This window comes from Solanum lycopersicum, chromosome 5 (genome assembly GCF_036512215.1).
Source record: "Solanum lycopersicum chromosome 5, SLM_r2.1".
Taxonomy (NCBI): Eukaryota; Viridiplantae; Streptophyta; class Magnoliopsida; order Solanales; family Solanaceae; genus Solanum; species Solanum lycopersicum.
In genome coordinates this window covers 43,977,214-44,121,392 of record NC_090804.1, presented here as the reverse complement: position 1 = coordinate 44,121,392, position 144,179 = coordinate 43,977,214, and the positions used below count along the sequence as shown (strand labels likewise).

Sequence of the window (144,179 nt, the reverse complement as noted above, 5' to 3'; positions counted from 1 at the left end):
AGGAAATGCATCGATAAACAAGAGAATGGTGATTGTGATTGTAGGAGATTAGAGTTAGTCTTTGTTTATTCTGGTCGTTTTTTTTCCTTTTGAGAAGTAACAAATGATGTAGATGAAAGTTGGGTTATTTTTGGTAATAAAAGTTGTTTTTTCGACCAAAAAGTAAAGTGATTTGGACATAGCCTATACATGACATACAAAATTTTAAAAGGAAGTAAAGAAAGCAATAATAGAGTCATAGTCCTCGAAACACGAGGACTCATCAACCCTTGATCTTTGAATTGTCTAAGATGTCAAATAGCCACGAGAGTGAGGCATAAGTATGCATTAGTACATAATTTGTGTATCAGATCCTATATTTATGAGACTATGTAGGCATAAGTATGCATTAGTACATAAAATATACAAAATATGGGGCAATATGTATAAAATAGATATGATAGCATGAATGCCTTAAAGCATGTAAGGCATAAAAATATTTGATCATTTATCTGTATCGGTCTTCTTAGGATTTACCTCAATACCCTTACCAAAAATAATATGACCAAGTAAAGCCACGAATCTCAACCAAAAATTTTACTTACTAAACTTTGCAAATATTTGTTTGTCCTTGAGTACTTGCAATAAATTCCTCAATTGTTTGGCATGTTCATCCTCACTCCTTGAGTAGATCAAGATGTCAGTGCTAAACACAATCAAGAACATGTCTAGATGTTGTGTAAACACTCTATTGATCATGTCGATAAATGAAGCCATATAATTAGTCAAACCAAACAATAATATTAGAAACTTGTATAATCATATCAAGTCCGAAAAGTCATCTTCAGAATGTCATCTTCTTAACCCTCAAATGGTGATAACCCGACCAAATGTTGATCTTAGAGAGATAACTCGCTCCTTGGAGTTGATCAAATAAACTATCTATAATTGTAAGAGGATACTTATTATTAATGGTAACCTTGTTCAATTATCAATAGTCAATACATATGTGAAGTGAACCATCTTTCTTATGAACAAACGAAATTAGAGCACCCATGGAGATATACTTAGTCGGATGGAAACCTTATCGAACAAATCCTTTAATTTATATTTCAATTTCTTAAGTTCTGACGGAGATGGAGACATACATTAAAAAGAACAGATATGGGTTGCGTATTTGGGAGAAAGTTAGTGTAACACCCTTAAAATACTAGACCAAGATTCGCATGTCGATACACCACTGCTTAATTACTATAATGTGTTTTATTCTCATTTTGGGAACTTGGAATTTTGTGATAATTGAAAACTTGCTTAACATAAACTGTATCGTAATTTAATGTATTGTATGGGGGTATTTGCATAATTTTCTAATTAAAGATACATATAAATTGAAAGTTATGGTATCAGGTATATACATATAGTTATACATGTATGCTTTTTGGGTAGCCTACTTCTATTTGGGCAGCACCTATGAAGGAGATGTATAGATGTGATAAGGATCACTTTTGTAACTATATATCTTTACACCTCCTTTGATTGAAACTCGTTTTCCCTCAAGTATAAGAACATTATAACATTAGATAAACAATATATCTTCAAAATCAATAGAAAAATCAGGTCCTTTTTACTTGAATCCGAGAAACATACTTCATTTTTGGTAAGTGATGAAATATGCTTTTGAGCTGGGTATTGTTTGGTTTTTTATGCATATATCTATCTATAGAACTTAATTTTATAGTGAATAAATATGATACAAAAGCTAATTCATGTACCTACAACTCTTATGTTTATGTAAAACTTTAATTTAGCTGTTATTGGTTCGAAATATGGGACACAATATCGGACAAATTTTGTCCAGATTTTGAAAGTTAGAAATCTTGTATGAACAACTGTTCTTATTTGCTTGAAACCTTAAGAGTATATCTACATCTTTCATGAAGGTTATAATAGTTCTAGTGTTTCTGTTTTCCTTGTTAAATATAAGTTGCGACATGAGGTACTAGGCTGGCCAGAATTACTGTTTGGGAGCATAGTCTTATTTATGTAGCTTTCTTGTGATGATAATTCTATTTTACATCAACATTATTGAGCTGCTAGGAATTAAAAAGTTTATTAAATTTTTAAGGTTGTATGTACTCGTGAACAAGTTGAGGACGTTGAAACATTGGTTGGTCTACGGTCTGAACTCGTGAAGTTGTATAGGACTGTTTCTTTGCTAAAGCACTGAGGTTTGTGTATAAACTTGTACTTTCACTCTTTTACTTGCTGGTATATCTGAATGTTTATCTTGGTGCCTTGGTTACCTCTTTTCATTTTGCACTATTATGTTGGTATCCTTTAAGACATTAAAGACTCTTGTATAACTCGTCCACTTGTACGGATTGTTTGATCACTTGACACTCTTGTTGTGACTTTGTCAATATTGTTGTTGTGACTTTGTCACTATTTGCATGCTTCTTGATTCAGATCATTTTCCCTTTTGACTTTGGATTTTTAGTCGTCTTAAGTACGTGAGTTGTCCATTTTAAGTATGAATTAGAAATTCATTTTTAATATGGTCGTTGGTTGTCTAATTATTGGGCTTTGATACATCTTGATACAAGGCGTCGACCCTTGTTGATACTTGCTCGCTCTTGATGTGACGACATGATATATATATTGGGCGAGCCTTGTTATTGAACCTCTTGTAAAATGGTGCTATGAGCATTATTGTCATTTGGATCTTTAAATATCCAACTTGATACTCTTTGTATATCGTTTACTTAATTTGTTTCAATTGTACTACCATTGACTTGAGAATGATAACTTGGTAAAACTGAGGGCTCCAGACCTATAATTTTTACACCACTAAGCTACATGCTTAGCGATAGTTGTTTCTATCATAGGGAATGTTCGAGAGGACAGTTGAAGTTGACCATTGAAGATTGAGATTTTAATAGCCTTAAGGAAGATCACACTTGCATATAGGCATATATATTTTGTATAAACCTTGGGACTTGTACATGATCTATGTGTTGTATATTTATTTAAAATTTTGAGGGTTGATTTGGTCATGACACTGTGGGTTGTAATATAAGTATGACTATATGTTTTTATCTTTTTGGGATGTGAAACCCAAGTCTTGGAATATACTAATTTACTACTCCCTCCGTTTCAAAATGATTGGTCTAGTTTGACTTAGAATGAAGTTTAAGAAAAGAAAGAAGACTTTTTTTGTGGTTCTAAATTAAAGTTATGTCAAATGTATAAAAATTCCCTTTAATCTTGTGTTCTTAAACATGCCACGTGGAAATTTAAAGTTAAAGTGTTGCCAAAAAAGGAAAGGATCATTCTTTTTGAAACAAACTAAAAAGGAAATAGGGACATTCTTTTTTAAACGGAGGGAGTATATATTTTTAAAGTTTGTGTGAAGCATGAACCAGATGATTTTGGTACTCAAAAGTTAGTAATATTCTTGTAATATCATCCATAAGTGAGAGGATAATATATGCATGAAAAGATCGCCGTTCATTTGTTAAACAGATTTTAGGAGGATTTTTCGTCATAAGTTAAAATTTCGTGTCATACCAATTTTGACATCAAATAAATTTTTAAATGGGCAAGATGCAACATCCTTAACCAAATTACTCGTTACGAATCTAATCCTTCTACTATATTAAAATATATATTCCCTTCGTTAATCTCTTTTAAATATTGCAAGTATGAAATTATGTTTCTTGTTAAGTGCTAGTATCTCTCGGAAAGGGTCGCTACATTTAGTACTGTTGTCTATTTTTCTTTTCAGAAGAACACCGGGTAGATTACTGTGAGACACTTCCTACAACTCATTTACATTGTGGACCGAATGAATGATAGGGGTTTCAGAATCTTTATCCCTAACCCACACAAGGTGATATGGGCAAACCTTAGAAATCTCTTTCTAACCTAAAGATAAGAAACAAACTAACCCATAGGCATATAATTTCCCCCTTCCCACTCTAGGATAGACTCATTTGAAAACTGAAACTTGACCACTCGGGTTCTATATTCAAGATAGGCATAACAAGAATGGAGCCAATCTGTACCAAGAAAAACATTGAAATCTACCATATCAAGCTCTATGAGATCAACATGAGTGATTCTATGGATAAGGAGATGGGACAATTTCTATAGACTCTTTTAGCCACGATAGATCCACCAATAGGAGTAGATACATAAAAAGTGTATAAGTACAAATATGGGAGAATATTAAACCTCATGTCTACAGATGGTGTTACAAAAGACAAGGTAGCACCGGGATCAAGTAAAATATAAAAATCAAGATTGAAGACTTTGAACATACTGATAACAACATTAGGAGAACCATCTTAATCATGATGAGTTTGAAGTGCATAGAAACAATTTTTACTTTGGAGCACTTGAAACTGAATAACTAGGCGGAGCTTTCCTACCATCCTTTACCTTGTAAATTCTAGATCGGTAATCTGTCAAGCGGCTACCAATCGTCCCATTACCAAAATAATTATTTTAACCCATGAAGTATTTTCTCGAATTACTCTTGCCACACTTTTGGAACGTTGGAACCAAAGATCCACTTTCACCATACTTTTCTCTTTAGGCTCTACATTATATACCCTATATTTATGTAACTTACGAGATGGGTAATTGGAGGAACATTGACCGGAAAACCTTTTCCAGAATCTAGAACGATCATATCTATTGAACCTTGAACGTAAATATTCACCATCATCTTCTTTTTGTTATGGTTGTGTAGTGTTTTAAAATAGAGCAAAAGAGTGTTAACGGAAGCAATAGTAGACAAGTTGGTCACAAAGATGATATCAAAAATTTCAATGGTGTCCATGAGCTGAACGCTAACGAACCTAATATTGTGGGTGGATTAAATACTATTTGCTTGCCTCCAGTTGAAGGGAACGTTGTGTTCCACATTAAAAGCACCATGTCGTAGCTCTTGCAATCGAAAAAGTTGTTTGGTGTGTTGGCTCATGAGGAACCCCATGAGCATATAAGGATTTTTGTTGGTGTTTACGTGTTGACTCATGAGGTTGTTTCAATTTTCCTTAATGTGAGAAGTGTTCAAGTGTTTGGCTGAGTTACCAATAGATTTTATCAATTCGTCAGAAGATCTCATTACCCCATTTCAAGTGTGATTCTTTCCCCTACGAAGATGATGAATTTTCAGGACAAAATCCATAGCTTCAAGCATTTGGAGGAGCCAATTCATGATACTTGTCTAAGATTTAAGAAGTTGGTGATGGAATGCCCGATAATGGTTTGCCCGACAATGTTTTGTTGAAATACTTTTACCAAAGCCTTGATCCAGTGAACAAGGGAGTGGCTGATCAACTATCTCGGGAAGGTTTGATGCAACAACCCAACATTGTAGCAACCCAACTCTTAGATGGTATGACCAAAATTAACTAGGCATGGTACACCCGTGAAGATCAAGTCTCCTATATCACATTTAAATTGACCAAATAACAGAGTGAAATAGACCAAGAAAGGACTAGAACATGGCAAAGATGATGGCTCATCTGGACATTTTGGCCAAGAACATCATGGGTGTTGGTACTAAGAGTGTAAATGCTATCGGTGTTAGTGGTGTGAACCCTAAAGAAGCCAAGTTTTAAGCGATGTACAACGAGGAAGTAAACTTTTTAACCAACCAAGGAGGCTGTTTATATATATATATATATATATATAAAGGATCTTTGTGCTATAAATTGCATTTTGACACTATTTTGTGGATGTTTAAGCTTTATAATTGTGTTTTTGACACTATTTTGTGGATGTTTGACCTTATGGATCCTTATTTTGAAAGTAAACGGTTTTGACCCTTTCTAAAACTTTTTGCCACCTTTTTTTGTATGATTATGGTTGTTCTTGCGCAAATTTGTTTGTCGATTACAATAAATATTGATGACTTAAATAATGTTCTTAATATAAAAAAATGAATACGCAACTATGATGAGACAAAATGAAGTTGCATAGACAATATGTAGACTTTTTGCATCTCGTTGTGACTAGTCAATTATCCAATGAGTCTCTTGTGTTGAAAATTTCACACTAGGCAAACCGTGGAGTCTTGTATGATATTGGTTACAATGCATTGTGTGATGAGCTTATCGTGAACCATGTGCAATGACACCTAGAATTTGCCCCGTTGGTATGTTTTACTAACTTATACAAGGTCTTGAAATGATCTTAGGCAACAATTTTGAAGATTGAAACAATTTAAGAATATATCTCTTTTGTGGACAACCTTGTGAGCATCTAAATTTTGCTTGAACTCCTTTTTGAGCCTTATCCTCTTCTTGGAAGGAACTTGATGAATTTGCGACCCCTCTTTATCCATTCACCCATAATCCTCATGAGCTTTGGCTTGTTTGAATAGCCAACTTTGACCAAAAATCTAAGTTGGGGATGTGGTGAAAAGAGAAACTAAATCAAAAAGTGTGAAGAAGTACCCTTTGATCCATGATTTTGAAAAAAATGGCGCCCCTCCATATAAAAAATGAAGAAAAAGAATAACGAAATGAAAAAGAAAAAGAATAAAAAGTTGTGAAAGTTGCAAAAGAAATGAGGTGTTCGGTATTCTGTTTGAAGTGAATGATGTGGTGGGATTTTAAGCACAATTAAATGTTGAAGAAAAGGAAATAAAGTGGTGTTCATGCCACATTGCATGTGGATAGCATCCATTGAGCCTAAATGACCATATGGGTGAAGTCATGAAAATTTTCACCTTTGTAAATGTAAGAGTTACATGTGACTCCGGAACTATAATTTCTTGAAAAATTGTGTGTCAATATGGAATCATTCTTTTCTGAGGGCATTGGAGTATCTTTGTTGATCTTGAACTTGAATTTGAAACAAGTATTGTGAACATGAGAATCTTTGACGTTAATGAGTCACAACTTGAATCTTTAAGTGCACAATGTATCCTTGCATGAGTAAGTTGAGTCTTGTTGTGTGCGTTCATGATTGAGTATTTTGTAGCATTTTTTGAGACATCCATTTTGAACTGCTGAACTTGAGTCTTACTTGAGGACAAGCAAAAGTTTAAGTTAGGGGGTGTTGATTAGTCCGAGATTCGGACTCATTTAGGAATTTATTTATATAGATTTAGTGTCTTCAAATGCTTATTTTGTGCCAATAACTTATGTAAAATCCTTGATTTCATGGTATGTGGGTTAAGGAACAAAGCGAAAAACTAATTTGCATAACAGGAACAAAGAAAGTTGAAAGAGTGAAGAAACCAAAGCCTGGTGATCGCCAAGTCCACTTGGCGAGTCACCAAATGGATGTTTTACCGCCTAAAGTTCAAGTGTGCCAAGCCTTAAAGATGAAATCAAGTCGGCAGATCGCCTAGTATTGGATTGTGATGCAATGCTGGATCACCCAAGACCTTGAAGATGTTGAATGCAAAGTTAGAAAGGCGATGAAAGTGATTAAAGGGTGGCTCTCCGAGTGATTTAGCATGCTCGACTAACTTCACCAAGTGGATCTTCGCAGCACAATTTTGTCGACTATAAATACTCGTTTAAACATTTAATTTAGTATCTAATATCTAATATCATAATATCTGAATTGAAGCTGATATTGTTAGCACATAGACATGTTTTCTCTAGTTTTTGCTAAGATTTGAAGAATTGAAGTTTTTCAGTTTTGAGAAATTGGAACTGAGACTTTGAGATTCTTATAATTGGAGCACATTAAGACTAATCTATTCTTCGGTAATATGTTTTACCTCTTTATGATGTCTAGCTAAAATCTCAACTCTTGGGGGTGTGATTATGTGATTATTGGTTGATTTATTTTATGAGTATTGCCAATAGTTAGTTTAAATGCTATTTAGAAGTGAGTTCAACCATTAATTGTGGTTTAATTTAAGAATTATAGTTTTAAATGTAGTTCCACCCTTGAGTTATTGACTTGATTGAGATAGAAATTTTAAAACTAAACTTATTAATTGATGGTTAATGGGTACTGGGTTCACGTGGTTCATCGAGAGAGAGTGAAACCTAAACCCAAACCTAAAAATGTAGCTCGAGAGAGTGAATGGACTAAGGTGTGGTATATTTTTATTTTTCTTTCTTGTTGATGTTCGAGACAAATCAATCTGATTCGGGGTAAATCATTTGAGAGAAAGTTTACATCCTCTATAACCTAGCTTACTCACTAATGTTTAGCTATTTTCTAATAGTTTCAATTAGGTAGTTGTCTATATTAGCCTATAAGCGAATCACATTCCAAGAAGTCATCTCATTATTGTTATTTCGTATTGGTTGCCGTTGTTTGTAGTTGATAATCAAAACCAAAATCCCCCAGTTTACATTCATGTTACCTCCTGATTATAATAATGTTTTTATTCGATAATTTTTATTCCTATGACTGACATGATCAATTTGTACTTCCTAATTTGTTTTCAAACGCGTATATTTCTCTATAGGATTCGACCCTAACTCATTTAGTTGAGTTATATATTTATTAACGACTGTTGATGCTTAAAACTGGATGAAATGTCTTTGATAAATTTAACCCCTAATCAATAGATATTATGACATGAATGTCTTAAAACATGTATGACATAACCAATATTATATCACTTAAAATATTATAGAAGAAGTAACACGTGAATCATGTTATACGGTCAAATACATTAACATAAAAGGACATAAAAAGAGTTTTGAAGAAACACAATCATTTTTTGGAACATTAACTTTAATAGAAAATAAGAACATGAAAGTTATATCATGGAACCGGTATATCCCCGTACATAAATAAGGGTAATCTACTTGCCAAGGTAGAATCTATAGATATCATATTTCATTAAAGTGGATCCACTAGCTAATTCATTTAAGACTTTCTTACGATGGAACATAATATAGGACTAGATGTTGTTTTTAGATACTACCCTATTTGATCATCCACCTCAAAGTCCTCTCAATGCCAAGTCTAAATCCCAATGGAAAAGATAAAATTCAAATATCATTATTGTCAACACAAATCCACATCTTTAAAATCAAAACATAGAATAGCTCCTTAAAACACCATTCAAGCATAAGTGAGAAAACATTTCACCAATGTGAATCCATAAGTGAGAAATACCTTTTAGAATCATGATCATATTCGTATGTCAGTAAACCTTTCACAACAACAATGATGCTTTCATCTACAATATCCTACCATGATAAATATTATTTTCATAAGACATGGATAATCCTTAAAAAGTCACAGTCCATGGTTTTATGGATTCATCATAGGTTCATACTAAAAGAGAAAATCATAAATTATGCATTGACCAATATAATTATTACTAAATATCATGTATTAACATTGAATCATGTATTAGAAGAATTAATCAAAAATAAGAAATTATAATTCAATGAAACCCATAAATATTGATTTAAAACCCTAACTTGGTCAATTAAAATTGAATGGAGAAATTGAAAACCTTGGGAATCCCATGGATTAATGGATTTCATGGGTGAATAACCACATACCTTGCTACTAAACTTCACAAAGTATGATGAATTGGAAACTTGAATTGAATCCAATCTTCTTATTCTTCGTTAGGTTAAAAGAGAATCAGGGAGTAAAGTTTGTTAGGTTTTGGAATATTAGGAGAATGGGGTTGAAGTGGGTTGTTTTAGGACTTAAATGTTTTATATATGGCTTGTAGTAGAAGACAAAACAAAATAGTATTGTTTTAAAATAATTTGGGAAAATACTCAAAACCCGCTTAAAACAACTGCTAAAATCCTTCTACAATTCGGACCGATGACCCGTAGAACTTCTATGGACCGAACTGATCATTGTAAAGAAGTTCAAATCCCTTAATTTTGGACCAAATTTTTATTGACCATGTCTACCGCTAGTATATGTTCTTAAGGTCACTTGACACCAACCCTAGAAACCAACATGACCCCTTAAAATTTCACTAAGTTTGGGACCTACCAACAAGTTCTATCTATGACTCGTAAAAATACTAACAGGATATCCTGGTAAACTATAAAAGAAGTCTTGGACTTGATTTTGAAAATTAATTTCTCCCTTTCTACGAGACTGGTCTATGACTCGTAGAGAGTCCTACGAATTGTACACTGGTCTCGTACACCTGAACATGGTGCTGCAATTTAATGCGATTCTTTTCTTTTTGAAATTCGAGGTGTTACACAAATAGGAGAGATTTGGGCTTAATTTTTTATTCATGGCAGGTGGTGAAACATACTCTTCTTGGATAAAATGGTTATCATTCTCTCTTGACTTTACTCGCCCTCTAAATTTACCAAGAGATCCAAAGATGGGGAAGAGATCATATAAGTTGAGGTGTTCAATGTGACCATAAGTGGCTTAGTCGTTGAATTGTGTTTGAGTAGCATGACATCTTAGATATTTTGTAAATAGTCTTATCTTCATCAAGATTAGAATGATATAATTTTGGAGTCATGATATTACAATATTTATCAAATTGCCCTCGATAAAGCATTCTTTTCGGACATAATAGACATCTTGATGCATTACTAATATTTGTTTCATTTCAGTCCTTTCCATTACATGGAGAATTATTTTGACTAGTTGGGGAAAGGGTCCGACTACTAGTTGAATTTTTGTGCAACCAGTGTCCAATTTTTAGTTGCTCTCTCATGTTAACTTTAAAAATATGTTGCACAAAATTTCCAACATTTTCAACATCACTTGTATCTATTAGTTTTTTGCCTGAAGCAACTTGCGACACATCAACTCCAACTCTTGGTGTTCTCCCTCTATCATTATTCATGAGTCTTCATGATTTTTCTCAAAAGTGGCAGAAATCAATTGTTTATATAAAGCACTAGCTGCAATTTGATAGACACATACAACCCATATTTTTTTAATTTACTATTTCCCTTGCATTAGCTTGATATTTTTAAGTATCGCTAGTACATACCTTTTAAAGTAAGTTCAATGGTATCATCAATTTGTTTGTTATTTTGATTTCTTTTCAAGATCAAACGATAACTAACTTCATCGTGACCTGTGTGCTTACAATAATTTCAATACAAAAGAAGATTATTATATACAACCTCCTAAAAACATCGACCAACTTACCAAATTTTTAATCAAGAAACTACTACCATATACGATTTTGAAGATTTTCCATCATATCAATATTAACCTTGTCCCTCTCCATTCTAGGTCTTGACTTGATTTGAATAGCTTTATCTATTACTATTGCTTTCCCAATTGTTGATGCTATATATAGAAGTGAGTTCCTTGCAAATAAATTAGGCGATAAGTCCAACAAAAGAAATCCAAACAAAAGCTAATGATGTTTTCTCATGGATTCTCATTTTTATCGTAGAAAAGATAATTCACTGAGCAAAATGATACTAGCACAAAATCTTCATATTGATCAAACCTTTAAAAAAATAATCTTAGATTAAGTAAGCATTATAAAGAATTCCCCTTTGTACCAAGATGTTTAGAGAAATTGGCCTCAATACCTTCAAACTTAGCGCACCATGAGATAATTTAAACACCACTACTTGATCCTTTTTAGATCATAAAGTATTGCCTTTCGACCATTGAAACGTTAGAGTAAGCTTTCCCTGAAAAATTTCAACAAGTTTTAGTATTGTGTTTGAGTTAATTAGGGAAGATTTTTTGAGGTTAAGAGTATTAGAATCGACAAGGGTGGCACATTTGGTGGTTTGAGGTGATGGAGCGGGCAAGACACTCTTGGGAGGCGACTATCTTGTGGATGCAGCATCCATGAGAGGGTTGCGTAGCTTTAGCCTAGAAAGTACCTACTAGAGAGATAGAAAGCCCTAGAAATTTAACGTTCTTAGTCACGAAGGTTGTGTAAGTTTATAGCACTTTAAGATAGATTTTGAGTACGATTTAACTTTATCTATTTTGTAGGTGTAAAAACATTTATAAATTGGGGGGGGGGGGGGTACAATAGTGTGGGGCCTTAAAAGTTTTAATGACCTTTACTGTAAAGAACAGGTTCCATTGTTATAGAAAATCCCATGGGGAAAAATTTTGGGCCGAAAACATTTTCGTAGTTTCTTGAAGTTTTCCAACCTATCCTAGATTTGGATGAAATTGTAGTCCTCAAAGTGTAGAGAAATCTGGTAGTAATCGGGTGAATCAATTATAAATTTGATTACATGAGGTGTTAGATAACTTGTTAAGGAACCCATACGACTTTATGAAATTGAATTTGCTTGAGTAGAACTCCCGTAATTGATCTTAGCATAAAAGGTATTTTTTTAGTATCGTGGGTTCGAGGTGTATCTTGAAATGGGAATTTGGAAATTCTTGAGATAGCTCAGTGGTTTCAGAATCTCGTCCTGGCGGGGTTTTCTACAGCTTTGGCACTGCTACTCTGGTGGGGTGACAACTGTTGTGGTGGACAGGACGCTTAAAGTCGATAATAAACCCCAAAAAAACCTCATTACGCACTTTTCAACTTTTTGAGCTAAGTAACGAATTTCATGAGACTCCTACTCTTTTTTTCACCTTTTTAGGCTAAAGGTAAGCATTTCATTCCCCAAATATATTTTTCAATTCGTAAAATGTAATAAAATTGGTTAGTATTGACGGGGAAGGATTTTGTTATAGATTCTATGGTAAAAAAACATTCTGAATTGGATAATTCGGATCAGGGGTTTGATCTAGAGTTCATAGGATTGTTAAATTTTTAGGTAATTAGCGATTGGTTGTTGATATCCTGTGTTTTTGGGATTTCTTGTAGACCAAGAATAAACGAAACGAATTTGGAAAGGAAGGATCAAGTTTCTTAGGGTTTCAACCTTTTTTGAGGTAGGTGATTGTTGCAATTCTATGATTTTGTGATGTATTTCTGTTATCTTCATTGTGATGCATGTATGTATGATTTATGTCGCATTGTTGATTCATACTTATTTTAAATGAGATAGATAATATGTCATTAATCACTTGAATGTATGACTTGGAAGTATACTTGTGTTTTTTATTTTGGTGTGATGTGTCAGATGTCCACGTTATGACATAACTAACTTGGATCATATTGATATGTTCGGACATAAATGTGATCGAATTGCCATATTCTGGAATAACTACGATATCAGATACCACTTTTCGGTGCACAAACAAGTTTGGATTTGTATTCCATGAGAGGACCAACTACTTGTGATAAATGTGAAATTGTTAAAGCATGTGATATTCAATAATGTATATGTTTGATATATTGCATGATTAAAGTGCACCCAGGGCAAGCTTATGGCATGTTAGGATATGTGAAGACTTCATTTTTAAGTGTGAGAGTGAATGTAATAAAAAAAATAGCCTTATGATTGAAATGTATTTTTGTTGGTATGAAAGAAGACTATACTTAAATTGGTGAGAGAAATCACGAAACATGTTTAGTGTTTAATGTTGTTTGGTTTGCCTCCATAATATTGCACTATCCCGGAATTGTTTGAGAAGAGTCATTCATTGAGGTTGTGAATTGTTGATTGATAAACTATAATGAAGAGTTAAAATTATTGCATGTGTGCTACAAGATCATGATTAAATATGTTTGGCCGATTGTAAAGCAAGGCAAGAGTCCAAAATTTATGAGTGTGATTTGATAAGATAGATTTTGTTTGAGGACTAACAAATGTTTAAGTGTGGGGTGGTGATCTTGGCCATATTTATATGCCTAATAACAACAAATTACCCATATTTTGACGTAAGTTTTAGAACATTCACTAATCTAACTAGAATGTTTTGGCTTAAGATTGCAATGATTGCATACTAATATACATTATTATTGGTTGATTCTAGGAAGGAAAAGTGGATTTGACGGCAACAATCTACTACAGGACCAGAAGTTGGCGCTGTGCCCCAGCACCACTGGTGCAACAAGGGCATGACATGCCAATCCATCCTTGACTGACACCCAATTCTAGCGTACTGACAATGTGGTGCGTCAGTCTGCCACACATAAATCGGGCGCGATGCACCAACCTTATGCTGACTTCTCCAATAAAAATATGATTCAATAGGATTCCTAATTGTAATAGACTTTGACCCTATTGTTCCCAACTATTATAAATAAAACCTTAAGTCTCCACTGTTAGGGTTAGACCTTTCTTTGAGAAAGTATCATCATTTGTAATAGGTTTTGATCTTCTTAACTCTTTTATTTTAAAGAAATCGCATGAACAATTGTATTTTGTGGTTTTCTAATAGCATGAGTGGTTAAACTCCCTTGTTCTAGGGTTGTAGCTACGAATTGAATGTTAACCACTAACGATATTTTGAATTAAATTTATTTTTCTTTATAAGATACTTCTATATTCTTGTTTTAGTATTTCTTGATTGGCCATGTATAGATAAATAAATTGTCTAATCTTAAAATTGAGAGAGAAAAGGTTAGATAGACCAGAGAATATAGAGAACCCAATCCACCCATTAGATTATGGTGATTAGTTTTCAAGAGTGACGTCCATACAAACATCTTGCTTCGTTATGAAAAACGATAAAATATGCTCGCCAGATAGTATGTTTATCCCAGCTCAACAATCTAGTTAGATAGCTAATTGGAGTAGGCGAGGAGAGGTGTATAGACCGACTAATATAATTAACTCTATGAATCAGTAACTTGACAACTCAAGTTAGTTCTAAAGCTAATAATATCATACATTAGATTCAACATATGTTGCAGCCCTGGAATTGTCTTATACTTGCTTGAAATACCATTTTAAAGTCGTTCACATTTAGTTACGTTTATATAGTTCATAATTAGTAGTAGTTAACAATCAATCTCCAACTCTTGGAAATGTTACTTTTATTTTTAGTTGTATAATTGAGTGTCTAATATAAGTTTATCATAAGTCCCTTGAGAACGATAACTCATTTTTTTAAGAATCTATATTACTTGCGACCACGTACACTTGTTTGTATTTTAGGGAGCAACAAACTGAAAGAACAACACAACTAAGGTTCTGAGTTAATGCAAGAATCTACACAAAACAATACTAAAATCATCATAATCTGATTAGGAACATTAAAGTAAATAATTCATAATACTATGATGAAATTCTACAAACCCTAGGTCTAGAAAATATGAAGGGAATAAAAAATCTGACTCAATTTTAAGGACCTAATGGGTGAAAAAACCCACTAGTGAAATTCAACTACCAAGTGAAAAATTATATGGATAAATCTTTCGATTGCAGGGATGGAACTGATGAGAGCTTGTTGCGTTCTTGAACTTGGGTTTCTTGATTTTCCCTCTTATTTTGCTCTAAGATAAATTAGTTTAATAGACTAAACTAACAAAAACCACATAGTTTAGAGGTTAAACGACGTATTTTAGGGGTCCAACCATAAGGAAAAGAGCAAACGACCCCTCACTTAAAAGTTGTCGGGGTCAACCGACGGACTGAGTGATAGTTTATGGATTGACCCATGGTCTGTCTTGTCAACAATCGACTAGCTTCAAAGACTAAAGTTTTGGGATCTAGATCCACATACCAGGTTCACGGACCATGGCCTAACCTATGGTAATGGTTCTGGCGATGGGTCGACCCTCAGACAATTTTCTAGACATTTCTAGGAAGGGTTATAGGTGAGCATCCACGAACCACCACCTACGGTCCGTGGGCGGGAACCGTGAATTGCACCTGCAACTTCTGAAAATCTATTTGTTGGTCCACTTAGAATACCGGGTGTTACATTATCTCCCACTTGGGAATATTCATCCTCGAAATAAGACTATACTGGCTGAACATGGAGGGGATAAGCTGAACCTTACTATTGAACTAGTGGAAACTAATTTCTGATTGAATTGAGTTCCAAGAACATGCAAATACGCTAAAAATGTAAATACGAACTAAAGGAACATGATACTAAGACTGAAACTACGCCTGAATGACTGAAAAGTTGGAGAGGAACTATTACCTGAAGTTGTAATGGAATCAGATGAAAACAGGAGAGGATACTTGGTCTTTATGGCTGCTTCTGCTTCACAAGTAGCTCCCTCCATGGACTGACTCATTCATAAAACATTAACTGATGTGACTTCTTTATTTCTCAAACTTCGAACCAGACAATCAAGAATCTCAACTGGCACATCCTCATAAGTGAGTCTATCTGTTACAACCAAACATTCTAAAGGTACTATGCATGTTGGATCACCCATAGACTTCTGGAACAACAAAATATGAAAGATCGGGTGCACAACTGCTAGTTCTGAAGGCAATTCTAACTCATAATCCACTCTATAAATCTCTTCAAAATCTTGTAATTGACTACATATCTAGGACTAGGCTTACCTTTTTGGCAAAATCTCATCAGCCCCTTCATAGGTGACATTTTCAGGAAAACCCAATCATTAATTGGAACTCCAAGTCCTTTCTCCTTACAACTGCACAGGATTTCTAGTGACTCTGGGTAGTCTTATGTCTATCTCTAGTGAGCAGAGCTTTCTCCATAGCATCATGAATCGAATCTATCCCTATCAAGTCTCTTCGCCTACTTCAAACCAACCCATTGGAGATCTACATCTACGCCCATACAATGCCTCATAAGGGGTCATAAAAATGTTTGAATCGTAACTACTATTGTAGGAGAACTCTATAAGAATAAGGTGATTATTCCAACTCCCTTTGACACCGATCACACAATATCTCAAAATATCCTCTAAGGTCTGAATAGTATGCTCTACTTGACCATTTGTCTATGGATTAAATGTTGTGTTGAGATTAATTTGAGTACCAAGACATTTGTGAAATGACTTCCAGAAAGGAGAGGTAAACTGAGGACCTTTATCTAATAGAAAAAGGAACTTCATGCAACTTGACTATCTCATTAAATGTAAAGCTTGGTGTAGTCCTTCACCAAATTTATTGTTTTAATGGCCAAAAAGTGCACTGACTTAGTTACTCTGTCTAGTATCACCCAAATGGAGTTATGATGTTTGTGAGTACAAGGTAAACCTATAATGAAGTCCATGTTGATCACTTCCCACTTCCAAGTATGAAGGTTGATCTCTTAGGTTATACCTCATTGTTTCTTATGTTCTACCTTCAATTACTGACAATTAGGGCACTTAGCCACAAAATCCGTTATATCCCTTTTCATACCATTCCACCAAAAGAATTCTCGCAGATAGTGGTACATCTTAATGGTACCTAAATGAATAGAATATTTGGAATTATAGGATTCTGCAAGAAGTTTTCATCTCAGCTCACTCACTTAAGGTGTAGATTATTGACCCTGATAGCGAAGCAAACCATCTCTCCTAGGGAGAAAACCTCAACTCTCTATTGATGAACTGCACCCTTTAGTTATTGTAATATCAAATCACTCTCTTGCTTTTCCTTAACTTCCGCTACCAAATAAGATTCTGACTCGTTATGTACCTTTACCCCACCATTTGATATGCTCATAAGGTGAACTCCCAAATTGAGCAAGCATGTGAACATCTTTCGCTATTTCCTTTCTTTCTTCCTCAATATGTGCTACACTTCTCACAGATAGTTTCCTAAGAGCATCTACTACTACATTGGCCTTACCGGGATGGTAATGCACACTCATATCAGAATCCTTGAGGAACTCAATCCATTGCCTCCAGTGAATATTCAACTCTTTCTGGGTGAACACATACAAAAGGCTCTTATGGTCTGTGAACACCATGCATGTAATATCTCCAAATCTTAAGTTCGAATACCACTGTTGCAAGCTCGAGGTCATGAGGTAGAATGTTGTTTTCATGCACCTTAGGTTTTCTAGAAGCATAAGTTATAACCTTACCTTATTGTATCATCACACAACCTAGGCGAACTCTAAATGCATAACAGTAGATCTTATAACCCTAAGAACCCTTTGGTAGAGTCATAACAGGAGATGTACTCAACCTAGTTTTTAGTTTTGTAAAGCTTTTGACACAATCATCTCACCATTGAAACTTGACCTTTTCCTAAGTCAACTTAGTCAATGTAGAGGGTATGGACGAAAATGCTTCTACGAACCTTCTCTAATAAATAACCAAACCCAAGAAACATCTTATATATGTAGGAGAGGTAGTTATAGGACATTGTTTATATGAATTCTTAGATCCCTTTGCTAGACACAATATGCCCATTGAAAGCAACGAATTGCAACCAGAACTCGCATTGTCAAACTTAGTGAATAATTTGTGATCTTTGAGAGTTTGTAGGAAACCTTCACATGACTCGCATGTTCTTCCTCATTCCAAGAGTAAATGATGATATCATTAATAAAGACGTCAATGAACAATTCAAAATACTGCTTGAACACTTTGTTCATAAAATCCATGAAAGATGTATGAGCATTGGTTAGTCTAAATGACATAAATAAATTCATAATGACCATATCGAGTTCTGAAGGATGTCTTTGGGATGATAATATCTCTACTCTGAGTTTATGATAACCAAATTTGAGGTCTATATTTTAAAAATGAATAACAACGTGAAGTTGGTCGAACAAGTAATCAATCCTCGGATAAGATATTTATTCTTGATTATGATTTGTTCAACTGCTTATAGTCAATGCACATTTTGACAGAACCCTTTTCTTTTTTATGAACAACATTGGTTCAACCTATGAGGAAATATTAAGTCTGATGATGTAACGACCCGCAAGTACACCCTAGAAGTTAGAGCATCCTTGAGTCGCCACACGGCAAATGAGACTTCAAGAAGTCTCATTAAAGCCACTCATATCATTCATTTCATAATAAATATTCTAAAATGGGTAAGAACTTAAAACTTTCTTCACACACGAAGAACTATTTCCATAATCAATACGCAAGCAAAAGACTTTCTTTTAAAACATTAAACCTTTACAATCTCATTGAACCATATAAACTTTGGATGATACAATACTTAGGACTAAGCCCATACAAGACATTAAATAAAGACTAAGACATAAATGAACATGTGGATATTGTAATCGAATCGATGAGGACTCACCAATACTTCATCTTCAATCCTTATAAACCTATCGATTCTCCATGGCATATCAAGGATTCCAATTCCCTATACTTTAGTCGAAAAGGGAAAAGAAAGGGTTAGCACATTAGATGCACTAAGTATGGAAGCCATGCAAAAATCATGATAAAGGGATATTTAGTAACTAACATGCTTTTCATGAATATTGATTAAAAAAGCATACTATAAGCATAAGAAAAACATTTAACACCTTAGAAACAAATAAGAAATCACTTAAGCAATTATTCACATTTTTAGAAAACCTTACAGTGAACTGTGTCACTGTTATAGTGAAGGAATTCACTGTTACATTGAAGCTTATCAACTTCACAAGGATTAGATTCTAGCATGCAATCTTCTCACTAAAAGCTATCCTAAGACTCACTTAAGTAAGACAAAGAGAGATCGCACATACACCCTCTCTAGGCACACCTAAATGATCCTTAAGATCACCCATAATGAGGTACACACACTTACAATCCATTAACCACATTAACATGAGATCCTCCTACCAAAGGTGACTCTAAGGTTCACTTGAGTGAGTTGTGAAGCGACCACCCATACAACTCCTTTCACACACACTTAAGAGATCCTATAGATTACCTAGGATAAGATCATTCTCAATTAATACAACAACATACATAAAATATGACATTATCCCCTCCAAAGGTTATCAAAAGACTTACTCAAGTAAATCAAGAAGATAATGTCCATGATTGTCCTCTTCAAGATTACCTAAATAATCCTTAAGGCTGCCTAAGTTTGGATCATGTCGACATAATCTATCAACTTCCCTACTAGACTCATTCTTAAGACTCATCTAGGTAAGATACAAAGTGACCATTCCTATGCCCCCTTCACACCTTCATTAGGCAACCCTTAACTACTCCAGATAAGTACTTATTCATTTAAAATACTTTCTTAACTTAAGTCATCACATTCATTAGTCCATTTAAGACTCATTCATCACATAAGGACATTTGAGTAATGGTCTTGGAGAAGATATAGGGACTCTCACTAACATCTTCAAAGCCTATTGTACAATGTCTAGATAATGTCCCATACCACCACCTAAACTTCATAGAACTTCTCTAATGTTAGTAGGTATCCCATATGATGAGAATAGGCAATAATCGGCATAGACCATGGTAGAAAATCATGGAATCCGGAGTTGTAACCCACTCCAATGAGGGTGTTCTACTTGCCAATGGTAGAACTTAAACACATCCCATGTAGGCACATGGTTAAGGAATATGAATGGCTTACTTTATACTCTAGTCTCTCGTTCTTCACTAGAGCTACTTCCCTTACAATACTCACTCGGTGCTAGCCTTTTTTCTTATAGAGTAATTTACATTAAAGGTTCATACAAAGGGGTTCCATATAAAGTTCATAACCCAATCACATATACCCTACCAAAGAGGTCCTCTAGGGCTACCTTACAATGGCGACCAAGATAGCTCATCATGACTTTTCTAAGGATGATATTTTTTTGTTCCAGCCAACCAACTTTAAGTCCATCATTCATTACATGAAGGATACCATTATGGCTTTCGACTTCAATGTCCATAACCTTATCACTAGGCTCAAGGTTTCACATAAAGACCCTCTTAACATCATTCAAGGCCACATTTAGTTCATACATTCAATACTAAGAGTATTTAGCATCCTAAGTCAAGACATTTTATATTCACAGTCATACATGTATCAAGTAAGGGACACACGTCTACCAACACAAGACACAACATACTTTACATCTAACCTTTAGCATATCATTATAAAAGCATATAGGCACAACCAACATCATCTTTAGGTCATCCTATACACTAATATAACATCATTAATATAACCATTATAAACTCATATAGCCAAGCAAGGATAACCACACATCAACTCTAAGAATACACATACTAAGACATAGTCATAGTCTAACATGATCACCTAACATCAATAGAAGGACACATACTTTCACTTAATCACATGCAGATAAGTATGATCATATTTCACGTAATCAAATACACAAATCATCATAATACTTCAAGTAGTGCCGACAAGGACATGATCATTATAATACATAAAGTAACGCTGATAAGGTCATATCAATTGCAAGTAAGGCACATAGCACCGCCACCATAAGTGTACCATACCAATAACAATATAATTCAAGTCTAATTAACATAAAATAAAGATAATTAGGGCAGCGTACAACCAATCCATTCTAACCACTTCAATTCAAAGCTAAATCATCCAATTGAATACAATTAGGCCCTTACCGATGGCCATTAACATCAATTCACTACATAAACTATAATAATCCATGAATCTAGGTCAATTCAATATATATTTATTAATCTAAGACCAATTAAACATCAATTTAATATAATTCATACAGCATTCAATAGCCCATAGAAAACTACACTAGAATTCATAAGCATTAAGTTAGTATCAATTCAATAAGCTTCATATAAAATTGATCTAAGAATATAAAATACTCATGTGATCAATTTGAGACATCCTATAAACCATACAATCATAATCTATACATAAATCAAGGGCCCATAACAATCTACATATGAATTCACTAAGCATGATCACATAACCCATATTTTAGTCAAATTGAGAGATTTGAAAAGGCTAAGGGTTCATGGAAAATTTCATTGGATAACATCAATTATACATCAATAATATCATATTTTAATGTTTGAAAGTGTTTTATGAAAGAACCCAAGACTTAGAGTAAAATTTGGAATTTTTCATCTTTTTGAAATCTTTGAAGATCATCTTTGAAATTGACTCTAAAGTGATAGAAAGCCTTATATAAAGAAATATCATACCTTATTAGAATAATTCAATTATAATTGAATAAGAAACTCCATTGAAGATCCATCTTCAAGCTCCATCTTGACCTTGAGCTCTCATGGAGGTTTTATTGGAGAAACTTTAGGAGCGAATGCGTTTTGATCTAGGTGCTAGGGTTTAAATGAGAGTTTCATGAGTTGTATACTGTTAAAGTACCCATAAACACCCAAAATAACTGTCCTCTTATTTAAAAGACTTAGGGTGAATTTCCCAAAAAAAAAACAAGTCCTAATAGAAAGCTGGCACAATTGTAGCACTATCGACGCCCTAGCATCGACGGTCCGTTAGTGAGACCACACCCCGTTGATGGGGTTTATTGGTTGCTTCTGCAGATCCTCAACATGCATACTACATGGATCCATCGACTCCACCCATCAACTAGCCGTCGTTTGAGGCAGTCGATTGCCACTGCATGGCAATGTTGAGCTCCAAGTTGGGTTCCTCCTTCTAGGGCCACTTGTGGGTTCTAGGTGGAGTCTTACCCGAACGTTAAACCATTAAACATGCACGTCCAGGTATTAGGAACATATCCAAACAATTTTAACATCAAACAAGCCACACAACGTGCTATAACACATCCATACTCAGAAGGACGTCAAATGGCTATCATTCGAACATCACTGGACGTTCTTGGTCGTTTGACCTCCAAACCATATCAAACACAACATTATGACTCTAAACACTATTATCAACAATATAAGGACCTCATAAACTCATTAATCACATAAAAACACATAAGACACATAGGTGACTAGCCATCGAACGTCTTGGTCTTCCCTTGACGTTTGGCTTCTAACTTAACCCAAATCTTTAGACACTGCCTAAAACATCATTTTCAAACATCTTAGGACTTCAAGACTTCATGTCACACACATTAGGCCCTAGTTTCATCTAAGTCATTTTTGGAGGTGTTATAGATGAAGCCCTTATGTGGAAGATCTTTCAAGTTCTCTTTCAATTCCTTAAGCTCAGGTGGATCCATTTTGTAAGGAGGAATAGAAATAGGCTGGGTATTAGGAAGGATATCAATTCCAAAGTTGATTTCCGTTTCGGGAGGAACTTCGGGAAGATCCTGTGAGAACACTTTTGGGAACTCATTAAATTACTGGAACCGACTCAAGAGTTAGGGTTTCACAACTTGAGTCCTTAACCCAAAATAAATTATAGAGATAGCCCTCAAGAGATCATCTTTCTATTCTTAAGGTAAGAAATGAATCGACCCATAGGCGCTAAGCTACTACCATTCCATTCAAGGATCGGATCTTCTGCAAACTGAAAACAAACTATCCCAACTCTAAAATTGGCCAAGGCATAACAGGAATGTAACCAATCCATATCTAGAATGATATCAAAGTCTATCATTTATAACTCTTCAAGATCTATTGAAGTGACTTTTGAGAGACTGGGACTGGGCAATTTCTATATACTCATCTAGCTATGATTGGGTCACCAACTGGAGTAGAGACTAAGAAGGGTTTTGAGAGAGTTTTTGTACTAACATCAAAGCTTACCGATATATAAGGAATTACAAATAAACATATAAGTAAAAAACTTGTAACATACTAGTGACAAAATCAGGAGAATCTTCTTCAACCTAGTCAGCCTGAAGAGCATACAATTTGTTTTTGTGATGTACGCCACTTGTATAAGATAAACAACCCTGCTGAGTCGGGCGACCAACTGGCGATGCTAAATTTGTAGACTGAGCCCTACCAGTATTTCCTGCTTCACCCTCATAAGAAGAAGGACAATCCTTCAACCTTTGACCAGACTAAACACACTCAAAACATCCTTCATTTCCTACAAGACACTTGTCTTGATGGTTCTTACCACACTTCTTACAAGTTGAGTAGGTTCTGGTGCCTGAAATACTTCCCTAATACGTAGAGCCTGATTTCTTACCTTTCTGACCCTTTGGGCTGGAAGATGGAACACTAGTTGATGAAGGTGTTGGAGCTAAAGAACTTTTCTGAAACTTCGAGCAATTTCCACAACCCAATTTTTGTTGAGAATGCTCATAGTTTCCTGTCCTGGCCTTTTTATTATCATTAGCTTATATCCCTCAACATGCTAAGCACGAGTCATGAGCCTAGAGATGCTCTTATTTTCCAGCAACATGGTAGTTCTACACTCTGTTTTCACTAAGTCAGATACCACATACAGAAACTTGTTCATTTGAGCCCTCAAATGGCAACTATGTGAAGATAATACCTGGAAAGTTGGGTGAACTTAAGTCCGTACTCTGGGACTGTCATGTTACCTTGCCTCAAATTCATGAACTACTGAGATTTTTCCCCTCAACTATCTTCGGAAGAATCTATCTGGAAAAGTCTCACTAAAACACTCCCAAGTGATAGGAGTTTCATCTCTACCCTTGTTTTCTTTCCATTGAGTAAACCAGATGTAAGCTACATCCTTAAGCTGGTAGGATGCCAACTCTACCCTATCATTACTAGTCATTTTCATCACTCCAAAGATATTCTTGACCTCATCTATAAAGTTTTGGGGATCCTCACCAATCTCTGAACCTAAGAATTCAGGCGGATTCGTCCTCACAAAATCCCGAACCCTCGCTGTTACTAATCATCCATTAGCATATGTAGGAACTGCAGTCTGCTGTTTGTTCTGGTTAGTCACACTCTGAGCCAAAAGCTGAATGGCATTCCAAAAATCAACATTCAAAACATCCTAATGTGGAAGTGGATGTGTTGTGTTAGCATTGTGGGAAATTGCATTCCATACGTAAGCTCTACGAGCAGGCATGATCTGAAAGCGCACAACATTGAAGTAGAAACGAGAAGTTGGATCATACCTCATGCACCATAAGAGTAGCAAAGACAATTACGTTTTGTTAAAACACTTCAAAGATTCCCTCTCATTAGATGTGGTGAACTTCACACCCATGAAAAGGACTCTACTTAGTGCGTATTTTTCAAACATAGTAGGACTCTTAAACCTAATGTTCTAGTTTGTCACGCCCCAAAGCTACCTCTAAGATGCGGACACAGTACATTGGATCATGAGTGACCCCAAGTTAACCCAACTGGCATATCAAAAACATACTTAAATATTTACTAAAATATTATGCAAAATCTTAAAGCATAAAATCAACTAAAATGATGGGGGATACCCATTTCTATCTATATATATATAAAACTAACAAGAGTTTAAGATACTGAAATAAGACTCAAACACTAAAGCTAAATATGTCTATGTCTTAATAAGCCTCTAACTGACTAGAGATGTTTGGACATGCCCCAACTAAATCTAAAAAAAATTAAAAGTAAAAGGAAAGAGTAAAATCGTCCTCGAAGAATGAGGACTCACCGCTGATGTTGCTGAACTGAAGATCGAGAACTGATCTATGTGTGATTAGTCGTTGAGGACTTGAACCTATATCATGAGAAGATCTAGCGCAGAGTATGCGCCAATACTTGAAAGGTACTAAACATGCACTTATAATATACCACAAGTACACCCTAGAAGTCAGGGTATCCTTGCGATGTCACACGGAAAATGAGACTTCAAGAAGTCTCATCTAAGCCTCTTGTATCATTCATTTCATAATAAGCATAACTAAAATGAGTAAAAATTTAAAACTTTCTTCACACATGGAGACTCCTTCATAAACAATACGCAAGCGGAAGACTTTCACTTAAAATATTAGAACTATACAACATCTCATTGAACCATATAGACTTTAGTGTTTACAACACTTCGGACTAATCCCATACAAGACATAAAATAAAGACATAAATGAACATGTGGCTATTGTCCTCGAATTGATGCGGACTCACCAATACTTCATCTTTAACCCTTAGAAACCTATCCATCCTTCATGGCACATCAAGATTCCATTTTCCTACACTTTAGTCAAAAAGTAAAAGAAAAGGTTATCACATTAGATGTACTAAGTATGGAACTCATGCAAAACCCATGAAAAAGGATAGTTAGTAATAAGCATGCTTTTCATGAATTTTGATTAAAACATCATACTATAATCATAAAAACAACATTTTAACAACTTAGAAACACATAAGAAATCATTTATGCAAAAATTCACATTTTCAACAAACATTACAATAAAGTCACTTCAATGTACAGTGAACTCAATTCACTGTTACAGTGAAGTTCCTTCACTTCACTTTAAACCCCCTTTAGCATGTAAACTTCTCACTCAAAGTTATCCTAAGATTAACTTAAGTCACACAAAGAGAGACCGCCCATACGCCCTTTCTAGATGTTCCTAAACGACACTCAAGATTACTTATAATAAGTCACATACACGCTTAAGATACATTGACATAAGAACATGAGATTCTCCTACCAAGGTGACTTTAAGGTTCACTTGAGTGAGTTGTGAAGAGACCTACCATACACTCCCTTACACACACACTTAAGAGATCCTATAGACTCCCTAAAATTTAATCATTCTCATTTAACACATTAGAATATAGGTGACATTCTCCTTCCCAAGGCTATTAAAAGACTTACTTAAGTAAATCAAGAAGATAACGTCCATAGTGACCTCTTCAAGATTACCTAAATAATCCTTAAGATTACCTATGGCTTAGATCATGTCCAACATAATCAACCAACTTTCCTAACTAGAGTCATTCTTAAAACTTATGTAGGTAAGATAAGAATTGACCATTCCTATGCCCCATTCACACCTTAACTAGACAACCCTTAATTACTTTAGATAAGTACTACTTCATTTTAACATACTTCCTTAACTTAAGTCATTATATTCATTAGTTCATTAAGAGATATTCATCACATAAATTCAAGTAATGGTCTTATACAAGACCTAGGGACTCCAATTAACATCTTCAAAGCCTATTGTGCAATGTTTAGATAGTGTCTCATATTACCATCAAAACTTCATAGAACTTCTCAAATGCTAGTAGGTATCCCACATGATGAGAATAGGCATTAATCAACATAGACCATGTTAGAAACTCATGTAATCCGGAGTTCTAACCTACTCCGATGAGGGTGTTCTACTTGCCAAGGGTATAACTAGGACACATCCCATGTAGGCACATGGTTAAGGACTATTAAGGGCTTTTATGTACTCTAGTCTCATTCTCAAGTAGCAGTATATTGTACTCTACTCTCATCTCAAATAGAGATACTTCCCATAACATAATCACTTGGTGCTAGCCTTCGTTCTCATAGAGTAATTCACATTAAGGTTCATATAAATGGGTCCCATGTCTAGTTCATGACCCAATTACATTCAACTAACCAAGCAAGGTCCACTAGGGCATATCTCACTATGGCGACAAGAATCTCATCGTGACTTTCCTAAGGTATGATATGATGTCGTTCAATCCAATCAACATTAAGTCCATCACTCATTACATGAAGGATACCATTACGGCTAACTACTTCATGATTTCTAAACTTACCACTTGGTTCAACGTTCCACATAAATGACCTTCGTATTATTATGCAAGGTCTCACCTATATTCATTTATTCAAGAATAAGACCCTTTTGGTTACTAATTCAAGACATCACATATTCACATAAGCATCAATTAAGGGACACAAGTCAACTAAAACAAGAAACCACATACTTCACCTTAACACATATTCCTAGTCATTCTATAAGCACATAGGAATAACCATTATCGTCTTTAAGTCATCCTACACACTACCATATGATCATCAACATAACTATTATAGACTCATATATCCAAGTAGGAACAACCATGCATCAACCCTAAGCCTACACATAGAAGCACATAGTCATAGTTTAAATGATTTCCTAACATACATAACAAGAACACATTCTTTGGTATTCCTTCACATATAGATAGATATACTCATATTTCACATAAAACAACTATACAAAACATAATAGTATTTCAAGTAGTTTCGACAAGGCCATGATCATCATATTACATAAAGTAATGCCTACAAGGCCACGTCAATTGCAAGTAAAATACATAACACCGCCACCATAAGTGGAACATACAATCACAACATAATTGAAGTCTAATTAACATCAAAATAAGGAATTAGGGCAGAATACCCCACTCCATCTTACCACTTTGATTTCAAGGCTAAATCCTCCAATTTGATATTACAAGACCCTTACCCAAGGCCATGACCAACAACTCAATACAATTATATCGATAATCGATGAAACTAGGTCAATTCATTACATACTTATCAATCTAATACACCCTACATATCAATTGAATATAATTATTGCATAATTAGAAAGCCCATGGAAAATTACATCAGAATCATAAGCCTTAAGTCAATATCAATTCAATAAGCTTAGCATGGAATAGATCTAAGAGTATCCATTACTCAATTAATCAAATTGGAACAAACTATACTCTATACATACATAATCTATATATGAATCAAAAGCCCATAACAATCTACACATGAATTCATGAATATCAAAGCATAATCAATTTACCCATATTTTAGTGAAATTTAGAGATTTGAGAAGATCAAGGGTTCATGGAGAATTTCATTGGAAAACATCAATTAAACATCAAAAACATCATATCTTAACGTTTGGAAACCATTTATGCAAGAACCCAAGACTTAGAGTAGAAATTGTACTTTTTCATCTTTTTAAAATCTTTGAAAATCATCTTTGAAATTGGCTCTAAGGTGATAGAAAGACTTAGATGAAGAAATCTAATTCCTTATTTGAATAATACAAAGCTAATTGAAAAAGAAACTCCATTGAAGACTCATCTTCAAGCTCTATCTTCACTTTGAACTCACATGGAGGTTTTTGAAGAAACTTTAGGAGGGAAGGGTTTTGATTTAGATGTGAGGGTTATAATGAGAGTTTACTGACTTATATACTCTTTAAATACCCATAAACACCTAAAATAATTGTCCTCCTATTTTTAAAAGACTTGGGGTGAAATCCCAACTTCACCCCTAACATTACAGAAAGTTGGAACAAAACTGCCTCATAGACGACTTGCCCATCAACGGGGCGTAAGCCCATGCACGGACCTTGCTGGAAACCGTTGATGGGTTCAGAGGCTTTTAAAGTCTCCCCTCATCACCCAAGACTAAGTACCTACAGACGAAACCCATCGACGGGGCGTCTATAAGCCCACGAGCCATCGATGCCTCGTCGTTTGGGGCCTGCCTCGGACAGTCTTGACAACAAGTTTGGGTCCTTCCTCAAGGACACTAGGTTGGTCCTTGGGGATATTTTCCCTGATGTTTCCAATCCAAAGATATTTTTATATGATATTAGGACCTACCACATGATTTTCATAAAAAACGATCACGTAAAACTCGACGAAACATACATAGACACACAAGGTCGTCTCATGGCAAGCCTTTAGAACGTCATGGACATTCTTGAACGTTTGACCTCCAAAATTAAAAAAAATTTACACACTGACTTTAAATACCATATAAACTAATTTAAGAACCATATAAGCTCATGCATCACACATAAACACATAAAACCACATATGAGGCACTTAGGTGACTTAGTCGTCGAACGTCTAGGTCGTCCCTTGACGTTTGACTTCCAATGCACCTAAACTCACATTACAGACCAAATTAGGACCTTATATCACCATTTCAACCATGTTAGTCTCTAGCTTTACCTAAATAATTTTCGGGGTCTTACAGCAGTAAAGCTGAACAATATACATAATTGAGCAATGATATGAGATAAGCATGATACTATACTAAAAGTACTAAACATGAACTAACGGAATGCAATGACAAGTTTATATATGTTGAAACTGCATACTGAATTGTAACTGGTAACCTAGTCAATCACTAGAACCTGACTATGAGAGATACTAATAGCTGACATAAACCCATATGATCTAAATGTGGAGTACGATATATACGCAGTATCAAGAGGACCCAATATACCTTGCCAGGGGTATAGAGGCATGAGTGATGTGATAACTAAACTGATGCTCATAGAGGGGATTAACAACCAACGAGGGCACGTAGTTCTGGGACTTGAGGGTGAATAACTCTAGTTCATTCGGCATTAACCCTACTCCCAATTGATTATGTAATTATCACATTAAGATTGAATTTCTGTAATATTGGATAGCTCAAAATATTGACATGCTTACTGAAAATGCAACATTTAATTTCTGATAATGAAATATTTGAAAATTGAGGCATGTACATCAATTTATCTATCCTAGCTAATGTAATTCATGAACTAAAAGAACTATATAACTGTGGTTCAGTGTTTATGCAAGAATCTACGCAAAACAATACTAAAATCATGATAAATAAATTAGGAATATTAAAGTAACTAATTCATAATAATTTGCTACAATTTTAGAAATCTTAGGTCTAGATAATATGAAGGGAATTAAGAATTTGACTGAATTCTAGGGACCTAATGGATGAAAGGAACCCACCAGTGAAACCCCAAAAACCTGGTGATGAATTCCACGGAAAAATCTTGATTTGTGGGATGGAACTAACAAGAACTTATTGCGTCTTGAACTGGTTGCTCGACTATTCCCTCTTGTTTTGCTCTAAGATTGATGAACTTTTGGTAGATGATTGATTAGGGTAAGTTCTAATTAGTTTACAAGGATAAAACTGACAAAAATCATGTAGTTTAGGGGTTAAATGATGTAATTTAGGGGTCCAATGCGTAACGAAAAGACCAAACAACCCTGACTTAAAAGTTGTTGGGGCCAGCCGACGGTCCGTGGACTGACCCACGATCCATCCTATCAACTGTCTACTGGCTTCAGAAACTAAGGTCTTGGGGTCTCTATCCACAGACTAAGACCACAACCCATGGCCTGACCTACAATCTGTGGGTCCGGTCGTGGGTCGACCGTTAGACAATTTTCTGGAATTTTTTGGGAAGGGTTGCAGGTGGCCATCCACGGACCACCACCTATGGTCCGTGAGTCACCCTATGGTCCGTTGATTGCACCTGCTACTTCTGGAAATCTATTGGTTAGTCTGTTTTGGATACGGGGTGTTACATGAATAGTCCCGACTATACAATATGAGCCTTTTGTGACTCTAAACGGGCAATATGCCCAGACTCTAGGTGATTGGTTTCATGGTACATTCTGCTGCTACGAAATATTCCAATCAATTGAAAATCCAAGAAGTAGGAGACAATCATTATCTTTAGCTGAGGCATGTCTTTGACAAAGGTTGTTGGTGAACTAGTATGGCAGAAAGACTTTTTGAGGAACCAGCAATACCAACTTCCACACCCTATGCAGTACCATGTAGTCAGTCAACCCTTCATATTGCCGGGAACCCTGTTTTCCGTGAAATAACTAAACATATAGAAGTGGAAAGGAACAAGCTACATGATTCCCTAGTGATGACCGTGCATCATGTGACTACTTCTGAACAGCTAGCGGATACATTAACCAAGGCTTTGACAGGAGTAAAACATTCTTGGCAAGTTGGATATAAGAAGTACACCTCCAACTTTTGTGTGTGTGTGGGGGGGGGGGGGGGGGGGAGGGGGGTTGTTAAGATAATCTACCTAATTATGAATGAGTCAGCATGTTTAGTTGTTATTCTGTTAGTTTTTACTAACTAATTAGTTGAGTGGGTTAGTCATAGCAGTAGAAAAGCTGTATATTTACATACATTCTCATCTTCAATAAACAGTTTTTCATTTTCCCAAAATTGATCGATCTTGTGAAGGATGCTCCCATGGAGCTTGTATCAATGGTGGACCTCTGATTTTAACAAAGCTTGTACAAATTTATTGAAATCTATCACTTTAATTTTGATCTTTCTTTGCTAGACAAATATTCTTGTCCTTTCTGTTCATTATTTGAGGCAAAAAACAAGGAAGAGGAATAAACAAATAATATTAGGTTAGATAAAGCCTAAGCAATAAAGAATAAAGAGTGTGAGTGATAAAAGGAAAAGGACACTATATATTTTCAAGTCTAATAGGGTGAGACAAACCAATACGTTATAGGAAGGAGCAACAAACGACAAAGTTGAAAGATTTTACACATTATTCTCCTTGTCCAGAAAAAAAAACAAAGGATGAAAGTAGGTAACATAGAAGATAGGAATTACATTACATTGAAATAAAAGGGCAGTGTAGTCATATATGTTGGGTATGACTCTCAAACTTTTTATTCTTATATATAGAGATTAACACTTATTTTAGAGTGTTATTACTTGTTTCATTATTGTATTATATTTTATTGCATTGTAATGTACTATTAATTCAATAAATATAATATTTTAGATAGATTGTATCATTTTTTCGTTGTTACATTTATAGTGTCTCAACTCTAAGGCCAATAATTTGAAGGATAAACCTAAAAGAAAAGTAACAAGTAAGACTATTATAATAATAATAATAATAAAAAAAAAAGTAGGGTAAAGGCTAAAATTGGACATATAAACACAAGTACAGATAAAATGAAAAAATAAAATGTAAGGTAAAAACGTGCTCACATTAAATCGAGCGTTAACGATACAATAAGTTAAATTTAAGTAACAATCAGAATAAAAATTGTACTTGAACAAAAATTACAATAGAATTGAATAGAATAGGGTAACAACATCTTAGAGAGAGTGGCACGTACGTTGTATGAAGTTAGGTCCATCTAATATTTGGCCTTGGATTTTTGGTGACTCCATCTTTTTGTTCTCACAAGCTATGCCTTTCTTGTAATTAATGAAGCAATATCAATCACTTCATCTCATCTAATTGCATGATTATTCATTCAGAAAATGGGACTTATCAAGACGTATGACCGACTTTTCCAGATCATACAGTAAAATGATATTTCCTTTTACGTACCACTTAATGGAAAAGAAAATCAGCTCAGTTTGAATAGTTCCACTTTTTTTCCTTTCATTCATCAAACTCCTCAAGCTTAAAAGCCTTATTGTTGTCTATAATTTGTTGTTGCTAATTTCTAGTTTAAGAGATAAAGGTTAAAAGAGTTTAATAATGTTGTATAAATATAATAATTACAACGAAAGGTGTCCATGTAAGGGTTCTCAATGGGCATTGTTTGGTTGTGACAAGAGCCAACGTGAACCAAAAGCACTAGTTAAAACTATATTGTGGTGGGATCAGAGTTTCTCTTCTTATTTATGAGAAATTTACTTAGTTAGTGGCTTCGCTTTTCGCTCTAACGCTCGTTTAGTAGACAACAACGAGTGGAGTGTATATAAGCCGTTAGAAATGGGGTGAGTACTACACGAATGTGCTATGTTGTTTTTGTATAACTCCACTTCACTTTTTCTAGCATCTTTCTCTTATCTCTACTAACCCCTCTCTCTCCTCCTCTTCTCTCTCCCTCTCTCTATTTTTAGCAATTTTTTTCTGGTATTTTGCTTTGCATGCGTGTTTGTATTAACCATATATTTGCACTCTTTTCCTCTCCCTCTCTTTCCTTCTAAAGCATTTTTTTCTTGTATTTTGTTTTTGTGTTTTTGTCAATTTCGTATTCACTCCCTCACCGTCTTCCTCTGTAGCCTTTTTTCTTATATTTTTTGTTTTGTGTTTGTATCAGTTATATATGTTTTTCCTTTTTTTGACTTATCTCTTTCTTCTTTTTTGATACACAATGAATACAAGTGATACAGAAGTGAATGAATACAAGACAAAATGAATACAAGTGGTACGAGATTTTTTTAATATAAGCAATACAAGAACGAACAAACATAAATGACAACAAGAACGAATGAATACAAGTAATATAAGAGCTTTGAATAAAAGGATAGACAAACACAAATAATATAAGAGAGAATTTATATAAATATAACGTTATAAGAGCAAATGAATATAAGTAGTATACATAAGAGTGAGAGAGGTGGAAATACATAATACAAACTTAAGCACATACAAATACAGTACTGAATCTGCAGAGATTGTGGTTGTGATATTGTTTTTTGGTATGGTTTGTGCTTGGTAGAAGGGCGTATTGAGATAGTGACCTGAGGGGAGGTTTTTCAGGTTCAAACGATGGTTTGTCTCCAATCTTTGTACTTGCAAATGTGCAAAGCAAGATCTGTTGAGGTTGTAGTGTTTATAGTAGTAATGAGGGTAGCGGAGCAATCTCCGAAGGAGGCTGTCGATCATGCACGTAGACACTTATTTCTTCCTTTGATGTGTATTTAAAAAAATTTGTAATCACAAATATTTATTTGTAACAAGAATATGTTGTAGGCTGCTTATCAATGTGGACTATGGTACCTGGGGATATTTGATAGCTAAGTTAGAAGGATAATTTGCTCATTTAGTAAGATCATTATATGAATTGAGAAAATTTTGGTAGTTTTCACAACTATAATACAGAACTGCTGACCAGGGAACTCTGGTGACTTACAAATTTTATTATTTCCACCTTTAGCTCTAAAGCTGCATTTATTAGCATTTCAAATCAAAGAGTATTCTCACATAAAACAAGAATAAAGTGTTGAATAACTTACAAAAGATACACCAAAGAATAAATTGTACCGAAGTTGCTCACCAAAAGCTTGGCAGATGGCTAATTTATCTGTAGCTTGTGCATTTCCTTATAGGCAACAACGAATCTCTAAATTTCCAAGTTAGAAATACTTTATTTGGAACGAAACCTGCTGCTAACCACGTCCTATGTGGGGAGTGAAAGAACTGCCATTCAGAAAGCAAATGAGAAAACTATCCCCCAACAAAACAAAAATAGGGAAGGAAAGAAAAATATTTTACCCTCTCCATAGGATGCCATTGTCAAAGGAGAAGAAATAAGCTTTTGTGCTACAGAAGCAATATCATTTGCTGAAATTGCATCAACAGCTTTCAGGAAAATGCTCCACTGGTTTCCTGAAGATCCAGAAGCAAAACAGGGTAAAGGGGTAAAACAAAAACAATTAAGTACCACGGATCCACACAAGTTTTTTGTTGAAAAGAAATTGGAAGGTTTCGGAGTGTGTGTGGGGGGGATAAGTGAAAAATACATTGTTTTTTTTTTATCTTGGCCTAAGCAATATCCAACCATGAACCATTGCAGCAATTCATGTGTGATTCTAGTACGGCGTTGCAATTGTATAATAATAATACTCTCTCATGACCTTGACTCAGAGGCTCTTCCAACCATCAGTACCTTATTTCTGAGGTGTGTAGATTTACCACACTTACAGAAAATTGAAATATCGCCAAATGTGAAATTAAAAGGTGAATGCATATGTGATCATAATCTGGAATGTCATGTTTACATCACGATTGTGCACTAGGTAGTAGTGATGCTTGCATGCACACATAATTTGATAATTTTTAACTCTGAACAGTACTTAAAAATCTGTTTGAGCTTCTCCATTCTCATGAAGCCAATAGCGAGTATGACCAAGTCCGATTTAATTGATTTTGCCCTAACCCTCAAGCATGTTATCTCCTCCTGTATTAAATATATGGGTTTGACCAGACCCACTTCTGATCCGTGTAAGTATGGGTCGTACGGGTTAAGACTCTTTTTCCTATTGAACCCATTTTCAAGCGGGGGCAGATCTAGAAGGCAGCATACAGGTTCGGCTAAACACAGTAGGTTTGTCCTACACCTAGTATTTGTCTTATGAAGTTCACTAAATATGCACAAATTTTAAATTTTGAACTCAGTTATTAGCTTTTGAAGTCGTCAAATTTCAACCCGTCCAAATACAACCTAACACGTTTGTTTGCCCGCCACAACATGGATTGAATTTCTTAATCCGGCTACAGGATCCTCAAGAAGCCTATTCTCTCTTGACCTAGATCTACTTTCATAATACACTCCCTTCCAACAATAATGACATACCCAGCGTAGTCCTATAAGTGGGGTCTACGGAGGACAATACTAGTTTCTTTGAGAAACTAAAGTGGAGTTTGGGGAGGGTGGCGTGTACGCAGTCTTACCCTACCTTATGACTAAGGTAGATAGTTTGCTTTCGATCGATCCTTGGCTAAAGTAAAGAATGTAAAGACAAGTATGAAAAGGAAATATAATAGTGAAGAAGCAAAATTAGAAAATAGTGAAGAAAAAACCAGTAGCAACAACAAATAGTATGGTATGTGATACACATATAATGGAATATAGGCAAGTTTGGATCCGGCTCCTTTCCATTTCTCTTCTCTCCATTTTTCCCAAGTTCCTATTTGGATTAATGACACATGTCATAGGTTAAAATAAATGGTTAAGATTTAATTTTTCAAAGTTAACCTCTAACCATGATTTAGTTATTAAATACATTATATATCAAGTATTAAAATTATTATAATCTCACAATCTTAGCAACATATTATCTTGTCCATAAATATAGAAAAAAAATTATCTTCCTTTTTTTTTATCGATTTTTTTTTCATTTATATAATATTTTTATTGTAATCTTTTGTCAAAAGCATATTGATCCGTGATTAATAAATTACCTAGAGATAATCAAACCATTTTAACAAACCAATTTCAATTTCATAATAAGATTACGAATACGGTGATACCAGTACATAGTTAATTATAGTTTCTATATTTCTATTCAGTTAATTAGATAAAAAGATTATTTAAAAGAAAATTTAAAGAAATCTTACGTATAAAAGAAATTTAGGAAGAGAATTTTTTTCCCTATATTTATATACATGATAATATGTTGCTAAGATAGTTATATTATAATAATTTTTAATACTTAATATATAATGTATTTATTAATTAAATCATGGTTATAGATTTACTTTGGAAATTAAATCTTAACCATTTATTTTAACCTATGCCATGTGTCACTAATTCAAATAGGAACTTGGGGAAAATAGAGAAAAAGGAAATGGAGAGGTATGGTTTGGGTAAATTGGTTCCAACCTATTAAAAAATTCTGTTTTTCAAAATAAAAAATTACCCCTCCCTCGGGCACCCCAAACCCTCCGTGGCGCCTCCCCCCACCTTCCACCAACCTATCCCTAATTTTTTTTTGTTTTCCAAAAATAAAAAAATGTTTGTGCAAAAGACAAAAACTACCCCTCCCCCACCTTCCCCTAATTTTTTTTTTGTTTTTTAACTACAAAATAATCTGTTTTTGCAAAAAAAAAACAATTGCATCCCTTTCCTACCTTCCACCAACCTACCCCTAAATTTAATTTTTTTTCGAAAATAAAAAAATTTACCCCTCCTTGGGGTACCCCCCCCCCCCCCCCCCCCCACCTTCCACCAACCTACCCCTAATTTTTTTTTTGTGTTTTTTTTTAAAAAAAAATTACTTCCTTTCCTCCCAACTTCCACCAACCGACCCCTAGATTTTTTTTTGTTTTCCAAAAACCAAAAAAAAAAAAATTGGATTTTCAATTTCATTTCACTTGTATGGGTTGAATATGGATTCTCGTATTAACTCATTTTGTCCATATTTGTATGAACTTAAATAGGTTGAAGACCATATTAACCTATTTAAGCAAATATAAGAAAATATGAGTAATCCATTTAATTTAATATGGGCAAAATGGTTTCATTGCATTTATATGGGCTGAATATGAATTCTGATGTTAACTCATTTTGTCCATATTTGTATTAGCTTAAATAGGTTGTAGACAATATGAAATCATTTAAGAAAATGAAAGAAAATATGAGTAATCCATTTAATTTAAATAATTTAAAGAATCAAGATATGACCATAAACTCTGTGTCTGGTAAAATACTAATATATAATAGAACAAAGAGATAAGATGGCCAATTGACTAAGAAGATTGACTTTAAATTTTTCATATAAGGCAAAAGTCGTAAGTTAGAAATTCTAAATATTTGCCCTTTGTTTGATCACTACCTTCTCAAAACAAAAATGTTAGAATTGACTTACTTTTGTCGTTATAGTTTAAAACTAAGCACTTGTTTTAAGTTAATCCAAACACTATAAACTGGTCAAAAAATATTTTTGTATAAAAACATTTAAAATAAGTCAATCCAATCTAAGTGAGGAAATGGTTGTAAAGTGACAAAGAGTCAAGAACCTTTTTGGATTGGCTTTTAATTTTTTTTCTTATAAGCCAAAGTTGGAAATTCTAACTATTTCCCTTTTGTTTGATCACTTCCTTCTAAAAAAAAAAGTTAGAAATGCTATTTTTTTTGGCTTTTGACTTATTTTTATCATTTTAGCTTAAATATAAGCACTTTTCTTAAACTAATACAAAGGACCCAAAAGATATTTAATTCAAAAGTACTGAAAATAAGTCAACCCAACCAAAATGTGCCAGCGCCACCGAACCAGTACAACCGGACTAAAATTTTTTGGAACCAATACAACCTAATCCGGAACCAACATCAACCAAGTGGGACAGCCGGAACTGGTAATTATAGGAAAAGCCGTACTGGTACCTGACTGGAATTCAGTGTTTTTTCCCCATTTTTTTTTTTGATTTTAATTAAAATAAAACTTAATTGTTTAGAATTGAAAATTTTTCAAAATATATGGCTTAGTTAATATTCTATTAAAAATATAACTTAATAAGTTATACATTTTTTAAAGTTTAAATTTAAAACTCTTAAGTCTTTCAACTTTAAATTCGTAAACTATAACTAACTTACTTAAATTTGAAACTTTTTAAATAATATCAAACTTTCCATTTTCAATTTTTTTTTTTAATTTCAAAGGTAACTTAAGTTTGAAACATTTGAAATTTGAAATATACAAAAAAAGACTTGTATTAAATGGAAGACAATAATTAAAATACTTCAAGACGAATAACTTATAATTTTATTCTACCATGTTCTTCATCATGTACTACATTTATTCTATCAGAATTCTACAAGTCATACAATGTTTTAGCCTCAAAGTTTATGCTACCTTTAAAGCTATTGTCAAATTAGGTAATTACTGAGCTTGAATATCTATGTGTATATATATATATTTAATCATTAAAGTCCAATATTTGTTTTCTAGCTAAATTACAAACTATTAAAAATCAATAAAATCATTTACATCATCCCAATCAATTTCAGTTAATCTACAATCCATATTTGAATTATTAGCATTCCAAACCATTTGTAAAGGTTTTCTATATTCATAAGCAACTTTAAGCATTTCATATAAAGAATTTCATCTAGTAGACACTATTTTGTAGAATTTTTCTAGGGGAAGATTAAATTCATGACAACGGTCTTAAAAATTCTTACGTCGAGCCTTTACTTGACATAAAGATAAAAGACTTTAGTCATATGCAGCCACTTAAAGTTGTTTGCATATTTCACTTAGACACCTCAATCTAGCTTTGTAACTATTGAACACTTGAATCTTAACTAATTTATGCTCATTTAACACAACAATAGTCAATAAAAAAATAATATGTGTGCATCTCAATCGCTATATACATAGTAAATGGACTAATGAGAGAATGACATGCGGCGATTGGTTTTTTTTTTTTAATAAAACCCCTATTTAAATAAAACAAAAGGAATTTTAAGAAAATATAATTTTATTTTTGAATTAACCCACCCCCACCCCCTCCTTCTTCTTCTTCTCCCCTTTGCACTGGATCACCCCTGCGCCTCAACTCGTCAACCACCAGTAAACCATAATCTACAGTCTTCTTCTTTGTTGTTTCGTTTCGCCTCAAACGCCAATAAACCATAACATTCACCCCTTTATTTTTCTCCATCAAACCCTATTCCTTTCACCGATGTCGCTAATACACCATTTTTGTCCATCTAAGCTAACCCCTCATTTATCTTTCGTTCTAATAAATCATCTTTTTTCATTATTAAATATTTATCACAACTATAAGAAAATAATAGATGTTTTTTTTTTAAAAATAATTAATTGCTTCACTCAAATACGATTTTCATCTTAAACAATGGAGTTTGGCCGAAATATTATTGTCATAAAGAATGATAGACCTTCACCAGAATATTCGAGACCTTAATTAGATCTACATAAAATAAAAAAAGAATAAAAAAATTGAAGAAGCAGTAGACGAATTGGAGGGTGGATGTGTAAAGAGACAGAATAGTTGCAGCAGGAGGATGAGAAAGACGTTTCTTCAGTTTCTTTTTTTAATTTATTTTTTATATTAATTATTATTATTTTTTAATTTAGCTATATAAGTTAAAAAATAGAAAAAATATTATTTCAAATTGTTTTCACACGTTTTAGGAGAGTGAACTACACTTTTTTGGCCATGTTAGCTTTTTGTGTCTAGTAGGAATCACTTTTAAACATATAAATACTCAATAGGTACATGTCTAAATTGAGATGTCTAAGTGAAATATGCGAACAACTTTAAGGGACCGCATATGATTTAAGCCAAAATAAAATAACATGTAGTTTCCCATTTTATATAACCATTATAATACATTATTATATCATTTCATACAATCAATGTATATGAGTGTAGCACACTTAATTATTTTTTTGAGATAGTAACAACTTGTATTCTATTCCAAAACAAAAATCAAAACCTGCCACAATAAGTTACAGATTTCTAATTACAATTGTGGAGAGTACCAGGAAGATCTTTAATCCTACAACAAAATTTACAAGGAAACTAAAACATCTTTAATTGATTCTAGATCACCATGTACTCCTGTTTACACCAAAAAAGAAACAAAACTAAGCAATTCATCTTAATCTTCTAGATGGAATTGCTCTTGTTTTGGAAGCATATGAGATTTCTTTCTCTCCACACGGACCACCAAATGCAAGCTGAAATAATTTTCCATCTTTCTTTATGTCCGAAAATGCTTGCATAATTGCTCCATATTTCAGGGTCTACGTAACTTTCCTAGGCATAACCCATTTTAATTAAAGATGAAAACATCATCATAAATAGGGAAAAGTACTGCTTTTAGTATATCAACAACAGATGTATTATTAAAAACATTATCTAGGGTTACACTAATTACTTTATTGCAAATTTCATAAAATTCTAAAATAGTTTGAGTTATGTAACTACTGTTTTATGCATTTCACAAGTTTTGTAACGTAAATTGTTATTCCATGTTCCAATTTTAATCAATCTAATGGTCAGTAATAGTGAAATAATTATTATAATTAAAAGTACGATTGATATAAGAAGTGATGGTCATTTTACAAGTATTATAATAAAAAAAACAACAAAGATAATGAAAATATTCACATTGATAATCAAAAACAACTTTTTAATTGTTTTTCTTTAAAAACCTTTAAAAGATGGATTGTACACTATCTGAATATAATGAATAAAATCAAAATTTTCAGCACAACTAAAAGACAAGCCAATAACAACAATCGTTTTAGATAATATTTCAAATCAACTATATGTGCGATATGTACTAGAGCCAAAAACAGTAGAAGAGATTAACTGTGAATGAACCATGATATAGCCCTATACCCATACAAATGTACCAGGAAGGGGAGTACCATTTTTTATAGCTTCGACTATAGCAATAGCTTGCAAAATTTCTTTTATACAACATCCCAACAAATAATTATTTAAATCTCCTGTCCCATGCCATTACCCATTATGAATCAAAATTATGTTTACATTTTTTATCAGAAAGACTGTTAAAAAAGTTGAATCTGATTATCAAGGTCAACGTTTTCATTATCTTCGTTGTTTATTTTATTATAATACTTGTTAAATGGCTATCACTTCTGATATGAATCGTAGTGTTAATGGTAATGATTATTTCACTATTACTAGCTATAAGATTGATAAAAATTGGAACATGCAAAAAAAATGTTGTAAAAGATGAGAAATGCAAAACCTATAGTTGCATAGCTCAAACTATTGTAGAAGTTTTATAATTTTATGGGATTTGTAATAAAGTAATTAGTGTCAACCTAAATATTATTTCTATTAATACATCTAGTTTTTATATTTTAAAATTAATATTCTTTTCCCTATTTGTAATGATGATTTTCATATTTGGTGTGTTGCACACATATAATTTAGTTATAAGAGATGGTATAGCAATGTATAATAGTGATTGTATAAAATGTAAAAGTACATGTCATTTTATAAAAGAAATTTAGAGTTTAGTTAAAGAAGATGCGTTCGAGATCAATCATAGCTACGGAAAAATCTAATCAACATGTTGATAGATTGGCAAACTTTTTTTTTTTGGATGAAGTTGATAGATTGGCAAACTTGAGTCATACCGTCATAGTATTGCGGGAACCCAAGTGTTCCAACTATTTTCTTGCACTTCCAAAACACATTAGGGGGATTATTAACATGGATATATAGAAATTACCTGTCACGACCCAAAAAGAGTCGCAAGTGGCACCCACACTTATCCTCCTATGTGGGCGAACCAACAAATCTAACCCCAACATTTCAACCATAATAAACAGAATATAATGCGGAAGACTCAAAATCTTATTAATATAACTAATAAATAAACATTCTAAAGTTTATCAAAATCTAAAATAAGTAAAAGAAATGGTCCATGACCGAACTTCAAGACATCAAGACGTGAAGGAAAAAATCCAGTCCGAGCTAGGAATAATAGCTCACCCTGAAATTTGATATGCTGAAGACTGGCTAGAGTTGCGGATGAGTCGAAGTCGATGGTACATTTGCTGTACTCCACAAATAACAAAGAGAAGAAAATACAAGTAGGGGTCAGTACAAGGAACAAGTACTGAGTAGATATCATCAGCCAACTCAAAATAGAAATCAATATACATTGAGTAATCATATGAACTCAACTGTAGCACTTAACATGTGATAAGCAACAAACAACATGAACAAGTGTCAATAACAATAAACTAAGCACGTACTAAGTCAACGGTATCAAGATCACACCTGAGGGATCAAGCCTCCGCACCATACTCATTTGGGAAAAAGGTTCTTTAAGTTTGAGTATATTTTCATAATTCAAGATTCATTCTCTTTATTCCTCTTGTGTCGGAACGTGACACTCCGATCCCCTAATACTACGTGTCGGTTCGTGACACCCGATCCTCTAATACTACGTGTCAGTTCGTGACACCCGATTCCCTAATACTATGTGTCGGTTCGTGACACTCGATCGATTAACCTCATTCTTTAGTTCATCAAGCCTTCTTTTATATCAGGCATCATCATTAATAGAGTGGATTTAAGGTTTTTAAGATTCCACAGTATCATCATTATAATCCATCACCATTTACATAATCATAACATGAACAACACAATTAAGCATATAGAAGACTTTACAACACCACCCAATACATATCAATTGCTATTTAGAGTTTGCCCTAAATTTAATTTTTTTTCGAAAATAAAAAAATTTACCCCTCCTTGGGGTACCCCCCCACCTTCCACCAACCTACCCCTAATTTTTTTTTGTGTTTTTTTTTAAAAAAAAATTACTTCCTTTCCTCCCAACTTCCACCAACCGACCCCTAGATTTTTTTTTGTTTTCCAAAAACCAAAAAAAAAAATTGGATTTTCAATTTCATTTCACTTGTATGGGTTGAATATGGATTCTCGTATTAACTCATTTTGTCCATATTTGTATGAACTTAAATAGGTTGAAGACCATATTAACCCATTTAAGCAAATATAAGAAAATATGAGTAATCCATTTAATTTAATATGGGCAAAATGGTTTCATTGCATTTATATGGGCTGAATATGAATTCTGATGTTAACTCATTTTGTCCATATTTGTATTAGCTTAAATAGGTTGTAGACAATATGAAATCATTTAAGAAAATGAAAGAAAATATGAGTAATCCATTTAATTTAAATAATTTAAAGAATCAAGATATGACCATAGACTCTGTGTCTGGTAAAATACTAATATATAATAGAACAAAGAGATAAGATGGCCAATTGACTAAGAGGATTGACTTTAAATTTTTCATATAAGGCAAAAGTCGTAAGTTAGAAATTCTAACTATTTGCCCTTTGTTTGATCACTACCTTCTCAAAACAAAAATGTTAGAATTGACTTACTTTTGTCGTTATAGTTTAAAACTAAGCACTTGTTTTAAGTTAATCCAAACACTATAAACTGGTCAAAAAATATTTTTGTATAAAAACATTTAAAATAAGTCAATCCAATCTAAGTGAGGAAATGGTTGTAAAGTGACAAAGAGTCAAGAACCTTTTTGGATTGGCTTTTAATTTTTTTTCTTATAAGCCAAAGTTGGAAATTCTAACTATTTCCCTTTTGTTTGATCACTTCCTTCTAAAAAAAAAAGTTAGAAATGCTATTTTTTTTGGCTTTTGACTTATTTTTATCATTTTAGCTTAAATATAAGCACTTTTCTTAAACTAATACAAAGGACCCAAAAGATATTTAATTCAAAAGTACTGAAAATAAGTCAACCCAACCAAAATGTGCCAGCGCCACCGAACTTGTACAACCGGACTAAAATTTTTTGGAACCAATACAACCTAATCCGGAACCAACATCAACCAAGTGGGACAGCCGGAACTGGTAATTATAGGAAAAGCCGTACTGGTACCTGACTGGAATTCAGTGTTTTTTCCCCATTTTTTTTTGATTTTAATTAAAATAAAACTTAATTGTTTAGAATTGAAAATTTTTCAAAATATATGGCTTAGTTAATATTCTATTAAAAATATAACTTAATAAGTTATACATTTTTTAAAGTTTAAATTTAAAACTCTTAAGTCTTTCAACTTTAAATTCGTAAACTATAACTAACTTACTTAAATTTGAAACTTTTTAAATAATATCAAACTTTCCATTTTCAATTTTTTTTTTAATTTCAAAGGTAACTTAAGTTTGAAACATTTGAAATTTGAAATATACAAAAAAAGACTTGTATTAAATGGAAGACAATAATTAAAATACTTCAAGACGAATAACTTATAATTTTATTCTACCATGTTCTTCATCATGTACTACATTTATTCTATCAGAATTCTACAAGTCATACAATGTTTTAGCCTCAAAGTTTATGCTACCTTAAAAGCTATTGTCAAATTAGGTAATTACTGAGCTTGAATATCTATGTGTGTATATATATATATATATATATATATATATATATATATTTAATCATTAAAGTCCAATATTTGTTTTCTAGCTAAATTACAAACTATTAAAAATCAATAAAATCATTTACATCATCCCAATCAATTTCAGTTAATCTACAATCCATATTTGAATTATTAGCATTCCAAACCATTTGTAAAGGTTTTCTATATTCATAAGCAACTTTAAGCATTTCATATAAAGAATTTCATCTAGTAGACACTATTTTGTAGAATTTTTCTAGGGGAAGATTAAATTCATGACAACGGTCTTAAAAATTCTTACGTCGAGCCTTTACTTGACTTAAAGATAAAAGACTTTAGTCATATGCAGCCACTTAAAGTTGTTTGCATATTTCACTTAGACACCTCAATATAGCTTTGTAACTATTGAACACTTGAATCTTAACTAATTTATGCTCATTTAACACAACAATAGTCAATAAAAAAATAATATGTGTGCATCTCAATCGCTATATACATAGTAAATGGACTAATGAGAGAATGACATGCGGCGATTGATTTTTTTTTTTTTAATAAAACCCCTATTTAAATAAAACAAAAGGAATTTTAAGAAAATATAATTTTATTTTTGAATTAACCCACCCCCACCCCCTCCTTCTTCTTCTTCTCCCCTTTGCACTGGATCACCCCTGCGCCTCAACTCGTCAACCACCAGTAAACCATAATCTACAGTCTTCTTCTTTGTTGTTTCGTTTCGCCTCAAACGCCAATAAACCATAACATTCACCCCTTTATTTTTCTCCATCAAACCCTATTCCTTTCACCGATGTCGCTAATACACCATTTTTGTCCATCTAAGCTAACCCCTCATTTATCTTTCGTTCTAATAAATCATCTTTTTTCATGATTAAATATTTATCACAACTATAAGAAAATAATAGATGTTTTTTTAAAAAAAATAATTAATTGCTTCACTCAAATACGATTTTCATCTTAAACAATGGAGTTTGGCCGAAATATTATTGTCATAAAGAATGATAGACCTTCACCAGAATATTCGAGACCTTAATTAGATCTACATAAAATAAAAAAAGAATAAAAAAATTGAAGAAGCAGTAGACGAATTGGAGGGTGGATGTGTAAAGAGACAGAATAGTTGCAGCAGGAGGATGAGAAAGACGTTTCTTCAGTTTCTTTTTTTAATTTATTTTTTATATTAATTATTATTATTTTTTAATTTAGCTATATAAGTTAAAAAATAGAAAAAATATTATTTCAAATTGTTTTCACACGTTTTAGGAGAGTGAACTACACTTTTTTGGCCATGTTAGCTTTTTGTGTCTAGTAGGAATCACTTTTAAACATATAAATACTCAATAGGTACATGTCTAAATTGAGATGTCTAAGTGAAATATGCGAACAACTTTAAGGGACCGCATATGATTTAAGCCAAAATAAAATAACATGTAGTTTCCCATTTTATATAACCATTATAATACATTATTATATCATTTCATACAATCAATGTATATGAGTGTAGCACACTTAATTATTTTTTTGAGATAGTAACAACTTGTATTCTATTCCAAAACAAAAATCAAAACCTGCCACAATAAGTTACAGATTTCTAATTACAATTGTGGAGAGTACCAGGAAGATCTTTAATCCTACAACAAAATTTACAAGGAAACTAAAACATCTTTAATTGATTCTAGATCACCATGTACTCCTGTTTACACCAAAAAAGAAACAAAACCAAGCAATTCATCTTAATCTTCTAGATGGAATTGCTCTTGTTTTGGAAGCATATGAGATTTCTTTCTCTCCACACGGACCACCAAATGCAAGCTGAAATAATTTTCCATCTTTCTTTATGTCCGAAAATGCTTGCATAATTGCTCCATATTTCAGGGTCTACGTAACTTTCCTAGGCATAACCCATTTTAATTAAAGATGAAAACATCATCATAAATAGGGAAAAGTACTGCTTTTAGTATATCAACAACAGATGTATTATTAAAAACATTATCTAGGGTTACACTAATTACTTTATTGCAAATTTCATAAAATTCTAAAATAGTTTGAGTTATGTAACTACTGTTTTATGCATTTCACAAGTTTTGTAACGTAAATTGTTATTCCATGTTCCAATTTTAATCAATCTAATGGTCAGTAATAGTGAAATAATTATTATAATTAAAAGTACGATTGATATAAGAAGTGATGGTCATTTTACAAGTATTATAATAAAAAAAACAACAAAGATAATGAAAATATTCACATTGATAATCAAAAACAACTTTTTAATTGTTTTTCTTTAAAAACCTTTAAAAGATGGATTGTACACTATCTGAATATAATGAATAAAATCAAAATTTTCAGCACAACTAAAAGACAAGCCAATAACAACAATCGTTTTAGATAATATTTCAAATCAACTATATGTGCGATATGTACTAGAGCCAAAAACAGTAGAAGAGATTAACTGTGAATGAACCATGATATAGCCCTATACCCATACAAATGTACCAGGAAGGGGAGTACCATTTTTTATAGCTTCGACTATAGAAATAGCTTGCAAAATTTCTTTTATACAACATCCCAACAAATAATTATTTAAATCTCCTGTCCCATGCCATTACCCATTATGAATCAAAATTATGTTTACATTTTTTATCAGAAAGACTGTTAAAAAAGTTGAATCTGATTATCAAGGTCAACGTTTTCATTATCTTCGTTGTTTATTTTATTATAGTACTTGTTAAATGGCTATCACTTCTGATATGAATCGTAGTGTTAATGGTAATGATTATTTCACTATTACTAGCTATAAGATTGATAAAAATTGGAACATGCAAAAAAAATGTTGTAAAAGATGAGAAATGCAAAACCTATAGTTGCATAGCTCAAACTATTGTAGAAGTTTTATAATTTTATGGGATTTGTAATAAAGTAATTAGTGTCAACCTAAATATTATTTCTATTAATACATCTAGTTTTTATATTTTAAAATTAATATTCTTTTCCCTATTTGTAATGATGATTTTCATATTTGGTGTGTTGCACACATATAATTTAGTTATAAGAGATGGTATAGCAATGTATAATAGTGATTGTATAAAATGTAAAAGTACATGTCATTTTATAAAAGAAATTTAGAGTTTAGTTAAAGAAGATGCGTTCGAGATCAATCATAGCTACGGAAAAATCTAATCAACATGTTGATAGATTGGCAAACTTTTTTTTTTGGATGAAGTTGATAGATTGGCAAACTTGAGTCATACCGTCATAGTATTGCGGGAACCCAAGTGTTCCAACTATTTTCTTGCACTTCCAAAACACATTAGGGGGATTATTAACATGGATATATAGAAATTACCTGTCACGACCCAAAAAGAGTCGCAAGTGGCACCCACACTTATCCTCCTATGTGGGCGAACCAACAAATCTAACCCCAACATTTCAACCATAATAAACAGAATATAATGCGGAAGACTCAAAATCTTATTAATATAACTAATAAATAAACATTCTAAAGTTTATCAAAATCTAAAATAAGTAAAAGAAATGGTCCATGACCGAACTTCAAGACATCAAGACGTGAAGGAAAAAATCCAGTCCGAGCTAGGAATAATAGCTCACCCTGAAATTTGATATGCTGAAGACTGGCTAGAGTTGCGGATGAGTCGAAGTCGATGGTACATTTGCTGTACTCCACAAATAACAAAGAGAAGAAAATACAAGTAGGGGTCAGTATAAGGAACAAGTACTGAGTAGATATCATCAGCCAACTCAAAATAGAAATCAATATACATTGAGTAATCATATAAACTCAACTGTAGCACTTAACATGTGATAAGCAACAAACAACATGAACAAGTGTCAATAACAATAAACTAAGCACGTACTAAGTCAACGGTATCAAGATCACACCTGAGGGATCAAGCCTCCACACCATACTCATTTGGGAAAAAGGTTCTTTAAGTTTGAGTATATTTTCATAATTCAAGATTCATTCTCTTTATTCCTCTTGTGTCGGAACGTGACACTCCGATCCCCTAATACTACGTGTCGGTTCGTGACACCCGATCCTCTAATACTACGTGTCAGTTCGTGACACCCGATCCCCTAATACTATGTGTCGGTTCGTGACACTCGATCGATTAACCTCATTCTTTAGTTCATCAAGCCTTCTTTTATATCAGGCATCATCATTAATAGAGTGGATTTAAGGTTTTTAAGATTCCACAGTATCATCATTATAATCCATCACCATTTACATAATCATAACATGAACAACACAATTAAGCATATAGAAGACTTTACAACACCACCCAATACATATCAATTGCTATTTAGAGTTTGCCCTAAATTTAATTTTTTTTCGAAAATAAAAAAATTTACCCCTCCTTGGGGTACCCCCCCACCTTCCACCAACCTACCCCTAATTTTTTTTTGTGTTTTTTTTAAAAAAAAAATTACTTCCTTTCCTCCCAACTTCCACCAACCGACCCCTAGATTTTTTTTTGTTTTCCAAAAACCAAAAAAAAAAAATTGGATTTTCAATTTCATTTCACTTGTATGGGTTGAATATGGATTCTCGTATTAACTCATTTTGTCCATATTTGTATGAACTTAAATAGGTTGAAGACCATATTAACCCATTTAAGCAAATATAAGAAAATATGAGTAATCCATTTAATTTAATATGGGCAAAATGGTTTCATTGCATTTATATGGGCTGAATATGAATTCTGATGTTAACTCATTTTGTCCATATTTGTATTAGCTTAAATAGGTTGTAGACAATATGAAATCATTTAAGAAAATGAAAGAAAATATGAGTAATCCATTTAATTTAAATAATTTAAAGAATCAAGATATGACCATAGACTCTGTGTCTGGTAAAATACTAATATATAATAGAACAAAGAGATAAGATGGCCAATTGACTAAGAGGATTGACTTTAAATTTTTCATATAAGGCAAAAGTCGTAAGTTAGAAATTCTAACTATTTGCCCTTTGTTTGATCACTACCTTCTCAAAACAAAAATGTTAGAATTGACTTACTTTTGTCGTTATAGTTTAAAACTAAGCACTTGTTTTAAGTTAATCCAAACACTATAAACTGGTCAAAAAATATTTTTGTATAAAAACATTTAAAATAAGTCAATCCAATCTAAGTGAGGAAATGGTTGTAAAGTGACAAAGAGTCAAGAACCTTTTTTGATTGGCTTTTAATTTTTTTTCTTATAAGCCAAAGTTGGAAATTCTAACTATTTCCCTTTTGTTTGATCACTTCCTTCTAAAAAAAAAAGTTAGAAATGCTATTTTTTTTGGCTTTTGACTTATTTTTATCATTTTAGCTTAAATATAAGCACTTTTCTTAAACTAATACAAAGGACCCAAAAGATATTTAATTCAAAAGTACTGAAAATAAGTCAACCCAACCAAAATGTGCCAGCGCCACCGAACTTGTACAACCGGACTAAAATTTTTTGGAACCAATACAACCTAATCCGGAACCAACATCAACCAAGTGGGACAGCCGGAACTGGTAATTATAGGAAAAGCCGTACTGGTACCTGACTGGAATTCAGTGTTTTTTCCCCATTTTTTTTTTATTTTAATTAAAATAAAACTTAATTGTTTAGAATTGAAAATTTTTCAAAATATATGGCTTAGTTAATATTCTATTAAAAATATAACTTAATAAGTTATACATTTTTTAAAGTTTAAATTTAAAACTCTTAAGTCTTTCAACTTTAAATTCGTAAACTATAACTAACTTACTTAAATTTGAAACTTTTTAAATAATATCAAACTTTCCATTTTCAATTTTTTTTTTAATTTCAAAGGTAACTTAAGTTTGAAACATTTGAAATTTGAAATATACAAAAAAAGACTTGTATTAAATGGAAGACAATAATTAAAATACTTCAAGACGAATAACTTATAATTTTATTCTACCATGTTCTTCATCATGTACTACATTTATTCTATCAGAATTCTACAAGTCATACAATGTTTTAGCCTCAAAGTTTATGCTACCTTAAAAGCTATTGTCAAATTAGGTAATTACTGAGCTTGAATATCTATGTGTGTATATATATATATATATATATATATATATATATATATATATATATATTTAATCATTAAAGTCCAATATTTGTTTTCTAGCTAAATTACAAACTATTAAAAATCAATAAAATCATTTACATCATCCCAATCAATTTCAGTTAATCTACAATCCATATTTGAATTATTAGCATTCCAAACCATTTGTAAAGGTTTTCTATATTCATAAGCAACTTTAAGCATTTCATATAAAGAATTTCATCTAGTAGACACTATTTTGTAGAATTTTTCTAGGGGAAGATTAAATTCATGACAACGGTCTTAAAAATTCTTACGTCGAGCCTTTACTTGACTTAAAGATAAAAGACTTTAGTCATATGCAGCCACTTAAAGTTGTTTGCATATTTCACTTAGACACCTCAATCTAGCTTTGTAACTATTGAACACTTGAATCTTAACTAATTTATGCTCATTTAACACAACAATAGTCAATAAAAAAATAATATGTGTGCATCTCAATCGCTATATACATAGTAAATGGACTAATGAGAGAATGACATGCGGCGATTGATTTTTTTTTTTTTAATAAAACCCCTATTTAAATAAAACAAAAGGAATTTTAAGAAAATATAATTTTATTTTTGAATTAACCCACCCCCACCCCCTCCTTCTTCTTCTTCTCCCCTTTGCACTGGATCACCCCTGCGCCTCAACTCGTCAACCACCAGTAAACCATAATCTACAGTCTTCTTCTTTGTTGTTTCGTTTCGCCTCAAACGCCAATAAACCATAACATTCACCCCTTTATTTTTCTCCATCAAACCCTATTCCTTTCACCGATGTCGCTAATACACCATTTTTGTCCATCTAAGCTAACCCCTCATTTATCTTTCGTTCTAATAAATCATCTTTTTTCATGATTAAATATTTATCACAACTATAAGAAAATAATAGATGTTTTTTTTAAAAAAATAATTAATTGCTTCACTCAAATACGATTTTCATCTTAAACAATGGAGTTTGGCCGAAATATTATTGTCATAAAGAATGATAGACCTTCACCAGAATATTCGAGACCTTAATTAGATCTACATAAAATAAAAAAAGAATAAAAAAATTGAAGAAGCAGTAGACGAATTGGAGGGTGGATGTGTAAAGAGACAGAATAGTTGCAGCAGGAGGATGAGAAAGACGTTTCTTCAGTTTCTTTTTTTAATTTATTTTTTATATTAATTATTATTATTTTTTAATTTAGCTATATAAGTTAAAAAATAGAAAAAATATTATTTCAAATTGTTTTCACACGTTTTAGGAGAGTGAACTACACTTTTTTGGCCATGTTAGCTTTTTGTGTCTAGTAGGAATCACTTTTAAACATATAAATACTCAATAGGTACATGTCTAAATTGAGATGTCTAAGTGAAATATGCGAACAACTTTAAGGGACCGCATATGATTTAAGCCAAAATAAAATAACATGTAGTTTCCCATTTTATATAACCATTATAATACATTATTATATCATTTCATACAATCAATGTATATGAGTGTAGCACACTTAATTATTTTTTTGAGATAGTAACAACTTGTATTCTATTCCAAAACAAAAATCAAAACCTGCCACAATAAGTTACAGATTTCTAATTACAATTGTGGAGAGTACCAGGAAGATCTTTAATCCTACAACAAAATTTACAAGGAAACTAAAACATCTTTAATTGATTCTAGATCACCATGTACTCCTGTTTACACCAAAAAAGAAACAAAACCAAGCAATTCATCTTAATCTTCTAGATGGAATTGCTCTTGTTTTGGAAGCATATGAGATTTCTTTCTCTCCACACGGACCACCAAATGCAAGCTGAAATAATTTTCCATCTTTCTTTATGTCCGAAAATGCTTGCATAATTGCTCCATATTTCAGGGTCTACGTAACTTTCCTAGGCATAACCCATTTTAATTAAAGATGAAAACATCATCATAAATAGGGAAAAGTACTGCTTTTAGTATATCAACAACAGATGTATTATTAAAAACATTATCTAGGGTTACACTAATTACTTTATTGCAAATTTCATAAAATTCTAAAATAGTTTGAGTTATGTAACTACTGTTTTATGCATTTCACAAGTTTTGTAACGTAAATTGTTATTCCATGTTCCAATTTTAATCAATCTAATGGTCAGTAATAGTGAAATAATTATTATAATTAAAAGTACGATTGATATAAGAAGTGATGGTCATTTTACAAGTATTATAATAAAAAAAACAACAAAGATAATGAAAATATTCACATTGATAATCAAAAACAACTTTTTAATTGTTTTTCTTTAAAAACCTTTAAAAGATGGATTGTACACTATCTGAATATAATGAATAAAATCAAAATTTTCAGCACAACTAAAAGACAAGCCAATAACAACAATCGTTTTAGATAATATTTCAAATCAACTATATGTGCGATATGTACTAGAGCCAAAAACAGTAGAAGAGATTAACTGTGAATGAACCATGATATAGCCCTATACCCATACAAATGTACCAGGAAGGGGAGTACCATTTTTTATAGCTTCGACTATAGAAATAGCTTGCAAAATTTCTTTTATACAACATCCCAACAAATAATTATTTAAATCTCCTGTCCCATGCCATTACCCATTATGAATCAAAATTATGTTTACATTTTTTATCAGAAAGACTGTTAAAAAAGTTGAATCTGATTATCAAGGTCAACGTTTTCATTATCTTCGTTGTTTATTTTATTATAGTACTTGTTAAATGGCTATCACTTCTGATATGAATCGTAGTGTTAATGGTAATGATTATTTCACTATTACTAGCTATAAGATTGATAAAAATTGGAACATGCAAAAAAAATGTTGTAAAAGATGAGAAATGCAAAACCTATAGTTGCATAGCTCAAACTATTGTAGAAGTTTTATAATTTTATGGGATTTGTAATAAAGTAATTAGTGTCAACCTAAATATTATTTCTATTAATACATCTAGTTTTTATATTTTAAAATTAATATTCTTTTCCCTATTTGTAATGATGATTTTCATATTTGGTGTGTTGCACACATATAATTTAGTTATAAGAGATGGTATAGCAATGTATAATAGTGATTGTATAAAATGTAAAAGTACATGTCATTTTATAAAAGAAATTTAGAGTTTAGTTAAAGAAGATGCGTTCGAGATCAATCATAGCTACGGAAAAATCTAATCAACATGTTGATAGATTGGCAAACTTTTTTTTTTGGATGAAGTTGATAGATTGGCAAACTTGAGTCATACCGTCATAGTATTGCGGGAACCCAAGTGTTCCAACTATTTTCTTGCACTTCCAAAACACATTAGGGGGATTATTAACATGGATATATAGAAATTACCTGTCACGACCCAAAAAGAGTCGCAAGTGGCACCCACACTTATCCTCCTATGTGGGCGAACCAACAAATCTTACCCCAACATTTCAACCATAATAAACAGAATATAATGCGGAAGACTCAAAATCTTATTAATATAACTAATAAATAAACATTCTAAAGTTTATCAAAATCTAAAATAAGTAAAAGAAATGGTCCATGACCGAACTTCAAGACATCAAGACGTGAAGGAAAAAATCCAGTCCGAGCTAGGAATAATAGCTCACCCTGAAATTTGATATGCTGAAGACTGGCTAGAGTTGCGGATGAGTCGAAGTCGATGGTACATTTGCTGTACTCCACAAATAACAAAGAGAAGAAAATACAAGTAGGGGTCAGTACAAGGAACAAGTACTGAGTAGATATCATCAGCCAACTCAAAATAGAAATCAATATACATTGAGTAATCATATGAACTCAACTGTAGCACTTAACATGTGATAAGCAACAAACAACATGAACAAGTGTCAATAACAATAAACTAAGCACGTACTAAGTCAACGGTATCAAGATCACACCTGAGGGATCAAGCCTCCGCACCATACTCATTTGGGAAAAAGGTTCTTTAAGTTTGAGTATATTTTCATAATTCAAGATTCATTCTCTTTATTCCTCTTGTGTCGGAACGTGACACTCCGATCCCCTAATACTACGTGTCGGTTCGTGACACCCGATCCTCTAATACTATGTGTCAGTTCGTGACACCCGATCCCCTAATACTATGTGTCGGTTCGTGACACTCGATCGATTAACCTCATTCTTTAGTTCATCAAGCCTTCTTTTATATCAGGCATCATCATTAATAGAGTGGATTTAAGGTTTTTAAGATTCCACAGTATCATCATTATAATCCATCACCATTTACATAATCATAATATGAACAACACAATTAAGCATATAGAAGACTTTACAACACCACCCAATACATATCAATTGCTATTTAGAGTTTGCTACGAAATAGCATAAACGATAACCTACCTCCACCAAAGAATCGTGATCAAGCAAGCTACTTCTCAAAGTCTTTGCTTTCCTCTTCTCTTCTTCCTCTCTCGCTCGTTCTTCCCTCTCTTCTTGTTCTTTTTATTTTTCTTCTACATATTCTTTTTCTTTTACCCTAATTATTATATAATCAAGTATCAAAGATGATAAAAGTAACCCATTATTTATTTTAAGGTTAACTCCTTTAACCCCCAAGTAAATAAGTTATTAAACTTACCCACTAATTTCATACAGTTTGTCATAAATAGTCAAAAACACCCCTTAAAACTTTTTAGCAGAAATCCGACCTAGTCGAGGTTACGCCCCTCATGACGGCCCGTCGTTCCTGCGACGGTCCGTCTTGCAGGGTCGTCACAGAGTTCAGAGACTCAACTTTAGCGAAGATGCTTGTGACGGTCCGTCGTGTCCACGACGATCCGTGCTTCTCTTCCGTCGTGAAGTTCGGAGAGTTGATTCTCCGTACCCAAATTTCAGAGTTTAAGTGTTTTGGAACGAAGACACTCGACGGTCTGTTTTGACCATGACGGTCCGTCGTGTGATCCGTCGACACAGTCATTTATTATCAAAAGTAATTCTACTACTCAAAACGACTAAACAGGTCGTTACAATAGATACCAATTTACCCATCGTTCTTCCTCGAACGATCACAAGAAGAAAAACAAGGGCGAGAAAGAGTACCTAAATCTGTAAAAAGGTGTGGATATCTTTCTTGCATATCATCCTTCTTCTCCCAAGTGGACTCTTCGATTGGCCGATTCTTCCATTGAACATTGATGGATGCAATCTCCCTTGATCTCAACTTGCGGACTTCTCTGTCTAAAATAGCAACAGGCTCGTCCTCATAAGACAAATTCTCATCAAGGAGGACTGAATCCTAACGAATGATGTAGTTTCCATCCCCATGGTTCTTTTCAGCATAGACACATGAAATACCGGATGCACTCCTGAGAGTTCTGGAGGCAATGCCAATTCATAAGCTACCTCCCCCACGCGCTTCAGAACTTCAAATGGACCAATGTACCTTGGACTAAGCTTACCTCGCTTACCAAACCGCATCACCCCTTTCATGGGTGAAACCTTTAGCAAGACTTGCTCACCCTCCATAAAATCCAAGTCCCTAACCTTTCGATCTGCATATTCTTTCTGCCTGTTCTGAGCGGCTAGAAGCTTTTCCTGAATGAATTTTACTTTATCTAACGACTCCCTCAAAAGGTCGGTACCCATGGTCTTACCTCAAATGCATCAAACCACCCAATGGGAGACCTACATCTTCTCCCATACAATGCCTCGAATGGGGCCATACCAATACTTGAGTAATAGCTATTATTGTATGAAAATTCCGCTAAGGGTAAGAAGTTATCCCAATGACCACCAAATTCTATCACACATGCACGAAGCATATCCTCTAAAACCTGAATCATTCGCTCAGACTGACCATCGGTCTGAGGGTGAAATGCAGTACTAAGATCCAACCTAGTACACTATTCAGCATGCAATATTTTCTAAAACTTAGAAGTAAACTGCGTACCTCTATATGATATGATGGAAAGTGGGACTCCATGCAATCGCACAATTTCTGAGATATAAAGTTTGGCTAACTTCTCTGCATTGTAAGTCACCTGGACCAGAATGAAATGAGCAGACTTAGTTAATCTGTCAACAATTACCCAAATGGAGTCATGCTTACTTAATGTCTTTGGAAGACCAACCACGAAGTCCATTGCAATTCTCTCCCACTTCCATTCGGGAATGGGCATTCTCGGAAGTGTCCCTCCAGGCCTCTAGTGTTCATACTTTACCTGCTGACAATTCGGGCATTGAGCAACAAACTCAACAATGTCACGCTTCATCCTACTCCACCAAAAATGTTTCTTTAGGCCACGATACATCTTGGTTGCACCAGGATGTATGGAATACCTTGAACTATGAGCCTCTGTAAGAATAGTGTGAATCAAATCATCGACGCGGGGCACACATACCCTTCCTTTAACTCTCAAAACGCCTTCCTCATCAATTTTTGCTTCTTTAGCCTCTCATCGCAATACCATATCTCGAATCCGGATCAGTTTCTCATCAGTAAACTGCTTTCCCTAAATCTTGTCAAGAAAGGAAGATGTTGCCTCCACACAAGCCAAAAATCCTCCCTTCTCCAGTACTTCCAACCTCATAAAGTCATTAGCCAGAGTCTGAACCTCTCTAGCCAATGGGCGTCTAAAAACCTGCAAGTGAGCTAGACTTCCCATGCTCCCTGCCTTTCTACTTAAAGCATCTGCCACAACATTAGCTTTTCCTGGGTGGTACAAGATAGTAATATCATAGTCCTTCAGTAGTTCCATCCACCTCCTCTGTCTCAAATTCAAATCTTTCTGAGTAAATACATACTGTAAACTGCGATGATCTGTATAGACTTCACACTTAACCCCATATAGATAATGTCTCCATTGCTTTAATGCAAACACGACTGCAGCCAACTCCAAATCATGGGTCGGATAGTTGTGTTTATGCACTTTTAAGTGCCTCGAAGAATAAGCAATTACATTCTTCTCCTGCATTAGTACTGCACCCAAACTAGAATAGGAGGTATCACAATAAACAATGAAGTTCTTTCCTTCCACTGGTAAGGTGAGAATTGGTGCAGTAGTCAACAAGGTCTTGAGTTTTTGAAAGCTTTCTTCACATTCGTCTGACCATACAAATGGAACACTCTGCTTAGTCAAATTTGTCAGTTGGGAAGCAACCGAAGAAAATCCCTTGACAAATCGACGGTAGTAGCTAGCTAAACCAACAAAGCTCCTTACCTCTGTAACATTAGTAGGTCTTAGCTAGCTAAACCAACAAAGCTCCTTACCTCTGTAACATTAGTAGGTCTTAGAAAATTCTTCACTGCTTCAATCTTGGAAGGATCCACCATCACTCCATCCTTAGAAACTACGTGCCCCAAGAAGGACACTGAATCTAGCCAAAACTCACACTTGGAGAATTTGGCATAAAGCCTTTTCTCTCTCAACACTTCCAATACAATTCTCAAATGCTCCTCATGTTCTTTCCTACTCTTTGAGTATATCAGTATATCATCAATGAACACAATGACAAAGAGATCCAGATATGGCTTAAAAATCCCGTTCATCAGGCTCATGAAAGCAGCAGGGGCATTCGTAAGCCCAAAAGACATTACTAAGAATTCATAATGCCCATACCTGGTTCGAAAAGCAGTCTTTGGCACATCTGCTGCCCGTATTTTCAATTGATGATAACCAGATCTCAAATCGATTTTTGAGAAGGTACAAGCACCTTCTAACTGATCAAACAAATCATCAATGCGAGGGAGAGAATACTTGTTCTTAATAGTTACCTTATTCAATTGCTTTAGTCTATGCACATCCGAAAACTTCCATTCTTCTTCTTCACAAACAAAACAGGAGCACCCCAAGGGGATGCACTTGGTCTAATAAAACCTTTACCTAACAACTCTTGAAGCTGGGCCTTTAACTCTCTTAACTCAGCGGGAGCCATTCTATACGGGGGTATGGAAATGGGGCGAGTACCCGGCTCCAGATCAATACAAAAATCAATATCTCTATCCGGTGGCATACCAGGAAGGTCTGCAGGAAACACATCAGAAACTCACGGACTATCGAAACAGACTCAATCGAAGGTACTTGGGAATTCTCATCCCTGAGATGTGCCAAGAAAGCTAAAGAGCCCTTACTGACCATTCTCTTAGCACGAAGAAAAGAGATGATATGAACTAGGGTGGAAGTGTAGTCACCCTCTCACTCTAACGGATCTGTCCCAGGCTTGGCCAACGTTACAGTTTTAGCATTACAATCTAAGATTGCAAAATTTGGAGAAAGCCAAGTCATACCCAGAATTACATCGAAATCAACCATTTCTAGGATAATCAAGTCTACATGAGTATTGCTCCCCATAAAAGTCACAAGACAAGACCTATACACCTTCTCAACTATCACAGACTGACCCACCGAAGTAGAAACATGAATAGACATGTCGACCAAATCACAATGTAAATCAAGACCAGTAGCAAATGAGGAAGATACATATGAAAATGTGGATCCAGGATCAAATAATACAGAAGCCATGCAATCACAAACCAAAAGATTACATGTGATAACAACATCAGATGTCTCTGCTTCTGACCTCCCGGGGAAAGCATAACAATGGGCCCTATCACCTGTCTGCCCATTGCCCCTACCATGTTGTGCTGCAGTAGCTCAAGCTTACCTGCCACCCTGGCTGATTTGCTGACCACCATTACCTTGTACACCACGTCCTCCAGAATGACGGCCTCTCCCATGACCACCTCTACCTCTAACTATTGGGGGTCTGTAACTCTGTTTTGGACAAAACCTCCTAATATGTCCAATCTCTCCACATCTATAACACTCTCTGGAGTCAAGCATAGGCCTTTATGAGAACGACGAAGTCTGGGGATAACCTCCAAACTCAGAGAAATGCTGACCGGTCTGCGGTGGACCCCCAGCTACAGCCTGCAGTGAAAACTGAATAGATTGGGCTGGGTAACCTCCTGAACTCTGCCCTCTGGAGTAAGAACCACTATATTTACCTCCCTTACAAAACTTCTTAGATGTCGATGCCATGGTGAAGTCGTCTGGCTTCACTCCTTCCACCCCTATCACAAAATCAACCACTTCCTCAAAGGATTTCGCTGCAGCAGCTACCTGTAAAGCTGGGATCTGCAAATTTGACCTCAATCCTTTCACAAAACGGCGAATCCGCTCTTGTGAACTGAAGCAAAACTGGGAGGCATACCTGGATAGTGCACGAAACTTAGCCTCATAAGCAGTAACAGAAATCCTACCTTGCTCTAGGCTTAGGAACTCATCTCTCCTCCTATCCCTCAAAGTCCGGGGTATATAGTTCTCCATAAATTGGCTAGAGAATGATGCCCACGTCATAGGTGGTGCCTGTGCGGGTTGACACTCAATATACGACCGCCACTACATTTTGGCATTTCTCTGAAACTGATAGGTCACAAACTCAATGCCGAACCGTTCTACTATGTCCATCTTATGTAGCAGCTCATGACAATCAACCAGGAAATCATAAGCATCCTCAGATTCAGCACCCTGAAAGACTGGAGGTTTCAACTTCAAGAACTTAGTGAAAAGTTCATGCTGATCACTTGTCATTATAGGCCTTGCAGTCAACCGAGGAGACGTGCCTATTTCCAATGAGGCATCCATGCGGGAAGCCACAGCAGCTGCATGTTGTACTCCCGGAACCTGAGGTGCTGGTGTAGAAAACACTTGGGGTGTCTGGCCTGGATCAGATAACCCGCTAAGATAAGCAAGAACCTGGTTAATCATCTCTGGGGTAGGTTGGGGTGGTAATTCTTCATTCTGCACATGCTCATTCTCCCCTTCCTCACCCTCTCTTACTACTTCCTCAGTCGGTGGAGGAGTCACCGCCCTAGTACTAGCTGGGCCAGGTGCTTGTCCTCTTCCTCTAGAAGACGTCCTCCCGCGACCTCTACCACGGCCTCTTGCCACAGCTCCTCTTCGAGCTACAGCCCCAGTGGCTAGCTCAGCCGCACCCTGTCTTGCCGGTGCCGGTGTTGGTGTTGGCGCAGTTGTTGCTCTAGTTCTAACCATCTGCGAAATAGAGTGAAGATGGTCAGATACCAATTTGTATCACCCAGATACCAATTGGATCCAAGTAATAGCACGAAAAAAAGAACGAATGGAATTTTCCTAAAGTCCTATAGCCTTTCAAAGAAAAGTAAGGGCATCCCCCTACCGTTCCTCAAGACTCTACTATACTCATTCTTGTGTGATGAGACCAACGAACTTAATGCTCTGATACCAAGTTTGTCACGACCCAAAACGAGTTGCGAGTGACACCCACACTTATCCTCCTATGTGAGCGAACTAACAAATCTAACCCCAACATTTCAACCATAATAAACAGAATATAATGCGGAAGACTCAAAATCTTATTAATATAACTAATAAATAAACATTCTAAAGTTTATCAACTTATTATCCCCATAATCTGGAAGTCATCACACCAAGAACATCTATCCTCAAATTCTACGTCTAAGAGTATTTAAGAAACTAAAATAAGTAAAAGAAATGGTCCATGCTCGAACTTCAAGACATCAAGACGTGAAGGAAAGAATCCAGTCCGAGCTAGGAATAATAGCTCACCCTTAAATCTAATATGCTAAAGACTGGCTAGAGTTGCGGACGAGTCGAAGTCGATGGTACGTTTGCTGCACTCCACAAATAACAAAGAGAAGAAAATATAAGTAAGGGTCAGTACATGGAACAAGTACTGAGTAGGTATCATCGGCCAACTCAAAATAGAAAGCAATATACATTGAGTAATCATATAAACTCAACTATAGCACTTAACATGTTATAAGCAACAAACAACATGAACAAGTGTCAATAACAATAAAGTAAGCACGTACTAAGTCAACAGTATCAAGATCACACCTGAGGGCTCAAGCCTCCACACCATACTCATTTGGGAAAAAGGTTCTTTAAGTTTGAGTATATTTCCATAATTCAAGATTCATTCTCTTTATTCCTCTTGTGTCGGAACGTGACACTCCGATCCCCTAATACTATGTGTCGGTTCGTGACACCCGATCCCCTAATACTATGTGTCGGTTCGTGACACCCGATCCCCTAATACTACGTGTTGGTTCGTGACACCTGATCCCCTAATACTACGTGTTGGTTCGTGACACCCGATCCATTAACCTCATTCTTTAGTTCATCGAGCCTTCTTTTATATCACGCATCATCATTAATAGAGTGGATTTAAGGTTTTTAAGATTCCACAGTATCATCATTATAATCCAACACCATTTACATAATCACAACATGCAACAACACAATTAAATATATAGAAGACTTTACAACACCACCCAATACATATCAATCGCTATTTAGAGTTTGCTACGAAATAGCATAAACCATAACCTACCTCCACCGAAGAATCGTGATCAAGCAAGCTACTTCTCAAAGTCTTTGCTTTCCTCTTCGCTTCTCCCTCTCTCGCTCGTTCTTCCCTCTCTTCTTGTTCTTTTTATTTTTCTTCTACAGATTCTTTTTCTTTTACCCTAATTATCATATAATCAAGTATCAAAGATGATAAAAGTAATCCAATTATTTATTTTAAGGTTAACTCTTTTAACCTCCAAATAAATAAGTTATTAAACTTACCCACTAATTTCATTCATTTTGTAATAAATAGTCCAAAACACCCCTTAAAACTTTTTAGCAGAAATCCGACCCAGTCGAGGTTACGCCCCTCGTGACGGCCCGTCGTTCCTGCGACGGTCCGTCCTGCAGGGTCGTCACAGAGTTCAGAGACTCAGCTTTAGCGAAGATGCTTGTGACGGTCCGTTGTGTCCACGACGGTCCGTGCTGCTCTTCCGTCGCGAAGTTCAGAGAGTTGATTCCCCGTACCCAAATTTCAGAGTTTAAGTGTTTTGGCACGAAGACCCTCGACGGTCCGTCGTGACCATGACGGTCCATCGTGTGATCCGTCGACACAGTCAGTTATTATCAAAAGTAATTCTACTGCTCAAAATGACTAAATAGGTCGTTACATTACCATCTTTTCAAATTAAACATCCAAATATGCCCAAATAGCTTATTAACCTGTCTGAATTTGTAGAAAAGGATTGAGTAGGCTAGACTAGTCATCTCGATGGTCTTGTACAAAGTTTGGTATACAAAACTCAAATATGTAATTTTTTACATAAATGATCAACAGAGACGATCTCCTTGATTAAAAATAGTAAAGGCTAGACGTAAAAAATTTAAAAATCGTTGCTATGAAGTTAATCTTTCCCCCTAGAAAAATTTCAAAAATAGTATCTACTAGATAAAATTCTTTATATGAAATGCTTAAAGTTTCTTATGGGTAGAGAAAGTTTTACAAATAGTTTGAAATGCTCATAATTCAAATATAAATTAGACTTACAAAAACTTATTGGGATGACTTAATGAATCTTAAATAGTTTTTAAAAGTTTTTTTTATTTAAACGATAAAACATATATCTGGACTTTATTATCTAGCTATTTGTTCAGTTTTACCAAAGATTTATGTCATTTCATATAAATTTTTTAGATTTAAAGATATTCCAAGGTCTAAAGAGTCCATTAAATCAATGATTGAATTTTTTTAAAAATATTATTTTTCCTCTCTCAAATTTATTTAACTGCTTGTCCATTAAACCCAACTTAATGAAATAGGTGCATCACGAATGGTTGAAAAAATATATTTAAATTCAGATATTTAAGCTCATGAATTACCTAGTTTGACAATAGTTAAAAATAACATAAAAATTGCATCTAGAGAGAGTGTGACTTGTATAATTTTGATAAAATAAATGAAGTAGTACATAATGAAAGTGTGGTAGAAACAAATAATAGGCTATTCGCCATTTTTTTCAAATTATTGTCTTCAATTTAATACAAGTCTTTTTATATTTCAATTTTCAAATGTTTCAAGTTACAATTTAAAATTAAAGAAGTTTGAAAATTTGAAAGTTTGATATAGTTTAAAAAGATTCGAACTTAGGTAAGTAAGTTGTAGTTTTGAAAATTATAAAATTTAAATTTTAAGAGTTCGAAATTTAAACTTTAAGAGTTTAAAATTTGAAATTTAAACTTTAAAAGAAGTCTAACTTATTAATTATACTTTAAAAAGAAATATTATTCGATTAGAGACGTCCATTCCTATAATTATGAATACATCCAGTTCCGGCCGGCTCCCACTTGATTGATGCTAATTCAGGTCCAATTTTTTGATTGTACCGGTTTCAGTCCCACTGTCACACTCAGTCATAACTCAACCCGCCTAATTCTTATTAAATTTTAAATTGTTGTATTTGTTCTTTTCTAAATTTTTAATACCTAATAAAATTATTATTATTCTTCATATGGCTACTTATAACATATTAAACAAAAAAATATTTGTTAAAAATATTTTGACAAGCTTTCTCATGAGTCAATTTCGGCTACATATCAATCCAATTTTTAATGGGTTGTAATAAGTTGAGATGATAAATGGGGGGTCAAATTTGAATAGGTTGACACATTGAGTTTGATTTTGCCATCCTAATAAGGGATATAGTGTTGTTGGTCATCTTTTCAAATAATTAAGTCTCTAAAGCTAATATCACAAATGTAAAGATATGACACTTGACACTAACTCAAAAAATAGTTCAAGAAGGGAGGACAGATTGCCCAAGTCCATATAAAAAGAAAACCAGCAGTCCATAACCCCCAATCAATGTGAAACTTTTACCCGCTTTAACACTTTGCTACAATATAAAGATATGACACCTAGCCTAACTCAACCCCAAAAGCTATCTCAAGAGAGGAGGATTGTGCAAGTCCATATAAAGAGACCACGAATCAATTCCTCAAACGAATGTGGGACTTTTACCCACTCTAACCAGAAACAAGGGCATACCTCTCTCCGTATGTCAAAAGTTGTCTGCCAATATCTTCGGATGCAACCATCTACAAATTAGAGATAAGCGATAAGTACATAACAAATATGCATTTATGGATAGATCTCTTCAACATCTAGCAAGTGATATCTAAAAGATCAACCAAATATCACATACACGAGATTCCAGGTTCATCAGAATAGCAGACTTTGTCGACTGTTTTGCACGGTCTAGCTGTACCATGTCAACTGCATGAAACGAGTAAAACATACAGGGCAAGGGCACAAAACAGTCAGTAACGGTTTAATGCAGACAGAATTACTGAATTAGCATATTAGTCAAGTAAAACATGTTTTTTTGAAATTGAAGTCAAGTAAAACATGTTCTCACGAGAAGTAAGGACAACAGGCAAAAAATTAAACATAAATTCAAGGATTCCATGTTATTTGTCAAACCTTCACCAGGGTTTACAACTGCAGTGAGCTCTTTAACCGCTACTTCAATAGCTCTTGGTGCAAAATGTTGGGTTATGGGTCTTTTTTCCCTTCCTATGTGGATAAATAAAAGCCCAATTTGGACCAACCCATTTTTGTCCATTAGCCCATTCTTATGAGGCAAATATAAACCTATTTAGGGTCTTATTTTCAGACATACAGAGAGAGTTTTTCAGCAGCCAAAAGAGAGAAAAAAGAGAGAAATTCGCAGTCAAAAATCCAGCCATAACAACCAATTTCAAATTGCGATTCCCGCTTCGTTTCTTGTCCGATTGAGCTGATTTTTGGACAGCATATTATCTTCATCTCAATATTTGATTAGGAACTAACAGAGTTGGATTTGGTGGTCTGCAACTTCAGTTTTGCTATCGTGAACAGTAGCTGCGAAATTGGTGATTTTGCTCCTTTAATTCTCTAGATTTGGTGCAATCTTATTTTGTTGTTGCTCGTTGTTTGGCACTTTGTTTTGTGGACAATTTTGGAGAAAAATATTGTAACTCTTGGTGATTATAGTGGAGCTTTTGGTCCCGTGGTTTTTTACTCTTCACATCGAAGGGTTTTCCACGTAAATCTTGGTGTCTCGTGTGATTGGTTTATTATTGCCTTGTTATATTTGTTTGGTTGAATTACTTTCTGCCTTACTATCATATTGATTGTGGTTGTTTGTTTTCTCTTGGTTCAAATCGAAATGGGAAAGTATAGACTTGGGTATTCTTCCGCTGTTATCCTGTCAGGCATTCTTTGTTAGTGCCTTGTCTTTCCCAACAAAGTGGTATCAGAGCATTGGTTATTGTTGATTGTCGTTTTGAATGATGGAGGCAAATATGAGCAAAATGGTGTGTTTAACTGGTAGTAACTATCACATTTGGAAAGGCAAGATGAAAGATCTTCTATTTGTCAAGAAGATGCATTTACCTGTGTTTGCTTCTAATAAGCCTCAATCTTTGAATGATGAAGAATGGGAATTTGAGCATCTGCAGGTTTGTGGCTATATTAGACAATGGGTTGAAGATAATGTTAGAAATCATATTGTGAATAAGACACATGCCAAAAGTTTGTGGGACAAGCTCGAGACACTTTATGCTTCGAAGAGTGGCAACAACAAGTTGTTCCTATTGAAACAATTAATGAATATCAGGTATAAAGAGGGCACTCCTATTTCTGATCATATTAATGATTTTCAGGGTGTTCTTGACCAGCTGTCCGGAATGGGTGTAAAGTTTGATGATGAGATAAGGGACTTTGGCTTCTTAATACTCTGCCAGACTCTTGGGAAACTCTTCGAGTTTCTTTAACTAATTCTTCTCCCAGTGGTGTTGTAACCATGGAATATACTAAGAGTGGTGTCTTGAATGAAGAAATGAGAAGAAGATCTCAAGCCTCATCTTCTTCAGCTTCACACTCTGATGTTTTGGTTACTGAAGATAGGGGGAGAAACAAGTCCAGAGGTCAAAATGATAGAGGTAAAAGTAGAAGCAAGTCAAAGTCTAAATACAAGAATACTACATGTGACTATTGCCACAAGAATGGGCATATCATGAAATATTGTTACAAGCACAAGAGAGATATGAGACAACAAAAGAGAGAAGGCGATAATGAAAATCGTGTTGCTGTTGTTGCTAATAATGATCTTCTTGTTTCTTGTGATGAAAATGCCATTAATCTTGTTCGTGATGAGTCTAGCTGGTTTGTGGATTCTGGTGCTACTTCTCATGTCACGCCAAAGAAGGAATTATTTTCTTCTTATACTCCAGGTAATTTTGGAACGTTGAAAATGGGCAATAATCATGAAGTTGAAGTTATTGGCATTGGGACAGTTTGTTTGGAAAGTAACAATGGTACCAAACTAGTTCTTAATAATGTCAAGCATGCTCCAGATGTTCGCTTGAATTTGATTTCTGTGGGATATCTTGATGATGAGGGTTATGTTAATACATTTGGTGTTGGCCAGTGGAAGCTTACTAGAGGTTTGATGGTTGTGGCCCGTGGTGAAAAGTTGTCTAACTTATATGTATTTTCAGGGCTCCATCTCCAGAGACTCAGTAAATTTGGTGGAGAATGATACTTCATCAGAGTTATGGCATAGAAGGCTGAGTCATATGAGCGAGAAGGGGATTGATAGTTTGGCTAAGAAAAATTTGCTTTCTGGAGTGAAACAAGCAAAGTTAAAGAAATGTGTTCATTGCTTAGCCGGTAAACAGAAAAGAGTTTCTTTTCAGAGTCATCCGCCTTCAAGAAAGCCCGATTTGCTGGAGTTGGTACATTCTGATTTGTGTGGTCCTTTTAAGGTAAGATCTCATGGTGTGCACTTTACTTTGTGACTTTTATTGATGATCATTCTCGCAAACTCTGGGTATTTCCTTTGAATTCCAAGGATCAAGTACTTGATGTGTTCAAGGGTTTTCAGGACTTGGTTGAAAGACAAACAGGGAAGACATTGAAATGCATCCGCTCAGATAATGGTGGTGAGTATATTGGTCCTTTTGATAGATATTGCAGAGAGCAGGGTATTAGGCATCAGAAAACTCCTCCAAAGACTCCTCAGTTAAATGGTTTAGCAGAGAGGATGAACAGAACTCTAGTTGAGAGGGTTAGATGTATGCTTTCAGATGCTAAGCTGTCAGATTTCTTTTGGGCAGAAGCACTTAATACTGCTGCTTATGTTATCAATTTATCTCCTGCTGTTGCTTTAGATGGTGATGTCCCTGACAGAGTTTGGACTGGTAAGAATGTTTCTTATGATCATCTTAGAGTCTTTGGGTGTAAAGCCTTTATACATGTTCCTAAGGATGAAAGGTCAAAGTTGGATGTTAAAACTAGGCAGTGTATCTTCATTGGTTATGGTCAAGATGAATTTGGCTATCGTTTCTATGATCCTGTTGAGAAGAAACTTGTTAGAAGCCGTGATGTTGTGTTCTTTGAAGACCAAACAATTGAAGATTTTGACAAAGCTGACAAGGCTGATTTTCAGACTAGTGAGAGCTTAGTTGATGTTGATCCAGTTCCTTTGACTATTGCACCGAAAGAAAATCTTCGTAATGATGAAAATCAAGTTGATAATGAAGATGGTGATCATGTTCAGAATGACCGGCATGATGTTGTTGATGCTCCAGTGCAAGATGATGTGGTTGTCCAACAACCAATTATAGATGCTCCAGAGAGTTCTCTCAGACGATCTAGTAGAGAGAGAACTCCTTCATCTCGTTATTCTCCCAATGAGTATGTACTCTTGACTGACGGGGGAGAACCTGAGAGTCTTGATGAGGCCATGGAAAGTGAAGAAAAAGAAAGGTGGTTTGATGCTATGGAAGATGAGATTAAATCCTTGCATGATAATCATACCTTTGATTTGGTTAAGTTACCTAAAGACAGAAAAACTTTGAAAAACAGGTGGGTTTTTCAGGTGAAACATGAAGATGGTAATCCAGTTCCACGGTACAAAGCTAGATTAGTTGTCAAGGGATTTAATCAGAAAAAAGGAGTTGATTTTGATGAGATATTCTCTCCAGTTGTGAAGATGTTATCCATTCGTGTGGTTCTAGGCTTGGCTGCAAGTCTAGATTTAGAGGTTGAGCAAATGGATGTTAAAACTGCTTTCCTCCCTGGTGACTTAGATGAAGAAATTTATATGGAGCAACCGGAAGGTTTTGAAGTCAAGGGTAAAGAGAATTATGTTTGCAAATTGAAGAAGAGCTTGTATGGTTTGAAACAAGCTCCCAGGCAGTGGTACAGGAAGTTTGGTTCTTTTATGAGTCAGCAGGGCTTCAAGAAGACTTCTTCAGACCATTGTGTTTTTGTGCAAAAGTTCTCTGATGGTGACTTTATTATTGTGTTGCTTTATGTTGATGACATGCTTGTTGTTGGTCATAATACTTGCAGGATTCAGAAGTTGAAGCAAGAGTTGAGTAAGTCTTTTGCTATGAAAGACTTAGGACCAGCAAGGCAGATTCTTAGCATGCAGATTGTCCGTGATAGAAAGGCCAAGAAATTGGTATTATCACAAGAGAAGTACATTCAGAAAGTACTTCGCAGATTAAACAAGGATAAAGCTAAGGTTGTCAGTACACCTTTAGCTATGCACTTCAAATTGAGCACGAAACAGTGTCCTTCTAGTGATGATGAGAAGGAAGATATGAAGAAAGTTCCTTATGCTTCAGCTGTTGGTAGTTTGATGTATGCGATGGTTTGTACAAGACCGGATATTGCTCACGCTGTTGGAGTTGTTAGCCGTTTTCTTTCTAATCAGGGAAGAGAACATTGGAATGCTGTGAAGTGGGTTATGAGATATCTCTTTGGCACTTCTAGTCTGAGTTTGTGTTTTGGTACAGGGAAGCCTATTCTTTGTGGTTATACTGATTCAGACATGGCTGGTGATGTTGATACTCGCAAGTCTACTTCAGGGTACTTGGTTACTTTTGCAGGGGGAGCTGTGTCTTGGCAATCTAGGTTGCAAAAATTTGTTGCTCTATCTACTACAGAAGCTGAGCTTATTGCTGTCGTTGAAGCTTGTAAAGAATTGCTTTGGATGAAGAGATTCTTGGGGGAACTTGGTTGTGCTCAAGAGAGGTATGTGCTTTATTGTGACAGTCAAAGTGCTATACATCTTGGCAAGAATTCTACGTTCCATGGTCGGTCTAAACACATTGATGTGAGATACCATTGGATTCGAGATGTGTTGGATTCTAAGTTGCTTGAGCTTGAAAAGATTCATACAAATGACAATGGTTCCGATATGATGACTAAAGCTTTGCCAAGAGGGAAGTTTGAAGATTGTTGCATGGTCGCCGGGATGGCGATCTCCTCCACATAGTCGTGAGGGGGAGAATTGTTGGGTTATGGGTCTTTTTTCCCTTCCTATGTGGATAAATAAAAGCCCAATTTGGACCAACCCATTTTTGTCCATAAGCCCATTCTTATGAGGCAAATATAAACCTATTTAGGGTCTTATTTTCAGACATACAGAGAGAGTTTTTCAGCAGCCAAAAGAGAGAAAAAAGAGAGAAATTCGCAGTCAAAAATCCAGCCATAACAACCAACTTCAAATTGCGATTCCCGCTTCGTTTCTTGTCCGATTGAGCTGATTTTTGGACAGCATATTATCTTCATCTCAATATTTGATTAGGAACTGACAGAGTTGGATTTGGTGGTCTGCAACTTCAGTTTTGCTGTCGTGAACAGTAGCTGCGAAATTGGTGATTTTGCTCCTTTAATTCCCTAGATTTGGTGCAATCTTATTTTGTTGTTGCTCGTTGTTTGGCACTTTGTTTTGTGGACAATTTTGAAGAAAATATTGTAACTCTTGGTGATTATAGTTGAGCTTTTGGTCCCGTGGTTTTTTACTCTTCACATCGAAGGGTTTTCCACGTAAATCTTGGTGTCTCGTGTGATTGGTTTATTATTGCCTTGTTATATTTGTTTGGTTGAATTACTTTCTGCCTTGCTATCATATTGCTTGTGGTTGTTTGTTTTCTCCTTGTTCAAATCGAAAAGGGAAAGTATAGACTTGAGTATTCTTCCGCTGTTATCCTGTCAGGCATTCTTTGTTAGTGCCTTGTCTTTCCCAACACAAAATCTTGTAAGAGTTAGTGTTTCAATTAATTTTGAAACAAATTCATCCTTTTTGAAATAACAAATTCATGAATGTGAGTTGTAACATTCATTTATTTTAATTCTTTGTCATAAACTTTTGCAATAAGTTTTTTTTAATTCTACGTTATGGATTTTTGAAAGACAAATTTTTTATTTTCAATTCATGAACCTAATAAATTCTACTAATTAAAAATCTTTTCTTGCAAAAATTTTATCCTATAAATTGAGTTTCCTTTGGTTGAAAAAGATAAGCATTCAAACAAAAAATACGTTCCCTTGAAAACACTTGTGAGACATTGATCAAAAGGTGAAATCACCAATTCAAGAATAGAAGAGCAATATTCTTGAATGCTACTTGTTTTGAGGCTTAGTTGAATCCCGAAGATAGAATTATTATTTATTCTTCCAATTGCTCATGGGAGAGACTCCAACTATCTTTAAGAAACGTATTAACGTGCCTCTAAGCCAAGCAAGTTTTATTTTGTATTCCTTGTAATTTTATCATTCTTGTTCATTTGTTCTAACAATTTGAAGATAGTTGTCTCTATGGCATCCACATCAATAACGAACAATGTTCCATTTTTGCCTAATCCTAATTTTGAAATATTTGATGGAAAAGACTTTTCTAGATGGTGTGGAAAGATGGAATTCTTTTTAAGACGATTAAAGTTAGCGTATGTTCTTGAGAAACCTTGTCCTGAGGCTCCTAGTTCTGAGGTAGCAACGGACGAGGCTACTTTAATTAAAGAACAAGTTGCCAAATGGCAAGATGATGATTACTTATGCAAGAATTATATTCTTGGAGGAATGTCCAATAAATATTATTATTAATATTATAGTAAGTGTAAATTTGCTAAGGAGATTTGAGATACTCTTAAAGCTATTCATTTAGTAGAAGAGGCGAGTTCAAAGAAATTTCTTGTTTCAAATTATATGGAGTTCAAAATGGTTGATGACAAGTCAATCACTGAACAAGTACAAGAATTTCAACTTATAGCTAATAAAATTGTTATGACTTGAATTGCTCTTGATGAAAACTTTCATGTTGGTGCGATTGTCTCAAAACTTCCTCCATCTTGGAAAGAGTACAGAAGCAAACTCTTACACAAGAAGGAAGATTTGACTCTTGAACAATTATTGCAACACTTGCAAATTGAACAAGAGACACGATACCGCGACAATAACATCTTGAGGGAGCCTATCATGAAAGCTCATGTTGTTGAAGAAAAGATCAAAAATAAACCTGCCAATAATAAATTTTTGAAGGCAAAGAAGAGTACAAATTTCAAGCGTACTAATTCTAATTCTAAGTCGATTGAATGTTATCATTGTCATAAAATTGGTCATTATGCACGTGATTGTAAAATTCTTAAAGCTGAAAAGAAGAAAGAAAAGGCAAATAACAATACAAAAAATAAACTGGTGGCAATGGTCACAGAAGCATTTGTAGCGGGAGATCAAGTGGAATGGTGGATAGACACTGGTGCAACTCGTCATATATCAGGTAATCGAGATTCTTTCACGACATATGAATTAGTGGGGGGCGATAAAGTTTTGCATATGGGAAACTCATCCTCTGCTAAGGTTGTGGGAAAGGGAACTGTTGAACTAAAATTCACTTCCGGAAAGATGGTCACATTGATAGACGTATTGCATGATCCTGATATTCGAAAGAACTTGGTGTCAGGTACGCTTCTTTTGAAACATGGTTTTAAAATGATTTTTGAGGCAGATAAATTTATTTTGTCTAAACAAGGCATGTTTGTTGGAAAAGGTTATGCTACAAATGGCATGTTCAAACTCAATATTGAAAATGAAAATATTTCTGCTTATATTGTGGAGTCTTTAGATTTATGGCATGAACGTCTTGGTCATGTGAATTTTAGATCCATTCAACTTATGATGAAAAATGGATTAATTAAAGACTGTGGAAAGGATCATGTTGCTAAGTGTATTACCTGTAGTAAATGTAAAATAACAAAGAAACCTTTTAAGTCTGTTGAAAGGATATCCACACTTTTGGAATTAATCCACACTGATATTTGTGAGATGGATTTTTTATCACGTCATGGAAAGAGATATTTTATCACTTTCATTGACGATTACTCAAGGTATACATATGTCTTTCCATTAAAAATAAAAGATGAGGCATTTGAGACTTTTAAAACATATAAAGCAGAAGTTGAAAATAAATTGAGTTTGAAGATTAAATCAATTAGATCTGATAGAGGTGGAGAATATTTAAAATCACATTTTTTTTATTTTTGTGAAAAAGAAGGCATTGAGAAACAATTGACTATGTCTTATACACCACAACAAAATGGTGTAGCAGAAAGAAAAAATAGAACTCTCATTGAAATGGTTAACTCTATGCTTTATGGATCTGGTATCATTGAAAATTTGTGGACTGAAGCCTTATTTTCTGCATCTCATAGTTTGAATTGAATTCATTCCAAGAAATATGATTCATCTCCGTATGAACTTTGGAAGAATCGAAAGCCAAATATAAACTATTTTAAAGTATGGGGTTGTTTGGCTCATGTTAGATTACAAGATCAACAATTGACTAAGATTGGATATAGAGGAGTAGATTGTGTATTTATTGGTTATTCACAAACCAATAAGGCTTATAGATTTTTGAATCTTGAGACTCCAAGCCCTCACACAATTATTGAATCGTTGCATGCTAACTTTTTTGAGCATATATTTCCTAAGAAAAAAGAGTCTTTGGAACAAAATAGAAGTTCTTCTATATCTACTCTTAAAAGAAAAATAGTAGAACCTTTGGAAGAAATTCAACCAAGACGTAGTGCAAGATTAGCCAAACCAAGAGACTTTGGACCAAATTTTCAAGTCTATTTAGTTGAAAGGGATCCTGAAAGTTATGCTGAAGCAATGGCTTCACATGATACTCCTTTCTGGCGTGAAGTTATTGATGATGAAATGCACTCCATTATGTCAAACAATACATGGATTTTATCAGACCTCCCTCCTGGATGTAAGTCTATTGGTTGTAGATGGATCTTTAGAAAGAAATTAAAATCTGATGGAACCTTAGATAAGTACAAAGCTCGTTTGGTGGCAAAAGGTTTTACTCAATTATAAGATATTGATTATTTTGATACATTTGCTCCTGTAGCTTGAATGACTTCTATTCGACTCTTGATTACTTTAGCCGCAATTCATAGTCTGGTAATACATCAAATGGATGTGAAGACTTCATTTCTAAATGGAGATCTAGATGAAGAGGTTTACATGAAACAACCAAAAGGATTTGTCGTTCCTGGTCAAGAACACAAAGTTTGTAAGCTTCTTAAATCTCTTTATGGATTAAAACAAGCTCCAAAACAATGGAATGAGAAATTTAGAAGAGTAATGATTTCTAATGGCTACTCAATCAATGGTGGTGATATTTGTATATTTAGCAAATTTCAAGAAAAAATCTGGTGTTATAATATGTCTTTATGTAGATGATATGCTGATCTTTGGAAATGATATTGAAAGAGTCAAAGAAACAAAAAATTTTCTAGCTTCTCAATTTGAAATGAAAGATCTTGGAGAAGCTGATGTAATTCTGGGTATTAAAATTATAAGATCAGCGAATGGCTTGACTCTTACTCAATCAAGTTATATTGAGAAAGTTCTAAAGAGGTTTGGTCAATTTGATGACAAACCTGCTCCTACACTATTTGATCCTAGCATCAAACTAATGCGGAACTCTAATGATGTTCTAGATCAGCTGACATATTCTCAGATTGTTGGGAGTCTTATGTATGCCATGCATTGTACCAGGCCAGATATTGATTACGCAGTAGGAACTTTGAGCAAGTTTATGAGTAATCTCGGAGTTGAACATTGGAATGCTTTAATTCGTATTTTAAGATACCTGAAGGGTACAATTAATGTTGGCCTGCATTATTCTACATTTCCCATTGTTCTTGAAGGCTATAGTGATGCTACTTTGAATTTTGATCCGAATGACTCTAAATCTATTACTGCTTGGATTTTCACTTTGGCTGGAGCAGCGATCTCTTGGAAATCAAAGAAGTAAACATGTATTACTCATTCAACCATGGAGTCAGAATTTATAGCTATGTCTTCTGCTGGAGAAGAAGCTGATTGGTTGCGATCAATGCTGATAGATATTCCTTTATGGAGTAAGTCAATATCACCTTTAACTATCTATTGTGATAATCAAGCTGCTATATTTCGGGCTTCAAGTGACTGCTATAATGGCAAGTCGAGACAAGTTCGTCTCAAACATAATCATGTCAGGAGATTATTGGAGGAAGGCGTGATATCGCTTCAATATGTGAAGTCCAAATTTAATTTAGCGGATCCTTTGTCTAAAGGGTTAGGCAAAGAGTTAGTGGTGGAAACTTGTAATGAGATGGGAATAAAGCCTGTTGTAAATTAATTGTACTTTATGGAAACCCTACCTAATGATGTAATCTTGGGTTCAAAGGAAAAAACAAGTGAAGTTACAATTGTGAAGCACATCAATAAAATTCTCATTTTCAAAATAAAATGAAATAAGTAGATGTGCATGATTGAGATTCATTTCTCTTCATAAATTTATAAGACCGATCTCGGTTGGAGTTAGTAAGAGAACTCTTGATAATTATTTTTCTCGATATTCCTACTGAAGAGAAGGATGAGATTATGTTCTCTTAATAAGTTTATAAATCGATTTCGATTGGAGTGTGTAGGAATACTCTTGATAGATTTACCGATACTTTGTGTAAAGGAGGATGATATTAATTTCTCTTAATGAAGTTCATAGACTATTTGGTCGGAGTATGCAAAGTTACTCTTGATGAATTCACCGCACTAAGTGCGAAGTGGAGGCCGCTTCAATAAGATTTTAATAGGAAATCTTAAAGCACTTGGCTAAAAGGAATTTAGGACACATGGCCGTAAGGTGTCAAAGGATTTCGATTTTCACCGGAACATAGTGATATGCGTGGAGTATTTTTCTAACTTCATTCAATGATGCACTTAGTTCAAGATTTGTTCACTAAGTAGTCAATGATTTAGAAAAACCTTCACTAGCTAATGGTTCAAGTCCAATAGACACCATTATTGATGCATGTTGCTAGATTAATGTCTCAAAATATTTTTTGAATCTTTTAAAGGTAAAATTTCTTGAAACAAGTGGGGGATTGTAAGAGTTAGTGTTTCAATTAATTTGAAACAAATTCATCCGTTTTGAAATAACAAATTCATGAATGTGAGTTGTAACATTCATTTATTTTAATTCTTTGTCATAAACTTTTGCAATAAGTTTTTTTTTTTAATTCTACGTTATGGGTTTTTGAAAGACAAATTTTTTGTTTTCAATTCATGAACCTAATAAATTCTACTAATTAAAAATCTTTTCTTGCAAAAATTTTTATCCTATAAATTGAGTTTCCTTTTGTTGAAAAAGATAAGCATTCAAACAAAAAATACTTTCCCTTGAAAACACTTGTGAGACATTGATCAAAAGGTGAAATCACCAATTCAAGAATAGAAGAGCAACATTCTTGAATGCTACTTGTTTTGTGGCATAGTTGAATCCCGAAGATAGAGTTGTTATTTATTCTTCCGATTGCTCGTGGGAGAGACTCCAACTATCTTCAAGAAACGTATTAACGTGTCTCTAAGCCAAGCAAGTTTTATTTTGTATTCCTTGTAATTTTATCAATTCTTGTTCATTTGTTCTAACAAATCTGAGGTCTGAGGAAAATAACCAGAAAGAGACAGCAACTAAGCTTTTTAATTTGGGAAGTTTACTCGTCGTGAACAAGTAACATGCAAAAATCTGGAAGTGCTTCACAGAATGAACTTTGCTTGACATATGCAACAGAATGTCACTCATTACATTAATAACACGATCCAGAGCAACAGGATTTCAGTATATTCCCCAAAGGAAGATGGTACGTGCAGTTTGGTTCATACATACATGGGAAAGTAGATCACATGCAAATTACTTTACTTGTGGTAACTTACAATAGTTTCTTTTTTCTTTTATAACTTACTACAATGTTAAACTGAATTGCGAAGACTTTCTGAGAATGACCCTGCCAACATAGCCCTTCTTTTGACTAAAGACGACAATAATTTGGAAAATAGTTCCCTTTTAATTTCTACGTTCGTATAATGACCATGAAATTAGTTCTTCGAAATCCTACACTACTCATGTAGCGCGAATTACCAAGTACCACCTATCCAGGCTTGCATGTTGTTTTGCAGCCCGATAGTTTCTGCTACGCATCATCATTTTCATGCATACCAAAATAAGGACACTCACGATATTACCCAGCAAAAGAAGAAGTGAAATGATCATGATCTCTTAAATTGCAAAATGTAGGTTCCAAAGACTGATCATGAGCAATCTAGAGGGCTCACCAACACAATGGTACTGACCTACTGCTAAACGAGAAACATTTTCTGCAACATTCTCATGTGGCTTAGCTTACTGGTAGGAATAACTGGAACTAGAAAATAAAATAGAAAAAAAGAAGCAGCAAGAACTTGATTCCTGCAAGAAAACAGAGATATTAAAATTACAAAAAGAACTTATTTTTCATAACCTGCATCCCAAAAGGTTTATTTCGAAAACTGTTACGTCAAGCAAAGGCAGAAAAACAAGTTTAAAATGGGAGAGGATACATAATGGATAGTGGATAGTGGAGCGTCTAATCACATGGTTAGAGATCTTACCTTATTGAAACCTGGATCATCAGTAAATAATCCAGGAAAGGTTCAATTAGCTAATGGTGACACAACACTCAATACCAATTCAGGCAGTTCTCAACTTAAAGGAGGTATGTTATAAAATATGTTTTATGTGCGCGTGATTTTAAGTTCAATCTCTTATCAGTGTTCAAACTAACTAAGGAATTGAATTGTTGTGTTGTATTTTATCCTGATTTCTTCTTCATTCAGGATCTCTTCACTGGGAAAGTGAAGGAGATTGGTGAAGAGGAAGATGGATTGTACATGTTGAAGAATCAAGATCGTTTTTCACATAGATCAAGGTCATTTGTTGCAGCAAGAGGATGTGAGGATGAAGTGTTGTGGCATCAAAGATTAGGCCATGTTCCTTTGAATGTGATCAGAAAAATCAGTATGCTTAAGCTCAATAAGAATTCTGTCATGAGTCATTGTGATGTATGTCTATTAGCAAGACAAATTAGACTTCCCTTTCATGCTAGTAGCAATAGAAGTACTAGATGTTTTGATCTAATTCACATGGATGTATTGGGGCCTTATAAAGTCTCTACACATAATAACATGAGATTTTTTCTTACATTAGTTGATGATCATTCCAGATGGACTTGGGTATTTTTACTTCATCTCAAGTCAAAGGTTTCCACTATACTTCGAAAAATTATTTTGATGGTTAAAACTCAATTTGATGTACAAATTAAGGCTGTGAGATCAAATAATGGAGGGGAGTTCTTCAATTCTCAATGTGCTGATTTGTTCACTAATCATGGAATCATACATCAGAGTTCTTGTCCACACACACCTAAACAGAATGGTGTGGTGGAAAGAAAAAATAGACACATCTTGGAAACGGCTAGAGAAATTAGATTCCAAGGATATATACCTATTAGATTCTGGGGAGAGTGCATATCAACAGTTGTGCACATTATCAATAGAATGCCTTTATCTGTTTTGCATAATGTATCTCCTTTTGAGGTGCTATTTGGAAAACAACCTAATATATCATACATGAGAATCATAGGGTGTCTATGTTATGCTACAAATACACAAAAGATAGATGAGTTTGGTGCAAGGAAAATTAAATCTGTCTTGATGGGATATGGAACTACGCAGAAAGGCTACAAATTGTATGATCTTGAACATCATATTTTTTTCATCAGTCGAGATGTGATCTTTAGTGAAAATATTTTTCCTTTTCAGTCTCATTCTATAGATGTTTTGCAGTCTCATTCTACAGATGTTTTGCATGATATTGGTACTATTCATTCAAGTCATTTAAATGATGATCTAGAATTGGAGTCTGCACCTTCATCTATGGAAGATAGTCAAGCAGAAATTTCTATGAATGCCAATAACGTTTAAGATTACACAGTTCCTTTACCTGCAGTAGAGATTGCTCCCACTTGTAATGTGCCAGGAGAAGGAGGAACTCACATGGATAATCATGTTATAATGACACAGAGGAGGTCTAGCAGATCAAGCAAGACTCCATTATGGCAGCAGGATTTTGTCCTAACAAAAATAGGGAAATCTAAACAGTCAAATTGCTTGTCCTCTATCTCAGATAACATTGATTATAGTGGTCTTTCAATGTCATATCGATGTTATATTGTAAACTCCTCAATGGAGAAACAACCAAGTGCTTATCATCAGGCTATGAAAGATGAAAGGCGGGTTCAAGCTATAAATGAGGAGATTAAGGCACCTGAAGATAATAAGACATGGGAACTTGTTGAATTACCTATTGGTAAAAAGGCCATTGTTTGCAAATGGGTGTATAAGATCAAGTACAAAGCTAATGGACAAGTTGAAAGGTTCAAGGCTAGATTGGTAGCTAAGGGTTATAATCAAAAGGAAGGATTAGATTACCATGAAACTTCCTCACCTGTTGTTAAAATGGTGACAGTGAGAACAGTGTTATCTGTAGAAGCAGCAAAAGGATGGAATGTTCAACAAATGGATGTTTATAATGCTTTTCTACAAGGAGATCTGATGGAAGAAGTATATATGCAATTACCTCAGGGATTTCAATTTTGATGAGAAAAGAAAAGGTCAAGGTTTGGTATGCAAACTGATTAAGTCACTTTACGGGCTTAAGCAAGCCTCAAGACAATGGAATGTTAAGCTGACGAATGCCTTGATTGAAGCAGGTTTCCAACAAAGTCATCTTGATTATTCCCTCATGACCAACAAAGTTGGAGATGACATTGTAGTTGTTCTTATATACGTGGATGACCTTCTTGTGGCAGGAAGCAGTTGTCAAATGATAGAAGAGAAAAAGCAGGCTCTAAAGGATCATTTTAGAATAAAAGATCTAGGAGATCTTAGTTTTTTTCTAGGTAATGAATTTGCAAGAAATTCAGAAGGAATATTGATGCACCAAAGGAAATATGAATTAGAATTGATTTCAGATTTGGGGTTAGGGAGTTCTAAACCTATGTCTACACCTGCAAAATTAAATCTGAAACTTACTACACCTGAGTTTGATAATTTAGTTGGAGATGAATCTGATTCACTTTTATTAGATCCTGGTGAATATCAGAGATTTGTTGAGAGGTAACTATATCTTACTTTCACCAGGCTAAATATATCTTATGCAGTTCAAAGTCTCAGCCAATTCATGCAGGCTGCTAAAGTTTCTCATATGAATGCTGCCATCAGAGTAGTGAAATATGTTAAGCAATCACCAGGATTTGGGATATTATTGACAACACAATCCACAGAGTCTCTTCAGGCATATTGTGATGCTGATTGGGGATCATGTGCTAATTCTAGAAGATCAATTACTGGTTACCTAATCAAGTATGGAGATTCCCCAATATCTTTGAAATCCAAGAAGCAGTCTACTATTTCCGGAAGCTCTGCTGAAGCAGAGTATACGAGTCTGGCCTCCACTATTGTAGAGATTACTTGGATTATTGGTTTGTTCAAAACACTGGTCATTGCATTGTGATAGCAAAGCCGCTATTCAGATTGCTGCTAATCCAGTGTTCCATGAGAGAACAAAACATATTGATACTGATTGTCATTTTATTAGAGGAAAAGTGTCAAAAGGTCTTGTGGTCTTACAGTACTTATACTCATCTGAACAGCCAGTTGATATTCTAACTAAAGGACTAAGCAAACATCAACATTTTCATCTTATTTCCAAGCTAGGAATGAAGAACATCTTCATATCTTCTAGCTTGAAGGAGTCTATTAGAGATTATAACAAAGAGATTGTAAATAATTAACTTGATTAGTTTACATGTGATAGTTAGTTAAGTTGATATGATAGTTAGGATATTGAGAAGATTCTAGAAGATGGTTTTCTTGTAAATAAGTCACTTATTACATGTATATATATGTGGAGAGTAATACAATGTAGTTGAACTGATCAATATGAAATTGAGATTCATCTTCTTCTATAATTCAATTCTGATTGTGTAATTGGATTCAGTTTTTATCATAATGTACTCCAGACAAGGAAAGAATAATGGGATAGTATGTCTCTTTTAGTTGCCAGATTTTAGTAAGTTCAAATGTATTTTTGCAAGCATTAATTTCAAGTATCCAGATCTTATTGAGAGGGTGCTGTATATTGTTAGTTGTAAGGCGGATAAGCAAACATAAATGATAAGGTTCACATTATGAAGACATGTATAAGCACATCTAGACACTCAAATAAAGCATCAATACTAGAGATTAAGATAATAACTATGAAATAAAGGAAAAAGGAAAGAAAAATAATCTCAAACAAATTGAAGTAAAAGATTGAGAGATGGTGTGAAAATACCAGATAAAATAGTTAATATTAAGACAGATAAAGGATTGGCCAGTTGACCATTACATAAAATAAAGTTTTGGATACCTAAACCATAATGAAAAAATCGAAGTTGGTATCTTACTGTGGCTGCTTGAATTCCAAATAGTCCAGTGTTATTATAAATACAGCAGAATGCGGAGAAGGTATGGATCTGCGGATATACATTCAGGACATGGAGATCTGCTCATAATTGTATCATAATCACATTAGTAGAATGAAGAGAAGAATCAGATGAATGAATATTGTTTCATATGAAAGAGTAATATCAAACATGTAAATCCAATTTTAAGGAGGGCAATAGCCTAGGTGAAGCAGTACAAAACCACATGAATATCACAAGGCTCATTTAATTGACTGTATCTAGATTGTTAAAATAATGAAAAGAGTATCTAGAAAAATTGTGTTTATCAAATGGATCTGCTTATGATGAAGTACCATATATTAAGTACCAAATATATGGACAACATACATAGTCTAGAATACATCCCTTTTCCAGGACCGCCAGCTGAGAAAGATCCACCTCCTCCCATAAGCATCTGTTAAATCCACAATAAATATGACCATCCTAGACCACACCCCACCACAAACACTTAACTATCACATAAATGGATATTCCAAATAATTATAGTGGCGCAAAGCAAGGTTTTTGTTGTATATCAAATTCAAGCTCATAATATCTCTCAATGAATGAAGTCCCCAAATTGCTTACTACTAAATAAACGACAACTAATAACCTTTTGAAGAATTTCTCAAAGCTATGGACAGACGTACATCATACATGCATAAATTCTCTCATTTTAATTGACAACTTACATGCATATATTCTTTACAACTTTGTTCTTTTAATAATTGTGGTGTCACTAAGCTAAGCTTGTGCACACCTTGACTAAGGGCATCTCCAACTCAATCCTCTATTTTACGCTCCAAATATAGAGTTATCTATTTTTCAGATAACCAACTTCAACTCAATTATCTATTTTACCCTTTAAAAGGAATCTTCTTCTCTCTCCTCAATATTATATTATCATATTTATTTTAAATCATATCCTTTTTTTGGTTCCAAATAATCACCCTACATAATTTTTCATGTAATATCAAGTTTAATTTAATTTTCAAATTCTTTATTTGTGCACACCTTGACTTAAGGGCATCTCCAACTCAATCCTCTATTTTACACTCCAAATATAGAGTTATCTATATTTCAAACAACCAAATTCAACTCAATTGTCTATTTTACCCTTTAAAAAGAATCTTCTTCTCTTCTCTCAATATCATATTATCATAATTATTTTAAATCATTTCTTTCTTTTTCCAAATAATCACCCTACATAATTTTCATGTAATATAAAGTTTAATTTAATTTTCAAATTCTTTATATTATATAGATTTGTATTTTGTTCTAAGTTTCTAAAGAACTACGAATAATTGAAAAAGAAATCAAGAAGCACAACCATAATCACAATCATAACTTCTCTGGATCATACATTAATATTTGTTTCGAATATATTAGATTTGGAAATGACCTACAAGATTATTTAATTACTATGTGATTTTAAAATTATATTGTTATGTATGTATTGTATTATTATCTTGTATTTAAAATATTACGTTGTACATTGTATTTTTAAATTAAAATTTTCATTTTACCGTTTAAATTTTGTGCATCTTTCATAGTGAAAATAAATAATAATATTAAATTATATACACTTAAGTGATAAAAATTTCAAAAATAAAATAATATTTGAGGTATATGAATTCGGGATGAAAGAAGTATTATCTTAAATAATCTTTTTTTTAAAAATGTCATATTACATTTAAAAAGAATTATGAATATTGAAGATTTGATTAATATCCTTATATGAAAAATAATAATTAATTACAAAATAGTAGAAATAATAATATAATATTCAAAAAGTGAAATATAGAGATATGAATAGTAGTCCTCCAAATTTGGAGAATTATTACTCTCTATAATTGGAGAGTATAGGATAAAATAGAGAGTACAAATATAGAGAACGGAGAGAAATAGAGCAAGGTCGAAGAATACCTGCTACCTCCCACCAACACAGGTATTGGGTAACTATGTCCATCAAAGCTTGGATATATAGGACGAAATATCCTAGTGTTTTTGCATAGGATTTAAACCTGAGATCTTATGCTTGTCAACTCACTTCATTGACCTAGGCCACACCTTCTAGTTTATTATAGGGTGACTTGATTAATATATTTAAAAGAAAGGTTTCTTGAAGTGCAACCATGTATTGTTTGATTTCAAACACAAATCAAGTTTTCCAGTTTATTATTGTATTCAAATGTTTGTAGTGTTTCTAGGAAATATCTTACCATAGATTCTGAATAATATGACATGGATTTTTCTTATGAGGACCAAATTTTGTCTGGAGTTTTCCTTGATGGATAACAACTTGGTTGTCAGTTTAGCTTAAAAGATGGTTCATCATCAACAACAACAAAAAAAATGGAAGAAAGAAACTCTATCAATCACTTTTATGTCCCTTGGGAAAACCCACTATTACTTTAATATTGCATAGCACAATCAAATGAGAACTCTATGTATTGGAAGCTACAGTGGTGTTTAAGACCAAAGCGGCCTCTGAAACAGTCCCATACACCATTGAGTAAGCAAATATTACTAACTAGAAGACCAAAATTATTTCCAAATCAACTTCAAAGACACTAATGTGACGACATTAGGACAAACTACAATGTTCTCCATATATCTCCAATATATGCCTCCTTCTGAAAATATCAGCAACCTATAAATCCTCTAGACTTAAGGAAATTACTATAAAACCCTACATATAAGACTCTTACCAGATATAGAAGTACATACTATTGAAATAGTAGATAGCTTATTCATATAGTTAGTTAATACTGTAGCTTATTCAGATAATTAGTTAACACTGTTTGAGTTTGTTAGAATAGTCAACTTAATTAAACAATTCAGTTGAGTTAGTTAAAACAATCTAGAAGCTTCTACTTGATTCATATACATGTATATATACAGATGTCATTACTTGGAATAAGATACTTTCTTCTTCCCTAAATAATCTCTTCAATTTTGTTCCTCTGTTCAAGGCTGGTTCTCACCAAGTTCTTGTGACCTCCATTAATGGAGGTTTGATAAGCTCAATTCCTTTTCTTTTAACATGGTATCAGAGCAAGGTGTGCTCATCGCTCAATCTTACTTCACATAGCTTTCAATTTCTTATTTTTTCCCTCAAAATTCATTCGATTCTTATCTAATTCTTTCCTCTAGAATTTTTCTCTGCAGATTTCTATGGCAGAAAACAGTCAAACTGATTGATCTAACCCACTTCACATCGGAGTCAATCCACTCTACATTCATCCAGCAGAAAGTGCTGAATCTACACTGGTGTCATCTGTTTTCGACGGCACTGGATACATGTCATGGTGAAGAAGCATCCTTTGAGGTATTTAAGTCAAGAACAAAATGGGCTTCATCACTCGAAAATGTGTGAAGCCACCTTCAACAGATCCGACATCCAACTTGTGGGAAAGATGTGACGATATGGTTGTTTCGTGGATTCTGAATTCACTTTCCACAGACATTGCAGACAGTCTTCAATACGTCAACAATACCAAGGAATTATGGCAGGAGTTGGAAGACATGTATGATCAACCAAATGGAGCAAAACACTATCAGATCCAAAGAGAAATCAATGATCTAACTCAAGGTGTTCTCGACATTACTGGATACAACACAAAGCTGAAGAAACCATGGGAAGAGCTTAATGCTTTAGATGCCAGTGTTGTATGTAATTGTGCGTGTATGTGTGGAGCAAAGACTAATTTACACAAGGCAGAACAAGACAAACAGTTAATTCGATTTCTTATGGGACGGAACGAGGTTTACACTGTGGTTAGAGGGAGTATTCTGATGATGAATCCCTTACCAACTATAGCACAAGGATTTTCCATTCATATTCGGGAAAAAAAACAACGTGAGGTTAGGGCACCAAACAAATCCATCAGTGAATTTAGTTCTTTGAATGTTGGAGATCAAAATGCAGGAAGAAATCAGTTTAGAACAAAAATCAATACCAAAATGTTGGTGCGAGTGGAAACCAATCTTACAGAACAAATAAATCACAGACGAGTAAATCTTCTCAGTTTTTTGTGACTATTGCAAAAGGCAGAGATATTAAGGAGAAATGTTATCGATTGCATGGATTTCCAGCAGATTTCAAATTCACCAAGGAAAGAAATGCAGGAACAACAACACATGTTCATGGGACTGGGACTGGATCTGAGCTTGAAGAAAACCATCAGAATCAAGGTCAACACTTCACAATGGAACAGTATAACCAGCTTGTGCAACTCCTAAATAATTTGAAGTAGGAACTGCTGTTGAGGCCTCTCATAATGATGTAGGTGCTGCAAACTTCGCAAGTATATTGGCTTGTTCTTTTCATAAAGAGTTAATGAGTAATCTATCATGCAAATGTTTCAAATCTTTTGCTGAATATTGGATCCTAGACTATGGTGCTTCGAATCACATGTTCTCAGATAGCAAATTACTGACGAACACAAGAGCTTTACCCTAACCTTTTTTAGTTACTTTACATAATGGTTACAAAGTGAAAGTCACAGAAATAGGTGATGCTGTCTTGAGTCCAAAACTGACCTTAAATAAAATACTCCTTGTCCCTAGTTTCAAATATAACCTGATTTCCATTCATTCTCTAACAATAAAACTTAATTACATTGCTAATTTTTCTGCTCATACATGCATGTTACAGGGCCATTCAATGAAGATGCCTTTGGAGCTTGGTAAATCAAGGAATGGTTTATAATACCTATGCTCAAGATGTCAGTTCACCAGCTCAAGTCCAAATAATGTTCAATCTCTTACTACCAGTAGTTCATTTTAAAGATCTATTCAGTCTCATGATTCTAGTATTGATTGTTTTGTGTCAAACTATAGAAACTCTGGTTGTTCTATGTCTGTCTTTAATCATTCTGTTAGTAAAACTACTGAGTCTTGTACTTTGCCTTCTATTTGTTCCTCTTTTCCTAATACTTGCATTGAGCATATGTGGCATAATAGATTGGGACATGTACCATTTGTGAAAATGAGAAATATATCTAGCATTCCAATAAAGTTTGCCCCTAAACAACCCTTCACTTGCACTATCTGCCCTATGGACAAACAAGCAAGATTACCCTTTCCTATCAGCACTACCTTTTCATCCAAACATTTTGACCTTTTGCATTTGGATTTATGGGGACCCTACCATATGCCTACACATGATCACTATAAGTAATTTTTTGACTATTGTTGATGATCATAGTGGATAAACTTGGGGTCACCTTCTGAGCCGCAAGAGCAATACTTTGCAAGTCATCAAAAATCTTTTGTCAAATTAATAGAAACTCAGTTTCATGTAACCATAAAATCTATTAGGTCCGACAATGGGATGGAGTTTACTAGTAAAGAAGCATATCTTTTTTATGAATCTAAAGGTATTACTCATAAAAAACATGCCCGTACACACCCCAACAAAATGGAGTAGTAGAACGAAAACACAAGTATTTACTTGAAGTTGCTAGATCTCTCATGTTTAAGTCTAAAATACCTCTTAGATACTGGGGAGAATGCATTCTCACAGCCACCTACTTAATCAATAGAATACTCTCTGCCATCTTGAAGAACAAATGCCCCTATGAAATCTTGTACCAAAAACAACCTACATATTCTCACCTCACAACTTTTGGTTGTCTGTGTTACCCCACAATCACCAAACCTCACAAAGATAAGTTTTAAGCCAGGGCAACTCCTCATGTGTTTGTGGGATATCCTTCTCACACAAAAGGATACAAAGTTCTCAATCTAGCTGCCAAAACTATATATTTGTCTAGAGATGTCAGTTTTCTTGAACATATTTTTCCTTTTGCTGTATCTTCTTTTCCATCTACTTGTGTATCAACTAATATTTTACCTTCTCACTGGGACAATGGTCATAATGAAACTCAAGAGCTGCATACACCTTTCTCTAGTGCAGACACTTCTGAACCAACAGGACAAGTCCATGACTCCCATGTACCAGCACCACCACCTATAACTACACTTTTTTCGCACAACCCTTCCATTTAGGTCTCATCACATCCTCATCAACCTGTAGTTCAACGTGTTATACCTGAACCTAGAATATCCACTAGGATTTATATCCGACCATCTTACCTCTAAGAATATTTTTGTCAAATGCCTTTCTCAAAGGATTAAGTCCCCAACCAATCTGTTGGCAATTCCTTAAATGCATTCTTTACTAACAAACACCACATCCCTTTTACTACTCTTAGTTGTGAAATTAGAAAATTATAAGAAACTTATCACATGATAGTGAACCCAACTCTTATGATGAGGCTGCCATGAACCCTGCTTGGCAAGCAGCCATGACTCAAGAGTTTGAGGCTCTCCATATTAATAACACTTGGAGTTTAGTTCCTCTATCTGCAGGTAAAAAGCCCATAGGCTACAAATGGGTATAAAAGGTGAAACACAGGGCCGATGGAAGTGTTGAAAGATTCAAAGCTAGGCTGGTGGTGAAAGGTTATACACAACAAGCAGGCATTGACTACACAGAGACTTTTTCACCTGTGGTCAAAATGACCACAGTAAGGACTTTGCTTAGTGTTGCTATCAAGAAGGGATGGGGTATCTATCAATTATGCTTTCCTACCTGGTGACTTGCATGAAGAAATTTTCAAGGAAATTCCTCAAGGATTGGAAGTTGATTCTGCTGGCCTAGTTTGTAAGCTCAAGAAGTCTCTATATGGCTTGAAACAAGCTAGCAGACAATGGTATGATAAGCTTACTGAAGCATTTTGTACAAAGGGCTTCATTTACTCAACCAGTGACTATTCTCTTTTAATTCTACAAAGTAACCCCATCCTCCACTGTATTTGTGGCTGTATATGTGGATGATGTCATTCTCACTGGTACTAATTGTCAAGAAATTCAAGACCTTAAATCTTTTCTTCATCTTCAGTTCAAGATCAAGTACTTGGAAAGACTGCACTATTTTCTTGGTTTGGAAGTTATTTACCAAGATGCTGGTCTTATTATATCTCAGAGGAAATTCACTATGGATTTACTTGTGTTTGACTGTCTTGGGTACTCTCATGTGTCTTCTCCACTTGATAGCTCCGTCAAGCTACATGCCTCAGAGGGGGAATTACTGCCTGACCCTTCTTATTACAAGAAGCTAGTTGGGAAGCTGAATTTTCTTAGCAACACAAGGCTGGATATTGCCTATAGTGTACAACATTTAAGTAAGTTTATGCAGGCTCCACGAGTGCCTCATCTTAAGGCTGCTATACATGTCCTCAGGTACTTAAAGAGTGATCCTACCTTGGGACTTTTTCTATCAAATACTCCTAACTATGATCTCAAAGTGTACTGTGATTCAGATTGGGCATCATGCCCGGATTCAAGGAGATCAGTCAGTGGATATCTTGTGTTACTTGGAGACTGTCCTATTAGCTGGAAGTCGAAGAAACAAGAAACTGTCTCGTTGTCCTCTGCAGAAGCAGAATACAGATCCATCAGAAAGGTCGTTGGTGAATTAGTGTGGATTAGAAGGCTCCTACATAAACTAACCATTCCATGTTCTGATCCCACACCAGTATTTTGTGATAGTCAAGCTGCTGTCCATATGACTTGAAATCCTGTGTTCCATGAACGTACAAAGTATATCGAAGTAGATTGCCATTTCGTTCGACACAAGTTACAAGATAGGCTCATATCTCTGCATCACATTTCCACAGTGGATCAACTAGCAGACATTTTGACAAAAGCCCTCACTGGTATCAAACATATGCATCTTTTGGGCAAGTTGGCTGTGACATCTCCACCTCCAACTTGAGAGGGGGTATTGAAATATTAGATAGCTTATTCATATAGTTAGTTAATACTGTAGCTTATTCAGATAATTAGTTAACACTGTTTGGGTTTTTTAGAATAGTCAACTTAATTAAACAATTGTGTACAGATTTAGTTGAGTTAGTCAAAACAGTCTAGAAGATTCTACTTGATTCATATACATGTATATATACAAATGTCATTACTTGGAATAAGATACTTTCTTCTTCCCTAAATAATCTCTTCAAATTTTTTCCTCTATTCAAGGTTGTTTCTCACCAAGTTCTTGTGACCTCCATTAATGGAGGTTTGATAAGGTCAATTCCTTTTCTTTTAACACATACTTTCTTGTCTCAAATTAGAAGATGCAAGAAACAAAACTCAACAATCTCCGAAGTCCGAACATGTATTAACTTTTACGCATTTGATAACAAATAAACATGTTTAACTTTTTTTAAACACAACTGTGGTATTTGGGACCACTTTTGTGCACCTCGACTAATTCCATGGGTGCCTGCTACCACCAACGCCGGAACAAGATAATGCATGTAAGACTAGTTTTTGGCCCATGAGGCATCTAATTTTATTTATTTTTAACAGGTAACTCCATGTATCTCTCACAAACATTACATAGGTTGTACTGAAAACCATATATACAAATTTTACTTCAAAATCCTGCTAACTCCTACCTAAATTGAATCTAGAACATTAATTATGGAGACAGTGTCATTTGAGTATATTTGATTACACCAAAAACATAGTAAGTAAAGACAGATTAGCTTATTTTTTTTGAATACTATTCTCTATGATATCAAAACATCTAGCATTCCTTTCCTTCCAAATTGGCCACCAGATACAACCAGGGACAATTCTCCATCTATCTCAATTTTTTTCTTGCACACCAGCTTCCTCCCACCTCTGGATTGCTTCGTTTATCTCTCCACGCATAGCCCATGGATGCCTTTGAGATTAAAGAAAATCCTCCAAAGCTGTCCAGTGACTTTGCAATGAAGAAATAGATGATCAATTGTCTCAGCCTTTTCCCCACCAAAAAAACACCTACGACAAAGTGGTAACCCTCTCCTCATCAGATTGTCTTGGGTGAGTGTTGCTTCCTTGGCTAGCAACCAGATAAAGCAGGACACTTTGTGTGAAATTTTGGTTTTCTAGATGCCTTTCTATAGACAGTTGTTTATGCATTGAGGTGTTTGATTCATCCACCTATAAGTGTTACTTACTTTCAACTGACCCTTCTTATTATCTTTCCACCTAAGGTATCTTGACCTACTTCCAGTCCATTGAATTGTTTGATGGTATTTATTAAATCTGCAACTCTTTAGATCTCCCAGTTATTTATATGCCTTTCTTATGTTGAATCTCCATCCATGGGGTGTCCAAAATTCTAAAATAGTCTTTTGTTGGTGAGATACTAATGCATGAATATCTGGGAACAAATTTTCCAGTCTTCCTGACTCATGCCATTCATCTTTCCAAAAGTCAGATTTAGCCCCGTTTGCAACTTTTATCTTAATTTTGGTTTTGAATTCACTCCATAATGTTATGATAGACCTCCATAAACTAACTCCATAGGGTGTTGTTATTTATTTTGTCATCCAGTGGTCTTCCTCTTCATACAAAGAATTAATAACATATGTCCATAGGGTTTGGTTCTCATTGCTATACTTCCATAGCCACTTCATTCTAAGTGCCTTGCTTTGGAATTTCAAGTTCTTGATTCCCAATTCCCCTTGTCTTTTTCGGGTTATCACTACTTCCCATTTGACCAGATTATAACCCTTCCTTTCATTGTTTCCTTGCTAGAGAAACTTCCTCCTCACCTTGTCTAACCTATTAACAACCCCGTCTGGTATGAGAAAATAGACATCATGTAGGTTGGGAGTGAATCAAGGACTGAGTTGATGAGAGTTACTCAGCCTCCCCTGGATAGATACTTTGTGTTCCATCTTGCCTATTTCTTTTCACACCTTTCAATTACACTATTCCATATTTCAGTTGATTGTGATTTTGCTCCCAGTGGCATCCCTAGATAGATGATGGGTAGATTCCCAGTTCTCCACCTAGGCATGAGGCATCTAATTAACTGCATATATATATGTACAGTACTTTGAAATCATGCAAAAACCTCTTAATAATGCTCTAGTAGGGAAGTAATAATTAATACTTCAAGCTTAGACCCTACTCATCTCCTATTATTGTTTTTTGTCGAGACTTGGGAGAGTAAAACTTCAAATCATATGTCATTGACTTCCAAAAGTATAGTGAGAGGAGGTAAAAGTTGACATTATCTTTTGTGCATCTCGTAGTAGAAAAAGTTGTCGTCAAATACTTTTGGGCATAAGAGTGTCAGCGGATTAACTGTAAAGCTATTTTGATTGGAAGTAACAACTACTTGCTATCTTTTTCATCATCAAACAACAGTCTAAAAATGTTTTTTCTTCTCCATTGCTATTCTAAATTACTTGACATTCTTAAGCAAGTCCAGAAGGGAAATCTTAATCAATAATTCAATCGTGTTGTGTCAACTTTTTACTACAAACTCTTCCAATACAGTGTTGTACAACCTGTTCACTGTGGCTGCTAGAGAATTCCCGTATGGACTTGAATAACCGGCAGAGTGAACTGCCTCCAGAAGCAAGTGTTGTGAATTTTTGGTGTACCCATCAATCTCCAATTTAACCTTCTCAAGATACATATCTAGGATATTATCACCCCCGATCCAACACAAAGAAATAGTTTTATTGTATTTCAAGGACAACCAAATAGGAAACATATAAGAAGGAACCTGTTCGCTAACTTCCAAATTTAAAAATGCTGGATTTCTAACAGAGTCAATAAGCAGCTCCACCATTTGAGGAACATATGTTATCAAAGCATCGTACGTGTATATCAAATGGTCTCGTGAGACAACATTGCTTCAATTTCCCGTACAATATGTAAGTGGCTTCGGTTTAATGTGCTTTTGAAGGCCATCCGTTCCAGGAGGTGTGTGGCTCCATAAGAAGCTGGTGTTTTGTAAATTGAGCAAGAATTGACATATAAACCAATAGAGGCAGGAGGGCTCTGAACTCCATAAATTGGAACCTATTAAGATTCACTGAAATAATTAACCTGATACTTCTTCCAGAAAAGAATGTTAAAATGGGTCTTACTGCAGATGTTTCTGATACTATTTTGAGACCATTTGTGAGAGTTGTTATCTTGGTCTTTCCAGGTTCAACATAATCAGGTAATGATGGAGGGAGCTGAACATCCTTGAGGGGGAAACCCAGAGGGGGTAATGAATCTGACCCGCCACCAGTTAACCAGCTAAAGAGGCCCCCTGATGGCATGGTTGCAACAGCAGTTGAACATAAAAATCTTGCCAAGCCCTATTGCTTTCACGAACCTATCATAGTTTTCAACATTCAGAACATAGATGATACCAGAAGTGAATAAAAAGAGCTTACCCCAAAATACCCACGTGAGAGGGGGACACAGGAGATTAGTTTATTTTTCAGCAGGGATTTTTTTCCCTTTGTGTTTCGCTCAAACAAGTAGGAGACTATTCCATTACTCCAACAAGTGTTCGTAATATATATATATATATATTATGGGGCTTGAAGCAAAAATTGAGAAATAGAGTGCACTGTCTAACAAGTGAACACATAATTCACTAAAAATTGAATTATATTAAAAGAATATGAATTCAATACTACAATAATCAAATGCCAATCAAGACAATTCATGTATGTTACTAGTTTAAAAAAAACGTCAGCATCAAACTACTATACAACTATACATTGATCTAACCCCTACCTTCAAGGGGTAGAGAGGTTGTTCTTTTATATACCCTTGACTCAAGACAGAAGTTTTCAAAGCAGGGTTGCATGAATATGAAAGCAAAATAGCAAGATATAAAGAAATGAAGTAACAAATAATAATAGACGTTGAAGAATTAGAAATTATGTGATTCAACATCGAATATACAAATAATGTCAATATTAATCCAACCCCTCAGCACTTACACTCAAAGAATCGACCACTTCTCGTTGAGATCATATTGAAGCACACAATATTCTGAAATGCATGGTTTCTCCCATGAAGGAATAACCAGTCACTTTACATTGATTCATCTCTATGAATAACAACGTGATGACTTTTACTAACGTTGGTCAAAACTAGTACAGATTGATGGGAGAAAAGTATATGTGGAATCACACGGTCAATCATAATTTGGGGGCATATTAGGATTTCAAGAGAGGCTGGGTCCAACAATATGGAAAGCATACACTATACTTTAAGCATACACTATACTTTAAGCTACATTGAATTTTCTTTTCTCATGTAGCGTAACTTCAATTGATTTTCCTATTTCTACCAACAACCTAGACATAAGCATTAAAAATAACTTCTTTTGGTGAATTTACACACAATACAACTAACAGTTAGGTGTACATCAATAAGCAACATCCCAACCCGTGATCGTCTTAAACAAGTGAAGAAAATATTCAGTTACATTTTAGGATTTACTAAGTACGCAAATGGAGAAATTATGCATAGTTTAACATCCGCACTTTGAGGTCAAACATGTATAAAACTCTATTACTAATCTAATCAGATCTAAAGACAAACAAGTCAAAGTTCCAATACAACATATACAGAAGCGATTCATTAGAATGTATTTCAGATAGCAGAACTATATCATTGAGCGGGAATGTGATAACCTAACAAAAACTTATATAACTATCTTTGTATTTTGCAATCAAGTAAGACGTTCTAGCTATATTTATATCCTAGTCACAAATCCATCTTTATTTTACTAAAGTAGAGATCTAACTCACTCTATTCTTCGTTCTATCTCGATGATTCATCTTCTGGGTTCACGAAGAGATTATCCATTTATTTAATATTAGTTAAGCATAAAAAATAGTAAGCACAAAACTATAAAAATAACTAATATTGATAAATAGTAAAAGATAATGTAGTTGTTATTTTAATTTTTTTTTTATTAATACAAGCATGTATATTTTAAGAAATTTTAATTGTGTTTTTAAGATAATGAGTATCTAAATTTCATAATTAGGGTTGTGGAAACCATGATGAATTATTAAAGTAAGTTTATGTGAAAAGTGATTCTTGAATATTTTTAATGTATGTATTGTTTACCTTTCGTTTAGAAGTCTTTAAACGGTGGCCAACCTTAGAACTCGCCTCGTTGCTACTTGTCGGATCAAGGAGGTAGGGAAAAGAATTAACAACACATATCTAGTGGATGCTATCTAATAGTCTAATGTCAATTGGTGCAAGGGTGAAAACTAATTTATACATTGATGTGATGTCTAATTTGAGGTAAAGGTAATGATTAGTAAAATATACACTCATAACCGGACCAAGGTGGATAGTAAAATTCCCTATTTGGAGGACCTCAGGAATCTCCACCTTACCAAATAGCATCGATAAGTTAGTGGACTTTAGCTCGTCCACATATCTCCTTAACTCTTTTTCTGACCTTAATTTAATTTAAGTTGATTCTTTTTTTCAATTACTTTTTAGATTCAAATACTCAATACATGTATACAAGAATCTATTTAAAACAACTCCTAAGATCGATATGATTTCCTCGAGAACTCATCAATCTCAACCCAATCTCAAGAACAAAAGTCAATTTCAAGAAACACAAATCAAGAACATTAACCTTCAACTTTCTAGAATGAATTTAGCTTAACAAATATGATTGATGTATGGATGAAGGAATTCAATGCTATGAGAGTCTCACATACCTCTTAGGACCGAATATTTGGGAACTCCACCAACCAAAATCACAAGAACTTGACGATTCTTAACCTTTTCTCCTCCTTTCTCCTCGAGTTATTTTTCTTAAAATCCTAGTGTGAAATTCGAGTGCATAAACTGAACCGATTTGTCTAAGACCCCAAAATAATAAATAAAAAGGAATTAACTTAATTAGGTAGTGGAAAGACCAAACAACCCCTCTTAAATATGGGTACTTTTCTTATCGAGACAACCCTACTTCAAATGACATACAAACTCAAAATTAGCAAACTCGGTGGCGTTGGAAATATAATTCAATGGCCTTTGATTTGATATCTTGAAGCCCACCTAATTCGTCCTGTGTTGTGAGTTATAATTGTTTGAATTTGACCCGATACTCATACTTAGCATACTTGTTAAACTTTTGAAATTTGATTATTTCCAAAAATGATTCATTTCTATTTTTAGTTCTTTCAACTCAGGGGTGTTATATTATCTCCCACTTGGGAAAAATTATCGTCGAATGATATTACTCTTAGTAGACTAAGAGTGTAACGATGTGAGGCCAAAATACATATTTTTATCATTATTTGTCTCACATTTATTATTTATCTGTCCCATTTTACCATAAATTTTATGAATTTTGTTAAATACTGTATTTTATTTGTAGGAGTAAATTTTTGTAAAGTTAAAGAAATTTGGAGCTGAAACGAATTAAATATGAAAGGTTGAAGGAATTCAAACACTCAACATAATGAATTAAATTTTAATATAATAATATATAATAGAAGGTAGATAAGATTGCAAATTGCAAATCAAGCGAAAATCAACTGTGCCAAGTGGCAATTTATGAAGGCAAGTGGCCAGTGCAAGTTGAGGCGGTTGCACAGTACACTGCAGAAAACTAATTTCTATTGGTTTTGATATGCTAATTAGATTTGTATTTAGTTATTTTATGTAGGTTTCTATCTGTATAAATAGTCTATAAAAATAATTATCGGAGGAGATAAATTAGAGGGTATCAAAAAATAAAGTTGTCAATACTTTTTTAGGGTTCTTTTCTTCTTCTTTTCTTAGACATTAGTACCTAAAGCCCTTATTTTTTTTTGGCTATAGCTATAGATTGATTGTTGAATATTAAAGGATTTTAAATTAATTGTTGGTTTCGTTTAAGTTTTTTTTTATATTCTTTTTTCAGTATTTCTTGACTGGTCATTTAGAGATAAATATACTGTCAATTCTTAAAGTCGAGAGAAGAGAGGGTAGATAGACCAGAGAATATAGAAACCTCGATTATCCATTATGTTGATGTGTGTTTAGGAGTGACGCCCGGATGAACAACTTTCTTTGTTACGAAACAGGATGAAATATAAATGCTCAATAGTTAGGCCTGCTATCCTCGCTTAATGATGTAGTTAGACAACTCACTGGAGTGGACGACTAGACTTCGAGAGACTGGACTTATACAATTAACCCTGTAAATCAATAACTTGATAACCAAAATCATTTCTTTGCTTGGAATAAGATACATTAAATCCAATACATATTGCAACCCTGGAATTTTCCAAATCACTATAAATAATTTTGTTATTTTATTCCTACATTCTTTCATTTTGTCACTCTTAAATAAAATTAGACCAATATAATTTAGTAAAAATGACTATATTGCTTGCTCTACTACATACACTTGCATATACATTAGAGAACAACAAGTTTTGGTTGCCGCTGCCAGGGACATAGAAAATTGCTATTCATCTAAGTTATACTTTTTTTAATAATTTGTTTGTTTGTTTATTTTTTAGTTATTTTTTTTCTAAAAAAAATTATTATTATTATTGTATACGTTGATACTCTTATTAATATGGATGATTGTGATATATCAGGGTTGGACGATGAGTGCTCTTAAAAATATCCTTGTAATTATTGTAATGGACGCAACTTGGATATTAAGTGTCCTATATGTCATATATGTGGTCGTCAATATATTTATTGGAATGACTGTCCTAAATATTATACCCTTTCCTGAAAACTCTATTATGATTCTTCTGTCATTTATGATGTTGGCAGAGGCCATGAAGTGGAGAAAGTAAAACTAGAGATCCGCAATGTGAATACATTTATGGAATGTATAAACATCTGATACAAAGTTAATTAAAAAATCATGGGACAAAAATTTGAATGCATGCAATAGAGAAAAAATTCATGAAATTACTGGAGAAGCTTGATGATATCCAATTAGAAATTACAGGTCCTAGCTAAATTAGAGGAAGAGATTGAGTCCCAACAAGAAGCAAATTATGAAGAAGCTGAGATAGTGATCCAATCTTGGCTACAAGAACAAGTTATACTTCTAAAGTTTCAAGAGTATTTGTGATGTTCTAATATACATGACAACCCAATTAATTGAAGGAAGAGTTGAGCTCACACAAGAAATAGATTAAGTTGAGTCAGATATTCATGACTTAGAGGCCCACTTGAGCAAAAAGATTGAGGCGTCTGAAGCCCAATTACCAATTGTCATGTATGATGACCAATTAATGGAGAAACAAGAGGATTTCTATCCATTCAACTACACGTTATATCATAACATCAATGTTAAGAAAGAGTACAAAAGTGAGAATGTTGTAAATATTGCTGCTTTGGAGTTCAGACAACTTAAATCTCATTCAAAAAACTTTTCTATATCGTCAAGTAATGGACGAGTGTATAGATGAGATACAAGGCCCCTACATTATAAATTTTTTTAGTCCGCATAAACAAAACGACATTCTTCAAATGAGGGTCAAGGGTGTAAAATGCGACATATATTTCTTGGTTCCTTTATCTTTATACCACCGCCCCTAGAAAGAAGCGGAAAAATTGATGCAAAGTTGGTTATGGATAAAATTCATAAGTTCACAGTAGAAAGAAAAGTGGTGAACTTACTTGTGTCATGCTAAGGTTAGGAGTCTTGAATGCAAATGTGGAAGTTGTCTTGTCTCCTATGCTAAATTGTGATGTGTGGTGCATGTATGGATGTGAATTGTGGTCTTAAGAGGTTGGGTGTTTAAATGTGATGTTGAAGCCATTATGTGATCATGTTGACCAATGTACACACACTCACACCTCATGCATGCTTACAAGTAGTATATTTTCATGGTGTCTAAGAAATGGTATTCTCATATGCACTTGTGACTATGCAAGTAGAGTATATCTCCATGAAAGATGTTATGTATACCTTAACTAGGATGACTTGATAGATGTACTAGTATGAACATGGGTATGGGACCTCGTTTATGCATTGCACATGTGTGACTTGATATGATAGTTCCTAGGTTTTTATCTATGTATATGAGTATGAATGTATGAGCATGTTATTAATATGCATAGTGTCTAAATGTGTTTATATGAAAGGGTTACTCACATAGTTACACCTATACACGTATGCATGAATGAAATGAAGTATGAGATTGTTTGGTCTAAGGATGTCATGTAAATAGTTTTCTCACATATAGGTGCACACACAAATGAAAACATGTATATTATACATGTATGAAGATCTAGTCAATAAAAGGGAACTTGAAAGGTGTTCTCAAGGGTATACTAAACTAGATGGTGCTTGAAAATGTTATGTCCATATGAAAGGTATTGGCACAGGATTTAGGGTTATGAACTCTCATCTATGACCTAGAGATAAGCATATGGGGAATTAATCTCCTAAATCCTATTTTATAAAGTAATGTTAATAATGTCTTTTCAAAAAGGGAACTTAGCTTAGCACCGAGTGTTCTTGAAGATGAGGGGTATCCCTTCCCAATATGGAAAGGTAGGTTCACCATAGGCCTCACGAGGTGGTTAGCCTAGTGTCCCAAAGGGCACAGAGTGATATTTATACATATGCCTCCAAGTTCCATAAACTATTCTTGCACCATAGGATCTAGCAAGTGATATCACCTAATATTCTAGCATGTTGATAATGTTCTACTTTGGCAAGGGAGAGCAACTTCCCTTGGTCTAAGGTTCTATAACTCCGAATTCCATGTTATTACCCATGGTCTTAGATTAAGTTAAGGCTATAGATTCTTTAAAGTAAAACGGGCTATGGAAGTAAAGAAGTGGACCCTAACTAGGATAACCTAAGGGAAGTTTCTTAGTGTAGGTGAGGGTATGAGTCTTTACCAATGCATTGCACAAGTAGATCTTGAAGGGAGTTCTAGGAAGGTGTTCTAATGTATATGGTCATGTTTATGTTTCTTATGAATGACATGGTAGTGTCCTCTACTTGTTGTGATTAAATGGATGGTATGAGTCTTAATGAGTCTATATGATGAGATCTTACCTTTTATGCATAATGTGGGTCTTATTAACCATATAATGAAGGTCTTTCTTGTTATGCATGATATTTTATATAATTGTCTTATTGATGTATAGAGTGAATGGTAGGCTTGTAGTCTCTTTGTAGGTTTACTTAGTATGTATGAGGTTATGGGACTTCACATGTACAATGAACTTGTAGGCTTAGAATGAGATTATGAGTAGGGATATTTGGTTTTTTGATGAGGTCCTCTATGTGGTCCATAAAGTATGTTGGGTCAAATATGATGTATATTTCTTGTTATATTAAATGGTTCTATAAATGTATGTGATAGATTAATGAAAGTTGTATGCCTGATTGCTTTGTGGCCTTAATGGGACATTATTTATACATTGCACCAAGTATCACTAGATTGGTTACTTGGGAAATTATGAAGTTACAAAGAAAAAAACATATTGTAAAGGAAAATAGGTTCACGGTGAAGGAGATGAGCTTAGTGTAAATGAAAGTAAGGTTATTGTAAAGTGATCCTAAATGTGCCTTAAATGTAATGTATGGTTTTATGTGATGTTTTGACTATTGTATATTCATAAATTAAGTATGTGAACTGTATAATTCTTATGGTATCAAATTTTTATGAGGTTTTCACAAAAAGGCATAATGCATGGTTTCAAAGTGAAATGCCCCTTTTCAAATGCATGTTTTTTCATGGTTGCCATACTTAGTGCATTCTTGTACTAAAACCATTCTTCTTTACCTTTTTACACAAAGTGTAGATTATGGATGCTTAAAGGATGTCTCTAGGGTAATGATCTTGATATGTGATTACCAAGCTCAATGAAAGGGAACCTTAAGTTCAAGAATTTCTTATGTCATGTTATATGTAAAGTTTTGTAATCGCTTAGTCAATGAATTATGTTATAAGGTTCATCTCCTTAATGTACTCTAATGATATTGAGTCCAAGATGGCAAAGCGACCTAGAGTCTTTAACTATGTATTACGATATTTATATAGATAATCGAAGTGATGTTTTAGCATATGATGTGCTATGAATTTTTTAATTTTTCCGCTAAATTTGCCTATGACAATGGGATGAATGATAACTATGGGCTTGTATAACACCCTCGAGAGGTCAAGTACGCCATGTTACTTATATGAGGTGCTCCCCCGTCGTGACACCTAATGAGGAAGGCTTGTTCCCTAAATGTAGTCATGAGGTTGAAACTATAATGTCATATGGCATAAAAGGGTTTCAATATACTTCTCCTAGTTTCTTAACCATGTTTCCCCCATAGGACGTAGCAATTGGATCCACATAATATGCTAGAATGATTTTAGTGTTCTACCTTGGAAATTAGAGAACCTCTTTTTGGTGTGGGGTTCCATCACAACGGATTCCATGTTTAGCTCACATGGTCTTAATTTCGGTTCATACTATAGTCTTCCTAATGTCAAAATAGAAAATGGAAGTAATGTAATGAACCCAAACTAGGATAACCTAAGAGAATGTGCTTAATGTAGGTGAGGATATAAGACTTCATTGCACAAGTAGGTCTTGAAGGGAGTTCAAGGAAGGTGTTCTGTATGTATATAAATATGTAAATGTTCTTTATGGATGACATTATGGTATTGACTTAAGTGTATGATAATATGAATAGTATGAGTCTTATTGTGTCTATGTGATGAGGTCTTACTTTAGATGCATAATGTTGATCTTATTGACTACACGATAAATGTCTTTCCATGAATATGCATGATGTTTGTCTTACTTGCCATATGATGAAGGTTCTACTTGTGTATGTAGTTGACTATGGTTGTCATGTTGAATTATACAGTAAATGGTATGCTTGTGGTCTCCTTGTGAGTTGACTAAGTATGTGGGAGGTTATAGGACTTCACATGTACATTGCACTAGTAGTCCTAGATTGGGATTATGATGTCTTTATGGAATGAAGTCTAAGTATCTATATGTTGACTATTTCCTTACTATGATTATTTTTGAAGTCTTGTCTTACATGTTGTCTTGGAATGAGTCTTATACGAGGTGCATGCATTATGTTGAGTTATATGTGAAGCTTTTATTGTCGTAATATGTTATGCCTCCATGTATAGGTATATGTCTTTGATTTAATGAAGGTTATGTGAATGTTCATTTTGGTGACCTTAAGGTGATGCTTGAGCGTGGGTAGTGGAATAGGAAACTATCCATGCATTGCACCAAGTGTTATTAGAGGATTACTTAGGTATACTGGACTTACAGTAAAGGACGAATAATGTTATAGAATGCTAAATATACCGTAAATGAGTCATGTGGTTTTATGTGTTGACGTAACTATTGTACATCTTTATATGAAAATGCAATATAGGTGACTTGGTGTGATGTTATGAATAATATATTTGCCTATATGAAGTATACGAATGATATTGTGTAATTTTGCCAATATTTATAAATATTCTTTAAAAAGGCATGCTGAATGAGTTCTAAGAAAAATGTCCTCTTTAAATGCATGTTTTTGTATGGATTCCATACTAAGTGCATTCTTGTACTAACACCATTCTTATTCACCTTTTTAAACAAAGTGTAGGTAATGGATGATTAAAGGATGTCTCTAAAGTGAAGGGCTTGATATATGTTTCCCAAGCTATAGAAAGGGATCCTTATGATTGAAGGATTTCCTATGTCATGATTATGTTCAAAGTTATGTAATAACTTAGTTATTGTTATATATTGTTAATGGCGTGTCCCTATTATACTCTAATGAAGTTGAGTCTAAGATGACTAAAAACACTTAGAGTCTAGCTATGTATATGATATTTTATATATATGAAGTGATGTTTCTAGCATATGATGTGCTATGAAAAGTTTTAATTTTGCTCTAATTTCGTATGACAATGTGATGAATGATGTCTATGGGCTTGTACAAAACCTCCAGAGGTCAAGTACACCATGTTACTTCTAAGGGGTGTTCACCGATCGTGAAAAACGGGGTATCAGAGCATGAGGTTATAAAAGTTTTTTTAGTGTCCAAAACTCTTATATTGCCACTTCTAGTAGAGTCTTGATCATCAATGGTGAGTAGCGACACATCTATGAATAAGGCTATCGGACGATAGAGTTTCACTTTTTTCATTAATCTTGTGTCAAGCTATAAACTTAACACTAAATGATCTTCCTCTCATATGTTTTCTTATTTGGTGGTCTTTTAGATGTGATTGCTAGGATGAGATGGTATCTCAATGCTTGAGGGACAAAAGTGTGTTTGATTCTTACTTTGGTTTATGGCTTGAATAGTATGTGTGAATGTGAATTTTGAATATATGTTGATGTGATGCCATTTATGGCTATATATGTGATTTATGAGATATGACATATTATGTGAAGATTTATGTGTTGATATGTTTATAACTTTTTAAAAGTTGTTTTAGTTGAATGATTTTCCTTTGGAATGATAGATTGCTATATGATTTGATATGATGATAATGTAATTCTACGGTTTAGGCTTGAAATGCTTTTATGGAATGTGATAAATAGCTAAAGATGCATGTTGCCTTTAGATAGGTGTAACGGTTCAAATGTTGCCCTTTTGTGTGTGTGATTTTTTAGAATTGCCTTGTGTTGATTGGAGTCTTTGGTATAGGCTTGATCCTAGAAGTGAAGGTAGTATCTTTACCTTGTAAGGTGATTATGGAGTGTGCTAGTTAATGGTAGAACCCTTATGACTAGTTGGTTAGTTTTCCTTATGAACCTATTCTAAGAGTAGGAAAAAGGGAAGAAAGGGTTTTGTTCCATAGGTTGGAACTATGTTTTGGCCTGAGGTTGTCTTAGAGGGTAGTATGTATCCCTTATACCTTAAAGAGAAAGACAATATTTATGTTGACCTACCTAGAAGTGGTTAGTTGCCCATTAAGATTGACCTTAAGTATGACCATTTGAGGAAGTGATTAGGTTGTACGAAGGTGTGGTTGGTTTGATGTTTTCTCCAAAAATGATGATATTGGTTGGAATGACCTAGAAGTTACCTTGCCTAGTGTTGAAAGAAAGAAAGAGACCTTTATTGCCAAGTTTCCTCTATTTATTCCCCTAATGTTTTCATGACCTTTGGTATATATGGTGTAGTTAAGTCCTTATGTGGTTGGGTAGCATGACCTAGCTTGATGTTCATGAGTTTCTTTTACATGTTAGACTTTGAGGAATGATGATTCATGGGTGCTACCTCTTCAAGGTTGAGATAAGTGTCTCTAAAATGGTTTCACCCTAAGTAGGGGGATGATTATGCGAGTAGTAAAGTTGTTGATATCTCTACCTTGTACTTTTATTCTTACTCAAGTTTGAAAATAAAAAGTTCCTAGAGCTTGTCCATGATGGAGTTTTGCATATAAGTATGAGTTGCATGTTCTCCATTTATTATGCATAATTTAAATGACATTGTGTTGTGCATGTTTTAAAAGGATTTATGTTACACGAAAATGTATTTTTGATTAAACTCATATTTTCTCATGTTGTTGTGCATCTTGATATGCTAAATGTGCATTAGACTTCATAAGAGGAGGTAAGGAGCATGCTTGATGTTGCTAATAATATGTGGTGTTTTAAGACCTCAATGAGAAATTGCATCTTTTGTAAATAAAAAAATTATGAGTCTGTTAAAAAGGTGTGAATTTTATAGTTTGGGAAGTGTTAATGTAGGTTCACTGTTGAGAAGTGATAGTATGTCTAGTTATTGTTCTTGATGAGTACCTATACGTTGCAAGAATTTCCTTAATTGGTGAATGTTTATGAAAACTATTATCATGTTAGGACTTGAAACATTGTGTAATGACTTCCTATTGTTATTATTTGTGTGGTGTGATTATTTGTCATGTTGACTTCATTAGGAAGAATGAATGAGCATGCTTTGGTTAAAAGTGGAGAAGTTCTCTTTAAAATGACTTGACTTTTGTGAATTGCTTGTGTATGAACTCATCATAACATGTGAGTATGTTAAGGAGATGGAAATTTCTCCTTAAGATACAAAAACATGGTGATTTTATAGGTGACCTAAATGTTATTATTTCTAAATGATAAGGATATTATTGATTCATATTGCTCATGGTCTATGTGCATTGAGTATAAGATAGTTGTTTGCTTCCTAAGTAATGTTTAATATTCCTATGTGTGAATTAAATGATTATACACGTTAAGCTCTTAATTAAATAATATGTAAAGACCATGTTACAATTAGTAGAAGGATGTTCCTCCTATGAACATGACAAGTGCCTATGTGCTTGATGCAGTAAGGAGTAACTGAATAGATGTTTTTGGTTGCTTGTGTTGATTGAGTGAATAAGGGTTTGAAGTTGGTGTTCCTTGTAAGTTTTGTGCTTTAACTATTATTTGATGATTTGTTGAATGTTGTGATTTTCTCTATGGTTCATTGAGTCCTTGCTAGCATTTTGAAATGTTCCAAGTGTCATTAATTGGTGAATGTTCCCAAGTGGGGGACATTGTAAGGTCTCTCAAAAAGAAGTAAGGTGTCTAGAGCCTAACATGCGCCTAAAAGAGATAATAATATTCTAGCTATGTGTTTTACAGTGTTTATACTTTATATTTGTAGTTATTTGAAGGTCAAACGTCCAAGACCGTTCGAGACGTTCGAAAATTATATCTTAGACGTGCTAGTGTGTTGTAGTGTGCCTTTGTATGTTTTACATGTTATTTGATGCTCAAATTGATAGGAAGGTCCTTAAAATTTTTATGATTGTAACTAGGTTCGAAACGTCTTGGCAAGAATGCCCAAGGACCACCAAAGGCGTTCTTGAGGAGGACCCAAATGTTGCATACACATTGCCTTGGCAGTGTCCAAACGACAAGCTAGAATCAACGAATCTTGCCTCCATCGATGCCCTGTCAACTGGAGGAGTTTCACATTACTTAGAAGTGTGGGCTCATCCCTTCAAGAAGGAATATCTTTCACAACCAACAGATATTCAATGCGTAACAAACGTTCCATTAATGATCCGTTACCAAGCACGTCGATGGGAAGCCTACAACTGTTGCCTGATGACTAATCATTAAAGGGGTGAATGGAAAAATCACCCCATGTCCTAAATAGACCTTAGTAAGTTATTTTATCTATATTTTTGTATATTAAGTTTGATAAAAATATCAAAACCCCAATTAGACTTCATTATTCAAATTTCACCTTCCCTCTCAAAACAAGCTCTCTCTAGAAACCGCCATTGGAGATGGAGCGCAAGAACAACTTGAAGATTGAATTTCCATGGATCCTTTATCACACTTTCGTGGATTATTCATATAATGAGGTATGATGATTATTCATCATTAGTTATTACTTCATCTAAGGAGTTCCTTCCAAATATTTTTAATGAGATATCATGATCAAACTCTATATCTTTCAATCTAGCCATGAGTTCCTTGTCAAAACAATTTGAAAAGAATGATTATGATAAATTGATGATTAACTACTGTTTTATGTGATCTTAGCCAATGTTAGGAGTCATAAATCCAATGTTGAAGATATCTTGTCTCCTATGCTATGATGTGGTGTGTGTCTTATGCATGAATGTGTATTGTGATTCTTGGAGGGTGGTTGCCTCGCTAATATGTTAAGTTCAATTATGTGATCATGTTGTCCAAATATACACACAATCCTCATGCATGTCTATAAGTAGTATAAGTTCATGGTGTCTACTTAAAGGAATTCTCATATGCATTAATGTCTACTAATATGCATGTAAGGTCTATGTTTATGAAAGTATGAATGTATCTTAACTAGGATTATTTGATAGGTGAACTTGTATAGGTAAGGGTATGAGACTGACTATACATTGCACATGTCTACTTTGATAGAATAGTTCCTATGGTGATTACTCTATATACATGAATATGAATGCATGAATTAAGATATGAACATGAAATAATATGATATGATGAAGTATGCATATGTGTAGTGTCTAAATGTGATATGTGAAAGGTTTCCTCACATGTGAACATATAAACACACATAAATTAATGCATAATGAAATATGTATGATATTATAGTAAAATAGTGTCCTTTGAAAGGTGCTCTCAATTTTACTATTAACTAGACTATGCTTGAATATTATATGTCCGTGTGAAAGGTTTTGTAACATGATTTAGGTTGATGAAAGCACAATTCTCATCTATGACCTATGAGCTAGGGGTTAATACTCCTAAAGCCTATTTTTATGAATAATTTTAGTAAGGGCTTTTCAATAAAGGGAACTTAGCTTAGCAAGAAGTGAACTTGAAAAATGAGAGGTGCTCATTCCTAATTAGAAAGGCTTGTTCACCAAATGAACCCATGAGATGGAAATTATAATGCCAAATGGCATAAATTTTTTCAGTATACATCTCCTAGTTCCTTAACTATGCATCCTCCATAGGACATAGTAAATGGATCCACCTAATACGCTAAAACAATGTTAATGATCTACCTTGGAAAGTAAAGCACCTCCTTTCGGTGTGGGGTTCCGTGACACAGACATGTTTAGCTCACATTGGCTGACTGTTGGTTAAGGCTATAGTTTCCCTAATGTAAAATGGACAATGCAAGTAATGTAATGAACCCTAACTAGGATAACCTAAAGGAAGTCGCTTAGTGTAGGTGAGGGTATGGGACTTTACCTATGTATTACACAGGTAACTCTTGAAGGGAGTTCTAGGAAGGTGTTCAATATTTATATGTATATGTATATGTCTTTTATTAATGACATTATGGTATTGACTTACATGTATGATAATATGCATAGTATGCGTCCTATTGTGTCTAGATGATGAGGTCTTACTTCAGATGAATAATGTTGATCTTATTGACTATATGATAATGGCTGTGCCTTTAATATGCATGATGTTGGTCTTGTTTGTCTTATGATGAAGGCCCTACTTGCTTATGTAGTTGACTATGGTTGTCCTGTTGATGTATGTAGTAAATGGTATGCTTGTGGTCCCCTTGTGAGTTCACTAAGTATGTGGGTGGTTATGGGACTTCACATGTAAATTGAACTAGTATTCTTATATTTGGATTATGAGTAAAGTCTTATGAGTTAATTATAAAATGAAGTCCAAGTATGTATATGTTGACTATTGTGTTACTATGATTATGTTGGAAGTCTTGTCGTGCATGTTGTCTTGGAATTTAGTCTTATATGAGGTTCATGCCTTATGTTGAGTTATATGTGAAGCTTGTATTATCATAATATATTATGCATCTATGTATAGGTATATGTCTATTATGTAATGAAGGTTACGTGAATCTTCACCTTGGTGACCTTAAGAAGATGCTTGTGTGTGGGTAGTGGAATTGGAAAATATTCATGCATTGTAGCAAGTGTTACTAGAGGATTTGGGTAAAAGACTTGAGGTAAAAGAAAGAATGATATAGAATCCTAAATATGCCTTAAATGAGTTATGTGGTTTTATGTGATATTGTAACTATTTTACATGTATATATGAGAATGCAATATATGTTACATGGTGTGATGTTATGAATAATGTCTATGGCTATATGAAGTATGCGAATAATATTGTTTAATCTTGCCAATGTTTATAAAGATTCCTTAAAATGGCATGTTGCATGATTTCAATGAAAAATGTCCTCTTTAAATGCATATTTTTGCATGGTTGTCATGCTTTGTGAATCCTTGTATGAACAACATTCTTCTTCACCTTTTTAGACAAAGTCTAGGTAATGGATGGTTAAATGATGGGTCTAAAGTGAAGGGCTTCATATCTATTTCCCAAGCTCAAGAAATGGATCATTATGATTCAAGGATTTCCTATGTCATATCTATGACAGTTATGTATAGCTTAGTTATTGTTATATAATGATAAGGGTCGTGTCCCTATTCTACTCTAATGATGTTGAGTCAAAGATGGAAAAAGAGACTTAGAGTCTAGCTGTATCATTATATTTTATATATAAGAAGTGATGTTTCTAGCATACGTTGTGTAATGAAAAGTTTTGATTTTCTGCTAATTTCCTATGAAAATATGATGAATGATTTCTATGAAATTGTACAAGACCTCCGAGATATCAAGTACGACATATTACTTTTGAGGGGTGCTCCCGTTCATGACATCACCAATCTATTAAGAGAAGGACAACTTTGTTTCAAAAAGTGCTGAAGAAGATTCAAGCAAGTGTGGATGAGAGATATTAAAGGAAAAAGAGATATTCACAGTGTTACTCGTCGATCTTGACCTTCACCGCATAAAGTAAGAGTAGCATGCCCAAGAAGACAAAAAGTGGTAGGCGAGATGAAGAACTATCGGTGATTCACTGATTTTTTTGTTGGCTACTCCTGACTTACTTCACTGAGTGGAGTTAAATAGTGACACTTCATGTTTTTTATGTAAGATTTGCCTAGACAGAGGAATGCATTCAGAAAGGAGGGGAGATAGAAATTGGCGAGCAAAAAAGCATTACCAATTAAGTATTCAAGAATATTGTGAAATATTTTCTTTTTGATTTATATTTTGTAATAGATAAGATTTTAGTGATTTCAAACTTTTTAATTTAGATCACCCATCATTGGAAAACATACCAATGTTGTTTTTCTTGTATTTTCTATGAGTGGCTAAAACCCCACCATTGGTTTTTTTTACCAAGAAGACGATTGTGGAGTTTTGATAAGTTGGTGCCGTTGATTTGTGAATATTAGGGTTATTTTTAAGTGGGTCTTAGTTAGTGTTGTGTTTCGAGGTCATCTTGTGGGATTAGTGTGTCATTTCATTGTTGTGCACTAGCTCAAGAGAGAGGTGCAGTGCCAAAGTAATAGATTAAGCATCCTTAGTAGTGGTTTTTCATGATTTCAGCTCGTGAGAGTTAAGCATGAAATGTATCCTTTGTATCCAACTGGAGAGAGTGGATTTGATGAGGATAACAGGCTTGACATCTTCCAATTAGTGTTGAAGTTTGAGAGAATTCAATATAGAAAAGGTAATTGTTCGAGAGAAAGTTACTTTCCATATGGCTGACCTACGTATGATGTGAGCATAAATAGTCACCTAGTAAAATTTGACAATTGGTTAGTCAATTCACCAAGTTTCACTTCACTATTTGATCGTTTCGCGTTGAAGTGTGAAATTGGATTAACAACCAAAATTTCGTATTTGAAACTAAAACTGAAAAGGTTTAATTTATGCTAAACTGAAGATATTGTTTTCATATTTTTATCATTGAATTTGGAGGAAAAAATAATCCCAATGGGATTAGACCCCAACTGAGTGAGATGGGTTATATTACTAAGTAACTACCGTTTTAACTTAGTATTCAATGAAGTGTCCCGATATGTTAATAAAAACGATATCGCTGCTAAGGAGTAGCAATACTTAGAGTTCTTTGATAAAATATTTGACACTTATGAAATGGTTAGCTGTAGAGATCTAGATTAGGATGCTTTTTGTAAGTGTGTACAAACCAGATTGGAGAAAAAATGAGTGACACAGAAATGAATGAAAATCAAGCAAGTCATCATGATTGTATCGATGATATGAATAGTGTTTACAACCCAACCCAAGCGGATAAAATGGGGGTAATTTTCATCTCACGAGCTGATGAGAATGTGATGTTTGAAGTCACTAGCACAACTCTTCATTTACTCCAAATGGACTATCTGGAGGGATAGAATATAAAGGTACACATGAGCATTTAGGAAATTCTATAGAGGCTTGCAACCCGTTTTCTTTCAAAAAAGTGTCAGAAGAGTCAATTCGGCCACAGTTATTTCCACTATCCTTAATGGGAGAAGCTAGTAAGCCATTAATCAGTTACCAAAAAACACCATCACATGATGGGAGGAGCTGATGATAGCATTTAATACAAGGTTTTGAGAGACAGAAGGGGGCAACCATCATGAAATGTGGTTGGGGTTTGAGAAGTTGTTACTCAAATGCCCAACTAATGGGATACATAATGATTTCTTACTCCAATACTATTACCAAAGTCTCGATTCGGTTGATATAGGAGTGGTTGGTCAATTAGTAGAGAAGGAATAATGTCACAATCATTTTAGGTAGCTTCATTTCTTCTTGATGACATGACAAGAATAAAACAAGTTTGGTACACGCAGGGCGATCATGTCTCTCCAAAGTTTTATAGATGAACTTAAGAGGAACTTGACAAGGAGAGAGAGGGTGATGACAACAACAAGAACATGTTGACTCAAATGGAATTTCTATAAAAGCATATGAAGAGGATACATATAGTGTTTAGAGTTGAGGAGGGTTCTTCTTTGGGTTACTCAATGCCGCAGTAAAATCTAGGTTGGAACTCCAAGTGATGTGAGGACGGTTTCCACCCACGCTATCTACAACAAGGAGAAATCAAGGTTGGAGTTATCATAAAGGAGAATAACAAAAGAGATAATATCAAAATTAGGTTGAGAAAAATGATGACTGGAGAAGGGAAGATGATCGAGAACCATACTCACTCGAGTGAGAGTTAAAAATCAAAAGGATGTTCAAGTAGTCGTCAAGTAAATTAATTATTGTAACACATACTTCATAAAGTTGAAAGATCAGATGATTTTTTAAAGGGGATGAAAAATGACTTCTCATCATTGAAAAGTAAAGTGAACTCTCATGTCGATGCCATCAAGATACATGAAGGACAATTTGGTTATTATCATCTCGATTGAGACAAAAGGTAATGATGATAGATGACAATAAAGAGTTGGCTTTGGTAGCTCGTAGTGGAAAGGTGGAAATAGGAATCATGATAGAATATGAAGACACTCATAAGCATTAAGAAGATAAAGGTATGGAGGAACAAGAGTCACAAATCCACCAAAGATTTCCAAAACACTACAAAAGGTAGTGGAACAACATGTTCCAATTCCAAAAGTTATGCAACCTTTTCCAAAAATACCCCATCAATTTTCCCAACGCTTAAAGAAGAAGAATGACAATGAGAAGCTTAATAAGTTTTTGTCGGTGTTTAAGACATTATCAATTAACCTCCCCTATATGGAGGCATTATTAGAAATACCGGGATATGCAAAGTTCATGAAAGAGCTAGTCACAAAGAAAAGGATCTTCTATTTTTTGACAATTGAAGTTTCCCATAGTTGTAGTGCACTCATGACTAAGGAGTTGATTAAAAAAAGAGAAGATATCAAGGCATTCACAATCTTTGCACCATTGGTATGCTCCTATTCACTAATGCTTTATGCAAATAGGGGGCAAGCATCAACTTGATGCCTTATTTGATATACAAACAACTATGGTTGGGTGAACCAAAGGGAACCACAATGAGACTCTTGATAGTTGACCGTTCAATCAAACATCTTATGGGGATACTATATGACATTTCGGTGAAGGTTGATCCAGTCATTTTTCTAGATGATTTTTTCATCCTCGATTGTGACATAGATGTTGAAACTCTTAATATTTTTGGAAGTCCATTCTTAGAACCTAGGTGGATGTTGAATTTGGTAAATTGATGTTCTGGGTGAACGAAGATTTAGTTACCTTTAATGTATGTAAGTCGAGGAAACACCTAAGTGATATCCATATGGTCTCTACCGTTGATTTTATTGATGAGGCGACGGCTAGGTTGAACCATTTGATGTACATGAGTGAACCTCTTGAAGTCGTGCTTGCTAACTATAATTGATGTGAAATTCAAGGCTATGAAGACAAAGTTGCTGCTTTGTCAGGGTTGGGAGAATATTTGAAAACTCCATTGGAATTGTACTTTTATTTGAAAACTAGAGAGAGTCCTCCCACAGAGCCAGCAATAAAAGAACCCCCACATTTGGAATTAAAGGCACTTCCCCCCATCTCTGGTATGCTCTCTTAGGGGAAAATAACGCTCTACCGGTGTTAATTGTGGTTGACTTGCTTGAATGGTAGGTGAAATCGCTCCTTCAGGTATTACGAAGGCATATCAATGATATAGGTTGGACCATAGCTGACATAATGGTCATTCCTCCCAATATTTGTACTCAAAATATTAATCTTGATAGTGAGTAAGTCGAGTCTTGAACATCAACGGAGCTTGAACCCACAATGCAAGAAGTGGTGAAAAAAGAGATAATAAAATGGTTAGATGCAAGTGTGATTTACCCTATTGAAGATAGCAAATAGGTAAGCCCGGTGCAATGTGTTCCAAATAAGGGATGTATTCAGAGTGGTTCCAAATGAAAAAGGGGTAGCTTGTATTATGAGGCCACTGACCGCATGGAGGGTATGCATGGATTAGAGAAAGTTAAATTCTTAGACTGAAAAAGATCATTTTTGCATGCCCTTCATAGATAAATGCTTGATCGACTCTCACAAAGAGGATGGTATTGCTTTTTTGGATGGTTACTGAGGTTACAACCAAATATCTATTGCCCTAGAAGACCAATACAAAACCACCTTCACATGTCCTTATGGGAATTTTTCCTTCAAAATGATGACATTTAGATTATGCAATGCTCCATCAACCTTCCAACGTTTCATGCTATCTGTTTTTGTCGACATAGTGGAGGATTGGATGGAGGTATTTTTGGATGACTCCTCGGTTTTGTGTGATACTTATGAGACATTTTTAGACCACTTAGGACAAGTTCTCCAAATATGTGAGGAGAAAAACTTGTTTCTCAATTGCAAAAAATGTCACTTCATTGTTATGGATGGGATAATATTTGGCAACAAGGTGTCACAAAAAGGGTTGGAGGTTGATAAAGTAAAGATTGAAGTGATTGAGAAATTAGCACAACCAATTTCAGTAATGGGGGTTCGTAGTTTATTTGTAAATGAAGGTTTCAACCAGAGGTTCGTCAAGTGCTTCTCAAAGATTGCACACACTCTATAAAACTCTTACAAAATTAGATGAAAGTGCAATTTGATGATGCTTGTATGGTGGCTTTCTTGTGCTTGAATGAGAAGTTAATATCCAACCCGATAATTATTAGTCCTGATTCGTTAGAATCTTTTGAATTAATGCGTGATGCATGTGGCACGACATTAGTTGTTGTTCTGGGCCAAAAAGGAAACAAACTTTTTTCACACCAGTTGCTATGCAAGAAAAACTCTAAGCAGTTCTTAACGTAACTATACAATTAGTAAACAAGAGTTGTTTGCAGTTTTATATGAATTTGAGAAATTCCAATAATACTTTCTAGGAACTAAAGTAATTTTTCACACTGATCATGATGCACTCTGTTACCTAATGGAAAAGAAAAATGCAAAACCAACGTTGATACGACAGGTGCTGCTATTGCAAGAATTTGACTTTGAGGTCAAAGATAGAAGAGGTTGAAAAAATCATGTGGCTGAAGACTAAGGTTAGAAGGAAATTATATGATGAGCCTGAGTTTGACATAGACGATTCCTTCACCAGTGAGGAACTGTTTGCAACAACTCCTAAAAGAACTCCCTAGGATGCAAATTTTGTGAATTACTTAGTGAGCAAATTAATGCCGGATTAGATGATATTCTACCAGAAAAAGAGGTTTATGTTCGACCTTAAAAATTACTTTTTGGATGAACCATACTTGTTTCGAGAGTATGCAGATCATATCATTCGACGATGCATTTCGTAAGAAAAGGCCGTAGAAATTCTCCATGTTGGTCATGCTTCACACGTAGAGGGTCATCATAGCGGTGTGCATACATCCGCTAAAGTTCTCCAAATTGGACAATATTGTCCATCCCTCTATAAGGATACGTATGAATTTTTGAAGAAATTCACTTAATTCCAAAGTAAGGTGGCGTATCTAAACGATTCGAGTTACCCCTTACCCCCATTCTAGAAGTTGAGCTATTTAATGTATGAGGAATCGATTTCATGAAACCATTTGTAACATCCTTTAAATATATATTGGTGGGAGTAGACTATGTTTCTAAATGGGTTGAAGCTATTGAACTTCAAAACAATGAAGGGAAACGTAGCCTGATTCAATTTCTGAAATGCTACAACTTTGCGAGATTCAGTACTCCTAGAGTTATTATGAGGTGACAGTTGAACCCATTTTTTAATTAAATTCTTCTCAATTTCATTGAAGTATAGGGTTAAATACAATATAGAAACCCTATATATCCCTAAACAAGGTGTTAAGTTGAAGTGTCAAACCTACAAATAAATAGAATCTTGGATAAGATGGTGAATGGTAATATGACTGATTGGTCAAAAACGTTTGATGACACACTATGGGCATATCACAACCACATACAAAATCCAAATCGGTATGTCTCAGTATCAACTAGTGTTTGGAAAGTCTTGTCATGTGCCAGTCGAGCTAGAACACAATGCAATGTGGGCACTAAAATCTTTGTATTCGGACTAGACTAAAACCACAAAAGAAAGAGTAGGGCAGTTAAACGAGGTGAAAGAGTTCAGGTTTAAATCATATGAAAGTTCACCTCTTTAGAGGGAAGAGCTGAATAAATGGCAGGATGCAAAAATACTTAAGAGAGAATTCAAGGTGGGATATTTGGTGTTATTATAAAACTCATGACTTAGACTTCTTCCCACAAAGATCAAGTCTAAATTTATAGGATTATTTAGAGCGACAAGAGTATTCATCAATGGTTCCATAAAAGTTGAGGGTCAAGAAGTACCTTCAATTAAGGTGAATGGTCAACGGTTGAAGTTATACTTTAGATAATTCCAGGAGATATCATTGATTGAGTTGGTGTACTAGGTAGATGTCTGGAAGCATTTCCATGTTGTGTGACAATGTTAGATAAGGAGGTTTCTGGGAGGCAACCCAAGTATTAGTGTTATTAAATAATGAGTGTTGATTTTGAACCATGAATGAAACAAAAGTTCTATTGAAGTGTTGCAAAACCCTTTCAGTGAGCTCAAATTGGTCCACCTTATGGACCTCAAAAATGGGGTTGAGACACAGGAACATTCGATGATATCTACACATTTGGCGAGTCATCAATGTGCTTAGGATACCCACTATATTTTTGCCGATATGCCTTTTTATGGGAGTACATATCACTGGGACTAAAGACGATCCGAAGAACATTAGGTGCATCGCCAAAATATTCAGACACTAGTTCACACTCTCGCCAAATAGGCACTTAGAAAAGATTCCTCGTGCTCTTCTTAGCTTTATTACACACAAAAATGTTTTATTTCTTGTTAACTTGTCCTTATAATTCTTATTTTGTTTTACTTGTGGTATTTGTCACTCTCTGCCTACATTGCGGACAATGTTCAATGTTTTTGGTGGGTCATGGAAATTGTTTAGTGAACTAAATGAATCTCCTCTTTTTTATGCAACCACTCATTCTTGTGAATGTGGCTAGTACCAGTTTCGATCAATGCTGATGACGTGAATTGTGCTCATAATCAAACAAAAGTTAATATGTGGCTAAGATGAGGCAAAAATGAAGTTTCATATACAATATATGAACTTTTTGAATCTCCTTGTGACTAGCCAATTATTAAATTGAGTCTCTTGTAATGAACATTGCACACTAGCAGAAATGTGAAGTCTTGTTGTCATGGTGTCAATGCCTAGTGTGGTGAGATTAATATGAACCATGCATGTTGACACCCATGATTTTCCGTGTTTGTAACGTTTCCTAAGTGATCTAATATCTTGATATGATCTAAGGAAACTTTGAAGCGTGTAAAATAATTCAACATTATGCCTCTTTTGTATTCTACCTTTTGAGTGTGTAAACTTTGTTTGAATTCCCCTTGAGTCTTCACCTTTTCTTGGAACAAACCTTATATTACTATAACTTTTTTATAACCATGACCCATAAAATGCATCATTTGTGGTTTGTTTGAATTGCTTACATAGGCCAGAAGCCTAAGTTAGGGGTGTGGCAAAAGATAAGGTAAATTAAGAAGTGCAAAGAACTCCCCCTTTAGAAAGATTTTGGGAAAATGGAACCCCTTCATACGAAAAAAAAAGAGAAAATAAGCATAATTAGAATAAATGATTTGTGAATAAAGTTGTTAAATTTAAAAGAAATGGGTTTTCAAAGTTCATGTAGGATGAATAATGTGGTAACTTGTACTGAGAATGATGACGCAAAGAAAAGAAAGTGTTATTCACACCAAATTTCATGAAGATAATAACAATTGATCCTGAATGACAAAACCCTTACACTTAGCCCCATTACTAGCCTTAACAAGACTTTTTTAATCTTGAGTGAGCTTAATCAAAGTTTGAGTGGAAAATACGGGCAAACCTATGGGTGAAATTGTGAATCTGTTTATCCTTATGAGTGTGAGCATTACAGTTAATTTTGGAACTTTCAATTGATGAAACATTGTATGTGAATATGAAAACATATTTTGTGTGAGGGCATTTGAGTACCTTTGTTGAGATTGAACTTGCATTTTAAGCAAATATTGTGAGTTTGAGACTCTTTAATAATGATAAGTCACAATTTTAATCTTTGACTGCAAAATTGATCTTTGAATATGTAAGTTGAGTGTTCTTGTGTGCAGTCATGATTGAGTCTTGTGTAGCACTGTTTGAGACATTCTTTTTTAATGGTTGCACTTGGGTTTTGCTCGAGGACAAGCAAAATTTTAGGTTGGGGGTGTCGATGTGTCTGCAATTTGCTCTCATTTAGGGTTTTATGGTAATAGATTTAGTGTCCTTAAATGCATGTTTAGCAAAGTATGCTAAAATAATAAAGAAACGAAGACCTGGTGATTGCCAAAATCATTAGCTAAAGCGCCAAATTTTTAAGATACCACCTACAGTTACATAAGGCAGGAGCTACAATGGGAATGGTTTTGGCGAATGGCAAGACCAGTCGTCAGGCCGTCAATCTTTTCGACATAGGACAATGTGGTCGCCAAAACTATAGAAAAAGATTCAAGCACGTGCTTATTAGTGAGATAGAAAGAAAAAAAATATTAAATTGTGGAGTTACTCAGCGATCTTCATCTGGACAGCCTAAAGTTACACTAGCGTGACCAAGAAAACGTAAAAAAGGAAGCCGGGTTGAAACAATTGGTGATTTACTGATCTTTAGGCGACTCCAGACATACTTCGCTGAGTGATATTAAACGGTGAAATTCTGATTTTTTTAAAAATTTGTTTTAGCTAGAGTGAGAAAGGCATTAAAAAAAGAATATACATAGATGTTTGAGGAGAGAAAAAAACTAATACCAATTGAGTATTAAATAAATCTAAGAAATATTTTCTTTTGGTAGAAATTTTTTAATAGATAACATCTTAGTAATTTCAAACTTTTGAATTTTGATTACACAACTGTGGAAAATATGACAAATAGGGATTGTCTTATTTTTTCTATGAGTGGCTAAAACCCCTCTCTTGGGGTTTTGTCCATGAGGTCGCTCGTAGAATTTGCTAAGTGGGTGTCGTTGATTTGCGAATAATAGGGTTATTTTGAAGTTGCTTTGAGTTGTTGTTGTTTTGTTTTAAGGTAATCTTGCATGATTATTGTGTCAATTTCTGTGTTGTGTGCTTGCTCGAGAGAGAGGTCTAGTGCCAAAGCAACACATTCAACATCCTTAGTAGTGTGTTTCAGCTCGAGAGTGAAACATGAAATTTATCCCTTGTATCAAGCTTGAGAGAGGTGATTTTATAGGGATAATGGGATGGGAATAATTCAATTAGTGTTGAAGTTTAAGAGAATTAAAGATAGAAAAAGTAATTATATTGTTCAAGAGAATGTTACTTTACATATGGTGCTAGCTACCCACGACAAATTAATCTATTATGAGCATCAATATTCACCTACTCAAGTAAAATTAAACAATTGGTTGGTCAATTCCCAAAGTTTTACTTTACTATTTGAACGTTTCATGTAAAGTGTGAAATTAGATTGACAACAAAAATTTGGTATTTGAAACTAAAAATAAAAAGGTGTAATTTATGCTAAACGGAAGAGATTGTTGTCATAATTTCATTATTGAATATGGAGGAAAAAATCTCCCTCTTGGAGTCAACCCAAACTTAGTTGGGTTAGGTTACTGTCTAACATCGTTTTCACTTAGTATTAGATGAAGTGTCTTGATACGTTAATTGAAGCACACCCTCTCCCACTTGGGATAAAACCTCAAGTTTTTGTTGATGAATTGTTCCCTTTAGTTGACGCAATATCAGATCATTGTCTTTTTTTCCCTTAACCTCCACTACCAATGAATATTCTGAGCTATTTTTCAATGTTTCACAATCATCTGATACGTTAACAAGGAAAATTCCTAATATAGGAAGTCAGTGAACATGTTTTTCCAATTCCTTCCTTTCTACTCAACATGTGTTACACTACTCATAGGTAATCTGCCATGATCATCAAATACTACATTGGCCTTCCCAGGATGGTACAATAAATTAACATCATAGTTCTTGAGGAATTCAAGACATCTCCTCTAGAAAAGATTGAACTCTTTCTTGGTGAACACATACTGAAGGCCTTTTATGGTCTGTTAACAGATCTATGTGAACACCATACAAGTAATGTCTCAAGATCTTCAGGGAAAATACTTCTTTTTCAAGTTCAAGGTTATGAGTCGGGTAGTTATTCTCATTAGAATTAAGTTGTCTTGATGCATAAGATATTACCTTACCTCACTACAACAACATAAAACCTAGCTTACCCTTGATGCATCATAAGAGATTACAAAACCATATGAATCATCTATTATTGTCAATAGTGGGTTGTATTCAACTTAGTGTTCAGCTTACCAAACTTTTTCTTACACTCATCTAAACACTAATTTTAGTCATCTTAGTTAATGGTGAAGCAACGGATGAAAATCCTTGAACAAAGCTCCAGTAATAATTAGATGAACCTAAGAAAGTTCTTATATATGTAGGACAGGTGGGTTTGAGATATTGTTACGATGCCTCTATTTTTTGATAATCAACTTGGATCCCATTGCTAGACACTATATCATAAGGGAAAACAACATATTTCAAGCAAAAGTCACATTTGTCAAACTTAGGGAATAATTGGAGATCTTTGAGACTTTGCAGGACAACCCTCAAATGAGTCGCATGTTCTTCCTCATTCCTAGTGTAAATGAGTATATCTTCAGTAAGGATTATATCGGACAAGTACAAATAATGCTTGAATACCCTATTTATTTAATCAATGAAAGTTATAGGATCATTGGTTTGTCTGAAAGACATAACTACAAATTCATAATTACCATACCGAGGCATGAAAGTTTTCTTCTATCACTATCTTTAACTCTAGTTCATGATAACAAGATCTGAGGTCTATCTTCGAAAAAAGACTAGCACCCTAATGTTGGTCGAACATGTTATAAATCCTGGGGATTGGGTACTTATGCTTGACCGTCACTTTTTTCAAGTGACAGTAGTCAATGCACATTCTAAGAGAACCATCTTTCTTTTTCACGAATAAAATTGGTGTACCCCTTCAACTAATCTTTCAATTCCTTAATCTCAGCTAGATTTCTTCTGTAAGGAGGAGTACAAATAGATGGTTTATGTGGTACGAGATCAATTTCAAAGTCAATTTTTCTTTTGGGAGGAACTCCACAAAGATCTTCTAAAAACACTTCAGGAAACTCATTTACTAATGGAACTTACTCAAGAATAGAATGAGTTGATATAGTTTCAATCCTTAGACAAAATAATATGATAGATATACCCTTTGTAAATCATCTTTCTTTCCTTCAGGTATGAAATGAATCAACCAATAGGCATAGAGCTACTACCCTTCAATTCTAAGAATGGTTTGTCTTGAAATTTAAACTGGGCGATCCTAACTAATAAATCGACTAAGGCATAAAAGAAATGTAAATAATACATGCCTAGAGTAAAATCAAAGTCTATCAATTCTAACTCTACATGACCACTTGAGGTAACTTCGTCAAACACTATAATACGTCAATTTTTGTATTTATGTCTACCTATAAGTGGGTCTCCAACTAGAGTAGAGACTAAGAAGGAATCTCAATGTGTTTTTGGATTGACACAGAATTTTACTTCTATACATGGAGTTACAAACAAAAAACTATCTCCTATATTTAGAAATGCATAATCATCTATGTGAAATACTCATGAAATAACTGCGACCACACCTTGATGTTCTTCCTAATGTATGTGAGCCTAAGTAGCATACAACGTGTTCTGGCGCTGACCGTCACATATGCTACATGAAGCACCCTATTGAGTCGGGGGACCGACTGGTGCTGTTAGAGATGTGGATTGAGACCTATTATTGTTACTTTATTGTCCATATTTTTAATAAGGGAAATCTCTGAACTTGTGACCAGTCTTACCATAACCAAAACATCCTTTCTTGCCTATAAAACACTCGCCTAGATGGTTCTTACCACACTTTGTAGAAGTTAGGTAGTTCCTGATTCCCGAAAGCCTCTAAGGGGACTTAGATATTGATGATCTTGTGTAATCCTAGGGTATGGAGCACTAACAATCGAAGGTTTTTGAGCAATTCCAAAACCCAATTTCTGTTGGGAGTACTAACAATTGCCTATTCTAGCCTTTTTTGTAGTCAATAGCTATTTCTCCAAGCTTATCTCCCTCAACCTATTGAGCATGAGTTATGAGCCTATAGATATTCATTTCATATAGCAAGATAGAATTTTTGAACTCTATGTTAATAAGGTTGGATACCCTATACGGAAACTTACCAATTTGTACCCTCGAATTGACAATCATATGTGGATCTTACCTGGAGAGCTGGGTGCACTTGATTTTGTACTCTTCGATTGAAATTATGCCTTGAATCAAATTAAACAATGCATGAGCCTTATCCTCTCTCAATTATCTTAGAAAGAACCTATCAAATAAAAGTCAAGTAAAGCATTCCCTAGTCACATAAGTTCCATCCATAACCCTGTTTTCATTCTGTTGAGTAAACCAAATGTGAGGGATGTCATTAAGATGGTAGGATTCCAACTCCACCTTATATTTCCCTGTTACTTTCATTACTCCGAAGGTATTTTTTTTACCTCATTAATAAAATAATATAGGTCCTCAGCAACCCATGACCCTAGAAACTCTAGGGGGATTTATGGGAATGAAATGTCAAACCCTGACTATTGTTGACCCGTGATTAATATTAGTAGGAATTGGGTCATGCTGAATGTTTTAGTTAACTACACTTTGAGACAAAAGGTAGATGGCATTCCTAAATTCTGTGTTTGAGACCTTGTGATCTCAAATTGGAGGAGTTTTTTTAGTATTCCGTGTGTTAGCTCTATAAGGAGGCATAATCTGAAACACATAACACGATTTGAAAAAAGGATCATACCCACACACGATAAGAATAGAAAAAAAGTTAAGTTTCCTATAACACTTCACCTCCCTCTCATTAGATCTGGTACACATCACACCCATGAAAAGAACTCTACTTAATGTGACTTTTCAAACATCCTAGGACTCTTAATCGTAATGCTCTAACAACAAGTTTGTCACACTCTGAGGCTACCCCCTTGACGTAAACACAAGATCTAGGATCATAAATTACCCCAAGCTACACAAGATCTAGGATCATCAATTACCGCAAGCTAACCCTGAGTTGTCATATAATAAGCATACTTAAAAGAAAAATTGAGCAAAATCTTCAAACATGAGAAAAACCAAATGATGGGGAATAACCAATCCAAATCTAAATAAAGATATATTGAAAAAGAGTTCAAAATGCTATAACTCAAAATCTAAAGCTAAAACTATGAATGTATAAAACAGTGTCTAACTAACTAGAGATGCTAGGAAACCCTCCAACTGACACTAGTAAAAATTGAAAATACAAAGAAAGACTGGAATATAAAATAACATGCCTATCATACTTAAACAATGGGACTAACCAGGGAAGCTAGTGAATTGGAGATAAGGAGTCGATCTAGGCGTGATCGAAATGCTGAGTACCGGAACCTATATCATTAATAGATATAGCATAGAGTATGCTCCATTACTTAGAATGTACTGAAATAAAGAATAGGATCAAGATGAATAACGTAAATACTGAAAAATCATACAGAAAATATATAATCTAAATATGCAGGTAAATATTGGAATGAATTGAACTGACTGCAATAACCAAGTATATAACATGTTAATCCTGAATGCTAAAGTAAAACTGAAAACCTGGTCAAATTCATTCAAGTCTGATTGTGGGAGCTACTAATAACCGACATAAAACAATACAAGATAAATGTGGAGTCTGATGTATGCGTCCCATAGCCAAGGGTATAAATACATGATTGGGAAAATTACTAAATATAGGGCCCACAGAAGGGACTTATAAACCTACGAGGAATGTAGTTCTAGAACTATACTGGTACGTTGGACCCTATTCCACTCGGTCTAAGCATACTCCTAACTAGTAAGTGTATAAACAACATTGTGGCTGAAATATTATATTTCTAAATAGGTCAATATTCTTACATGTTAGCTGAAAATGTAAAACTTTAATACTAATAATGAAACATTAAAAACCTCGAACATGTATATATATATTTCAATAGACCTAGCTAGTACAATTCATGAACTAGACGAATCTACAGAACCAGTTCTGAATATCATGCAAGAACTAAGAAAGAGTGTTTCAACAACATGAAAATCTTATTAGGGGTATTCTAACAACTAAAGCACATCAATTCTCTAGAGTCCAAAAAACTCTAGGTCTAGTTAATATGAAGGGAATCAAGAATTTCACTGAAATATAGGGATCTGATGAGTGAAAGGAACCCCACGAGTTAAATCCCATGTAGTTGGTGATGAATTGCACATAGAAGTTATTTAATTTTTGGGCTCGAATTGAGGAAAACATGTTGTATTCTTGGAGAGGGTACCTTAGGGTAAGCTCTAATTAAGTTAATTGTAACATTTTCTAGAAAATTTACTCGTCTAATGAAGAGTCTATTAAGTTTTAAGAATAGGTAATGGAGGTACATAGGCATCCCAATGCCCAATATTGAGAAATATTGGGCATATTATAGAATATTGGCTTAAGGGTGTTAGCCAATTTCTATGTATACATAAGTATTTAAAACATAATACGAGTTTGTATAAAAATTGTACCTTCAATGAACATTTATTGATTCTCAACTTAACACATAATGTACTAGGCATCCAATTGTCAAGCCTAGATACTATAACACATGACCATTTAAAATAATCATGTAAGTAAGAATTGACAAAGGATATAGTGAGGATCCTTGGGACAATAATAAATTAGCAGAAACATATGTGCTAACTGACCAAGGGACAAGCCCAAACAAATTCGGTTAGGGCGGTTGGGGGGAAGGCGCGCGCACGGATAAAGCCATGTGGTATATAGCTTCCTAACCAAATTTAGGCTATAAATAACTTACCTAACAATCTAACTAACCTAGGGTCAACAAAAATTAACTAACAAGTGCACCCGACAATCTAAGACCTAACCGGGTTACATTAGCCTAGTAACTAACTCAAGAAACACCCTAGTACCTAACCTAGGACGGTCCAATGGGGTTGATTATAGTCTTAATTACTTAGGGTACTTTAGTAATTACCTAAGACACTTAATTAGTTAAATTAGAAACTTATTTAATTAATTAAAAATCATGCTCTTAGCCAAAACCCTTTGAAAATTACAAGATTTGGCAAAGTCAAATGTTCTCCTATTTTTAGTCAATTTAGGAGGGGCGTTTTAATAATTAGCAAATTGATATATTCATTAAGTTGATTAGTATAAATTTGAATTATTCCATATAAGTTTCTAAGACCTATATTTAGAGATTATTCACTTAGAAACGCGACTCAAAGGCAGTAAACAAAACGTAGAAAGACAAAAGTTCTCTTAGGCGATTTCAAGGTATTTCTCAAGGTTTTCGTGCAAGGTGATCTTCATAGATTCAATTCTACATAAGGTATGGTTTTTCTCTCTTGGGTTCCTTTCCCCAAGAGGATTTTCTAAATGTTTTATGAATTCAACAATATGGAAACTAGGGTTTTTCCCAATGACATTGTTTAACGTTCATTTCCTTAGTTATCCTTGTTTTCGATCCTAGTAGTATGTGGAGGTAATATTTAACATGTTGTTGGTATGTAGTGCTAGCTGATCATTATGTGTAAGTTTCTTGATTTGTTAATGTCTAATGAGGCCTATAGATTTGATTTGTATGATTTGTGTATTAGTTACATGAGATAAAGAATGTTGTAATGCCTAATTATGTTCGAGAATATGAAGTTTGTTATAAATCGGTTATGAATCTTAGTTTACTGTAAATGTCAACTTTCTTAAGATAGTGATAATCACTATAGTATATTCATGAAGTTGATTGACTTGGCTAGTGTGGATAAAATGACAATTGTCTAGTGAAAGTTTAGCTAATGCCAATAGAATGGTTTACAATGTTATGTCCAAAATGTAAAATAGAATTGGCTTACTATGCTATTTACAAAATATGATATAGAATTGGATAATGACTAAGTTACACATATTTAAGCATGACCAATGTAACTCAGTGAGTTCCAAACCAAGGGGATATCTATCATTGGGACAAGTCCCAACATACCCTATCAAAATGAACTATGAATATAGTAAGTACATTGAACAGAGTTTATAACATTCATAAAGAATGATATAAATCTACCAAATGACATTGAACAATATAAGATGAGTAATAACATAATTAAAAGCTTAAGAGTTATGAAAGTGACCACAATGGCATGTTAAAGGAAGTGAGAAGTCTCACTTACACCTAGATAATTATGTTAAAGATACTCACATAAGAGAGTTTCAGTAATCGTGAGACAACTCTCATTAACACCATGATGATAATGTAAGGTTAAATTTCACATTTCATCAAGTAAAGAAAGGGAAGACAAGTCATCCACAGAGTTAAGTAAACCTCATAACTAGAAGCAAGCTTCCATAATGTTTGAGTCAACTATTAAAGTTATAAAGAAAAATAATTTGAGCAAAGCACCAATAGACTAGTAATGAGCTTGTGCAAGCACATGTAAGCCTCATGAGATGAGGCTCCACCAAGGTAGATAAGAGTCTCCGAAAATCTCCTTGTTTTCGAACTATGTTGCAAGCATAGGAATTAGCTAGTAGATTCCACCTAAGAGATCTAGGTAGTATGCGGTTTCACTTTGGGTGGTGATACCACCCTTTTTCGGTGTGGGACAGACACTGGATTTCATGTTTAGCTCACATGATCAATGTCGGCTAAATTCTCAAGAAAGAACTCGATTTCACTTTAGCTGTGAACCACCTTTTTATAAGTATGGGGAAGACACTGGACTTGGTTTCACTTTAGCCAGTGAACCACCCCTTTTTGGTGTGGGGCAGACACTAGATTTCATGTTAACTCACATGATATAGGTTCATTTTAATCGGTGAACCACGTCTTTTCGGTGTGGGGAAGACACTGAATTTCATGTCATTTTACATGATGTTAATGCTAAAGATGTCTTGAAGAAAATAAGAAAAAAAAAAAGAACAAATGTAAGTTAAAAGTGAACTAAGCGAGTAAAGGCATAAGCACTCAAATCATCAGTGTTTGAAAAGAATGCAGTTTTAACAAGATATGGTATATCCAATAAATATTGGATTATAATGATTTCTTATATTATTCAAATGATCAAATAATAGGCATAGCAAATAAAGATTGGCTTATAAAGATCTTATGTTCAATTGTAGTTAAATCATTTCCTTAATCTCTTGGATTACTTACTTGATTAGTTGTAGGTATGGGACTATAATGAATCATTGCACTTATAAGTAAAATGTAGGGTCAACAGAAAACTTTGAACAAGACAACAAAAAGAAGAAAAGACTGATAAATAAACTATATCTAGAAGACATCACTCTTGGCTTAGAGGGAGCAACTTTGTAATTCTTCGTTTGAGTTGTTCTAAAATTATGTTCGTGATTCTAAGGTCTTATGTTCATATATAAAATGAGTTGTGTGCTTTGAATGCATTAAAATATTTCAAATTCATACCATGATTCAGAAATAACGAGTTGAGAAAGTCTAATGACTTCACTTTCCATAAAAGGCATGTTGTTATAGGAAGGGCTTTCCTTGATCATTCATAGTCCTTACGTGCACACCCATACTTAGTACAAGTGTTAACTCACCCTATACTGTTACTATTTTTATAGGCGAAGGTCAGAGAGAAGATTGCACTCATTGAAGCGATTGGATTTGCGATCTTTAGACTTTGGTAGGTCCTCTTGAGTTCGAGGATGCTACATTTATTAATATAGCTTATTACATTAGACATAGCTAATGGATGTTAACCCTAGCATTCCATTTCTGACATTTTATTCAAAGATTCATTTTAAGGACATTTGGCAAACTATTACGATATATTGATTCTTTCATTTGAATTATTCAATCAATTTTAGATAGTTTTTTAATTTGAGCTTATTAGAATACCACTCTATATAGTAATTATCTGAAGTCTATGTATACTTCATTGTGTTCTAAAAGTTTTAAATATCCGCAAATTTAATTGTATGATTGTGCTGAAAGCTAAGAAGAGTCTTGTCTGCGACCTGTGAGAAGTTAACGATGCCGTTCTCATCCGGATTCCATAATCCGGGTGTGACATTAATAGGCTTAAACTAACAAAAAATGTATTTTAGGGGTTAAACGACATAGTTCAGTTGCCCAACACATAGGGGGAAAGCTTAAATGACCTCTAACTTAAAAGTTGTTGGGGCCAATGAAGAGCCTGACCAACGGACCGTCCACTTACCTACGATCCGTCTTGGTCAGTCTACGATTGTTTTCAGAGAAGAATTTTTAGGGTCAAAATCACATACCTTGACCACGGCCCGTGGTCTTAACTACGGTTTGTAAGTTTAGCCGTAAATCGTCCCTTAGATGAATTTTTGGGATACTTGGGAAGTGGGTTCCTGGTGGACAACCGCAGACCCATGTACAGCCCGTGTTTCGCCCTACAATTTGTAGCTGGCCTCGTTGGTGGCACCTACAACTTCGGAAAATCTACATTTTGGTCTTTCTAGCAGGGCACGCTGAAACGGTGAATGAAGTTATTGAGGCAAACCATCTTGATAAGGTCTGAGTAATCAAGTGTCCTACGTTGTGCCTTGATGTTAAATCAAGCGCTTGTTGGGAGGCAACCCACTATGTATCCTCAAGACAACTATAGGTTTTTCATGATTTTCTAGTTATAGTTGCATGTTTCTTTTCTTTTATTTTCTTAAACGTCCCGTCTAAATATTTGTTTTCTTTTTGGTAGAAGTTTTAGCTAGAGCATAGTTTAGGGTCTGTGTCCAAAAAAAGTCCAGAAAATACAAAAAGTATAGCTTAATTGGTGTTAAATTGTAGGTAGCACATCACCATTAAATCTACACAAAATTGGTCTGCAACACCCTTTGACGAACCCCTCGTTGTAACATCACGCTTGCGATGGACCTTCGCAAATATCTGTCGTGCTCAGGTATGTTTTTCAAAATTTTCTAAGTTAGGGCACACATTACAGACTCCCACGATGGACCGTCGAGCTTGTGATGGACCGTCAATGGGGCCTCTTCACGTCAAACAGTAATCACGACCTGACCGGCGAATATTAAAAGTTTAAAACATTTTAACTTCCCACCACTTCATTCAAACTGTTTCTTTCCCCCATTTCCTAAATTTTCTCCCTCTTTATCTCCTTTAATACTCTTCTTTTCTCTAATCTTCTGATTCCCTTCCTTTACCCACATTCCCTAAAACCCTTCTTCTCTCAACTCCCAAAGTATTTTTTGCTGGTCAGAGTCTTGGTTTAGTGCGCTACTCATCGCTTTGTGGTGCGGCATTTCTCCTTCATAGACTTCATTATCAAGTATGTGCTTCTGCTCTATCAGTCATCTACATTTTGTTCTTTTTTTCCATGCTAAAATACATGTTTCTGAATGTGCAGGTGTTTGAAATTTACCCCTATTGCATGCTAAGACCTCACTCCGACAATCCTAAGTGCCTTTAGACCATTATTATTGTAAAAAGAATGGGGTTGTTGTGTCAACTAAATCAAATGGGGGGTGTCTATTTCTGATATGTGTTTCTAACCTAGGCTTATAGTTCTCCAAAATTGCATGCTACAACTCGAGAAATTATTGCCATAGGAATGCTAGAATGATGGGTAATTTGGTTAAAAATTGTGGGTTGATAAGTTTAGTTCATATTAGCAAATTTAAGGGATGAATTATGCGTTCTCGATTCTCTCACCGTCGTGGGGTTCGTCAAACCAATCCCCAATTTTTATTTCCCCCCAGTTTTACAGAAACTTATGACGGACCGTCATACCCTCAATGGTCCGTCCTGCACAACCGTCGTGGTTGTCAGAGACCATATTTTTAGGGTCTCAAAATATTTTCTAAGTGTTCCCCTACGGACACTTATGACGGGACGTCATACCTGCAACAGTCCATCCTACACAACAGTCATGGTTGTCAGAGATTCTTTTTCTAAGAGTCTCAATGTTTCTCTAAAGTGTCCCTCGATGGACCTCTGCGATGGATCGTCATGCCTACGACAGTCCGTCCATAACAACCATCACGGTTGTCAGAGACTTTCTTCCTGAAATTCTCAAACTTTTTCTAAGTGTTTCATGAGGGACCCCCATGATGGTCCGTCACGCTTCTGACGGACCGTCAGTGGGTCTGATGTGTAGTACTACAACTGCAGCACTGCCTTTTCAGTTTTGGTTTTACGTTGTCGTTTTCTTCTATGGATGTCTTGTTTGGTTCTAATGGTACCAATTGTTGTTATATGTGGGTACTAACACTCATTGCACCAAATCAAGATCGAGTATACTCACGTGGGCGTTCAAAGTCCGTCGCCCCATCTGCCCAATTGGTCATTGGCTCCGATGATGAGCGTGATCCCGAATTCGTGCCCTTAGGCACTGTCACTCCTGCACGGGCTGCACACACCACTAGATCAACCCCCATAAATGTGGCACCCTTTGTAGTCACTGCCTCCTAGTTTGAAAAGGAGCGCATACTCACCGGCACGCCTTCTGGGTCTGCTGCACACTCCATGGATGCTTCCATTTCTAAGGAAGTATCGAGTTCAAAAGAAGTCTCCGTGTCTGAGGAGGCTTCTGCTCCTGCCACTGCATCCCAGTCCTCCTCGTTGATAAGGCTGAAAGTGCTGATTCCACTCCAGCACCACTGACTAGAGTCCCCACCCTGGTTGCCGCCCCGCCCAACTTGTGGTGTGTTGAGGGGAAGTTTCAGGTGTACACGTACATCAAGCTACTGAATGATAAGAAGGTTATGACCCATACCCTTACATTGGAAAGGTGGTTCCTTACGGGGAGTCTCCCCACCATGCCGACAATCCATACCCTCTTCACTAGGCACCAGCTAGAATGAATGGCTCGTGATATGGGCCGATACAATGAGAGTTGGTCAGAGAGTTCTACACCTTTTACATGGCGACTCTCCGATCCCAGATAGACAGGTGGGCAACCCCCACCAATCATGCCCCGGTAGATCAAATCTGAATCCGCGGCAAGCAGGTAGACATATCCTTGCCAGCCATCCGCCGACATCTATACGATGCGGATGTTGATGCCACTCGTACTCCTCTCACCATCGAGTTCAACTTCCGGTGGAAACTTATTAAAGATGAACGGTTCATGCGTGAGCCAGAATTGAGAGAGACCACCAAGAGGTGGATTGCCCAGTACTTGTCCGTTGATGCAGAGGCTGCTGACCGGGTACGTGAGCTTAAAGGATCCATCTAGAAGTCTAACCTGACCTTCACGACCAAGTTCTTGTTGTTGATTGTCTGCTACTGCCTTTCCCCCACTGGTGCAGACAATATTGTCACATGGGATCGCGCATTTCTGATTGCGGTGATGATAGCGAGGTTGGAGGTGGACTTTGCTTTGCTTCTTCAGGCGGTCATGCACCAGAGGGCCTTTAAGGTCACGACTACTTACCTATTTCCGTGCATTGTGTTTTCTTTGTGCAGGTCCGCAGGTGTGCCCTTTTGGCACATAGATCAGATCAAGACCCCGTCGGGCACTATTGATATCGGCCTCATCCAAGACGAGGCCAATGAGTTGGACCCACACAGAGGGCTATGCCCGGATGTGACTCCTCATGGTGAGAACCTAGCGGATACAGTAGAGCAAGCCCAAGCGGCTGCCCAGGCTACATTTGATCCTACTGAAACCACCCCGATCGAGTCTATCCTGGGTGGTAGCATCGCTCCAAGCTCCTCTCGCTCGACTCCCTCCGCCACTCTTGTCCAACTTGCTAGGGTCTAGAAACTTGAGGCCCAAATGTCCACTCTTTTGCATCACATCCAGCCTTTGATGTCGAGGTCTATTGCTGAGGCGGAGAAGCACATGGACCGGAAGATGGCCCAGCACACAGAGAGGAAGATCATGGAGGTTCATCAGTGCCTGGACGCTTTTGAATTGCGTGTGCTAGACTAACCATCACCTCTGGTGGATGTGTCGACCATTAAGGCTACTGTATGAAGTGTGAGAGCAGACCCGGACACGATTCTAGAGGATAGGGTGCGCGAGTTTGAGGCCCCTTCTGCAGAACCCGCCGAGGATACTTATTTCGCGACCTTATTCTGCACTGTTGCAGTGCCACCACCTCCACCACGAGAGCGTGCCAAGAGGCGTAGATGTTAAGATGAGGATGAGTCTAGGGCGCAGAAGAGGGACAGACGAGAGTTGGAGGCTGCGAGGAGAGCCTCGATTGCTGCTGAGGAGGCCCGTCAGTTGAGGGCTATTGAGTTGGCTGCTGGGGAGTCTAGCTCCAGAGTTGTTGAGGCGGAGAAGAGCACTACTGATGGTGCTGTGATTGTTGAGAGAGGCACTATAGATGGTGTTGTTGATGCTGAGGACACTACAGAGGGTGCCCAGACTACATCGGGAGTGGGTTCTGGAAAACCGAACCCACCATCTTGTTGATCGCCGGCGCTTTGTGCCTTAGGTTTTCTTCACCTACCACTCAATTATTTTTTATTCTTTTATGCAGTGGGTACAATTTCATATCTTTTTTTTTGGGGTGGGATAAATGGAAAGTGAGTGCTAGGGTGAAGTCTGAGTAACCCAACTCACGATTCCTTTTTGAGGTTTTCTTGCATGTGTTCTTTTTTCCCCAAGAGACTGATTTTTTTTATTGTTGAACTGGCTACACTATTTTGTGTACATAGTATAACTCTCAAGCATGATGGCTAAAACAGAAATGATATCCTGATGTAATTAAAATATTGCATAACTAGGAATAGTAATTGATAAATGTGTGGCTCTAAGCATGACATAGAGATACACTACGATCAAGATTGACTATTTCCTAATTATGCGTTGGGGAAATAATTAGTTCGAAATAATGTGTTGGATCTGGTCCCTCCTTGGACATGTGCACCTCATCTTATGCCAAAAGCATAATTAGAGGGTGGCTAATGCATAAAGTAACCTTGTTGTGGCCCTAACCCAACCTTGGGTATTGTGTACCTTGACTCATGGCAAAACCATGAGTTGAGGGAGGCTAGTTGAGGAATGCTTCGGAAAGTGGGGTTGAAATAATAAAGAAATAAAATAACAAAAGAAAAGTGACTCAATAAATGTTTAAAGCGAAGCAAAAAAATATTCACTTACCCAAAAGGAGAAAGAAAGGAGAAAAGTAAGGAGAAAGAATATAAAAAAAATTAAGAAATAGGGTGGAATAAAATGATGAAAAGGTAGGACGCTTGGCTATTATGTCAAGGAGAATAAGTCACTAAAATACATCCAAATGTACCCTACATAACCCTGAGCCTATGCTACAAGCTAAAAAAGTCCTATCGTGATCCTAAAAGTTGTTATGGTGAACTTAAAGGAGTAAAGTAAGGAAAGCCTATGGAAATATGTGTAAATGAGTTGTGAAGTTGTTCTAAGAGCGAGTGTTGAAAATTAATCCTCATACTCAAAGTGTAATCATCATGTGAAAAATGAGGATGTTATTTTGAAGTGAGGACACTAGTTGCAATACCAGAAAAATTAGCATCTAGGTGAGAGATCAAAGAGGATAAGTATCAGTTTGTGGTAAGTCTCTGTCATGTTCTGATCCACATAATTCAAGCCTAATAGTGATAGCATGCATGAACATAATGAGAATAATCAAGATTGATAGTCAAATGATTGCAAAAGCTAAAATACGGATACTTTAAGTAGAGAATAATTAGTGCGTCACTTTAGGACAAACAATGAATTTAAGTTGAGGGTGTTGATGTACCGTGGTTTCACGGTACTTTCAATGCCTTTTCCTTAAGTTTAGTGTGTTATTGATTTTTTGTTGTAGTTTTCTGTTTATTTCCAGGAAATCTGTCCAAAGGAGAACGCGGATATTTTGAGCTGAAATTGTAGAAGTGACCACCTACAGACCCCACAACGGTCCATCGTGACTGTGACGATCCATAGGGGTCAACCTTCGTGAGAAGATAATGGTTGCTGAAGGAAGTTGGGGAATTCTAACCAAGTGTGAGACTACGGAAGCTCATGATGAACCTTCATAGCTGCGACGGTCCATCCTGCACATTCGTCAATGCTAACAGAGAGTAGTCCCAGTACCCAACTTCAGAAGATTCTAAATGTCTTGAACGAATCCCCTAGACGAACCATCGTCCTTGCAACAATCTGTCACATCTTTCCGTCGAGGGTAACAGAAAGTTGATGAAGAAAAGTAGCAGAAAAATAGCTAAGTATGGGCGGAAGACCACGACGGTCCATCGTGTCCGCGACGGTCCGTCACGAGGGTCATTGACTCAGACGCATTTTGGACAGATTTTTCCTTAAATAGATTTCCCTCTTTTATTAGGTTTTGTTTCATATAAATAGTCCAAAAATACCTCATTTTTTGGGTTAGACTCTTGGGTAATTTTTAGTTTTACTGTCTTAGTATTAAATTTTTGATTTTGGGATTTGATATTACTTTTCTGTAATAAATTATTGGTGTTTTCTAATATATTCAAGTAAATTTCTTGATTTTGTTCATTCTCATCAATGTAAGTGCATGAATTCTTACATTATTATTATGAATTGTGTGAATATTAGCATGGGTAACTAAACTCCATAACTAGGGTTGTGGGAACCATGGGTAAATAACAAGGTCTATCTAAAATAATGATTCTAGAATAGTATCTTGCATGTATTGATAATTCTTTTGCTTAGAAGTCTTTTTAACGGATGGCCAACGTTAGAAATCACCTTATTGATACTTGCCGGACCAAGGAGGTAGATAATGGGAAAAGAATTATCAACATAGATTTAGTGTATTCTATCTAATAGGCTAGTGTCGGTTTGTACGAAGTACCAACTTAGTCAAATATCGAATATGATGCTTAATATGAGGTAAGATAAGGTTTAGTAAAAAAAAACACATAGTCGGACCAAGGTACGGAGTCAAATTCTCTAGATACCGGACCAAGGATTTAGAGATACCTAACTTATCACTTTGCATGCAAGATACTAGAAAAGGATTGTTATAGCTAGAATTGTCGAGTTAGGAGCCTATGCGGAACACTTATGCCCTAGTTACTCTCATTACTTGATTAAATTCCAATACATGAACCTGTCACTTGTTTACTTTAATTTAGCTAATTGATTTCATTAATCAAAACCCTCCTTCAGTTATTTGTTTTCGGGAAATAATTGACTAAATAGATGTAATAATAGAACAAAAGTTATGTCTGAACCATTTTCCTCAAGGGAACGATCCAAACCTCACTAGTTGGTTCTTTACTTGATGTGACCGCTTTAACTTCGTTTCGAGAAGTAAATTTGAGCGTATCAGAAAGCATGTTTATGACTCGAGAAAGCTTGTAGATGAGAATGTTCATATGTTCTATGAAGCTTGTCCACATGACATGAATTGATTCTCCCTCAATGTTTTTGGACTATTTTCCTGTTAGATCATTATTAGTATGGTAGCCGGTTATTCAATCAATGATTATAGTCCATGATTTCAAATCTATTTCCATTAGTATGAGGGGTATCTCTAGTTTTAAATGAATGACTATAGGTCTTAAAAGATATTCTAAAAAGATCATACACGGTGAAAGGTATTCTCATGCATGGTCGAAGGAGCTATCCTAAAATGACTTTAGATTTGATTGGTTACTTAATTGTAATTTTCATGTATCATAAGATAAGTTAAGATAAATAACTACATTGTGGGATTTATTCTTAGCACTGACAAGATATTGAGTTGGAAGCTCTCCCGAGTTGAGGTAGGGTTTCTAGTAGTGAACTCATTATCGCTTACCTAAGTGCCTCCATAAGATAATGGTCAAGATAGACATCAGCTAGTGGACCACTTTAACTCAGATTCATGGTTCTACATTGGAAAGTAGGACAACCCTTTTCGGTGTGGGAGATGCCAAAGAATCATATTAAATCTCACATGGTCTTTATGTCATTTAAGGCCAATTTACACAGTAGTAATTAGCTAAGGTTACTTCAAGAGGTACCTCACATGTGTTCAAAGGCTTTAAACATGTTAGCTTGCATTGAACATGTTTTATGACTTATGTCTTCTAACCCTTTTTATATCATATTTAAGCTTGGACATTGCATGTCATGGAAATGTCTTGCATGAATTAAATTTTTTATACGTATTTTTTAATAAAGCATACTCTTGCCTACATTTCCCTAAATGTTCGTCTGACATACAAGGTTCTTAGTTTGTGGCTAGAGTTTGATTCGAGAGATTTTGAGCTTTAGTGAGTCCTCATACTTCAAGGAAGGATAGTCATTGTATTTAGTTTTCTTTCTTACTTTCATTTTTAGACCTGTTGTATGGTCTATGACCAATTTCACACTTATGTACTAGATGGATAATGAAACAAGTGTTTAGACTTTCTCCTTGTTTCACAAATATTCATGCATTCTCTACAACAAAATCAACTTTCAGAAGCAATAAATATACATATCAATAAAGATTTTTACAGTCTTTACCAGCAATAATTAAGCGCCATTAGATCTCATGTCGCTAAAGCCTTTAGGGACATATACAAAGAATGTTAATTGCTTCTAAAAATAAATGTTTAGCCGCAATTGCTAATTAATTGTCGCTAAAGCTCATGTTTGATGCAGTGATTGAAATTGTCTTTTTATGTATTTATCATTGTATTTTTTATATTATTAATGCTAAGTGCATTGTATGGAGCCTCTCGGTTTCCTATAAGCCATGTTACATCTAGGTGCTACCTTGGGTTGTGATACGAACGGATTGCTCTAGCGTCGCCTAAGAATAAACTCATCGGTCTCCTAAATCTCATTCAAGGTCTGAGCAATCCCGTGCTCCTCGCTCCTCAAATTCTACCTATTTTTGTCCTCGTCCCTATCACTCTCATAGTCTACAACATCAACACTCATAGGAAACTCAGGTTACTCACTATAAATAAGCACGATACTCGACATCTCAAGCATGAAAGTAGGGGCATCTGGTAGGGGACACTCGCTTAAAGCATGGATATGTCCTTGGAATACAACTAAACCACCTTCGCTCGTAAGGTAGCAAGCTCGTCTTTCATGATGTCTAGTGGAATAGATCTATCCTCGACCTTCTCGCAGGACTTTATAAGAATTGATAAATTAAAGACCAGAAAGAGTTAAAAATTATTTTGTATCTCTATGATTAAGAATTGACAAACTATATATATACAAAGGTATAAACATGATTATAACACAATATCATATCATATCGTAGCATATCTTTCACACTATCAATGATTTGACTGTGCTTAGTTAAATTAGAATATTGCCCTTGATCTTTTAGAATCATATCAGACATTTGGAATCACATGAGAGATGATTTGGAATCATATATGATATGGTCAGCATCCTCTCTTGAATTGATGCTAGTTATCAAGAAGCATAATCTGGATAATACGAATTGGTTCTTGTCCTTGTTTTTTAAAGCAAGTTCACCAATTGATCATACAATGTGACATTTTGAAGACTAATGATTTGATCAACAAAAAGTTCTCGCGGTGGATTAGATTTGTTGCTACTTGTATTGCACTAGTATTTTCACCATCTAATGTAGCGGAGCCATCAACTCAGATATGAAGTTCTGTCATCAATTGACGTATCCTCACAATTTTAGAGCAAGAATCTAACATTGATATATATTCTGCATCCGTTGATTATTTTGAAATTTATGGCTGCTTCTCGCACTTACATTAGACAAGTGATGATCAGATTTATATACATCACCTTGTCATATACTTTTGAAAGTTTGGACAGCCTTCCCAATCTACATCCGCACACCCTTTACAATTTAGAGAGTATGTTGAATAAACGAGTAGACCTCCATTAATTTTACTCTAAACATAGCGAATGATTCTAATGAGGGCAGAAAAATGATGCTAGCAAGGATTTGAAACAAATTGGATCAAAACTTGAAATGGATAAGAAATAGTGGGTCTTGTTTTTGTCAAATAAGTTAAATTACTAATTATCCTTAGATATAATGTTGTTTCTGCAAGAGGGTCACTATTATCATTTAGTACTTTTTATTAATCTCCATAGGTGTCTGAGATACCTTCTGATCACATAGTGTCATGACACAAGAGCACTCCCTAGTCGTAACACGGAGTACTCAACCTCAAAGAGCTCTTATACAAGCCCTTAGACTTCATTTAGCACATAGGCATAAAAATGGTGCGAAACAAAAAAAATCTCAATAAAGTCAACAAGTGGAACTCATTTATTAAAACATCGGAAATACTAAGTATCAATCATAGCCATCTTAAACATGACCTCAACTTCATAGGGACACGACCCTTCACAATTTAAAGAAAACTAATAAAAGTCTATTACATGAATTTCTAAAGAAAATTCGTAAGATAAGTATGCTCGAATGTTTGAGGACATACAAAAGCTTAAGGATAGCAACTCTAAGCTCTTCAATATAGAAGAAATACTTGAGTCACCTCAACCTACACTTAGTCTAAAAAGATGAAAAAGATGGTGTTAGTACAAATATGTACTAAATATGATTAATGATTACCATGTGAAAACATGCTAAAAGGTACATTTAGTGGGAAACCATGCAATTATGTCTTTAAAGTAAACTTCATGAAATAAAAGTATAAGACACATGATTTTCAATCATAACCAACATATATGTCATTAATCACAGTAGAGACATATTAAACACATATACACCAATAGCTTTAATTTACCTTTTTACCTCAAGTAACCCTCAAGCATCACTTTGTGTAATGTGTGGATACTGTCCCATACAACCATTCACACCAAAGCAACACCCTAAGGTCACCAAGGAAGACTTTCATACTATCACCTTCCACATGAACATATTCATTCATAAAGACATAATATATTATAAGACATAATCCTCATATAGGAACCATTATCTATAATGACCCCAAGTCACACTAGTGCAATGTGAAAGTAGCATCCCATACGACCACTCACACTAAGTGTTTCTTTGAAGTAACCCTAGACTATGCACATCACATTCAACAAGTCATAACACATTGATTAACATTCGACATAAGATCATCATGCTTCAGTATCTTCATATAAGACCCCATTCATTCATTATCATTATGAGTGCCAAGACCCCCTTCGAATTTCTACTTGTGTAATGCATAGATAGTGTCCCATTCAACCACCTACCCTACGTAGTAAACCCTTAGTAAGACATTATTTTGTGCGGGTAATCTTAACCGACAGACCATGAGAGCGTAACACAGATACCGTTATTAACCCCTATCTAATAAGGGATCCGCACTTTCGTAAGGTAGGGCCATTCATTTAGACTTTTCGTGGAAAACCACTAACTAGTCCTATGCAAGCGCATAGTTAAGGGAAAGGGAGATTGCTCTAGGTACCTCACCTTTACTAATATGAGGATAACCATGTCAAGATATTCTTACTGAGTACCCTGCCTGAACTCACGATAAAGAACTCATCTCTATCATTTTTGCTTGATTCTTAGCATTAATTCCTATGGAGTATTAGACATTCATTAAATTCATTCATTAAAGGTTAAAGGATTTCTACGAAATACCCAACCTCTACTAACGTGATGGTATCAATCCCAACCTATCATTCATTTATGGGAAAGCTCTTAGGAATATTGAGATTGTTACTAAAAACTCTGCTTCTACTAAAGTTAGAGTATCCATCGCAAAAACCCTATTCATTAGATTACCTTTGAGAAGACCATTCAATGTACTCACAATCATTACATTATGATTATCTTCATTCATGTGTTCATGCGCGTATATGTGAGAAATCCTTTCACATAACCACCATTATTCAGGACTTTATAATATGCATCCCTCCTCATACATCATAGCATGACTTCTCTAAATAGTGTGATGCGTTCAAGGTCATGATTCACAACACATATAGCAAATAAGCACCTCTACCATAAATGGATCAAACCATACAAGAACAATTCCAATATTGACAATAAGTTAGGTTAACTTACCATTCTCCAAATCCATAATCATCTTAACTCAGTTTTCCAACAATCCATCATCAATAGATTTTGATAACTATAGGAACCAATAAAACAATTCAATCTACGAAAAAATTAATCAACATGTAACCCTAATCACAACACCAACTTAGTAATCCAATTTAGGTGTTTAGATAGATCAAGGTTCTTAAGGAATTTCATGAAAATCATTAATAAAACATTAATTCATACTATAATGACTTTAAAAATACTTTATCAATAACCCATGCTTAGAATAGAAATTGAGATTTTTTATCATAGAATCACTTTGGGAAACCTTTGATTAGACTTTTTGAATGAGAGGTTATTCAAGAATGAAGGATAACCATACCTCACTAGTAGGAACACCATGAAAATTTAAAAAGAAATCACTTGAATCTCCTCTTCTAGCTTTAATTTGACATTGGCCTTCAAACGGTGTTCTAAAGAGAATCTATTTGGGAGAGAAGGGTTTGATTTAGATGTTTTAGTTTAAGTGAGGATTAAATTGTTTTAACATACTTAAAATACCTAAAACCACTAAAAAATAGTCTTCAGTGATTTATTTGGAACATGGAGTGAATATACCAATTCAACCCTCGCATAGTCAAACACTTGACAGACTGCAAGTGGAGACCTACACCCACCACCTACGGATCGTAGGTGGGGTGACTACTCTATCCTGCTGGGCCATAGTTCTGGTAAGAGGTTCCTCCAATAGGGTCCTATCCTCCACGACTAAGTATGGATCCACTCCCCTGACCTACGGGTCGTCTCTCATGTGACGAGGTGTAGGCCATGGCCGTTGGTCAAGCTATTTTCAATAGTTTTTTTGGCCAATGTCTGGGGTCTCATCAAAGAACCTTAGGGTGGTCCTTGGGGAGTCATACATGAAATTTTCATCCCTAAACGTGATCATATAGACACTAGGGTCACTTCCACTGATTTTAGACTCCAAAATGTCACACCAAAATAAGGACAACACACAAGAAAATACTAGCACACAAATGACTAGTTTTCGAGCGTCTTGGTCGTCCCTTAATTTTGATCTCAATACTCTTAAAAACTGAATTCAAAAGTTATTTCTCATTATTTTAACAACTTGTTAACTCAATAAAATCATGTGAGTCTCTAGATCTTCCTACTTCATTTTGAGGTTCATTACATAATCCCCGCTTGGTAACATTCGTCCTCGAATAACATGTAAAACATATTCAAGGATAATGACACAAGACTAGAAGCCAACAATACACAACATCATAGCCTGTGCACAAACTTACAAATAAACACCCACCTTATTTCATCATGCACTCAATGCAGCACAACCAAGTAGGAACTAGTTTTACAAACTCATAGTTTACAAATACTTCATCATTGTCATTGCATCTTGGAGGAACTAACTTATCCAACTTTAAACATGTTCATCAATTCGTCATAAATCCAAATAAGAAATTTCTTTCCAAACACACATAGGCATGATCAACATTTTAATTCATGGGGCAAATAAGCAAATTATAATAGATGCACACTAACATGAGAAACATAGATCATCTATTAATATTATCATTTCATATTAACATCATCATGGGAATGCATGATATAATATCATTAAAGGAATTCATAACATAAGGAGAACATGCAACTCACAATCTTATACAAGACTCCAAAACATGAACAAGATACCAGGAATTCTTGGTCTCAAGATTGAATTAGAATAGAAGGAAATGTAAGGATATCAACAACCTTGATACTCAACACACCATCCCCAACTTAGGGTAAACCTATCAAAGAGCAACTTAAGACAATCATAACGAACTATAACTTAACGGGGCCTTCATTCCGGATTAACTCCTCTGTTAGCTTGAATCACATAAAAATGATTCTTTTTTGGAGCATTAGGATCCGGACCATCATGAGGAGCTTGGTTGCTATGTCTCCCTTTTTCCATGAATTAACGGAGATCTCTTATATTATGACCCTTCTTCCCTCACCCAAAGCATTCATCTGCGCAGGCAAGACATTTTCCCAAATGTTGCTTCCCACACTTGGCACACCTAGATGTATGAAATGAAGAACCATTTCCATTTCCTCCTTGAGGATTTGATATAAATACCATATTCTTGTCCACCATAGGATAGCCTTAGTTATAAAACCTTTTCTTACACTTAGGTTAACTTGGTTCATCGGATCTAGATCTCTTCAACTCTTTTTTATTTTCCTCAAATTTGGCTTCTTCTATGGATTGAGCATGCACCCTGAGTCTAGAGATATGCATGTCTTCATGAAGCATTGTCGAGCGACACTCTAGCTTAAATAGGTAGGATATCCCAGTCACAACCTACTCATCTCATCTCTAGAGCTTGACACTAACGAAGGGGCATATTTAGATTATTGGGTGAATTTCAAGGAGTACTCTTGAAAACTCATGCTACCTTGTCTAAGGTTTATAAACTTTCAAACCTTGACTTCTCTCTTCTCCCAGGGTAAGTATTTCCCAAGAAACTCTTTCTTACAATCTTCCTATTCTAAAGGACCCGCTGCAATTGGTCTATTGTCCTTCCATTATGTACACAAATTTGGACAATATCTTTCAATTGATAGGAAGCCAAATCTGCCTTATCCCTCAAAGTTACTCCCATAGCACTCAATACCTTACACACCTCATCCACAAATTCTTGGAGATCCTCTCCCACCTTAGATCCTAAGAAAATCAGAGGATTCATCCTCATAAAGTCTCTAAACCTAGATGTCGTGGTACCACAATTGTCATTCACTCTTGGCCCACGTTCCCTGTTAGGTCGGCCCATCATAGCTGTGAGTTGTGATGGCATGAGTTAGATCCTTCGTGGATTGAGTTATCAACAGCATAGTGGCCCTAAATCCTCTTGAATCACATGTGTCGACTGTAAAAATAAGATGTTTTTTTGAATCTTAAAGGCAGGTAAAGTATCATAATTGGTTGTAAAAGTAAAATGATTTTCTGATAGATTTGATAAAGATTGTCAATTATGAATATCTCCTGTCATATAATTAGACGCTGCCAAATCTATATGCCAATTTTTTGAATTCTTATTTATATTTAATAGTGAGAGCACCGAAAATAGCCCTGGGTGAGTAGCTACAACTAAATATTGTATCATATTGTGAAGTGCTTTCATATCCAAAGAAGATAGTGTTATCTCTGCTTGACTCATTTTAGCTTCAAACGCTTGATAAGCTTTATGCTTGGTTTGACGCGTTTTTGGGTGTCGATTGCAATCCAAAATTATACGTTCATGCTTTTTACAATAATTGCATATGTTTCTGTTTTATCAATAAGACGAAATATGGTCACTCTTTGCACTCAAAGCATTGTGGTACAAACTTTTGAAATGAGCTTTGAGTATATTATTTATAAGTAACATTGATGTGTACACAAACATGTCAATTGTGTAGAAAAAAAATCATTGATGCTAGAGTATTGATGTGCCTCTCCTCATAAATGAGTTTTTCAAAAACTACATCGATATATGGAAGAGTTTCTGTGTTGAAAATATTAGCTCAAATAGGCTCAAAGTCAGGTCTCAATTTCACGAGATATTTGACAACTCCAGTCTTCTTCCTCTCAAACATAACTTTACCAAATCATGTGGAAAAAAGATTTCCTCCAAAGCTTTGGGATTGTTTTAACTAGATGTCCATAAATCTTGAATATTAACTATGATTGTCTTTATCTCCCTATTTGTATTCCGAAAGATTATATTCCAACTCAAAATCTCAAGCATGATTATATTATAAATATACCTTTTTATGATGCTTCTGCATCTCTGCTGCCAAGTTGAACAGAAGCACAATAAGTGCAATATACGCATGTACAGAATTGAGGATCCACAAAGTTACACGAGCATTGTTAGCGTGCCAAACTTGTTTTCCATGTCTTCATTGACTCAATTGTTGATCAATCCACAATTTCAAACATGCTTTTCCCTTGAACAAAGATTCATAAAAGAAATTCCTATATCGAATAATTACTTCCATCACATTTAGTAGACAAAATGTCATGAGAATGTGAATTCATTATAAAGATAAGAGATATCGGATGATAGAAATAAAACAAAAACAATGAGCAAATTAATGTAGTCATGAAAAAAAATGTAGGCTCTTGATACCATAATAAAAATTGATAAATTAGAGACCACAAAAGTTGAAAACTATTCTGTATTTGTGTGTCTTACAATTGATAAATTATCCTTTATTTATATACAAAGGTACAAGCATGATTCTATTGCAATATCTTATCATATCTTGCACAGTGGAAATGGTGTGATTATGCTTAGTTAAATTAGAATATTGTCCCGAATCCTTTAGTATCATATCTGATGTTTGGAATAATGTATTATATGATTGGAATCATATAAGATATGGTCAACAGTCCTCTAACCTCGACATGAAGTCATGCAATCTAATCGTTTAACACTTAACCGTCCCCTCACACTTGACCGCTCTCTCAATATATAGGGTTAAGGAATTCTGAATGGACTGATCAATAATCTTGACATGTCCATCTCAACCCGGTGGATCTAATATTTATTGATCGGAAAATGCTACCTATATAATAAATCAATGTCTAGGTCAAAGGGGACGGGCAATAGGAGAGAAGAAATGCCTCAGAACGCCAATAGCATAGCAGATAGAGAAGTAGTAGGGAAAGCAATAGAGGAAGGTACAACAAAAGGTGTAGAAAGATATGCCTGCTCCACAAAAAAAGCACATGTTATAGCCTCATCATCTAATGTAGTGGGTTCAACCATAGGCATTGAGTCTAGTTGCAGTTGCTTCCTCCGAATTGTTTAATCCCGGAAATGGTCAACCACAATCTGTATGATATCACTAGATGAAGCTAGTGTGATCCTCACATTTGTTTCCCCCGAAAGGGAACTCCCTTTCACTCACATAACAATGTAATAAGCATTGAGAAAGGGATATATGTTTTGTTTTGCCTATCCTATAGAAAAATCTTTTCCACAATGATGGAACCTTTCATTTTCAATAATTATTCCCGCTAGCACCTCTTTTGGATGTCGAAGTATTGACTCATTTTGGGACGACAAGATATTGCTGCTAATGAAACCTAATAACTATTGTGCAACATTGTTCAGGATCTCTATCTTTGCCCTTTTATCCATCCAAGAGAGAGAGGATTCATCAGATATAGCAGGGTCCAACTAACTCTTCAATGCATCAAATTTTTATTCATCTGGTCCTTGTATTTATCAGTATGATTGGATGGGGTCTTGTATTTATTTGTATGATTGGATGGGGTGCATAGTACTGCATTAATTTTCATTTGCATAACATTGCACTATCTTACCCCTCAATCCACTTCATCTGTAGTCTTCTATTTGTCAATGCTTTATTACATACATCGGATAATTCTAACACCTTTTTTAGTACAAAAGGTCTTCTTGTTCTAGTGAATTGCTCCAACATGGGAAATTTTATCCCTACCAAATTGTCTGGGAAGTGATTCATGACTCCATCAGTTGAGAGTTGCCATTCCTCCAAAATAGTTTGTTATCCCTTTGATCTATTATTAGGATAACATGT

General features: G+C 34.8%; 1 pseudogene; it reads right to left on the bottom strand.

Annotated features, from left to right (window-relative positions):
• Window positions 1-33,586: 33,586 nt before the first annotated feature.
• LOC104647534 (mitochondrial-processing peptidase subunit alpha-like) lies at window positions 33,587-129,664 on the bottom strand (annotated as a pseudogene).
• Between the last annotated feature and the right edge of the window lie 14,515 nt (window positions 129,665-144,179).